Source organism: Takifugu rubripes, chromosome 11, assembly GCF_901000725.2.
Source record: "Takifugu rubripes chromosome 11, fTakRub1.2, whole genome shotgun sequence".
In the NCBI taxonomy this organism is placed as follows: domain Eukaryota; kingdom Metazoa; phylum Chordata; class Actinopteri; order Tetraodontiformes; family Tetraodontidae; genus Takifugu; species Takifugu rubripes.
The window spans coordinates 12,968,288-13,112,466 of record NC_042295.1 but is presented as its reverse complement, the minus strand read 5'-3'; the positions used below and the strand labels follow the sequence as shown (position 1 = coordinate 13,112,466).

Here is a 144,179-nt window from a genome sequence, read left to right as displayed (position 1 = left end):
TCCCCCGTGGACTCCTGACTCACCTACAGCACCGGGATGATCAGCCTTTGTGCTGCAGATGCCCCTGTATCAGCAATGTTCCACATGATTATTTCAGGAGGAGGCAGTGGCGGCGCTCCGAGGCTCACAGACGTGGACCTGAGAGGACGGAGCTGCTGCTGCTGCTGCTGCGAGTCAGAGGGGAAATTAAGAGATAATCAAAAGATGCTGACCCGCAGTGAAAGCGCCGCTGTAAAAACCAACACACACAACAGCACAAACGCTTCGTGGATTCTCTACAAGCTGCACCTGAAGTCTGTTAAGAATCAGAGCCCTTCCTGTGTGGTTTGAAAGCTGTGAGTGCTGCACATTACACACTTCAGCCTTTTAATCCCTCTGCCCTGTGGAGGCGAACAGGGACCTCTGTGGCTGCGCCGCGTCTCCTCGGCGACGCTGGACAACTATCACATGCTGTGTGAGGGCACCCTGAGCTGGATTAAAATGAAATAATCCACTTTGTGGCGAGGTGGGAATAACTGCAGAGCTGGCAGAGGCCAAGCAAATAAACAATACAGCCCTTTGATGGCAAATCAGAAGGTTCCCAGCAGCCTCTCTGAAAAATACTACAACTTTATGCTATGTTACATGGATGGAATAGATATTATCTACATAATTTTAAGATGCAAGCACACATTTAATCATTTGTGGTAGCAAAAGTGGGCTTTAAATGCAGTTTTGAGTGAAAAACACTCATTGGCTTTAAACTACTGCTCAAAGACCCAGTTTGTCTCCTCATTTGGGTGTCGCTGCATGTTAATTATTTCACATCTTCTCCCCCTAAATGCCAGAGAGGCAACGGTGATTTGATTTCAGGGCAATAGCTGTTGGAGATGACACCTTTCATCTCCGGTAATTATTCCCACCTAAGGGTTTGGTGAAGCGTGCTCCGGTGTGGCTTTGTGATCGGCCGCTGATAATGATGATAACACCAGGAGTCGAGGACGCCACGTTACACCATGACGACAGCCATTTGTTCCACAAACCCACATTGGAGAACAAATGAATCTGCGGTTACAGCTACAAACATAATACATGGGCACAAACATCATACATAAAGGTGAGATTGTCTCCCTGAATCAATGTGATCAGGCGTTAGCGGATCTGTCATCATGAACCGGGGCTGATTTACACTAAATGTTGTGGGGGGGGGATTGTTGGATTGTAAAGGGAATGGGCAGTTTTCCACTGGTGTAATAAAGTAAACTCCTGAGGTCGGCTAGTCTTAAATAAATAAATTTCCCCTGGGGTGGCCACACTTCAGGACTGCTGGGAATGGTTTACAGATGCCGGGGGAAGTTTGATTGGAGGTTCAGAGGCCGTGTGTGTGTGTGCCAGGTGGGGGGAGAGCTGAGAATGACCTCCTCTTTTGGTGCAATCATACACCAGTCGCCTCTATGCGGCAGGTCAGACTGTATTAAAGGAGGCTGCACGTGTGACAAGACAATCACTCTCTAAGTTTTGCCCACAGCCAGGAGAAGGATCCTCTCTAAATCCATCCAACGGGGACTAGAGATATACGACACATCCTTCCAACAGTCGCTGCCCTGCTCAGAACAGCAAGGCTGGCAGAGCACCTGAGGATTCTGAGGCACACAGAGGAATGTGAGGAGCTCGTGTGCAGCACAGCTCAATCACATTTACGAGACTGTGAAGCGTAGGTCTTAAATTCCGCCTTAATGCGGGTCTCATTCTTTTCCCATCCCACTGACAGTGCACGCACATGCTGATATTCAATCAGTGTTACTTCCCCGCTCATCTGACAGCTCCGTGCGGCTTCATGTGCTTGAGTAAGAGTCTCCCACTGTGCCACGAGAACTAGCTGACATTTCAGATTGCATTCTGGGTATCCTCGGTCAAAAGAGTCGCGAGAACTCACAGGCAGGCAGAAATAAACACTTCAAATTTAATCGCTTCCACACTTTGAATGAAAGAGTCTCTTCCATGATGATAGACGGGCATTAATTAATAAACAGATATACTAAAAAACACATCATCTCCAACTATAAGGCTTCATTAGTGGTAAAGGAGAAATAGAGAAATTCTTTCTCTTTCCTGGAAAGCGAGCGTGCACCCACCATCCCATTTCTCATCCGTTTTTTTAGTTTTCAGTTCTCATGCCAGGATGCACTTGAAAAAGCCTATCTGATCGTTGAGAGGAGCCATCTGCATGTTTCTAAAGTCCCCTATCGGAAAGTTAAATGAGCATATGAATATCCACAGGGATTGCTTACCTGGAGAGGAAGGAAAATGTGCTTTTTATGCTGGAGTAGACCTCGTTGCACTGCCACAAATCAGACTGGATAGCCTAAATCCAAACCTTCAACAAAGCATCATTTGGGTAGGTGGGATCAATCATTTGGAAAATAAAAGGTTCCCAGGGGTGATGTGTGCCATCTAATCGGCTGCAATATTGTATGGATTATAGATCAGCCAGTTCACTGGTTCATAATAGCTGTCCAATGACTCGGCATGGGTTGTCTAAAATACGGCTCGATTGGAGTTTTGCTTCTCCCGAATTCTCATTTTTACAGGCAGGCATGCATGCATAGCCAAAATAAAATGCCAATCAGTCGAACCTTGCCGCCATTATGTCACAATATATCTTGCTTCATTGCATTTGCGTCGGTGGAATATACGCGTGCTCTGCTGTCATTGCAGTTACCCAGAGTCACCATGGGATGGCGACAAAGGACGGAGCTTTCCAGGTCAGCCGCTGGGATTTATCCTGAGGTTCATGAAAGGACATAAATAAACCACAGTCTCAGCCATCCGCCTTTTTAAAGCCGTCATCATGGGAATCCCATGTAAGTCCATGTAAAATTCTTTTCTATTACATTAGTTTTTGCTACAAGGACAAGAGCACTGATACTGCTGGCTAGTTTAATGACGTTTGTGAAGATTTTCCAGTCCTGGCTGGTATCGTGTCCCTGCGGTTACTGTTGACATCTATGAATTTTGAGTGAAGGTCCAGAAAAGAAGCTCAGGGTCGTCAATTTCTGACAGTATCAGACAAAAGGTATCTTTTTTTTGTTCTTACTCCGGACTGAAATGACCACTTGGAAAACTGTCACATCTCGGTTTGATGAGACGAGCAGGTCGGCAGCTGCTCACACGAGATGACACACACGCCACATCATTCGGAGCCTGAAAAGGATACACACACACACACACACACACACACACACACACACACACACACACACACACACACACACACACGCACTAATGGAAATTTTGTTATTACCCACATGGCAAAGGGAGGGGAATTAAAAACCTTTGCCTGTTTTCTGTTGTTCAGATATTTCATTTACCGTACTATTTAAGCACGGACACTACAAACCAGTCAGGTGGCAATAGCTGGTGCTCCAAAGGTCCTTGATTGTTGTCACTGGTCTCCTTTGCATGTCTTTGTTTCTCTAATTGCAATGTCAAATAAGCAAAACGAGGCCAAACAGGTGCCACTGTGTGGTACAATCTATTGTCCGAAGCCTAGAATAATCGCTTGATTACCAAAAATTAAAGAAATGTAAACATTTCAGCCATGGATGTTTCTGACAGGCCTCCTAAGATCTGGTTGGTGCAACCACTTCTGGGTTCTTTTATAAGAAGTTGTTTTATAATTAGTCTTTTGAATGTTTTTTGCCAATAACTGAGTTCCGGGGTGGATCAAGGCCTTTCCTCCAAGTTTTATGATATTTCATGCTAATGTCTTCACTGTGAATGAATAATGAATGAATTAATTAGAATAAAAATAGAAATAATATGCAGTAATCATTTCCTGCAGTTACACGCAGGTTCAGACAGTCATCTTTCGAATGCTGGGCTGCACCTGTGGCGGAAAGTGAACTCATATCATTTTCATTCTTGATCTGCAGCCGAATTCACATCATAGTTCTGCCAGTCAGAGGCCTGTTTCAGTGTTCAGGGGATAAAAAAGCCAGGTGAAGAGAGAAGGAAGGTAGAATGTCTGGCAGACATGTCAGAAAGCAACGCTCCAAACCAGCGAAGCATCGGCTCACGATTTTATATGAGCAAATCCAGTTTCCATCAATTCTCAGCTTATCTGCTGCAGCTTACATGTCACCGATTTGAATTAGCTTCAGTGAAACACTGTTTTTGTCCTGAGGGGTAAATGTACCAGCAGATGGATTCTCTGGATGCTCTCAGAAGTAAAGGTCATGCTCATGTATAAGAAAACAAAAGAAATCTGAATTACTTGGCATTTCACGCATTCTTCCTGCTGCTTTCATTATATTCATAATGGAGGCGGAGGCTAAGATGAGTGTTTGGAGTGGGAAAGCAGCAAAATGTTTAAGACATTTCAATACATCATTGGTTCTTTATGGGCACTATAACTGTTGCAAAACTAATCAAATCTAAAAGTCGTCCATTCATTACTATTCCAAAAAGAAAGCATCCATATAGAGTGGCCCGTAGGTGGACAATTATCTCAGAAAATCATTGAGGTTTAACGTTGTTACTTTGGCCAGTAAGTGCTTCATTAATTTTGAAGCCAGGGAGCAGCGGCCGCTGGCAGCTTGGTTTGGGGCTGAACTAACATCCATTTGTCTGACATCTGACAGAGGAAAAACCCTGGAGGTCGTGGTTTTACCTTTAAATATGCCCGCCGACTGTTTCTGCTTAGTTTCTACCATGCACACACACATGCACACACACATGCACACACACACACACGCACACACAAACTTCACAAAGATTGGCTGAATCTGAGACGACCTGGCATCTGTCTCCTACTCGTGGTGGGTCTGTGTGAGCCATTTTGTTCATAGATGATCCCATCTCCATCACTCCTGAGTGGCAGTTTTCATCAGTGTGTATCTATAATCGTACATGACAAGTGCCAACACCCCAGAACTCATTTATTCTGCTCTTAACGCAGCTGGAATTTCTCCTCTGACGGTTAAACACTCAGCGGCACCGCCCTATCAGCATTAGAGAAGTGGCGTGAAGATGCTAAACGCGCTGTAGCAATTAGCTCATCTCAAAGGAAAATCTTAGAGCGGTACTTTTAATAAAGTATGTTTATAATCTAATGTTGTCAGGGGCTGTGAGGGGCTGGGGGGCAAACAGGTAAGACTGGGAATAAATGAATGTCACTTTAATAAATGTATCAGACTGTGAAATCAATTATAATTGATCCCTCATTTATGAAACTTGGCAGGGACATTTATTAAGCCTCTGAGAGTTTGGAGTTTGATTAAATGGGCCGAGCAGCCAGGTCTGCTTGTTGTCAAAACAGCACTTAGTTTTGCAGGGTGCTTTAATAGCGTGTCACACTAACATTTATTCGCTGGTTTTGTCTTGTCAGTCTGTCGACAGGTGTCGTCTCCATGCCAACACTGAGAAGCAATATTGGCATTTTTCATCATTACAGATGTGATCTTGCTGTGTTAACACGTTACTGCAGCTTATTACAATAAAATGTGCAACCTTCACACAGGTAACATCGCACATTCACTCTACAAATAACTAAAATATGACATCCCCCCCCCCCCCCCCCCCCCCCCCCCATTGTTTGGAGCTATTCTTTGGTTTAAATGTTATTTGACTTTTTTTTATCATGCCTGTGCGAATCAAATGAGTTTCGGCGGCTCAGCCAACGAAACTCAGTAAAAAACAACAAAACAAGGCGTCCTGGGAGACGCCAGTAATAGTTTATTATGTTAGAAGCATTAGTCACTTTACAGGATGCTGAACCCCGACTGTGTCCCCAGTGAACACGTATTTTCCTCAAACTAAAGCATCCCAGTTTAGATTAAAAGAAAAAAAACAATGAGCCTTTAACGGTGTTTGATTTGCATTCGTGCTGTAGATTCTCTCCTTCTCTCTCTCTCTCTCTCTCTCTCACACACACACACACACACACACACACACACACACACACACACACATTTGTATGTCTAGCACACCCTGACCACCGCATTTAAATTTCTCACCCTAACCTGAACCTGAGGGTACTAACCTTCAACCCCCAAACAGGCCTTTAACACACACACACACACACACACACACACACACACACACACACAATTCAATTTCAGTTCAATCAGATTCATTTTTAAAATACAAAGCTGTTTATGCTAGAAGCCAGTGATGGAACCTCGTATCAACATCCGCACACACACTATTCTGATGTCTAATTTAAATATGGAGCGCTGCCATGGAGCTAATTAAAGATTTCAATCTGGTTGGATGGGAACACAAATCAATAGTTCTCTTTACACACTTTAGTACAGTCATCATTTGAAAAGTTGTCGCGCACAAGTTGCTGCAACGAGGCCTGAAATGATGGCAACAGTTGAACGTGGAGGAGGAGAGCCTAAATAAATGAGAGAAAAGACTGAACGGGATGAACAGAGGGATCTTGGAAGAGCCTCCTGCTCCAGATGGTAAGAGCAGACAAACGCAGAGACCAGATCTGATGCGAACGTGGCTCGGGAACCAGGAGAGGTGGGATTTATTTCCACTCTTTCTCTCTAATCTCGGGCGAACAACATCTCCGTAATTAGGCAATCACTGTCTGTCTCGTGAAGAATGGCAGAAAAGCCGTGCAAAGGAAAGCGACGCATTCTAGTGGTGGTTTGTTTTGGGGGGGTTTTCTTCCCCCGACTGTTCTTCACTCGTCAAACGTTACATCTCTCCTTCTCATCGTCTTTCATTCCAGCACGAATTCTTGGTACGAATAAAAAAGATCCAACATTTCTATAATAACTCGTTCAGTTTCCTCTAAGGACGTCTGTGCTCAGCACACACACACACACACACACACACACACACACACACACACACACACACACACACACACACACACACACACACACACACACACACACGGATGTTTAGCCCTTAGACACTTGTGAGGGGTGATGTGTGGTAGTTGTGCCCTCCGTGTTGTCATCAACTCCTGCCCCGGCTGTGTGAGGCGGAATTTCATCTCCAAACCTTGGAAGTCTGTCACGTCAGCACTTGCCACCCAACACTTCCCGAGCAGAGTGGCCTCCCATTTGATTTCTGCCCTGCATTCCAAACCAAGGACGGCCTGAATTTGATCAGTGCAAACCAAGCACTTACCGCGCTGATCAGGATCGGGATAGAGTTGCAGCATCCGCACTTTTGGACTGCCGGAGGTAGAAACGGGGGAAAAAAATAGCAGTAACGGCAGGAGATGGCTCAATGTTTCTCTGCTAGATCTCAGCTTAGCTTTGTAAACAGAAGGTTACCTGATACGGATTTGCAGCGTCTGGAAGCTTGCAGATAAACAGTTTTAATCTCAATGGAGAACAAAAGCAGCAGTCTTTTTAAAACAATTATACATCACAGTTAAGAGCTTCTGGAGTGTGGAGTTGATTCTTGCTTTTAACCTATTTTTAATGACAACAGCAGCTTTTTTCTTCAGTGTTTGTGTTCATCCTGATCTCATTATGGAGTGCAGAGGGTTTCATCGGATTCGCAGCATCTGACACTGGAAGTCGGAGTTTTACCGGATCAAACAGATATTCCCTCACTCCCAGACAGCGCCTTTGGTATCCTTGCAGTCAATTTATATTTAGTCTCTAATGAGCAACTCTTTTATGCCTGATGGCGTTTCAGTTTTTGACGAGCCGAGAAGTTCCACGGCTCCGTACTTCAGTTAGATACTTCCTCATGATTGTAATTAATCTCTGGCAAAGCTAGGAACGGGAAAATACAAAATATTGACTGGAGTTCCCCTCCAGTGGCTGCAGAGACTTTAAGAAAGTTTTGAGATGACAACCCCGTGGTAAAAAATGATAATACTGGGATGGAATACAGATAAACACAGTAGCAGATCCAGGATGGATGGCTTTTATTTATTTTTTTTGAGTCCAAACTGTGGACGCAGGTGGTGGAAATGAAAAATAAACCCAAGTAAAACCATAGGCAGCCACAGAGCTAAACAAAAAGCCAAAAAAACCCAAACACTTTAATAACATCTATGCAGTGTAGATATTTTGGTTTTTTGGTGTATTGTATTTGGTGTCTTTGTCCAGTTTATGTGATCATGGTGGTAAATGTCCTCATTAGAGCTGTAAAAATATAGCAAAGAAAAACATTCAGGATTCCTATTTCCTCTGAGAAGCAAAGCTCCATTTTAGGTTATCCGGGACTCCACAACCAATCTCACCATGTTCCTGTTTGCCTCCTTGGACCTGCTCTCTGGCATGCACAGAAACACGCGGGACCAGACCAGTTTCACAGCTTCAAATCTTCCAGGAGAGCGGAGGAGTTTTTTACCGAAGAACCCATGACACCCGTGACGGTTTGAACATTGTTTTTCTTTTTCAACCTTGGAAGCAAAATCTTATTATTCAAACAGAGGCGAGAAGCCGCCTCGTGCCGCGGCGCAAACCAATAAAATCCTCTGAAGCAACACCAAAACAAAGGTTTGATTTAATCACTGGGTCTGTATGAGGCTCTTCACGGCACACTTACTAAATGTAGCATTTTATTAGGGCTCACATGTGACATTCTCATCTGTGGCTTCCAGCAGGGTTATATAACTCAAACATCCCTGCAGCCAGTGAGACAGAAAATGTCGTCCTCAGCTCACTGAGGCATGCCAGCCCCTGACAACCATTACCGTGGCCCTGCGCTTCCTCTACATTGTGGGCATGAATACATTTCAATGGCTCCCGCGTGCTCAATCTTTCATGACAGGGATGTGTGTGAATTCTTAAGATACCTAGACCTGCACTACCCGATGTGGAGCGACCGGTGGTATCTGGATGCTGGCAGATTATTACGGGTCTCACCGCGTTCCCTCATTCCGGGACGCTGATTTATCAGAACAGCCCGTCGTCGGGGAATACAAAGAGGAGCTACGCCTCAATTATAAACAGAGTCTGACAGGTTTCTATTCAAGTATGGCTATAACCCGCTGTGAGGCACAAAACAATAACAACACGGTGCAGGAGGCGTTGAAATACCGCTGGCTGCCACATGGGCGGTGCTAAAGCTGAAAAGGTGAGGAAGAGCGGAGGGTGATACAACCCATTAATAGGGGGTTCCTCTGATTAAAGCAGACTGGGCTTCAGTCACTGAGAGAACAGAGCAGCCTCTTTATCCATGTAGAAAAGAGTGAACACAAAAAAGAGAGAGGTTAATGTCAAGGAAAGGAGAGCTGTTTACACTCAAAGGGAAATTTTACACTTCAAAGCTTTGGCTGTCTGGGCTGTGACAGTGAAAGATAAAGGTTATTTAGAACACGTTTTTCTCCCTCTGCAGTCCTCCATCTAAGAAATCATTACTGCTGTAGCATCTCAGTCATATCTACCAAGGTATCTGCTTTTCAGAACGCTGACTGCAGCCTTTTTTTTTTTAAATGAGTTTGCAACTTTTAACACCGATGCGTCTTTATCAGGGGATGTTTACTTCCCCAGTGACCCCACACTTCCTGTTGGCCCTAAAGCGCTCAAGTGCGCATGACTGATCCTCTGTCTTTAGCTACAACCAGAATTATATTTCCTCTGCCTATTTAAGGGCCCAATGGAGACGAAGGGAAGTGTTTGAACAGACTCCCTGGGTGTCATCAGTTAATTGCCACAAAGACGCTTTTGCTTATCACATGCCACAGTCACCCTGATGAATCTTACTTTTACCTTTTTAAATATTTTTGAAGATTGTAATGCTTTGTGTGCTGAATCTACGGCGCCGCAAGCTGTTTCTGCACCTGTGTGATTTCTCCAAAAGACGCCGTTTCCCCTCTTTTGATGTTCTGTCGTCTTTCCATCAGAGCTCTTTTCAGATCACAGTTTCAGACATTTCCATGTGAGTTAATAAGATGAGAAGTGGTTGGAGGCATGCGGCATAAACATCCACTCTGCAAGATTAAAGCGGTGTTTGTGCAGCAAGAGTCTCATTTTCATTTCTTTTCTCAGTATTGTCAGCGGCCATTGTTAGGATTTTTGTTGGCACAGCGTGTTTGCATGTTAATTCTGTGACTGACTGATGAAAAAGTTCGAAAGAGTCAAAACTTAACCAGAACGTGGGACAGATTATAGAAAAAATGGTTATGTGTGATGTTCTGATTACGTCTTATAACAGAGTGGTTCAACAAATGATGGTTATTGTTCATGTTCAAGGTGCAAATCTATCGGGCCCCCCGCTTCCCTTATTAAATTGGTTCATTGTTACTAATTGAAAAGGCACTCAGCTTCTCCACAGGAACCTTTTAGGTTCAGACATTGTGGACCTTTTGTCACTCGTTATTTTCATTTCATATAGAAAATAGCACCAAACTTTTGCACCAAGAAAGGTTTCCCCTTCAGGAAAGTGTTTGTGAGGACAACCTGGCATGTCTTCGTCCAGCCTCCACCACCGTCATCAGTTGATGATCCTTCACAGCCAAACGGCCTCAGCAGCAGAGATGGAGAGGCGTCTCCTTGCACCTTCACCTGTGGATCCTCCATCACCAGTGACAGTGGCGGCGACGGCCAGATTGTGACGATTCATCAGGCTTTATGTTGTATTGACGACCGACCCCGGGTTGACGCAGCGGTTGTTGCTCCATTGACTGTTCCACTGCAGAAGCTTTCACTGGTGTTTAAGGAAATAAACACTTGATATTCTCCATCTGCCTGCAAAGTCTCATTCTTGTCAGGGTCTTCTGACCGATCACTGAGATTTAGAAATTCAGTCAACATCCCAGGCTGTCATGATTGGTGCACTTGGTGATTAAAACCCCCTCATAATGATAATATTTTCAAATTCCCATCACACTTCTTACTCTCTGAACGTCTCTGGATGTTTGATAAACATGCAGGGAGACTGACTAATGAGCACATTACACTGAATTTCCTGGATCTCATTTTTTATGTTACGCACCTTCGTCCTTGAGCAATATTGGTGGGAGGCAATAAAATACACAGGTAGAGCTGAGAGGAGAAGAAGAGAAATTGCCTCATGCTCACTGGTCCGCAGGCACAAACAGGGCCCAGCAGGCCAGTTCTGGACTCTATGTCTGTGGCAGATGTGACCTTTTAACCGCAGGGGGTCATTCATCTCCAATATACAGAGAATATGGCTAAAAATAACAGACTGCATGGATGAATATTGTGCAATTCAACGCTATACATGCTGGATCCCTGGAAGTCGCTTAGGCAAAATTATTGCCTAGCACTCCAATCACACAGCTCTTTGTTAGGAAATCAGTCAAAGTGAATGTGTGAGGCTCGGAGCGCAGAGGTGCCGAACAACAAAGGGTCTCAAACTCAGTAGAAAAGAGTTTGCGGATTTCAAGCTTTTCGGATGAGACCTGTTACTTTTTCAACTGTTTAACATGACAGAAGAAGAAGAAGACGCCCCTGGTTTACTTGTTTTCATCTTCTTACATCACACAAAAATGAACTTACCTGGGTGATTTACAAAAGAGCAAACTTACAGGAATAGAATCGGTCTGAAATGGGCGTTATCAACACTGCAGAACAGAGACCCAAAGTTCCACCGACTCTGGGTCGTCCTGTGGCTGCTGTAATTGGTGGAACACAATAAACATGCTGACATGCGGAGCAGTCAGTGCGCTCACACATCTGGCAATTATAAACCTGAGCTGAGAGCAGCTGCCCACACTTTGTAAGCCAGAGAGGGAGACAGAGGAGAAGACAGAACATACATGCAAGAATTCGGTTGTTGCTATTTAGCAAGTGTGAAAGAAAGAATTTCCAGAGAGGAGAAACACAGAACGGTGCCACAGTGCTGAATCCTTTTAATTGTCAGAAAATGGGAAGAATCTTCAAGAACAATTAGAGATGGCGTGAGAGCGTTAAACCTCTGTCTGTGTCCGGAATATAAGTAAAAAATAGAGTTTGTGCTGGAATCCAAATGGGTTGTCATTCCGCCACCAATGAGCCTCAGAATTAAAGACAATTAATATTAATGAATCGTTCAAAATAACTCAGAAGCAAATCTAGAGTGCAAAGAACTTTCAGCCGAGAAAGACGGTGCTTTGTGAGTTCTTTTTAGAGCCTTTTTAGATTTTTGTAATGTTTTGGCATCAGCATGAGGACCATCTCTTCTTTTATCAAACTTCAGGTGTGTCATTTTCAATGCTTTTCCCCTCAACCTGCCATTATTATCACTCAGATCTGTGGGGGGGCTACATTAATCCTGGGGTTCTTCAGGTCGTCCTTTTAATGGCGTCCATCCCACAGTAAGCTTCTCATTAACAGGCAGACAGAAAAAAGGCCACAGAACATAAATTACGTTTGTTGCCTTCATTCATTAATTAATCACCAATTTAAGACTTTGGATGACAGGAATGCATCCCGATTTCTTCTTCTCCTGTGAACTTTGTTGAAAGTTAACCAGGTTATTCACTAAACCAGTAACCAAAGAGCTGATCGTCCAGCACACACGTAGATCAAAACATGCAGTATGTATCCTTCATAAACCTTCTTATTTCAGCTTCTCTAGGTCATTGGAAACTTGGCATGAATACCTACCAAAGCACGGAGGGAAAAAGAATCCAACCCTGAAACTGAAATTCCACATATGTGAGTTGAGCAGATTAAACTGTGGCACCTCCTGCTCCAGTGTCCCAACCCAGTGATGTTGTGATGTTATTACGACTGAATAAAAGTAACTCTGTTATGCACAAATGTGGATAAAGAAATAAACCAAGATCTGAACCAACATATGCTGTTGTGTGGCATCCATAGGCACTTAAAAGGCACCGATGATTAAACATCTTTATGTATTCCAGCCACATGCTAACAAGACAATTACATTTTCTGTGCAAATGAAGTCACGTCTGATGCTGAGGTAGAGTATGGAGCAAAGACAGATCTGGCAGGCTCTCTTGTGGAGGTAAAAGGCCCAACGAGAACATAAATCACAGAGGTACAAAGGTAACTTAGCTGGCCAATAATTGCAAAGCTTTATCTGATCAGAGAGATGTAGAAAATATTTGGTTGGGCCCTATTAGGCCCTATACTATTAAATTTATCTTTCCTTTGAAGGGTGAAGGCAGAACCAGATTAGACCATCCTCTGATGAATACTGAGGAGATATCGAATCACAAGTACCACGTTACACAGAATTAAAAACATAGCAGGGCCCTTTGCAAAAGGGCGGCATTGTGGGCAGTGATGTGCACCCAGGTGGGACAAAATACAGCCAGATAGTAAATCATTGGCTGTAGCTGCGAGCATCGGTGGCAGTTATACCGTTGAGCCGGCGGAGCCCTGACGACGTGTTTAAAGTGATGAACAGTGGAACCCAAACACACAACATATCTGGGCAGGCACATCCTGTCTCCATTAGTATACAGCCTGGGTTTGCTTTGCTAGATAAAGCAGATTCATGTTCTCAGCCCAGGAGCAAAGCCTTCTGTTTCCATCACATCCCATGTTTCTGCTCCAGTGCTAAAGCTACCTGCGCCTTTCTGGATTTCCATCTTTTTTTCCTGTGGATTTCTGTGAAGAGATGTTGCTCTTCAGATGAGACACGTGGATGGAAATAATCTCTTTTTTTTGAGCGATGCTTGTACCAATGCATATTTAGGAATTGTACCAACTCATATTTAGGAGTAGCTTTCAGGATTCTCTTTTGTTAGATAAAAAACACTCAAAAAAGAAAAAAAACAGACTCATTCTGTCAGACCATCATCCACCCGGTGTCTCAGCATAAAAGCATCTTTGTTTATGCTTCTTAGCAATTATATTTCACTTTACCTCCCTGCACGTTTGAGATCTTGCTTTGGAATGGTGCCTGTTGTTTTTTTGTTTTTAACATTCCTGATCTCATAGAGAGGGGCATTTATATGAGATATACTGTACGTGCCTGTGTGCACATCTGGTTGTGCTCTGGGGGACTTTGCATGAAGAGCTCAGCCATTATGCGGTACAGCATGAACATACAACACACGTGGAGGATTTATTGATTTATGTGGTTCGGTTTTGAAAATTGTGACCATCCTCTTCTGGCTGTGTGATCAGTGTTAGCTGATACACGGGTCCCAGTCTAGTAAGAACTTACAGATTTAAAGACAATGCGGACAAATCGACACTTACAACTGCCCTTGAGCGTTGTTTTTCCACCTGATTTCTTTATTTAGTGTTTCATCACCAACTCTTTCTCTTCCTATTTACCTTCCCTTTTCCCTTTTTCACACCACTGTCGATGTGAAGTGGCTGCCTTTTTCCTGTAAATAGTTCCCCTCTCCCGGTGATGTTGCAGAAAAGTGTTGTGATGTGACAGTGTAAAGTCGCACAAAGAAAACTGGAGGCTATTTCAGGGAGGGAGAGAACAGACGATGGAGAGTGTGGGAAGCGTCTCTCCAGTGTTCTAATGACACAACTTCAGGCCAAAGATGACACACTCGTAAACGATTGCATGTTTAATGCGTTTGCATGTTTAACGCGGTCTCATTTGTAACACATTCGTGGGGTTGCTGGGGGCAGACTTGGCAGACAGGTGATTGTGGGTAAATGCTGGCTTTAGTGTTTTCAATGTGGCCCCAGCTCTTTTATATCAGCGACTGAGTGGTAAATAGAAGAAAATGACCACAGTGGTAAAGTGTCAAAAGTGATTGGAGCTGACGGGACCTGAGTGGGTCCCCTGTAGTAGTTAAAAAACAAAAAACAGCTTTTATTAAAGGATTTTGTGGTGAAACTGTGGCCTCACCAAGACTTACCACATTTATAATAATTATCATATTCATTATCAAATTACAGCAGCTCCCTGATGTTTTTGGACGTGTGTACTCTGTAATTTCATAGTTGGGCATAACAGAAGGCATGGGCACTTAAAGAAAGCTAATTATCCAAAATTGTTCACGTACAGCACGTTCATGTGCGTCTGCCCGTCTAAAAAGCCCATTTTGCAGAGCTTGTCCCAAAGGATTATCCACTACTGGAAAATAATTCACAAATATGTCAAATTCACAATGGCTGTGACAGACCAGAATTGGAAATGTTGTGGCCAGTTTCTAAAATCCCTCTCGCAAGAAGCCATTTTCCATCCTGCTGACAAAAGTCTTCTTAATTACTTTTTAAGGGTGTGAAGTATGGCTGTAATTACTGATGGACATGTAATACAACTCTCCTGTCACTGTGTAGACTCAAAGAGGACACCGTAATATAACTACATTGTCCTTTTTCCTATTTCTGATTTATTATATTCAGAATATTTAGAGGGATTAAATGTTTGCATGCAGCAATGTGAATTAATCCCATTTTCATACAATCTGATTCCAATAGTGAACATTCACCCATCTGGTGGAGGCTCTGCTTGCTTCTGTCTGGAGAGACAAACGAAGGTCATGCACAATCACAATTCCAGCCGTGCTTTATGGTGACACGCCATTTCATCTGCTGTGGAATCTCCCTGGGGGGGTGAAGGAGAGTGCTTGTTTGCGCGTTCCTCTAAGATATGTTGTTTTTGATTGATTCAAGTTTGGAAAACTGAGCATTCCCAAAGTTGATGGGCAGAGGTGTCGGCCCTCGGTAAGACAAATGTGGTTCTTTATTGTTGCGCGTGTAAAGGATGTATATTATCTCAGCACCCTGCAGTCTGTTCCCTTGGCAGCCTCATAAAACAACACCATCATCCCAGATCAGCATGTGCTACATGGGCAGATAAGAACACCTAAATTATACAACGGTCCCATAATCCAAGAAGCGGTGAATACATTTTCTCCAGCAGCTACATTAAATCAGCTCATCTTGACAAAAGAGTGGTTTGAACTCCTGCAGAAGTTCCTGCAGCCTGGAGCCTCATCTCACTTTTAAAACACGAGTCTTGTCCTCGGCGAGTCCTGACACTCTACAGCAAAAGCGCCAACTCCAATAATTCCTGGTATGTAGACGAGCAGGTATTTACTTTAAGATTCCATCTCAATTTTTTTAATCGTTGTATTTTTATGTGTATCCTGCTTTTTTTCCATTAAATGTTTGGCTTTACGGTTGGGCAGAACCTTGTTTTAATCACTTTTATGTCAATATGCTGTTCAAATATTCAGCACAGACATGGATTTGCATCAACCTCATTATTACCATCAAACATTTCCAATTAAATATGCATGAGCATCTCCTGTGTAGCTCTGCCACAGGTTACTCTGCGCCATCATGCCAAAGGTCCTGGTGGCCCATTAGAGAACAAAGGCAGAGCCTTCCTCACATCATTTTCAATTCCTGTCATTTTGGATATTTGAAGTTAGACTCTGCCTTCTGGTTGTTAATAGCCGCTCTCTAAAAAGTGTTCCTACCAACCTTTATGTTCTCTGGCTTCTCTCTTGTCTCATGCCGTTTTTCTCAAGGAGTTCTGAAACTCCGGTTGTTCAGGCATGGCTGTGCTCTGTATGGATAATTCTGCCTTTGTGCGCTCCTGCAGTGATGCTGATGCAGTCAGAACAGGCCCATCATTCTCCAAACATCACTGCTGAACCCATAATCACAGTAAAGAATGTCCTCTCTGCCGCAGCTCCCCACAGGGATCGTGTCCGGAAATGTTTCACACTGATCAGTCAATGCCTGGAAAACCCCCTCCAATAACTGATTCGGCTTCATTTCCCTCCACTCTAGTGGTTATTTGGATGGTTGGTCAATCTGGGGCCTGTCTGCTGTCTTTAAAAACCACATTATTAAGCTGCACCAGTGTTCGCTCTGATATTGAAGTAATTCCTCCGGACACAATTTCCCAAATGAGGAAGAGTTGATGATTGAAAGAATGGGAATTTAAAAAGTGAAAAGCTTTGAAGGTTTATGTGTGGCCTCCATTCACTGGGATTCAAAACAGCCTCCTGTGGAAGCACGGTGAAATGGCACAGGTAACCTCCGGGTTTGCTGTTTTTATTTTCATGGTTACGAGATGGTCACCCAGAACCTGGGCTGGATATCGTAACATAACGACATATTTTGGTCTTTGCATAAAAGACGTGAAGATCTTCAAATGCTCCTTTCATTTACATTTTCAGCGTCAACTTTCAACCAAACTATGTGGAACAGGTTTCATTACGCCTGGTTGTGCACCAAGATTTGCACTTCACAAGGTCTCACTGCCGACAGACCGCCGAGTGTTGATAACTGTCATCCTGAAGGTCAAGTCTTTCAATATCCCGCCGTAGGGAATTTCAGATAGTCCAGGTATGAAGCGATGGAGATAGAAAACGAAAAATGATTGAGTGGAATCTGGCATTTTCTGGATGGATGCACTTTGGCACCACGAGACTGATTGTGAGTGACTGTCTTTGACCAGCGTGTGTGCTGTCACACAGATCCAGAGGTGAGGCTAACGTTTGTGTTGTTATTACGTGGCTGTTATTCTCCAGCCGAACAAGTTACATCCAAACGATTATATCGGAGACGGGTAAATGCAGACGAGTCACAGCGGCGTTGACGTTTCAGAGCACGCAGCGTATTAGTTTGTGATTCATCTAGTTGTGTGGGCAACCTGGCCGGAGCCACTTATGTGATTTCCAGTCTCAGAGAAAAGGTTCTGTGGCACATATTGATTGATACATTTATGACAGCGGTAATGAAGCTGTTCAGACTGAACTGCTCCACGGAACCTTTTCTTGCTGTGTTTTAGTGGTCAAAGCACTCATGTCGACCTCTGTCCCACACCCAAAACCTCAACAATCAACATCATCGCCTCGACAACCCCGGCAGCTCCCGTGAGTCTGAACACAGAATAGAGTGAAACACCGCCGAAGCTCCAGCTGTCAGTCATCCTTCAGCCTTGTAAGGAGGGAAATCCGCATGACGGTTCCATGCCGTTTTGTCTGATCATGCTGTTTGGACAGTTTTTCTGGACGTGCTTGACGTAGTCATCTGTGCCTGTCTTGACATTTATGATGCAATCGTGCGTCCCCCCCCCCCCCCCCCCCCATGATTGTTGAAACTGACAGCATCATTACACCAAAATACTCACAGGCTTCCATGTTTCCGAAAAGGAAAAACAGAGTGATGATCTTCCGGTGCTTCTCTCGCTCTGGTGAAACAACATACGTGGAACTGTGTTCTGCTTGGAATGCACGTGCTGTTGCATGAAACAAAGGTTTTTGTGGAGCTGGGGGAATCAGTTAGGCTGCTTTTGTTCTCCCTGCAAAGCTTCTGTTGGCTTGACCTAAGTCAGGATGACACGTTCACCTCCTGTTCTCAGTACCTATTTCTGGATGACTCTAACTTACTCTGACATTGCTGGGGGCTGCACTTCCTCTGCATTACTCACAATACAAAATCTCACTAATGTATTTTGGCTGTTATTTAGCTCAGGCAAAAAAAAACCAAAAAACCAGGGTGGATGAAAGGAGATAAAATGTGTTTTGCACCATCCCATCTTAGCCGGTTCTGAATTTCTTAAAGCTCCAACAGAAAATAGGTTGGACGTGATTAATTTGTTCACAATCAGCACCAGTTGGGTTGAATTAAGTCCAATAAAGCTTACACTCTGAAAATCAGCTGTATATCTATTAATATTTAATATCCGGGGAGGAATAAAGCCCATCACAGAAGAATAAATGTTGTTACATATCGGTGCAAATGAGCAATAAAAACAGATGAGATTTCAGATTTAACCGGTAGCAGGAAAGCAGGGTGTGATAAAAACCCACTGAACCGAGCTGCGTTTACAATATTCACAATTTCTTTACACTCGTACATTTCAGCGCTCATTACGTCCAGATCTGTGTAACAGCTCCAAAACAACACTCTGGCCCTTAATTTGAAAAACGGCGTGTGGCATCCAGTCCCCGAGAGAGCTAATTCAGGAAGGAAGGAATATCTTTGACTGAATAATGCAGAAATACGATAACATGTCCGTACCGGGGGGAGGGGCTGTGCCACAAAAGAAAGGTCAGCAAAAAGGCACTCAGCTCGTTTTAATCAACCTTTCATCACCTCCCATTACCGCCTACGTTTTGATATCAGTCCATCAGGATAATCACCTGTGATTCCTAACGCTGTAAGCGGTTCGACTCTGTATCACGATCTGAATCGCAGAGCTTAGCACAAAGAGGTCTTTGAGAGGTCTGGTGGGGGGAGAGGGTCCTGAGGACAGAGCCTTTTTGATGAAATATGCAGGGAGATTAAAACCAAGCTTTCCCAGTTAAAAGGAAATGAAGAATGTTACAATTGTGCTTTTTGTCTTTATGGTGTGCTGTGGATTGGAGCAGATATTGTATCACCAAAGCTGCAACAGCATTAATTTTTAGGTTTTTCCAGAATTTCCAGAATACGCCACAAACTATTAATTAATCAACAGTCAAAACGCTGTCTGTACCTCTGTAAGGTCTCAAACTGGAACATGAGGCATGAATTCATGATATGAGAGTTGGAAATCTCACCGATTGCTGCAGAGTGGAAACAGAGGAATTAGTAGAAAACAGATTTGGTTAATGAATGACATTAAAAATGCTAATAACCTTTTTTCCCTGTGTTCATTGCAGAGCATTGCCGCATTTCTGAGTTCAGACCTGAAGCTACTGGCGAGATGCAGTCGGATCCTGTGCACAGCTGAGAGCTCTGTTCTATTTATAATGCACGCTGCACTCGCCTGTCCTCATGAATAAACCTTACTGGGATGAATGCTTCCCACTGGGGCTACAATATGGGAGGGAATGGAAGGGTAATGTCCGCACTTCCATCACACCGAGGAAGAATATATCAAAAGATGTCAGCTAGGAGGAAACCAATGCAGTATCAATCACAAGTACAGTAGATGCAGATGAGAAGTTACATGTTTCCGTGCTGTAATCCCGAGTTTGTCTTTTAACTATTTGCATTTGACATGAAGGGGTTGTTGATGCTGCAAAGAAGCTTATTATAATTTCATTTCAACCTGTGGTGCGCAGAAAAGATTGGAAACTTAACTGTCTGGTGCATTTTTGGCACTTGTAGCCTCTGCTTTACGCTCTCAAAAGGATGGAAACGTCATGTTTTTGACACGCAAACTCTAATATCTTAAATATCTCCCCCAGAACTGATGCAGCTTTAATATATTCTGTTTGTATCCAAAAGAAAAATCCTGTGTAACATAAACATGGCATCGAGTCCACGTTCAGCCTGGAGGATCACACATTCATGTAAATGTTTCACATTAATCATGATAATAATAATCAATATGAAGTAAAATGAATTTCATTTCCAGCTCCATTCACTAAATCTTTCATCTGCAGGCACATTCACTTCATCCTACTTACACATGCAGTTTTAATATCAGAGAGATTAACGCTGCACCTACAGTAATGAGCTGTGGCCGCTGGTCAGAACGTGCTAAACAGATTCTCACATTTGGAAACTGTTTTTCATGGTTTGGACTTCAAGTGTCCATTGAGCACAGACTTTGGTATTTAAAGCCATCCACATCATTGTGTCTTCTCCTTTCAACCCAGAGTGATCACAGCGTAAAAACACAAAATGAAAAGCATTTTCCTTCAATGAGCTGTTCATCGACCTCACATCTGCATTCAGGCTTAAACCCTCACACAAAGTCATCCAAAGACAGTGTCCCTCCATGTCTGTGCAGCTGAGCTCTTTCACATCAGATTTTCTTCCTATAGATCACCACAGTTTACCCTGGATTCCCATTTCCAATAAAGAGACCCACCAGATAGCCGAATATGCAAACAACTGTCTAGTTTTTCCAACCGAGTGCATTGATGTGACCCTAAAGTGATGCCAAAAGGGATTGACAACACGCTTCTGCAGGGTCTGCAGTTGTGGAATAAATCACCAAGATAAGCTCACCCTCCTGCTCTTGTGCTCCTGGACACTAATACATCTCCCGTACAGCTCACTGCCCCAGTGACTCCGTTCAGATGAGGCAAACAACAAGGTGCCTTCAGGGAAATGAATTGCATACATGCAATTTGCTAATACATGGTAGAGAGAGAGAGAGAGAGAGAGAGAGAACTCCTCATAAATGTCTGCAGGTAGGGGGACTGTAGATCTGACAGCGACTCATTTATTCCTCTGAAAGCGTGCACAACAACTTAAACCAATTGAGAGGTGCAGCAGCGAGAACAAAAGGAAAATGTCTGATGGTGGATCAACAGACAGCGTGAAATAAAAAGGTGGGTGAGACGCTGGGATGCAGGGGTTGAGTGACTGAGCGGTCATTGGCGAGGTGATGCACGCTGCGTTCTGTTTGCATGGTTCCCAGGAATGGCCTCAGCCGGGGAACGCACACGGAGCTCCGGCAGACACGTTTCTCCAGCAGCTGGCAGCTCATCCTGCGGCTGCATCACATCTTATTTCACGGGTAAAAAAAGGATCAGGAACACGTTGGAGACCACTCTCGTATTTAATCAACTTACGGCGGAACATGATTTGCCAACATGACATAATAAAATGTTTCATTTCAAGTGGTTGTTAAGTATTTATGCTTCAAATCACATGACCTCTCAAAATATCCCGGCCTTTTTCATATTTTATACCTCCTGCTTAATTTAAAGGAAAGAATTGGAGCATAAAATTACTTAGCTGTGATGTGTGTGTGTGTGTGTGTTGGGGGGTGGGGGGGGGGGGGGGCAGCGGACACTCACATGACATTAAGCTTCTCCTCACCCTGAACTGATGGCAACAAAAGAGATGTTTCCTTTATTGCAGCACGTAAAATGCTCATCTTGAATCTTTGAACTGCAGCTGCCTCCCCCCAGCAGATCCAGCAGTTCACTTTTGGATATTCTGCAGAGTTCGAGGCTGAAGGATTATATGCTGCATAATTACAATAACCTGATTAATTCAGATGTAATCTGCTGCCAGAAATAGAGAAGATCACACACGAGTGTTGGAATGCAAAATTCTTCATTTGAATCACTGCAAATGCAAAAATGGATATTTTAATTATGAAAACATCCGGCACGCAGAACCCCTCTGTGGTGAACTGTTCAGAGGCGTCAATCATGTCTGAAAGGAGGTTGACAGCCAGTCGGTGCGAAAAATCTGCCACAAATTAAATTATGTGGCCACTTTGACTGGTCGACACCCGTAGTTTGTTTTCATTTTAAAGGGGCTTCTGTGCTTGAAACCAGATTAGTCAGATTTGCCAGTAATTTTTAATTTGTATTAGCTTCCATAGCTTCCACACACCATGATACTCTACTCCCTCCCCCTCTCCGTGGTCACTGCAGTGTACCACAGAGGGTCACTCAGCACACAGCCGCTCGGGGAGTCGCTCAGGGATGTTGAGAGCCATTAGTCAAGGTAGTCCTGACATCAAAACATTGCTCCATTCACAAATAACAACACAATCACGGCAGATTAACACATTCATCATAAATGTTAGATTGAGCTACAAGTGACTGTTCAGCAGTGGCAACAGTTCATTTACAGGAGCATGAAAGGCTACAGACTTAAAACATGCGACACGGAAACAAGGGACCCAAGACAATAAATTAAGGATTGATTAAAACAAACCAGCCAGAAGAAAGGTTTAATATACACTGTAGCAAGACTGGGGGAAGGAGTTGGATAAGAGGAGTCATTTTTTAGCCTCCAGAGATTCTATAGTCCAATCACGCAGTCGCATAAAAGGGTGTAAAACATGCATGAGTAACTGTAGCATCATGACGAGCGTAGCTAAGCCAGGCTTGACATCTTATATAATGCTAATAGGGAATACAACGTTGGGATCTATCCAGGCTTTTGCTTTCCTATTCCAGCTCAGTTATTCCAACAAAGAACAGTCCATTTCACCTCCCCTGAAATGATGCCCACATCATAATTCTTTTAATCAGGAGAGGACTGACCCATGTCCCTCAGATGGATGTAAATGCACTGCCTTGTTAACACCAGATGCACTTAGAGCTTTGCTCACTCAGTCATTTCAAATGCAGGAAATTCATTACGTGCGCATCACTGATTTGAAGCCGCGTTCGAAAAACGTGTAGCCTGAAGTGTTGACAGTATTTAAGCAAAACAACTTACTCTTGCAGGTTAAAGAGTCCATATTATGTGAGCGTAAACAGGTTTGTCCAATAAACTGCGCATTGTCTCTGTTTATTCAGCTAAACAGTATTCGCATTCGTTTTTGAGAATAGGCAATAGCAAAACAATTGAACATGTTAGCGCGATAGCTGTTGGTCACTAACGGATCTCTGGGTTTGGTTCAGGTGTTTTGCAAAGTGTTGACAGTATTTAAGCAAAACAACTTACTCTTGCAGGTTAAAGTAAATGCAGACATGAGAATATTTGCAGTTTTCTTGGCTGATTTATTGTAACATAATTAGGCAATAAAAATGGAAACAAACATGCATTTGTTCTTTTCAAGCCATTTCTTCATTTTGCCAGTTTCCCAAACATGTCTGATCCTTCTTCTTTAAGCTCTGCAGCGGGTGCGGAGTGCACGCCGCACGCCAAATCCACGAAGTGTCAGGTTATTTGGTTGTAACGCATTCATTTTGAAGTCAAATGTGCCGGAGCCTCTGGCTGCACTTCTCAGCAGTCCTTGAATCTGAAATCAAAGTGACGTTTCGTTGATCTAGAATGCATTAATATCCTACAAGACCGAAAACATTTATTTGACAGATAATCTAAAACAAACGGCCTTGGATTGCTTCATGAAAAGTAATCACAAAGGGGACTTAATTGGTTGCTAGGCTCCCACATTTCTGAATCCCAATGTTTGCAACCGGGAACAGCCGTACCGGTAATTGAGGAATTAATATGTCTGGTTGGTGTTATGAGAGAGACTCTCTGTTGTCCTTTCAGTCCTATGTTGGTTGTAATTAGTGGTTTTTTAATCTTTGTTGAAATTACATGAATAAACCAGGTCTATGAAAGTCTATGAAGGACTGATTTGAGCCTTGTGGAAGCATTCAAACAACACAGTGTTTTGCTGTGTAACTGAAAAGTTTGAGTGCAAACACTTTACTTTTTGTGATAGGACAAAAAAGTGTAGACTTTAATGAGATGTGTGTGGCTGAGCTTCTTTCCAGGGAGATAAATCGTCTTCAGAAAGGAAAACATTTGAGGAAAAATGTGGAAATTGCAGTCGACTGGTGGTGATTACCCTAGTCCCAATCAATGTCAGCTGAAATTCTGTTTCACACACACACACACACACACACACACACACACACACACACACACACACACACACACACACACTAATCTTAACCATTCCAACTTCCTGACCCTGACTCTGACCCTAACCTAAACCCAACCCTAATGTCAACCTTCAAACCATATTTTACCCCTCAAATGGTGCTTTGAAGCTCTGAGGACCAGCCAAAATGTCCTCTCTTCCCAAAAATGTCCTCAGTTTGCTAGTAGAATATGGATTTTAGTCCTCAGTATGTAATGTGTACAAGAACACGCACGCACACATACAAATGTCTGACTTTGCGGGGACTTTCGAAGACATAATACATCATGATAATAGCATTATCCGGACTGTTTACTCTAACCCTAACATAAACCCAGTGGCACTAAGCCTTCATACTTGCTTAATACACCTCATAATTCCATTAATATGACACCGCGGCTCAAGAATCCATACAGAATCATACTTATACGTTCCAGCACCTTAATATAGGCTTGTCGAGCAACACTTCATTTCTATTGCATTTAAAATCAATGAGCTTGAATTCACAATTAAAAGTAGATCACCAATACAGTCAAGACTCAAAAAGAGGATTTAATGAGATTAGTCAGCAAAGTTCAAAAGAGTCCATATTATGTGAGTGTAAACAGGTTTGTCCAATAAACTGCGCATTGTCTCTGTTTATTCAGCTAAACAGTATTCGCATTTGTTTTTGAGAATAGGCAATAGCAAAACAATTGAACATGCGATAGCTGTTGGTCACTAACGGATCTCCGGGTTTGGTTCAGGTGTTTTGCAAAGTGTTGCCTTTCAGACTCTCAGGATTGCTTGTCCCATATCAGGCCACGTTCAGCAGAAGACCTTCGTGCTGCTCATGTTATAACAGATTCGAGAGCCGATTGGCTGTTGCAACTTTGCTTACAGCGCACAGGGGCATGCTCTGTTCAATAAGAAGGCCTCAGGCACATTTCAAAGCACCTGACAACACATGCTGGCTGAAATATGATTGGTTAGAAACTCCATGCAGCCACATCACTGGAAGCTGCGCAGCCATGTGAATGCAATATGACACAAAGGGAGCACAGTATGGAGGATCTGTTTATTTACATATATACAAATATGTTTATGCTTTAAGATACACTGTTTCTGGCCCTGACAGCACACCACTGCCTCAGCCCAAGCCTAACCTCCACTCAAAACCAGGCCTTGCACTTTGAATTTACGGGACCCAGAAAAATGGCCCCACTTTGCTAATAGAACGAGGATTTTGATACTGAATATGTGAGGACACACATGCACACACACAATTTATTTTGTCTTCTCTGTGAAATGCTCTGGTGCTGGCAACCACAGAGGGAGAGGACGGTCTCCAGGGAGTGTTTGCCACAGACCTGATTATGAACCATCTGTTCTATTAAGTGTCAGCTTTCTCAGAAATGACTGGAGTGGCTGCAAAGCTGAAGTACATTGATAAAGTCAGGAGGCAAATTGAAACGGCGGCCTCAAGGATTGGAAGAAACCTGAAATGTGCAAATGGACGCTTGAAAGTGAGGAAAACTAACAGAAGGATTTAGTAAATTTTAGACCAACTATGCATAATATCGATATCTTGCCTCCCAACAAATGATAAGAATAATGAGCTTTTCCTCTGATGGAGCCACAGAAATCCCTTCCTCTGTGTTACCGATGTAAGTCCCATTATCTGACCCGTTTCTTCAATTCAGCTCCACATAGTCTTTACTTACCGAGTGCATCGGGCTGATTAAAGAACTTTTCTGGGAGACTAAGCCCGTTTTATGCATCGGCCCCGCGTTATCGCACCACCAGCGCAGGCCCTCCGCTCTGGTGGCCGAACAGATAGTGAGGCCTGCACATCCCAAACCTGGTATTAGCACAGCCAAACAGGGTCCCCGATAGCTCCGGCTCCATCTTTTACCAAACAAAGCCATGCAGAAGGCACTCAGCAAATCTGCCATTCAGCGAAATGCAGCATGTTTATCAAGAGTCCTCTGATAATAAAGCGATTATAAATCATTGTCATTTATAAAATAAAATAAAAACATGTTTTGCCGCCTTTATCACTTCTATGTCACATAAATTTATTTATTTATTTGAGTGACATTATTGCTGGCATGTGCTTGATTTGAATTCATTTTTTTTAAAAGTACATGTATGGTTTCCCCCCATGTGTTCAACACATGCCAGGAATTTTACAGTTAGTTCTATAGAACTACCCGCGGAACACTAACGACTAGTTTCCTGCAGACACCACTGTAATTTCCTGATTATAATTAAAGCTCAGAAATGCCACATACGTTGGAACATTTTAACTTTCACCTGGTTCTCGCTTAATAGCGTCTGTTCTTCTGGCGACGGCGACGGCTGGTGTGGCGTTCAGACAATCAGCAGAGGTGTGTGGCAGCAGTGGGTCCAGTCAGACAGCTTCCGGCCCGACCTGAGGCACCAGTTAAATTGGACTCCGACCTTTTCTTTAAGTGAAGAGTGTTTTTTCCCTACTGACTCGGTGTATTGCGGAGCATTTCCTTTTATAACCAACCACTTGAGCTTTTCAAATATGTTTTTTTTCACATTTTTTTTAACAAAAGAAAGTCCCAGACAAGGTTGGAAATGTCACACAGGCGAGGTTTCAAATCCAGTGATTTGTGATTTTGCCACTTACATCACCGCGTTCTCACTCACACGAAGTTTGCTTCCTTAATTCAGTTTTCACAAATCCTCAGACTTTCACACTTTTTCACATGTCTGCGCTGAAATTAAACCATTGTCACTTTTATCCTGATAAATTACACAGACGCAGTGAAGGAACACTGCTGTTGGATTTTTAACTGGCCGTTCATTGCACTTTTTTTTTTAAACTTTGAAACATGCCATGACGTCTGGTACATTATTTAATCAATGTCAGCTGCAGTAGTCGGGGGTGTCTATTGATCACACAGTTTAGCCCCGACTAAAGTGCATCCTGTCCTACTTTACATCGTTTTCACACTCTCAGAGGCCTTGAAATGTTTAGTCGTCTCAAAACAGCCTGTTTGGCCTTGATGTTGTAAAGAGCACAGCAATCTCACCCTGCTAAACACACTTAAGCAGATCAATTGAGCCTTTAATATTTTATCTTCATAGAAGTCAAAGATGAGCTGTTCCATGAAGTTCACATGAGTAGACATGCACACCATGTATGTTTAGTCTCAGCACAAACCGGGAATGAAGATTAAATGCAAATGCTAAATTTACTGAGAACAACAGTTCTGGTTTATTGGAGTTGAATAAACCCAAGAAGACTGTTTGCTGAATGTATTTTTCCAGGATTCAGACCTCATGTCCCGAGGCGGCTTCTTCTCCTTCAGGGCATTAGCTGTGAACTCCTTCCTCTCGTTTTCTACCGTGCCTCAGCTACAAATATAAAAGCTCTCCCAGAGGTTCTCAGGTTAGTTGGTTTAGAAATCAAATAGCAGCCCAAGGACCCCCCACCCCCTCCCTAAAATCAGCAGTATTCTGAAGATCCCACCGATTGAGTGTGGCTTTCCATAGAAATCAGGTGAATAATCAAATGTTATTTAACTCATAATGAACAAATACAACTGTAGAATTGTCTTTATGACTTTAACAGGTAGAACTGGACATATTTTAGATGGTTTTCTATAAAAGCAAAGTGACGCATGACAGAATGACTTCTGATGTGTTTTGGAACTGGTCAAACAGCCCCCGTCATCACTAAATTAATCTTTTTTGACATATAAACAGGAGCTACTGGAAAAACCATGGCTCCTTTTGGCGGGCAGATCTCAGCAGCACTGAGGTCATCATCAGATTTTGGACTCCATCTGGAAGTTTTAAAGCTCCGGGTCACGTGGAAGGAAGAGCAGCCCTCACTTCTCTCTAGAAGATTAATGTCGTTCAACCATCTCCTGGTCCAGATTTAACCTTGAAGGCCCTCTCTGGAGAACAAGGGACCCGGGTGATGTTGTGAGTGTCTTTGGATAAAAACGCAGCTCTTTGACTGTTACAGATACCGGAGGGCGACACCCTTTCTTCTGTACAATGGCAGCGTTTGGTCGGGTCAGCAAAGCCCTTCTGAGAGAAATAGGATGAAATCCCTTTTACTGTCCCGACATCTTATCATCTTGCTACAAAATATGGCCAGCGTGGGAAAAGAAAGTAAGATTTTTCACAACAACTTTAGAATATTGGCTGCGCCTGGGAAGTGAAAGCTGATAACCTCCTGGTTTGCTTGGGGGGAATTATTCAAACTTATGCAGGCGTGCATGTATCAGAGAATTACAGCCAGTCTGGTAGACGGCTGAACTTACAAACAGCAACATGGCATCGCATTGAAAGGATCAGTCTTCCCCCCCTCAGATTGTGGGTGTGGATTTATTAATCTGCGGCTTCCCCCCCGTCAGACATGTTATACTCTTGCAGCATGCTTGATCTCTTTGAATCAGATTGTACCTTATCAGAGGAAACAGACCATGTAGAGTTATCGTGCGCTGCTGCGGCGGTTGAGCTCTTGATCCGCGTGTTGTTCGATTGGAACATTAACCATGTCATTATTGCCGAGACAGTCGCACCTCTGCCACTTCCAGGCAACACCCCAGTGTCAGGCTGTATTTTCCTTTGGTAGCATTGGAGTAATGTCACTCAAAGCTGAAACACTTTTAAAAAGAACAATTCACTCCTAACTACGTGTAGAATGGCGAATGGAGTTCTGCGCCCATCCATTAGCTGATAGGCCACTGGTCAGTCACTAACTCTCTTTATTTTATCTCTGCCGGCTTTTTAAAGCCTGGGACTGAAATTAAAGATTTCCAGATATAATCCCTTTCTTACTTCCGTGGGATCTCTTCTCTGCATCATGCTCAGCAGTCTAATTCTGCTGCGGAGTAATTGGCCCCATCTTCTTTTTTTACTGCTGTAAAATGCATTTTAATGTACTGTGTACGACCAGATGAAAACATACAATTACTTTTAGCAAAGTGCTGAACTCAACGTACCAGGGAAGGGACAAATGAGTTCTATTCTAAGCTATTATTGACAAGACACCATTGAACGGCATTACGCCGGCACATCCGACGATTGCATTTCTTCATTGAAGAGCTTCGTTAGTGAAGGACAGCTCATCCACTCATGCCTGCTGAAATATGATGAAAAGCTTCATATGAAATAGCAGAACTTTGGCAAAAGCTGTCACGTGGTGCCAGACATCCTAACGGTCTCGTAATGCTGTTGAGGTTCTTCAGAGGCGATTTGATCACATGAAGGACTCGGCATCTGTGAAACCTTCAGCAATGTTGTTGCTTCACCTTGTGGTTGTCCACAGACGCTTGTTTCTCTTTCACCTTGGTTTGGGTTTGCAGGTGGCTGAATTTAAATGTGCTCCCGTATTCAAGCGGGAGCATTGAGGACACAATGATGGACTGTCTTTATTTGCTGCCGCACCAGTTGGCTCCCGAGGAACGACGTCAATTATATTAGGTATTTTATCAGAATGGGACAGACGCTGTCACGTTCGCTGCAAATTTATGATGTGCATGTGTGAATCTGTGGCTGTGACTCCTCAAAAGCCGGTTCGGTTTAATCTCAGTTCAGCAGCTAATGGAGAGATATTCCTAAAAATGAAGATGATTTTAAGTAAATTGAATAAAGCGCGTAGCTTTGAAAGTTTAGCACACATGTTAGAAAAGGGTACAGAAAAGAAAGATTGTGGTTCACTGTTGCTCTGGATGCAATAAAAAGCTGCAACAGTGATATGGCAACCCCCATCTCTCACCACTACAAATCCAAACAGCATCCCATAATCACTAACACCATAATAAACATTAGCCAGCGCCCGGAGCAGGAAGGATGACCCAGAGGCCATAATCTCGACATAATAGTTCTTTCTTTAGCAGCGTATAGTGAGCTACCGCTACTCCCACTGGGTGCTAGCAGACAGGGGTCAGTTGTTTTGTATCGTGGTGTGTTTCACTGTAGCTTGTTGTTCCCTCCTTTACAAGGATGTGCTGTAAGAATCTGCTGTCCAGGATGTCACCTTCCGCCTGGAAAAGGAGATCCTGTTTTGCTTAAATACAGTTGTAATCAGCCTTAATGGGACTCAATGACTCTTCCGCGTCCAGAGACACACAGTCGTGACACTCACGTGCAGCACGTTGTCTCCCTTTGTCACGTAGCCGCGATATTTCAAGATTCTCACAAGGTTCTTGCTCATCGCCAACAATCTGAACTGTTTGTGATCCGCCATCACTTTCGTGATTTGCTTCCTTTCAAAGAGACGAAAAAGAACTACGTTGAGCCCGACTAAACTACATATGCTTTTTCTCCAGGGGTGTTCGGCAGACCAACACAGCACATTTAATGGATATTTTCTATCTGACAGTCATTTTAGAACAACAAACACGCACACACGCACACACGCAGACATTTCTTTCCTTCAGACAGCTGTAGAGGATGTTGCTGCACATTATTTTGATCCATTAGAGCTCCAATATTCATGAGAATAGATTTCACAGGGGGAGAGTTGTTGCGGCCAGAAGCAGGGCTTGTTTAATCTAAAATATTTAAATATTGAACCTCCATTGGATCATTTAGCGACAGAATATGCATGGAAGCATACGTTTACAATACAATATGGACCAATGGACCAGGTTTGCACACACACAGACACACACAACAGAGAGAACGGCTTTAGCTGACGGCAGAGAGACACTTCATTTTACAGTTTTTTCAGCTAAAGTGCTGCATGTAGACCCGAGTCAGGCGTCAAGTGCACATGTACATTCAATATACATTAATGTCGAGCGGCGATCACACGCGTCGTAAACCAGCTCATTAGCTTTCTCGTTGCCCCTCACTGTGGTGCGACCCAAAGGTGACAGCTGCGAACGCATGACGTGATTCGGCTGATGTTAGCGCTGATGCCCACATTGTATAGCAGGAAATGCTAACACAATACATAACAAGGTGATCTTTGCTGGGTTGCAAATATGATGTATAGTGACTACACAGTGGTGGTGGGATGACTCGGATGAAGAGTCCGATTGCCGGTGTTCGAAATGGTCAGTAATTTGTTCGCTGCAGCGTCATTTGGATCGGAGTTATCAGAAGTAGCAGAAGTGTTTGCTGCTCTCAGAGATTAAACGCTGCCTTCAGGTCAGAGTCCACTGGCTGTCCTAACGTTGTGTTTTGGAAGGCCGGTGTATGTTACAAGGCCGCCAATTTAAAACTGACAAGCTGTTATTTCTCGGAACAAGTACACGGTGCTGGAGCATGTTTCTTTAGGGTACAGTTTTCTCTATCACCTTTTTTTCCCCCCAAGCCAAACACTCAGGTCAGTCGTCTGCTTTCCTAAGAAACACATTCAATTTATGCCCAATGTAGATTTTAGGCTTCAGTCCATGATTTAATGCGGAGATTGTGATTCCATCAATGCTTTTTTAATAAAATTCTATATATTTGGCAGCTAAAACAGCCTTTATCTCATATATAAATCAACTACACAATAATAAATTGGGGACTAAGACAAACTGCTGTCACGTGACTGAACGATTCCATTTATTTTATACTATATATATAATAATAACGGAGATGGTCCATTTTCTCTTGAATTTCCAGGCCCATTTCAAGTGGACCTATTCTAAATCGCCACAAAAGCTTGACAATAGCGTTGAGCTCCAAGACAAAGAAGCACGTATCATTAGCCGGCCTGTAAAACAGTCAGACCTCACGTCTCCATGGAAGTTCAGCCAGCCAAACTGGGAGCGGCTCAGCTATTTCCTGTCACACTGGAGGTCGATGTGACTCGGGGCTAATTGATTGGGTGTCAGTTATCAGTTACCTTTGGAGAGGAATAGCTTAATTTCCATTAACCCAAGCTGGGGACGGTGACAACAAATATAAAAATCCTGCAATAAAACAAAGTGCTCAGTCACTGATACATATTCAATTTAGATCAACTTAGCTTGTTTTTTATGTGTTATGACAGAAAGGCATTATGTACACACACACACACACACACACACACACACACTGATTCGGTTCTGAAGATGATGCTCCTCTTCTGTAAAAACCGATTAGCTGTTGCAGTGTTGCACTTCTGCGGTTGTTCAGTAAAACACTGCAACAAAACCAGGGCAACACGCTGCGAGCTGTCATCTTTGGACTGTTTGGACAACCAGCAGAGGTGCTGTCCACAAGAGGGAAGTGTTCACACGTTCAGCCCGGTCACGGGTGCACATCTGGAGGAAAAAGCTCAACAAGGAGAAAGTCAGGAAGAAAGTTAAATGACCGGACAAACATTAAAAATGCACATTTGATTTGGCCTTTTTGTAATTTTCTGTGCCGTTCGGGCCCCCAACATTTGCCCAAACCGACAAAACGAATAAAGTTTTAAACACCAACAGATGTTTGCGTTACATTTCAGCACAGGCCCCGATACTTTTATTCCTCAGGAGAAACAACAAGCTGCTCAAATAATGTTCATTTCAGCCAAGATCCTTGCATTTGACCCACAATTGTGACTTCCTGGGGGGATTACCGCGCCGTTGTTCCACCGCTTTTTTCCAGGACATGCGTTTGCGTTGTGGAGGACAGTCTAAGCCCCGCCCCGCTCGACGTCACTCGATCCCGATCTCTCCCAAAGCCTCCGCGATATTAGTCACAAACACGGCGGTGGGCGATCAGCAGGACGCTGCTCGAAGCGGGATAAAACTACGGCGATTCCGCACCCCTAAGAGCCGTCAGCGGGGGCGCGTCCCTCCATTTTTGCAGTTGCAGCAACTTTACCTCCACCCTGGTCTGACCCCCCCCCCCCCCCCCTCCTCCTCCACCAGCTCTGACGAGGGAGGACCGGGAACCCGAACACAGACTGTGCAGCAGATTATCTGCTCGTGTCGCGGAGAGAAGGCGACGTTTCCCCGGAGGAACTGTCCAAGTGTTGGAAAGTTCCCGGCGCAGCATCGACCGAGGATCCGCCGCCCACTTCAGCGATCACGGGGGGAGACAGAGTCCTGCAGCCGCCGCGGTGGATGGAGCGACAAAGGCTGGATGGTTGAACAAGAAGAGCCGCGCAGATAAGAACTCCGCTCCGTTCTCCATTGAAACGCCACATCGTGGATCTCCCCGTGGGGACCCGGACAGGTTCTGCCTAGAACAAACTCTGGGAACGACGCGAATTTGGTGCTTTGCAGCGGTGAAGCCCCCCCCCCCCAGATCTCCAATTTTCCTAAAGTCTATAACTGGACTATCTGCTGCCTGAGTGGGATTTTCAGAAGTTACATGCTCGTTCTTTCCCGTCTCGATTGAGACCCATTTATCCCACTCTCAGGTTATCAGAGCAGATCCGGATAGTCGAGGAGCCATGGAGACGTGTGCGGGGATATGGATACTCCTGTTTGCGCTGCACATCCAAGGTAGGACGCACGAAATAAACACACAACTAAACAAATCCGCTTGATTTAATCAGCGTTTGCGTGCGCCGCACGGCACTTTTGCGGGAACACGCGTGTTTCATGCGTGCATGGGCGTGGATCGTCTCGTCGGTGTGTTTTGCCGCACATGATACAAAGTGAGACAACGTTCAAGGTGTTTTCAGTCTTTAACGCCGACCCGAACAGCTGCAGCAGAGTTCTGAGAGGGAAAAAAAATTCCCGAATTTACCCGAGCTGCAGGTAGATGGCGCTATAAGCGAACCGAGAGGCTGCCTCCAAGTTCCCCCATATCTCACGGGGATGGCAACTGGGGGCCACGGAGGGTTCCTGAATCCTAATTGAATCCCGCGGCCACATTTCCTCAGCCTGCTGTCCGTGCGTCGGACAGTGCACGGCACAACTTTACACAGGCCAGAATCCAGATGATTTTTATCAGGCCAGGGATTCAATGATGTCAGAGGAGTGACTCAGGATGGGCTGACATTTCTTTTTTGCTCCAGTTGTAGAAATTATACACACACACACACACACACACACACACAGAAAGGGAGAAAGAGATGAGGTGTTGGGGGAGTGCTCTGATAATTTGATGGACAATTTCACCATTGTTTCTTTCATCCACAATCCTCCTTCCTTTTACAACTTATTGGCACCTTTTCTTGGTTTTTATGAGCCCATTCACCATTGGTCTTTAAAAATAAACCCCATTTGCGGTTGGTGCCCATCGGCTGATGTTTGGATCATCGCTGATGTCATCCACATATTCCATCGTAGCTCGATGCGGTGTTTTGGTCCAAGTCTAATTAATCATGAAGGAAAAGCCTCTTTCCTGGTGAAATATTTAGGTGTGTTTCTGTCTGTTTTCTCTCACATCCCCTGAGCTTGAGAAAAAGCAGGACGCTGACCTCGTTCATCGCGAGGCGTCTTAGGGCATCACATGTTTGAGACCGATTGAACACTTTGATCAAAAGCCTTGTCTGATTTACATTGAGATGATCCCTTTGCTTGTGGAGAAGATCAGGATTAACTGGTTCCCTTGGGATTCACGGTGGAAATCTTTTGAAGCTGTTCAATCAAGGGAGTGGAAAATGTCTCAAAAATTGCACCTAAAGCGTCCTGGAAATGTCTCATTTGAGTAAAGCCCAATTAAATGTCACATGAATGCCCACCGCTCTGCCTTTAAAGCTTTATTAACCACAGCAACTGCGTCATGCACGCCTTTAGTCATCCTCAGATGGGGAAGGCCTTGCAAATGTTTCATTTCAGCTGTTGTTTGGACTCATGTCTTTTGAGATGCAAAAACAAGAATTTGGTCTTTCACCCCGAGGTCAAAGGTCACGGCCATAAACGCCCGCCGTCTTTGATGGCCCAATTGATATACGACACGTTCCAGACTTTTTCTTCATTATCCAGTGACACACAAGCTTGGGGCTGGCCCCAACAGACGCGGGCGGCAGTAACCCTGCTGCAGATCGCCTGCAGGGAAGCCATTTGTTCTTGTCCCCGTAATAACCGTTTGCATCAACGGTGCCAAATTCATAAACAGAATTTTTTAGATTTGCTGGCCAAATATGAAAAACAGCACATTTATACTAATGGATTGGTAAATAATAATGGCAGCTGTGTTCCTATTTTCTTATATTAGTGAGTGCTCCCTTCAGTGTTGCAGACTGACGGTTAATTGAGTGTAAATTGAGCTAACGAGCAGGTGGTTGTTTATGGCTTTGCTCCATCCTCCGGTCCCGCTGATGCGCAGACTCCTAGGTATCACCCTACACTGTGGGATAAGGAGATTTTCCAGCTCTAATTCCTCATCTTTGTTGGATTAAACATTTGGGAATTGAGCGCTAAATGGTGGGCAAGCATCAATTTCTAGTGTGCAATTATTCGGGAATGGAAAGAAATGTCTGGCTGCGGGATCATCTTTGAGGTAATTTGGCAGAAGAAGAGCTGAAGTCACCCTGCCGGTGGAGACCCCCACGTTCTCTCCTATAATCCGAAGCAGCTTTGGTGGCAGTTTTGTTATTCTGAGAGCTGCTGCCCTGCTTTTCATTTCGTTTGATTCTCCGTTCTTGTCCCAAGAATGACATTCCTGTCTAATTTTACAGATAACAGCACAATTTTCTTCAAGTTCATCGTGCCTCGTGGAGAGTCTTTTCATGTAGCGGTGCCACGATGGTCTGTCAGAATGATTCCACGTGCACGAATGGCACATTCTGCACTGATTGATTTATTGAACAGATGGGGTGTCTGAGGAGAGTTGCAGGATGGTCTTTTTAATAAGTGGCAAGTTTTTGATTTCGAGTACTGGAACAGGCAGGGGAATGTTGCTTCAGATGGTCCAGGGAACAGATTTCCCTTTGTCGCGTTGGGATTATTGTTTTCTTTGAAGATTGCTGTCAATTCATCGAGAGTCGCTGTTGCATAGCTTCAGATTGTCGGGATCCTGGTTCCTTCAGGGAGTCTCTCTTTGGTTCCTGCTGAGGTGATGGATGGTGGAGAGAGCAGAGGCAGTCCTGGGTGACTGGCTGTGGGGGAGCTGACAGGAGATTAAACTTTACTTTTGTTCGATGAACCAGTGGAGGCATCTGGAGTCTTCAACTTCATTGCTTTGAGCATTTGGCTCAGTTTTGGTCGTGCTGTCAGCTTTCAGCAAATCCTTGTGAAAACACAGAGGTGGAATGCCTGTTCTTGTCTGCGGTGATTGCGAAGAACTGTGGCCTTATGCTGCCGCAGGAGCCGCTTGTGCCTCTTTTTGAGAGCACATTTAGTTCCAAAAGCAAAAGTGAGCTCTTGGATTTCTCCTGCAGTTGTTGACGCCCATTTTCAACTGGAGAGGGTCCTAGTACAAAGGCTACCTATCACAGCACATATAAATAAAACATACCAAGAAGCATTGAACCTAAATAATAGAAAGGTTAGGATAAAATGGAGTAATGCACATGCTAGACTGCACAATTACTATTAAAGGCTGAAAGAAGGTTTAGTTGAACTCTGGGTCCACAGTTCATTGCCAGTACTGCTGAAACTGAAATAGCTATTTAACACACAAACATTCATTATAGAGCCATTTTTTATATCTTTTATGCTTCTGGTGGTTGGCTGGGTCTCTTCTGCACAACCTTGAACCTGAGAAAGGCTTTTGAGTGAATCATTCCATGTCGTTTTAGCTTCTACCTGTTGGGAATTATACATCTATACAGGTTTATTAATTTGATCATATAACTCCTCCACACATGTATGCTGTGGCTAAATGATGATCCTCCATCATCAACACATGACGTGGGACTCATATTGTAACTCCATACACTGACAGCCTGAGCTGCCGAGCCGCTCGCCTTTGTCTCTGGTCAGTGTTGTTAGTCTATTTTGGTAGTTCTCTCTTTTCATGGAGTCACCATGTCAGGACTGAGTGAGAAATGAGACCATGAAGATGTTTCAGGTTTAAAATCCTTGTTATTCTTCTATTGTTTTGATTACGGAATCGCAGACACAGTGAAGCGAGACAAAGGGAAATCGATAAAGGGATCAACTCTTGCCTGGAGCTTCTCTTATAGTTTGGTATTAATCTGTCAGGTCTGTTTGGTTCTATTCAGCCCATCCATGTCGAGAGATTGAATGGCTAATTCCTCTTCACGGGGAGGAGGCTGACTATCCCTACACTTGTTTGGAGCCGTAGTTGAACCCCAGTTCTCAGATATCCCTTTGGCATCGGTGAAAAAGGCTTATCGGGGTTGCTGAGATGATGTAAATCTATTCAGAAGGAAAGAAGGAAATATTCGGATTCGGACTCTTTTTCTTTCTGTGACACCATCTTCGCCTGCCGGCATCAATGGGAGTTGCTTTGCACCGGTTCTCCCACAGTGCTGATCTACCACCTTAAATAACTGTCTGGGTTTACAACTGGAGTATTTAGTGTTTGGCTGATCCGGGACTGGAAGAGTGGATAATTCCCAGCCTTCTTTCTAAGGCTGTATGTCTTTAAAGTAGATCTGATCTGCACGGCTCATTCGCTCCATCCTGTCATCGTCAGAGCCTCGCCGATGTGCAAAAGCTGAGCTGTTGTCCCTCCATTAAGAGTCCAAGATAATCAGCGCCTGAGCCGCTAACTAAGTCTGAGCCTGGAGAGGGAACCCGGTGTCGTATCACGGGATTGTAAACTGTGCAGCGGAGAAAGCATCACCAAAACACAAAAATGCAATAAAGCGCCGTCAGCTTGATTAGCTCAGGGCTTTTGTTGCTCTGGCGTGTGATTCTGGGTTCAATCCCTGCTCCAGTCGAACCAGCAACCAGAGATTCATCCAACAACTGGTGGACAAGTCGAGGCTGTTGTACAGACTTCTTGGCTGATTGGAGGCATTTTCTTATTTTGCAGCCAGGGAATTGGACACAGTATCCTACTGTTTTGTATTTGTGTTATTGTGGATTTATAGTTTAGAATTCATCTCTTGGGAGTCTTTCCTGTCCTACACGTTTTGCTATTCTGCTTGATTTGTATGGTGATCGTGTCACTTTACAAAAATGGCATATTTGAGTGATATCAGCTAGGTTGACGTCAAAATTCCCGATCTGTGAAGGCAGTTTCTGCTCTTCCTACCATAAATCCTCCCTTATGTGTGGCTGAACTGGGATATTAGTTTGTGTGTGTGTGTGAGGGGGGGGGGAATCTCTCAAATTGAACATAACTATCAGTCTTGTTCAGAGTAGAACTCGCAGGACCTTCTGCTGGAACATCACCTCCAAACGTGACCTCACTTGGCTGAAAATGTGTCATTAAATGCTGTGCTTGATAAGGATTAATAGTGCTTGTTTAATTTTCTATATGTTTCTACATCTATATCGACACCAGAGAATCAGCACAGTCCTGAACGGGGGTGGCTGAGAAATGGGGGGGGGGGGGCGTCTGTAGCAGCAGCGGTGTGGGGAGGGATGGAGGTGCGGAGGGGTGCTCAGAAAGCACAAACACATTTCTGTATTCTCTCTGATGTATAGCTCAGCTTCCAGCATGCTGCAGCTTTGGGCAAAGCTCCTTAGTGCCCCCGTCCTGTGCACACAGATGAGTGAAACCCGACCGATAGCAGGTTAGCTCTGTCCGTCTGTCTGTCGGTCGGAATTCTGTCAGCGTTGGAATCAGCCCATGTGTTGGAATTCAGAAGCAATCGATTAGCTATATTTCGACAGAGTGCGACAGGTTTTATGCCTTATTTCCTTTAATCTGGGCCTTTAATCTCACACTAGCACCCGCCATCAGATGGAGATTAATGTCACCGTATATGGACTCGTTTTTTATGTTACGGTGAAACAGAAGATAAACACTAAGTTGTCCTGCACTTTGGCATTGATCCTTCCATTTTGTTAGTGGAGTCCATGCCAGAACAGCTAATGTAGTCTGTTATCGATTCCTTGGTTTCAAGCCTGACTGAATTTCACTCCGGGGCTGCATTGTTTTCACAAAATCAGGTGCGCCAGATGGCCTCCACCGTCTTCTGGTATGCCCTCTCTTTATTTATGCCTTAACACCGGCAATAGCCGGAGGTGCTGAGTGTGACTTATTCCATAGCCATAGCATTCCAGTGAACCTGATATCTGGGGGACATCTTGATGGGAGAACTTCAGTTTTATACATTGGTCAAAAATCTGGGATGTAATCAGACTTGGCTGTAACATAGGACTCCAAACACTGTACATATATTGCCTGTGAACAGCCCAGGTTTCATGTTTTTAAAATAAAATAAAAAAAAACACCTCTCTGTATCCTTGGGTCTTTGAGTCGTGAGCTCGCTCTCAGTCTGGACAGATATGGAGATGAACGTCGGCCACGATGTGGTCATTTGTTTTCGCTAATACGCTGCAATAGCATCACTATTTAAACATGGGCAGTGGTTTATTTTAGGAATCTGAAAGTCACCCCCAGAAAACCTCTGTTCGTCTGTCTGTCCAGCATGAGTGAGCACTGCTATTAAATACAAAAGAAAATCTGTTGGACAGCTGGTTTGGTGGACTGTGGGTCACAACCAGACCACCGGAGCTTCCCGTTCAGCCTAATAACAGTACAGAAAATGACAGCTCATCCTGAGAGTCATTGTGAGACTCCAGAGGGAACGCCACCTCCAGCACATGAGCAGGGTGGCACAATGGAACTGAGTGTCTCTATAGAGCGTGCCTGTTGTACAGAAGAGGCCCCTCTTCGTTTGTTTTAGTTGGCTAACTTTTGAGCCGCAAAATATATTTTTGTTTGCTCTCTGAGATTTCAAGCGGCGGAATCCGTTGGGATGGGGCACACTTGACAACTGGAGCTGTTTGTTTTATATTGAGAGGTGGCCAGAATGATGGTCTGCATGTTTTTATGATGTGAAACCAGTAAAAAAAACAGTTTAACTGCTGAAGAGATTCTTGGACAAACATGGCTGTGCTGTGATCCTTCTGCCCTGAATACAGCACGAGTATAAATCATAAACAAGCAAAGCAAATAAAGAGAATATATATTCGGTGCATTTATAGGAGCAGTGGACTGGTTTATGAACGGTGCCCATAAATCCAGGATGTGCACACAGCCTCCACGGTTGTGTTCCCCTTCAGATATCTCACAGTGACGACTGCTGCAGCCGCCACAGTGAATTATGGGAAGTCACTCTTAAGTCTCCTTCATAAGGACTGAGTGTCCTCATTCTGGTGAGAACTGCGGGCACATTTATTACACTTTCAGGTTATTTGACTCTCGCATGCTTTTAAATGCAAAACGGCACAAACAGTTTGATGGAAAGACTTAGGCGCAGACGTTCCCTTTCTTACCATCACCGTGATTAGATGTTGACAGCTCAGAGGTCAAGGGTACAATGACCTCAGATCTGCTCTGGTACCTCCAGGGATACCATGTTTCTTTTGGTCAGATATGCGACGATTTTCTGGCCGTGTCAGATGGTCTCATGTGTTTCAGACCTACGATTGGACCATGATTAAAACAGGTTTCAGACTCGGAGCTACTGAACAATCTAGAACTAGCTGAGTGCCCTCAGACCACTTTCAACCGTGCTTTGTCTGCGTTACTTGTTATTACCCCTCAAGGTAATTTTAGCTAATGCGGAATATTTGCATATCAAACGTGGGCTCTACCCCTCACCCACTTCTCCCTCTCCTCCACGTGTCTCCGTGCTTCTTCCAGCTGAGTGCGTTTGCCAGGCATTTCCACATGGGAGCTTCCACTCTGGCAGTGCAGATTTTCCTTGGCTTCATATTTGGATGTAGAATTAACCACTCAGAAGTCTGGAATGGGCTTTGATGCCAGTAAAGGAATCACACAGGGCCATTTTGTACTTCACAGCAATTGTTAGCGGATGCCTCAAGATGCCTGATGCCACGTTAAACCAGAGAAATAGAAAATTTGGTGAGGGAGGTCAAGGTTGTCGCCCTCCCTCACCCATGTGCTGAATACACGAGTTGCATTGTAAGTTATGCAGAGATGAAGTGGCCCCATGAACGCCCACACATGACCCCACACCCACGTAGCTCCCAGACTCTCAGATGCATGAGCATCCACAGCTAATTTTACTGCCTTTGTTGTTGTTGTAGAAAAGTTCCTCTTTGAATTAAACCCTGTGTTTTGTTGACCTAGATCAAAAGGCCATCAATATTTATTTGATATTTGACATTAGTAGTTACTCCTCAGCCAGCATTTGGACCCAGGACTTGGAATCCAAAAAAACAGCACATGACTGAGAGTGAATCTGTGGTTAGCGGAGCAGCGCAGCTAAAATACCCCCGTTTTTACCGCCGGTTTTCTTGGCATCGTCCACCCCCAAGTTTCAAATTGTTCTGCAGATTGGGTTCACGGATTTTTACCTTCCTTCCGAACTTTACAAAAAAAGAGCAAGGGGAAATAACAGCATAAATTTGAAAAGAAAGACGGGACTTTTATGTGGAGCCTATGGGGAATGGCAGTTTGAAGAGGGTCATGCTGTTCCTGAATGAGCCTATTTTCCAAAGAAAGGTGATTATATTTGCCTTGATTTAATGTTCTTGGCTGAAATTCTCCCTGGGCACATTGGGGCTGTGAGCTGGAAGAGCAGGCTAGTGCAAATAAAAGTTGAGTTTTTTGTGGCAAAGGGGAAGCCAGAACCCCACGTAGAGATTCCAAAAGTGTATATGTAAGTTGCTATAATACTGGAATAGTAATATTAATATCAGCCTCTTTACTTCAATGAAAGGCTTAATTATCTAATGGTTATTCATTACTGTTTAACGCTAACTTTTATTAAGTTTCTTTAAGGGAAGATCAATTGGGAAAAGCTGAGCGATCATTGGATTTGCTCTTCTCTGCAGATTCCACTCCTGCTGTTTGTGAGTTTAGAAAAATGAATGTAGAGATGCTGAAAGTATTAGCGGCGCTCCGCTGGAAGAAATAGCACAGGAGTGATTCCGTACAGTGTTATTGAGGATTTAGAGGGGTAATCTGATTGATTGGGCCATAGGATTTGTCTGTCATTCTGGCAGCGGGTTCCCTAACGCGTTGGGGGCGAGATGGGGCGTTCAGGAGCAGTGTGGTTTGTTCCCTAACGCCACCTTTCATTCTCGCCCTGCTGGTGCGCAGTGAGTGGCGTGGAGTTTGTTTTTGCAGGGATGATGCACTGAAGTATGAATGTGCATCTGTGCGTGTGGATAAGTGTGTATGGTAATGTGCACCCTTGCTACAGAAGCATGTTCACGTTGCCGGTGCGACTCCCCCCTGATCCTGACCCACTTTCATTTCCCTGCTCGCCGCTTCCTCTTTAATTGCCACGCGGCGCACTGAGGCCATCTGCTCGACTGAGGCCTGTCGCCATGGAGATGTTGGGAGGCTTTTCGGATTTGCTGTGGAGTGACCAACAGGGAAATGGAGGTCAGATAATGGGGGTAGGGTGTTAGACAGTAGTAGGGGCACCAGGAATTTCATGGCTTACTCATCCGGGAAGAGCTCATCTGTATGGACCGAGAGATCAGCATATGCAGAGATGAGACTTTTTTTGTTTTTGCTAATATTCATATTATCTGAACACAGTGATGGAATGTTGTTGTTTGGAACTTTAAGTAACTTTGCCATTTCCAAATTCAACTTTTCAATCCAACACATGAATACATTCTTTTTTCCCTGCAGATTATAATGCGATGGAGTGATGATCATAAAAAAAGTTGATTGTTGCATTTAATATTGGACTGGTGCAGGGGAGGATTCAGGTCATGGGCATTAAATGCGTTAAAGATGAGGATATATTTTAAAAAAGCAACATTTCAACTGTATTTGCTCTTGTTCTGTCACCTGCATGGTTGTTTCATCTCAGGATCCACAGCTTCTCCTCCCTTAGGTCTTCACTAGGTGCAATTTACACATTCAAATGTTCTATTCCTGTTCCACTGCATCCTTTTCAAAGTAGGCGTTATCATTTTAAGTTGTTAATCTTCAGCGACGCTAATAAAGTAATGCTATTGACCTTTGTCCCAGTCCCTGTGTTGAGCTGTGGGAGGCACCCTTTATATTTACTCCTCATTTAAAAGTAAATTCTGGGATCTGCCATTTATGCCTTGTCATTTATAGGTCAATGCAACATTAGTAACCTTGTAGAGTAGAGTTTGGACCAAATATGGTGTCGCCCTTCCCACTGTCACCTGAGCTGCAGGCGTTTGAAGCAAAGCCACCGTTGCAATGATGCAGATGTGGATGTTTTATATTCTATACTTAAATTCAATAAAAAAAAAAACAGGAGTGGCTTAGGGGAAGATGGCAGCACAGAAGAAAATCCTGACAACTTGCAAACAAGTGGGCAAATGGTTAGCAGAGCTGCTGTGGGGCTAAATTAGCATATTCATAGATCCCTGGGACGAGGCAAAGGCGTGATGTCACATTGCAAGCAGCCTAAAACCATGGAGGGATTTTAAAATTAAAAATAAAGCCGGCGCATCATTTAAGAAACAGAAATGCTTAAAGGCAGCCTGAGCTGCACAAGATACGGTATGTGACATCATAGCGGTGCGACACCGTAGCATGCTAATAAAGACAGACGTGTTCCACGGGGTGCTGCAGGTTTTATCACAGCATTAAAGCAAAAAAAATTTCTACAAAATTTTTTCAAAATTTCTACAAAACAGGACGACAGTTCTGTGTATTCTTCAGGAAATAATACTCCACTTAAACTAATAGTTCATTTGTGAGGAAACCTCCGCATTGCCGCAGCACAGTGACATGTTTTAGTCCCCACATTGTGGCAGACATTGTGAGTCCTTCGTACATCTTTTCCTTTCAGCTGCAATGCTTAACAAGTCAGACCGCCCACGAAGGCTGTCAGAATCCACCAACTTTGATTTATCTGCATAGATGCCTCAGACAGCTTATTTTGCCCCTCCATCATCTGTCGGAGAGAAACTAACACGGGAAGCTGTGACAGCAGAGAAGGTAGCTCTGTCAATTTCAACGTTAGCAGGAGCTTGATCTCAGCGCTCCTCCAAATTTACAGTCGGAGCTGAAGTCACAAGACCGTGTCGCCCATATGGCTGTAATTGGACCGGCCGGTCTTCAGCAGTGTGAAAAGAGACAGAAAGACACTTTGGCAGCGGGCAGTGCAGCCAAGGTCGTGATGCCGGCCACATGATATGCTGTGTTTACCACCCTGCCCCCCCCCCCCCCCCCCCCCCCTCGTCCTATCACGGCGCACCCAGCTGCTGCTGTGCAGAGGTGGGGTGTGAGATGCTGCTCTGCTCTGGATTATGTGCTCCAAGAGATTAATCAAATCATATGATGTTATGCTGTCAAAGTTGAGTCTTGCCACATGTGCCCCAGAAGCTGTATTCTGCATGACTTTGTGCTGTTTTGCTGTCATCAAAGGAGCGTCGCAGCTCAGCCTCGTTTTGCTGTCGCTACAAACTCGGCGCGCACGGCGTGCTGTGTGATCAAGTGATCCAAAGTGATCCGTGTCGTCATTGTTTTGCTAAATTCCCCATTGCAGTTTGAAAGCAGGCCATAAAAAGGCATCGCTGTCATTAGCCCATATGCTGCCTGCGCGGTGCCTTTTTGACGTTGCCCGCCTCCCACCTCATGACTTAGAGGAGATTTATCACTAATTTTAGCATTATCCGTCATCAGACTCTCCTCCGCATCCCTGTCCACGGGTGCTGCTGCTGCCCACACATACTGTAAATAAGGAAGCGGCTGATAAATAATTAACTGGGCAGAATAGTTATTCATGGTCCCTCCTGATGAATTCCGGGAGAAGAGGGTGCCGAGAGCCGCTCGATAGATTTACTCATGCCGGCCGATGCTGATGCGAGGGAGCGCGCTTCATAATGGAGGATGAGAAATTGATCAGTGGTGAATGAGTGTCAGGAGAGCTTTCACAGCCACAGCTGCCTTTCACACCTTGAGCTCGCAGGATCCATCACGCGTCGGCTGCAGTGCACGCCGAGGCGCTGCAGCATCTCCGAGCACGCGTTGTTGAGCACAAGTGTCAATACGGGATAATTCGCGGTTCTTCTCTTCACCCTCTGGGCGATTATGCAAAAAGTTAGCACCAACCCCCCTCCCCCCCAAAGATGCTCTTGCTCGAAATCTTCACTCGTAATCATCACAGCATTAAAAAGCAAACATTCATGAGGGCGGGGGGAGTGTTCTTGTGATTATTAGCAGCTTTTCAGGCACAGTTATGCATTTCCATTCTGTCTGCATTTGATGGAGTAATGGAGGCCCATTGTGTTGAAGCTCTCTTTGAGTGGGGAATGACAGTCATGCATATTCAGTCTAATCCCCGGGGTAAAGGTCTGGTTTATTTAGCATTTGCACAAAGAGCGTCTCCAAAACTGAAAACATCTAACGGTCTATATTCTGCAAATATGCATCGGGTGATGAATAATATGCTTTTAAAATTTCCCATAAGATAAACAAGATCCATGAATGGGAGGCTTATCGCGCTTCCAGGTTTACCTTCCCACACACACTTCTTCTCTGAAGTTTTTCAAAGGCCATTTAAGAGCGGAAAGAATGGAAACTACAATTAAAGGATATTATATTGTGAATTAAAGATATTTCTCGGAGCCGTGTGTGCTGGATCTTTCAGGCATGAAAAGCTTCTTTGTGCTGCACACGTACTCCCTGAGATGTAGCCACTGTTGATATTCATACAGTGGATGAATGCGTGGACTTCCTGAATAAGTAGAAGATTACAGGAATTAGTGCATGGCGATAATGCAAGTTTGCTGGAATCCCCATAATCGTCAATTACGACTTCATCGGTGCAGGGGTCTAAACCTGCTCCCCCATGTTGCGTGACTCAATAATGCATCCTGCAGTCATGTCTTTGTAAAGCAGGTTTCCGTCCCACTGTATTTCCCCAGCCAAACACGCTTCCATGGAAAATGAAAAGCTTCATGCGGAATTAATGGACATATTGTGATGCGGCTATTTTCACGTTGTCGTTAGAGTTGGGAGGGTGGGGGGGGGGGTCCACTTGCTCGATCCGGCTCGATCGGCCTCGTGCTGCCGAGGGCGATCCAGACAACTTCCTCTCAGAGTTTATTCAGCAGATTAATTACACTGAGTCCATTAGTATTCTCCACTTGATCCCTAGATTCATGGTGGATATTTATCAGAGGGTATCGGGGGGCTGTTGGCGTAGCAACAACACTTCAGAGCTCAAACCTGAGCAGATAGGAGGGGGAAAAAATCTCCCACCAAGATGATTACAAAGGATCCACTTTCAAATGGCTAACCTCTCTGCGGGGATTTCTACTGTGATTTATTATTGCAAAGGCTTTTGCTCCGCCCCTTTCTAGTATGTGTTTTAAGTGTCGGAGGAAATGAATATGTCTGACAGACTGAATGAGCTCGGACAGCTTCGCCGCGGCTCATGCATCGCGATGAAGTGTGTTCAGGCTCGTGCGCAAATTCAACTCACACGCACAACACAAAGTGCTACATGCCATACGACTCAGCCCCCCGGTGCGTGCGTGCGTGTGAATATTTTTAGTAACGGGAGTGCACCCACAGTGGTCTGTGTTTCTAACGCGATGTGTCAGGGTGGCATCATGTTGAGGAGCCAGTCAGATGGTCCTTAGCGCTGTTTCGCCCAGAGCTCTGCAGACTGTGCCCAGCACCGCAGGGGGGTCACGTGCTGACCTCATTGTGTGCACGAGTAAGTGCTCTCTGCAGCATCTCTGTGCTGCTTCCCTCCACATAATTCGGAGCTGTAATGGCTAATAAATTGGTTTTCCTGGTACAAATATGCTAACCTCACTAAAGTCAGTGAGGCACGGAAGCATTTGAAGAATATAATGGCTCGCTTGTATGAAAAAACACATTGTGCAGTCACAAACAGTTACAACACCCTCACTTATGTGTAATTGGATGAAAGTACACACATACACAGGCAGGTTAATGTCCTATCTGCGTGCTTTAGCCGTCGTGACAAGTTGGCACACGTATTTTCCTGTTTTTTCTGAGACACTGTAGGCAAAAATACGCAGATCCATCTTGTCTTCCCCTTTCAAGACTTGTGAAATTCTCACGGACCCCCTCCTGGACCTTCAAAGCCTGCAGCTGTCCGCTTTCTTCACCGCTACATTAACTCCTGCAGCCTCTGCTGCTCCACTGAAGCAGATGCAGCCTGAAGAAAACAAAGCTGGGAGGCCGGGGGGGTTAATAACACTCATCTAGAGGTCTGTCGCTCTGTTGCCAGGTGTGACACACTCAAAACACACTTGGCTTCCGTGCGTTGATGCCCTCTGACCTCCGCCTTCCCACCAAGCACGCGGGGCTGAAAACATGTAGAGGAAAAATGTAAATCCCGGACCTGAAGGGTCGCGCTGCAGCCTCTTTGTCGAGCAGAGAGGACAGGAAGTGAGGGCACAAATATCCCAGCGGTGTTTAGTTCTTGTTTTTCAGACTGTTGTTCCGAGCAGGTGGACAGCAGCTGAACAGCGGTGTTGCCGAGCGGAACACCTCTCTCACAAACCTGGGTCATTGCTTGGTCGTTTCCTCTTTCTCTATTCAGATCATTTTCATTTTATCGCCATAACGTTATTATTTTGAGCCTCTTAACCAGGAACAATCCTTCTAGATGTAAGTTTACACATCCACGACCACAGTGGGACCTCTCCATTCCAGTCAGATCTTCTATTGTAAAGGTTTGTAGCACATTCAGGTCATATGACAACGGACCATCAAGGTCTTGGCCATGAGCACAAGAACAATAGAGAGATTTGTCTTTCACAGCTACGCGCTCATCCTTCCCTTCATTTTCTGTAGCAGAAATTGCCAAATGATGCTTTTCCGGTGGAACTCCTGCGACACAGCTGCCTGTTTGCGTCGCTCACCTCTGTGTTCTGCAGCAACGCCGGCCCCCAATGTCGTCACCGGTGGCCTTGACTCGCGTAGGAAGCCGCTGGTCGCAGGATCTCACAGGCCGGACACTGAAGCTCATCCCTAAAATTCATCAAGCGTCGACGCGGAGGCCTCGTTGAGTTTCCTGCGCGCCCACCTGCAGGCGAGACACTCGTACAGCTCTGTGACATCTGCTGGGCTGGATTTAGTCGCGGTTTTGTTGATCTGTTTCGGCACTGGCCTTTCATTTGCCTGCACAGTCACAGTGCTAATGCTAACCCCTTGGTTATTTTTCTGTTTCCACCCCCATTTTTACATGCTGCAGAATGTTCCCCCAGAAGTGATGTGACATTTAGAAAAGCAAGGCCTTCAGCTGAATTGCTTTTTTGGCTTCTGAACTATTGCTACTGAACAGCAGGGCCAAAATTTATACAAATGAAGCCACTGTATCCTCACAGTCGCTGCTGTTGGCTGTGTTTGCCTGGTTCTCTCTGCATCCCTTGATAGCTTCTTCTCAGGTAAACCGTGTGTATCACCAGATGTCAGGGACAGAGCTGTGGTCCTGACAAACAGTGGCCGTAGTAGAACAACATCGATCATCCTGAGGCCATTATGGGGCGTCCCACCTCATGCAGCCAGGCAGAGGGTGGCGTTCAGTTTGACGTGCCAGCGCAGATGCTAAATGACAGTGACACAAAGAGGGGACCCGCCACCAGGTCCTGACAGGGCACTTTTCTATAGAGGAGAGGCTTGACTTGACTTACAGGCCCAACCCCAGGCCTGATTACAGCACCTCTCCACACCTCTTTTAATGTTTGTATTTTCCTTGATGAGAAGCGTTTGTCCTTTTGAAGTGATGTGAAGGACGAATCTGATTAAAATTCAATTCCAGCCAGGAGGTTACTTTGCCTTTTGTTACTTGACATTTTATTAATTGGAGCTTTCTGTTGTGTGTTTAAATTGGAAAAGGTTTCTGTGAAGTGTCATTCTGGCTGCGTTTACAGGGATTTTAACCCTTAAACTGGGTTGCGTCATTGAAAAGTCTCATTCCAACTTCTTCCCTTTCTTGAAATAAGGAAGCCTCTTGAGAAAAAGCGGCAGAAACATTTGTGACATTCTGCTTCACCTTGGATCCATTTTCTCAGATTCCTCGGAGCAAAATGACAACTTGAGACTCTTTGTTAATGTGCAGAACATGAAACTTGCCATGTCTGCAGGCCAGCTGTCATTATGACATCGATACACACACTTTATTCAGATGACACAGCCCTGCCTTTCGCAGAGTTGCCTTACTTGCTCAGTAAGTAAGGCAACTCGATGCTGGTTTGGGATGTTTGTTCTCCAGTAATCTAACAGGCTTAGTTTCCTGTAAACCTCTCAGTTTCACTGGAGTTCTCATGTGTCACTGTAAAATGCTCTATATATATTCAAAAATGCACGATCCTGCACCGCCACACCTCCATCTCCATCACAACCGGGAACATTCCATTAATGGTGCCACCCACCTGTTCTTGGAACACCTCAAGAGGGACTTTTTGTTTTCAAGAGTGAAATTTTCCCCCTAAATAAATTCATTTCATTGAAACATAAAATCTTTGTTACCTCACACCAGACCGCCTGGGTGGGAATTGTGTCTTCGTTTTCTAATTCAATGACTTTACGGCTTTACTTTTTGTCCTGCTTTTCTCTTTGCCTTTAAACAGTGGTGCAGCGGTCCGTCCTCAGACCCTGTGCAGCCATTGTTGTGATGGGTGTAAAATAACAGTGTGACATGGCAAAAGGTCTTTGTTGATGTGAAATTGGGCAATTTCTTTCTGAAAAAAGGATTCAAAAAAAGAAAAACAACAACTACCAGGACAATTTAGAGGGGGTAAAGGTCATAGTTGAACACAACGGGCTATTTCAACTCTGCTGATTAAACTACCTGTTTCATTTTTTTTGAAACACTCATGTTGGTAGATCATTGCTCACATTAGCGTTTGCTCAGCAAATGATTCTGTCATTATTCAGTTACCTTCTTTGGCATTTGTTTAATTTTGCAGCCTACAGCTTTCCTCCCTCCAGCCTTTTCTACTACACAAAAAGGCATCATTTAAGGCATCAGAGTTACCAGAAAACCACTGTTTTTTTGTTTTTTTAAAAAAAAAATTAACCTCATTTCCTAACACTACGGTATTAGGAACAAGAATCTTTACATGAGGGGGCTTTAATGAGGGGGCAGGTGGGATGCGAGTAACAGGGCCACTCCCAAACGCACGCCGCGACAGCTTCATCTGTGAAACCATATTCTCCCAGGGCTCAACGCCTGCCTGAGGATCACTGAGACCGTTTAAGATTACATGTCTGCTGGCAAGGAGCAGCTCATAGGTGAAAATAATTGGCTTTGTCACCATCCGACCCTCCAATCCACCTCCTCCGCCCCCCTTCCTCACAGTGTTGACGACAAATGCAGTTACCCAGCGAGGGAGGGGAGGCCTCCAGCCCTCTTCCAGCCACCTGAGCCTCTCGGCGAGTTCGCACCGTCGCTGTTTCCTGCTCCCCTGGCTTATAATCAAGAGAAGGAACCCTTCTGCCCCCCCGCTGATTGGGTGTAAAAGAGGTTGTAGACCTAGTTTGGGGCAATTAGTGGAAGAATGCCAGACGGTAATGGAACACAGAAGTGTTGGCAAAGCATTATGATGAGATTATTGGGGCCACAGTAAGTTAAAAAAGAGGACATTTGCCTAGAGGAAGAGTAACTGTACATGCATGAAACAGTAAACTAGCAGATCCTTGGGAGGAGAAGGGCCGCGCACAGCAGGGGGCTTATTAAAGAGGAGCATTATGGGAACATGAGGCTGCTCAGCACAACAATCTAAATATTTTTGAAGTAACGCAGATGGCGAGGCACAAGGGAGCGCTCAGGAGAGGAAACAATGGTGAATGGGCATCGCTGTAGTAATTAAACTCTAATTTGTGTTGACGGCAGATACACCGCCGATTCTTCAGCGCGACTCTGCCAAACCTGATTGGTGACAGCAGAAAACCCTTTTGTGTTGACACAAAACAACTTGAGCAAAAAAGAAAAAAAAAACACCCAGGGAGAAGAGAACCATGGGAATTATTGGGGACGCTTTAAATGTCACAGTTTGAAAACATCAGACACGGAATGCTCCAGATACACGGCCTTTTCCTCTTGCCGCTCCTGCTTTGGGGGGGGTCTTAACAAGTAGGGGTAGATTTTCGGATGTAGTAAACCTCGTAAAGAAATTCTCACGTGTAAGTAATTTGGCTTGTTTATTTGCTGTAGCATTAACGAGACATCCCACTGAGGCTTTTGGGAAGTCAATTTGTTCTGTTTCATAGTTTATAGCGGCTACAAGGAAATAAATAAAAAAATACCTTTTTTTGGAACAGTCCATCAATTATTAAATTTAATTTAACAAACTAATCTCAATCCCAAATGTATTGCCTGTTTAAAGTAGCTGGATGCTGCAAAATAATATTCAGCGGATCCCGTAGGTGTATTGAATCTATTACAAATATGAACCGTACTCATCAGCAGCCATCATTTGGATTCGTTAAATTATGACATTTTTATTCTAGTTTGTGCAGAGTTATTGTTGGGAGTTCAACAGCAACCTCATGGCATTTTCCTTTTCCCCCTTCCTCCCTCATGAATGCTGGCGCTGCCAAAGTGTCACTAGAGCTTTTAAATAAATAATGACAGTATGCACTTATCTGTTGACAGCTCTGCACCCCCCCTCCCCCCTCCCCCTGTGGAAGTTCAGGTTCGAGCTGTGATGAGAAAGACAAGCCCCTGCCTGCAACTACGCCGCAGAATCAACCGTCTCTCAGCCGGAACAATTACTCATAATGCCAGGGGTTCAGCCCACTGAATCAGGCTCTTGTTCAGCCGCCGCGTGACCGTTCCCGACATGAATCATCCCTGATATTCCCGAACCTGTACAATTTACACAGGCCTCAACATTTGCTCGCCGGCACGTCGCAGAATTAGAGGGAGAACGGGAGGTCAAGCAAACGTGTCGCAAGGAGCCATTTGGTGGGAATAGAGAGACACAAACAGATGTGTTAGTGAGGATGACAATAATGCTCCCCCCCTCCCCCTACCATGGGTGTCGGCTTTCCTCCGGAGAAAACGTGTCCTTGGTGCAAATGTTGGAGAATTTGTGTGTTTTGGCTGCTTATATGACACACTGTTATTTATTGTTCGGTGCAGAAGACGGCCCGTAGAACCTTGAGAAATGATTTGCACACGGCGGGCCGATGGTGGCGTGTTTGCCTCGGAGCAGGGCTGCCTGGGGTTGCAACCATCTCATATTGGCCATGTCGTGGTCACGGCAACGTGTAGAAATTATATGTGACTCTGGCCAGAGAGTAAGCTGCGGTGGAGCTGGCCACACCCTAAGTCACCCACACGTCTGCACCAAACCAAAGAAAAGCAGTCTGTGTGACATCAGCTGTGGCCTGGGCCGTTGAACCGGTCTCTGTATGGGAGCCGTAATCTGGAAAAGCCGTTGAACTCCCCCTCAGGTGCTTTGTGCGTCTGTTTGCACAGTGTGTATCTCCATGCGGATATTGTGTTTGCGAGGAGCGTATTGAGTGTGTTATTTAGACAGTGCTAAGGCTAGGGATTAGCATGGTTCAGTTTGCGCGAGTGCTAAATAAGGTCACTATTTATTTGATCACGGAGGAGCAGCGATACGCGGCTGTCATGCGTGCAGGGCTGCTGCTCCTGATACCAGGTGGACCATGTTTCCCAGCGCTAACTGCTGCATCAGTGAACACGAGGACTTATTTCATTACAGTTGTAATCTGTCAGTAACACATTGTGCAGCGCTCCTCCTCTTGGCGCGCTCCGGTTCCCCCTGTAGAAATGATAGAAAACAATATATTTTGTACTTTCAAATCACAAAACACTCATCAGACCCTCCCCCTCCTCCTCAAAACCTCATTAAGGCACTTAAATGTGCTTTAGAATGAGGGTGAGACAATCAGAAATGAATTTGCTCAGTTTAGTGGGAACATTTGTAGTAGAGCCAAAGGCAACGGGAATGCAGTTAGTCCATTATCCCTAATATATAAAGGATAATTAGATATTTATATTAACTTCTAAATACTTAATTCCATCCGCACACAGTTTTGCAGGTTCTTGAGCTGTGAAAAAAGTGGGTGTTTTGGTTGCGGTTGAGCTTTGTTGGACTGAACAGGAAGCTCTCTGTGGACCGAGCTGCATCGTCTTCAGACCAAACCAAGCGTGTTCACACCTTTTATCGGGCACATGTAGCAGCCGGCCTCCAGTTTAACACACTGGTTTGACGGTGAGTATTTAAATCCCGAAGGTTCGTCTACTCGCGCTTTCATTCGCGCGGGGACGGTTTCTTCCGCTGCACATCTGCCGACTGTTTCCGACACTGTCGCCGGGCAGAACGCGGAGCTGCCTCTCATTCCCGAGGCTTCCCTCTCATCCCTTAAATCCCTTCTCTTCCCTGTGTGCGTTGAAACAGCGTTCCCATGAAGACTCCCCCGCTCACAGAAGATAGCCGCTGTCACTTTGATCTTCAGCCAGTTGGTTGGCGCCATTCATTATTCTAGAAAAGGAGTCATCAGCAGACTAAATTCTTCCTAACTTATTGAAGATTCTAGGTTCTTCAACGCTTGCCATGAGGACCGTCTCCTTTTTTTGGGTGCTGTGTCTCTAATTAATGTCTCGTGGTGCACCGTGTGATGTCGGACCTCTTGGTGCTCTCCTGTGGCTGTGATTCTGTCTCCAGAATGCCCTGAGCAGACCTGCACTAACCTGTATTTTGCTGTTTGGAGATGCAGCTTCACCAAACCGATTTGTCTTTTCCTCAGACCAGCTAAGGACCACACGTGTACTGTACACACAGGCTGTGTTTACAACCAACAGCACTCCCAGCCCAGAAGTGTGTGCATAAGAGAAATGATCTCGGTAGAGGTGGAGCCGCATTTACTCCGCAAACATGAGCCCAGAAAAGAAATAACAACGTTTAGACATTTTGTAGAACCTAAAATCCGCAGTTGTGCACTTATACAGTATTCACAATATTCATTTTTCAGCTTACTTGATGGACAATTCTTTTAATTAGCTTAATTAAATCGGTCTGCCGTGCTCTCCTCCCGCTCTATAAATATTCCGTACTTTTATTCAACGGTTCCTCAAGGATATTTTCTGCTGCTTTGGTTCGGTAATGTGCTCCTAAGCTGTGCACTGATGCTCGTATGAAAATTTGATGCACCCATCGCTGCTTCGCCCCCATCGCTGCGCAGGGGAAACACGAGCCTCTCCCCGTTGCCATCCCATTTGGTCTGGCACCACGGCTGCTTCCCTGCACTGTCCTCCACGTCTCACCTCCTGCTGCCTTTCTTTCTTGTCTCTCCTTTAATTTCCCCCATTTCCTCCTCTCTCTAAATGTGCCACAAAGGCCTACCGTCACTTTCAGATTCATAAAACACGGCCGGCGAGTCTCTCCTGCATCCTCTTCATGAAATATTCACCCTTGGTTGACCTTATAGGTGTTGCGATGCGTGGAACGCGGTTTGTGGTGCTTTTAAGGAACTACCTGGGGAAAGCTGCACTTAGTGTGCAGCTAGTTCACTCCAGAGCTATTTTCCCCCATCAGCCACTGGGGTTTGGCGTTGTATTAAGGCAGCAGGCAGTGGGTTGAACCTACAGGGAGTGTGATGGCTCCACTTTGTTCCCCCCGACAGTCACAACCCAGCCTGGTCTGTGGTGTCTTTCCACGATATTTGAACACATTGGAAATCATTACATGTGCGCGTTGAACCGTCATCAGTGTCTTTGTAACCACAGTAGTTAAGAAAAAAGAATGGTGAATAGTTCTAAAGCAGTGTGGATCCCTGCGTCAGGTATGTGTTTCTAGTGCTCGTTCACAGCAAAGATAAGCCGTACAAAGACATGAGCATTCATTTAAGATGCCAGTGCATCAACAGTTTTGCCGTCGGCCTATTTTTGTCTGCTTTTAAACTTCGCATCCTTGTCAGTGATAGTAGCAGATTCCTTTTACCCTCAGATATCAGAGAGCCATACTCTTCTCAGCCTCTCCCTGGACAGAAAAATAAATAAGTCGGAGGCTAATGGCCTCAGCAATGTCAGTCAAGGACAGTATTGTCTCAAGGAGAGGACACGCGTGCTCACACGGGCAGCGGTGCTCAACTTTGAGGTTTCATTCATCAGCAGGTCAAGCTCAGATGCTGAGCAGTGCACATAAAACAGAAACAAAGCTTATTTCCCCTCTTATGTCGGCGTGTGAGTGGATCTTAACGACTTGTGTACGACCAGAAATATTCACAATATCTACAAAACTGTTCTCCTCAATCTGGGTGAATGAGTGTTAGTTTAGCCGGCTGGTTCAAGGACGGCGCCGTTGGATCGTCAAAGGCAAACTGCAGTTTCCCAGGGAAGAATAGAAATGATAATCAGTTCCTCACATTCTTCTCTGATAAAGGAAAGAAACACGGGCAGAAGTCAAAGCCTGTGGGAGCAGGTTCGGCAGAAACTTGTCTTATTACTTTAACTGCCAGTGCGGTTGAACTAGAAATGCCAGCCTGGTCGGCTGTGTCTGTGTTAAACTCTTCCCAGAGATACAAGGTGACCAGCAAACACAAGAATCTTACGTAATTCATAAGTTTCAAAACTGTCACGCCCAGAGATACCCACTCAGCTAAGCTAAGCTATTTTTTTTATGATCAAATCTGTGCAGACATGCTTGTCTGGAGTCAGAATTTCTGTCTTTAGTGTGTCTCCAGTGGCCGTGATTGTTAGAATGCCATTGCAGGCTGCTGTGGCTGCACGAAGAAGCCAAGACATATTTATTTTGCTTCATTCAACGCATCTTCAATCAACTGTTTTTGTGGAAAATGATATTTTTGCTGATAACAAAACAGTTCAGGCAGTTATTTTACAACTTCACTATTATGAGGCTCTAGAGTTACCACACAAAGTCTCTCTCTTTCTTTGGTACATTGCAACCATCCCTCTCTTATCCAATCCAATTATGCTGCCATCCACCCTCAGGCTAATCAAACTTTTAATTCTCCCATGGAGCCTCATTTTATAATTGGTTTATGTAGTGAAACCAACAAACAGAGCTCATCTAGACTGGTAATCCCCCTGACAGCCACACATGCTGAGTCGGCTAAATTAGCTGCAAACAAAGTGAAAAAAAAAACAAAAAAAACCTTTGAAGAAGTCCGACCCTTGTTCAGCCGATGCCAGTAGAGACCTGTCAGGATGTTTGGGAAGCGTCACTGTGGGAGGAAGAATAATTATCCTTAAAATGAAATTGTGTTGCGATTATTATTTTACAATATTATTGTGTCACATTTTACATCAACTGTGTCCAGAAGGCAAATGTATGAGTCCGCCGTTTCCATGGAAACCTCCAACTTGCTCACAGGAAAATTTCCCTGTTGCAGCGTGGCCCGAACGGTCTGAACTTTTCAACATGTACAGCCTCACCTAGAATTATAATTCACTCATTTTTTTTTTTTTAATTCCGTAACGTGAGCTATGATTCATCGTCAGGGAGCTAATAGAGAACTGTTCTCTGCGTAATAAGCATGCAGAGGTTCATGCAGCTTTCTCCGTGTGACTTTTCAAGCCTCCTCTGAAATATTCAGTTGACTGCTGTTGGAGCAGCACCTCTTTGACCCCTGCTGTGTGAGCACTTCTGCGTCTGAAGAGTGCGACTCCTGCACACGCACGACACACAAAATATCAACCTTCCCAACACAGCCTTTGTTAGACGGCTCCGTTAGAAACCCACACTGAGCTGTGAGGTGCTTAAAGTCCGCTGGATCTTTGTAAACTTTGTTTGAATCGACTGGCTGTAAGATTTCTCCGCACACACACGGGCTCATAATAAATTGAGAAAGAGAAATCAGATTTCTTTTTGTACTGAAACGGAAGCAGCTGGGTGTGCAGGCTGAATCTTTTACCTGCTGACAGTGGAGATCCTTCAGGTGCCCGCCCGAGCGTGCACCAGGAGTGCAGCCGGGCCTGCTGATATGAAGGTTGAGAGCCATCATCCGAGTTCAACAATGTTTCACACTTTTTTTTTTTTTCCGCTTTGCACCGACTCGGCCTTGTAGGGGTGGAAGCGACACAAACAACCTTGGAGTTGTGTCCAGTCACAGTTCATCAGCCAAGCAAAGTCGCACAGGCTGAGTTTTGGGAAGGTGGAGCGTCAGGCCTGCTCACCCTGCTGGGCAGTGGCAGCACATTAACCAAACAAGCAGCAGCAGCAGCAGCAGCAGCAGCCGGGGCCTGTCCTTCACACACCTAATCAACCACAGAGCTGCGCACAATCCTGACCGCCCTGCATCCTGCTAACACTCTGTCAATAAGAACCCCCGTGCAAGACATCGCGCTCAATACGGCTGATTCTGCTTGGCTAGGCCCTCAGACAGAGGGCAGACGGGGCTTTCTTCAAGGTCACAGCCAGTTTGACTTTAGTGCAGCTCACCGTAGCTAAAATGGACACATAAACATGAATCTGTCCTGTTTTTTGTTTTTTTCATTTTAATATTTTCCACCCATGTAATAAGAAGATTAAAAATGGAGCCATACATTTGCATTTGTAAAGTAAATTGCATTTCAGAACTGTAGAGGAATTATGTTTAGCGTGATAATTGCTAAATAACTTACTGTTCTGGGAGTAGAAACACAATGCACCGTTAATTGCTACACACCAGCATTATTCCAGCTCTCAGGACACAAATGTGTTTGATCACTGCTGGAATAAAAGAAGCGTGCAGTTAATTCCAAATGCATTTCCTGTTAATGCTAGTTTGTTGCTTCATCCACTGTAATTAAAACCAGTGGGCTGATATAACTGTCAGCTGCTGATTTCTATCTATCCAGGATGTTATGTATGTGAAGCCTGATTAAAAAATCCAGATCCACCTTTAATGAAGAGTGTCGTAACTTAAACATTACCGGGATGAAGCTGCGCCACTGCAGCAGCTGCCGCTTATTTTAGGCCCGATGAAACGCTGGCAAAATGCACGTTATTGTGCGTGCCCTGCACCAAACCTTAGGCTAGTATCTGCAGCTCCACGGACACCAGCACATCTATTATGTATGAAAGGCCGGCTCTCCGCTGCTTGTGAACGCACATTTCAACCAAGCTGGAGCCGATAGAACGGCAGACGCTCAGCAATGCAAAGATAGATACCAAAAATATTAGTTTTTACATAATTATGGGCAGCTTGTTTCTTTACTTTTCATCCTTTATTCGCAATTAGCACGAGTGTGCCCGCAGATAATGTGATGAATGGGATTTTTTTGTCCTGTTTTCTTTACTTCAAACACATCCATCATTCTGGAATGATTACTAGCTGCAATTACTACACGGATATGCATGATGGGCTCATGCCTTGTGGAGTCCAGAGTTATAAATAACTTCTGCCAAGATTAAACACATTTTAACCTAAAGTAAATCACCTGTCACAACTCCCTGCTCTTTATTTCACCTTGAACCGCCTCAGACCACATGCTCTTTATTTTGGCATCCACCTCATGATCCACCCTGGTTTTGAACAAACAAATTGACTCTTATTGTTGGAGATACAATAGTTGAAATTAAATTGCAATTCATTTGGAATCCGGTTGAACCTGAAGGTGCTTAAAGTAGAGGAGCACCAACAGTCGTGTCGTTTGAGGACTCGCTGTGAGCGCATCTCTGCTAAAGGTGCTTGGTGGCCACGTTTATCAGTCGTGGTGTCGGCGTGCACTTACAAACAACTCGGAGTAGGTAGTAAATTTGGCGATGTGGCGGTCAATGGCGGTGGATGTGTCTGCATCCATTATCCAGGCAGCTATGCTTCTGTCTAACAGGTTTCACCTCTCACCCCGAAGGCTTCTTCAGATCTAGAAAACCGGGCCAGAGTTTAAAGCCTGAGGTTGGATTGTCCCTCTAAGTTAACCAGAGTCGTTAACCCCCGACAGGGTGATGATCTGATGCCCGGTCGGTTCAGACAGACCTCACACGTTCACCTTTTGTCTTCAGACCCAGTTTCACACTTAGTTAAAAGAAGTGTGAAAGTTGCTTCTTCTTCCCTTATATTTTAAGCAAACGTCTGCAGACTTGAGTGCAAAGACAATATCAGTGTAATAAAACTGCTGCATCTGTGTTTAGCCGTCATATCCACACGGAGCAGGCGGGTCACTCTGTGGGGGAGGGACCCGGAATCCTGGGAAAATGGAATCATCTTGAGTGGGATGCAGCTCAAAACATCATTTGGCGAGAGCCTCGCTCCCTTGATGGCCTTATCCTGTGGCTGAACGCGCCGCGTTAGGTTTCATTTTATAGATTCCTGCGAGATACAATATCAGAAGAAGAACGTTTACTGTGCTGTGAAGTTCTGGGAATAAAACCACCAGCTGGGATTAAATTGTTAAGTTATCCACAGTAACCTATATCTTGATTTACTATCATCCGGACTCCGGCTCAAGTAAATTGGAATGTCCAGTTCTGGATTAGGACGCTGGAGAGCATTGCCGCCTGGTGCTCTGTGTGATTCCTTGTTTTCCACTTGTTACAGAGGGAAAACATGGAGCCAAGATGCTATAAAATCTATAAAATGGATCACTTATTTGGAGAGGTTCTGGTCTTAGATCCCCTCTTCTTTTTAAACCAGGATGTAAACAAAATGAATTCCAGTAAAAGCTGGAAAAATGCATAGATTGCAGAAAACTTCCCTCTGCCAGAGAAATATGACTGTTACATAAAGAGAAGGAAGTGAAAACAGGAAGTGCCAGGTGAAGGGTTGTTTGCAAGCCAAAGCAGCACCGTCAGCTGGGGGAGGGGTGAGTCTGTGTTGGTTTCTTAATGGAGCCATTGATCCTGTGCCAATGGAGAGCGCACCCAGTGGGGGACTCCGACACAGCAAGAGGACAGGTGTTCGCTCGATATCTGTCCCACTTCTCTGACCTTAAAGCTTTTAATCAGCTCTGCAAGGGAGCTTGTCAATCCTGTCAAACAATGAGCAGCTCGCCCTATAGACACAGTAAGAGAGGGCAACGTGAGGGTAAGAGCTCCAAATAATACTCCGGCTGCCCTCAGGAAAGCGCTTGTACATGCACTATACAGTTATTTGGTCCGGGGTTCCCAGCGGACGGCCTTGTTGTCTGTGAGCCAGCAGTGGAAACCCTGTCAGCAGAAATCAGAGGCTGTTAATGTCAAGGTGGAGCTGTTTGTGTGACTTTTTTCAGTGTTGTTTGTAGCCGTAAAAAACCTTTGTTTGATTTTATTATCAACACTTACACATTTCTGATTTGACTCCCCCCAAAAAGTAGATTTAAACTGAAATGACCCCGGCTGACCTTTGACCTTGACCAAAACGCTGTGAATTCGGACTGTTTTACTTAGCGATCCCATTTTGTGGCTCCTGTTTGTTGCCAATTCTTCTTCCGTGTCGCCTTGAAGCCAGCAGACAGAGAGCGAGCGCTCAGAAAGGCGTGGCTGTGTGACACGTACAGCTCTGGAGCAGATAGAAGCACAGCCTCCTTCACTGTTCACCACCATCCTCGCTTTTAACAATATCAGCTCAAAACCGACCCTCCAAACGTTGGCCGGAGACCGTCTGACTGATTTCTGCTTGTTTCTTGCTCATTATGCTTTATTAGTGCAGTTTTTTGGTTTTAATGAACATGAAATAGCTAAAGCAGTCATGCTGCTAAAGGGGACAAAAGGAGCTATGGCACGCATAATGCATTCTTGTTATGTCGTGCAGTCAGAGCTCGAGTTCTTTTTTTTTTGACACCGGGGCCATTTATGCCTGCTAATGCCTATACTTTTCACATATTTTTCCAAACACAGGGTTTCTCCCATTATTGTCAACATCGGTGTTTTTCCACTCCTTTAATATATGAGTGTGTTGCGTCTCTCAGCTTTTGATCACCTGGTTAACTCCTGTATTTTCAATTTAAACAGTCATGCTGTGAGGTTTAACTAGGAGCTATCTTCTCACGCTTGGGGTAATTACGAGGTCGGTCTGGTCGCAGTCTACAGCCCCAGCTGTCAGTGGAGCCATCGCACAGCAGCCACCATTTGTCTCCTCTAAAAATTAATTGAACCCTCTTTTTTTTTCTCCTCTCACCATCTCTTCTGCCCTGCACATGCTCCATTTGACATGAACACATTGACACCAACATGCTGTTGTTGTTGTTAGTCCTCTGCAATCTGGATTCGCTTTTATTCAGCCCTCCACATGGATGGTTATTCCTCCTTGATTTACACCAGCAACAGTTGGGGGAGGACAGAAAGGTCTGAGTTCATTTCCTTGCTGCTTGTAGCCGCAGCCCACCCACTGCAATGTTTCCAGATGAAACTGTGACAAACCCAAAGCCATTTTGTGACTGTTTTCATTCCTGCAATTGATTCATGCTCATATTTTCCCATTTCCTGTAACATTCTTACAGTCCTCCTGGCCCTGTGTATCCACCTTCTTTGTCCCCCCCTATATGGTCTCCATATCGATATACATTTTCAGCCCCTAACAGCCAGCGGAGGCTGGGGTAACTCTTACCACCCAACTCATCTTTCAGGCCGTTCCTTTTGCCTTGCTGTGGCTTGGTGGTTCAGTTCTTATGTCTCCATGTCAGCTGTTTTTCTTTAAACAAAAAAAAAGGCCTGTTGCAAACAGTGGAGACATTTGGTTTTTTCATGCGTTCTTCCAAAACTCTCCGTCACAAAGGGTGTCCCAGCATTAAGATTGAAGGATGCTCCATAAAAATAACCATCCAGAGAATTGCTGCCTCTTACACTTTTATTTTCTAGCTTTTGCCAGTAAATATGAATGCACAATAAGATTAATGTGTGGGACGTCAGAATGATGTATAAGCAGAGATCCAAGATGTTTCTTAATATTCCTCAGCGTCAAGCTTTATGTGCTAAAAGTGGCCTTTTAGAAATATCCCGAGATGTTTGGCAGTATCATATTTAACAAAGCTACGCTGCGGATGGGAAAGATAGTTGATCACAGCTGGGAAACACATGCGGCAGAAAAAGAGTAGGGTCCTGAGATGTGGTGAACATTCCGAGGCTTATATGTATGTGGAGCCCTTCTCCCCTTGGAAAGACAGGCCGCGGTCGTGGTTTAGGAAATGTTTCTGTCCTGGGCTCGGAGTTCTGCCGAGAACCGCTGGATTTCTCAGAGGTTTCTGATCAAAACACACATGAAAAAGAATCATTTGGCAAAGGCCCGAATCCACAATTGCGTGCGTGTAGCATGTAGCGTTCACCACACGCAGAGCTCGGTTGTGTCTATATATCTAAAAGAATTCAGTTTGAAATTGACCAACGGCTCGTGGAGACCAGTGCATCTCCATACATTTGCAATGTAAAAATATTTAAATAATAAGATGAGATAACATATTCAAGGATGTGTGTGTAGCATATCTAATTTTATCAGCTTAGCGGCTGCGCATATCATTGCGGCAGTGGTGAAACAGGATAAGTAATCCGTGCCTAAACGTTGCCACTCCAGGCCAAAATTCCTAATCTTGTTTATGTGTACATAATTTCCTGTACACATATGCGGAGATGACTGGTTGGTTACAGTACCAGTTCAAGGTGACTGGCGACTTTCATCCCTTAGCGTTTAGCATCGGATGCTACAGCGTAATCGGCGAAACATTCAGCATTGTGACAACACATCTCTGGTAAATTCCCAGCATTTGTCACCATCCCGTGATCACCGTGACTCAGAGACGTACTAACTGTGCTTGTTAATTGATAGCCGAGCGGCCTTCAGCCCACTTTCCGCTCCAGCTGGAGTGTGAATTCCCGCTCCTATATGTTAAGGGAGCTGCTGCATAAACGGCCTCCATCAGCGGCGCCGGGGCCGAATGGCTCAACATGACATGCCGACACGGGGCGCTGCGTGAACATTGCCCCTGCTGTCCTGGTTGTATCGCCGCCACAATTACAGATGCACTTTGATGACAGCCGCTTCTATTTTTTTTTCTGCCGCACATCTTTAAAAATGTATGAAATCCACAATGTTAATTTATTTCGAGAAATCTTTAGGGGCCGTCCTCTTATACGCCAAGTGGAAATCTCTGAAATCAAAGTGACTCTAATCAAATATTGATTGCGCGCTCTCATTTCTTGTTTCTTTTAATAAGCCACCGGTCATGCAACAGTGCTTCTCGCTGATTAAACTATTTACTCTTGCACCCCCCGATCATCTTCTTCCCCATGCCTGATGTCAAAAAAAAGCAGAAAACACCTCCCAGCAAAGGGCAGCCTAGGTCAAATGTCAAAGATGCCATTACTGTTTCTAAATGTTGCCTATGTATAAATGTACGCCGCCAGCAGCTGATCATCTGCTCCTGCTTAAATAGCCGTTTTATTTTAAAAATCGGAATGTTTGATAATGGTTTAGCATATTTGGCAGTATCACATAGGAGGATTCCATGTTTGTTCTCCACGCAACACTTATCTTTACTTGTGGACAATGGAGCAGATGGTGTGAGAGAAGGATTTGTCATGCATGGCTGTCCAGCGCCAGACCCTTTCTCAGCACTTTTTGGCAGGAGTTTATATGTATTTCATGCTGCATTTGCTGAATGTTTAATAGAAGTGTAGGCTGCTGCTTTGGTCCCGGCTCAGGCTGAGTCCTTCTTAGATGACCTGCTCCAAAACCGACCGTAGAAAATAATCCATTGTGCTCAAATGTCCGCTGAATATTCATTGAGGATAATTATGGCTCGGTGTTGGAGGAACGCATCGTCGCCCCAAAAAGAAAGCACCAGCAGCGAATGACGCTGAACCAGTTCTTCTGCTTTTTTATTTCTAATTATTCTGTCCGCTGCTTTGCAGATGAGATTCCTGCCACGCTGGAGATTTTCCTGCATGGGGGCGTGTTTGCAGGCAGTGCGCCCGTCCAGCCAACCCGTTGTGAAAGGGATCACATCTCAAAAGTTCACCAGCTAATTATGAATACATTTACCCAACCTGTGCTGATTGTGTATCTTTTTTTCCTCGTGCTGCCGGCCGTTTCTTTGCGCAGCAGCAGCTCTTTGATCAGGCTGAGCTTCAGGTGATTGGTCACATGATCGGGCTTTTCTGTGAGGTAGTTCTGCTGATAAAGTGGATTTTTAGGAAGGAGTGTGGAGAGCAACAGTGTAAAGTGATGGTGTTTCCAAAAAGCAAATGGCTGAATCGTGCCAGGATTAGCCCAATTTCCTGGTCATCGTTCACCTGAAGCTGTTGTGATTTTGTACAGCGAGCAGCGGAAATATGGGCGTGGGCTCCGTTTCACCCTGCGCTGATACATTTGCACGGGAGCAGCGTTGGCTGCCGCTCACATCTCCACCGCTTTAATATCCTGAGTGCTGTAATCTGCTCACTGCGTCTGACCCGCTTCTTGTCACTCCCGCCGCCCGCCAATCCCCCTGTGCTAAATTAACAAAACCATCTAAAGCTTCCACTCTTTGAACTCTACCTGCAGCATGTCCGGGACCACCGTGTCTCACGCCGGAGTGCACCTTTGACCATTTAATCAGTTGTTCTGAATTTGAATCAGCTCTCTCCAATTAAGCCACGGGCTCTTTAGCATGAATAAAACAGCAGCCCGCATTTGAATGCAAAGGGAGGCCTTTGCATTATTGAAAAATAACCAGTAAACAAGGTTGTGTGCGCTGAGCTCCAGCATAAGATGAGACTGGTTCATGTAAGAACTCTCTGGTGTCCCAGCTTGATGTCTGACTGATAAAGCATATTAACTTGCTGTTTCTCCTGCTCCAGCATGCAGCAGCCTTTTTTCTCTGGTACCACCCGTCGACACTCTCGGCAGTACTCGAATCTGTTTGCTTCTCCTCATCAGTTTCAGTCAAACATGCACAATTGCAATCTTTACAGTTATTTATCAAACCCCCCCTCCCCACCCAGACCTTTCATTTACACGGCCCTTGCCTGGTATCAGGTATCAGTGGGTGATGTCACCTCATTATTTGTTCAGGTAACGTCTGCGTTGTTTATTTTGTGTTGTAGAACCGAAACTGCCGTGGCCTTGTTGAGTTAAGCTGTGGGGGGGTGGGGGGGGGGGGGAAGGGTCAGAGTGCTCCGTGAGGCTGTGTTTACACTGGTGCTCTCTCTCTCACTCTCACTCTCTCTCTCTCTCTCTCGCTCTCTCTCACTCTCTCTGGGGCAAAAGCCGTATTTAGGACGGCTGAGTTTGCCTTTGCCGCAGTCAAAGACAACTGAAATCCCAGATTACTTCCAGCATTTCATATTAAATCATCATAGTAATAAAAAAAAAAAAAAACTATCACCAGACACTTGCACTGTTACTCCCCCTACAGTTTTTACAATAAACGCTCCCATGTACTCCACTGGGTGATCTCTATTTTTTTTTAAAAACATGGCTCAAACATTATAGTTTTGAAAGGAGACGAGAGGGTTGATTTCAAATCCGAAATGCCCCCAAGCTGCACAAGGGAGCCTGTGTTTGTGTGTGTGTGCGTGCATGGTTGTGTAGGTCGCCCCAGAAACAATGTAATTGCAGCTGCATAAGGCTGTGTATGATCACCACCCACTACCCACCTAAAAGGTGACATTTTAAAGGCACAGCTGAAAGCACCAGACTGCTAAATAGTTGGATCATTACTTTTTTGTTTTCTGCCAACGAGCCATTGGGAGCAGTTCCAGCCAAATGTGCAGGACCACAAATGGAACAAAGAAATAATTACTAATAGTCGTTTACCTCTACAGGGCAGCAGATGTTGCACTGCCCTCGACATGTGGCGTACAATATATATGGATATACATTTATATATGCAAACCAGATAGTGGAAAATTAAGAGCAGGACCACTAACTATCTGTTCCAGCTCTGGATTTCCAGCAGCTGAATAATTACTCGTGGAAACGGGGAAGAGAGAGCCGATTTGGCAGGTATGCTGTTGTTTCCCCAAGAGACCCGCATATAAAACTGAGTTGGTGACCCTTAACATCTCATTTCAAAGCAAAATAACAATGGTTAACAATAAGTGACATTAAAGATAAACTAAGGCTGAGTGTGAGATGGAGGGCCCTTTTTCCAGCGGAGTAAAACCATCCATTTGACATTCTGAAAAGTGCTGTTACCTGTTGATAAAACAAGCCAAATGCCGCTGGTTAAGCTCCAAAAATACCAGCTGGCTAAAAACAATTGCAATGTTTCACCAGGCAAATAAACAGGCAGCTAATGCCTTGTTTGTATGTGAGTGTATGAAACAGAAAATTTGTACTCCCCCCTCAAAACACCCAATGTGTGGTCTTGAGGGGGAGCTGAAAGGCCTGTGGCAATGCTGTGGGAACTAGGACGACATTAAACAGTCATTATCTGTAAGTGTCTCAAGCCATGTTTTATCTGTCACCAGAGGCTCGAGTAACAGGAGCCGTCAGGAGAGCGCCGGGATGACGAGTCTTCATGGGGGGATCTTTTAAAAATGCAGTTTGCAATTAAACCAGGGCGGCATTATTTTCTATTTGGTCTACAAGCTTCTTGGGTCTAAATTTCCAACGTCGATGCCTCGCTGCCGTTTGGGTTGTTTTGGTGCAGCGAGGTGAATTATAATGAACTTTATTTGACCTGGGCATAAATTAACATCTAGATGGGCTGATACTACTTGCACTACATGATAAACTAAAATTGTTGCGGGGCTTATTGTGAATTAATTTGCCAGATAACGCTCAGGACAAGAAGCACTCTCCATTTTGGTGCTCTGCTTTTTCATTGATTTTTGGAATATTGTACAGAAGACAACAAATGATGTATGCAAACGGCAGAAACACGAGCTTCCTTCTTTATCTGCAGCAGAAACCAGGAACAAATATTAGCCAATCATTTTCACATTCAATTCCTATTTCCCCCAAAAGGGAACCGAGCTTGTCCTTCATATTTGTTTTCCCGCGATTAAATCTTTGTCACACCAAACCAGATTATGTTTCCTGGTTGACGTGCACCAGGAAAGCCATTTAAAGCACGGCCGGCGCCTTTTCCGAAACACCCCGTGCTCACAACACAAAGCTTTTTGCGATTATATGACTTTCACACAGCTCTCGTGAGCCTCCGCCGGTGCGGTCCGACACTGCGAGGCAGCCGTTTTAATGGCGCCCCTCACATCTCGTTTGATCCGCTCAAGCTCACCTAGAATACAGAAAAGCGCCCACCTTTTTGTATTCTGTCAGCTTGGGCACGCTCTCGTGCTTTGTTAGTCTCGTTGCTTTTTCCAGAATTCTGGGTGCTGGTTTTGCTGGCAGCTCGTGGAGCCAGCGTGAGGCCTCAGGTGTATCTGTTCCTCCACTTGTGCTTTTGTCAGTGCGAGAACAAAGCCGCAGCAGCACCAGTGACAGCAGCGGCCAGCTACAAAACCTGCAGCACACCAACACTTCAAATCTCTCCGAAGCTTCCCCCTTTCTTTTTGCCTTCCTTGCTGTAGTTCAGCTCTGGTACTTTGCCTCCTATCTTTCCCATTCTCCTTCTGTTTCTGCACCACTGGCTCCTCCAACCTCCATAAAATTCCACCTTCTCTGTGCCTCTTGCTCGTATGTGGTTGTGCTCCTCTATGGTTTTGCCTCGTACTCTGTAATTAAAGCTCCACTGTGTGCTCAGCCAAGGACTGCAGTCTTTTGAGTGAAAGGGGTCCCCGTGGGCGCCCCTGGTCCTTCGCAGAGGGGATTTGGGCTCTGTGGCTATGTAATTATGCGTATTTCTCTGGTTTCCATTTGCCTGTGCTGCTGTTTTTTGGTTTAATATGAGTCGGGTGCTTCAGACTCAAAGGCGAAGGAGCAGAGCAAGAGCTGGAGGGAGGGTTCTTTACACGCAGACCCTACCTGCCAGTGTTGCTTTAGCATAGCAATCGTTGAGGACTGACCTGGTACATATTTATGATTCCTTATAGCCATCCTCATATATGGTCTGGATTAGATTCTAACCGGTGTTGTCACACCGTAAATTGTGTTTGCTGCTTCAGAAAATATCATACTCCAGCTGCCACAACAGGTAATGTGCGCCACGATAAAATGAAGTTAAGCATCGGCCCGGGGTTCACAAGGACACAGGTGTTTCGCAAAGTACTCACGACAAGGTTGCCAGTCTTCCCAGTCCTCACTGTCAACATGTATTAGTAAATCAATCTGTCATTTCTAGTTAAGGTCTATACAGAAGTAGCGGTGCTGATGTGACCCAGAGGAAATGAAATGTGACGCGCACTCAGGAGTTGCAAAGGTTGCTGCGTTGTTTCAGGGTTTTTTATATAAAAGGCAGGAAGATCTTTACAGGGATTTACCCTGTAACCCTCTCAAACAGAGACTTTTGACTGTGTCGTTCTTCATGTTAATTTTAGTCTAATGGAAGTCAATTATGTCCTTTCCTCATGCTAAAGTTTTGCCTGAGTGCCCCTCGGTGCATCATCATTAAGAATAAGTAGCTCCTGATGCAACTTTGAGAGTCTGACAGACTGAACACGCTGTAATTATTCCCCTCTGTGTTCGATTCCTGCGCTGTTGGTCTCCTGAATCAAGCCTCATATCTGCGCGTGTTGGAAGGCAGTGATTAGTTTCACATTTCCCCATTTCACTTTTTCTCTGAACCTGTATGCACTCACAGTACCGGTACGTGTTTAAGCTGCCTGTGTCCACAACCCACCCCCTTTATTACATTCATGACTTGCTTTACTATGACTTTACGACTCAGGTGTGATTACCAGAGGGGCTCTGGCCTTTGTGACTCCTTAATTATGGCTTTGGGTGGTTGTAAATGCGAGCTCAGCTGAAGGGTTGTCCTAGCAGGAAATGAGGCCTTCACCTTGACAGGAACATCAATTAGCGACCGAGAAAGCAAAAATGTGTTGAAGTCTGTAATACACATCAGGTGTGAATAGAAAAATGATGTTCTGCACCTAAAACTGAGGCGCGAGAGAAGTAAAGACAAACCAAAAGCTATTTTTAGCGTGTTGTTTTCAAATTCGACTCCGCTCCCTTTTTATTTGGTGCGTACATGTATTGGAAATGGCTGTGTAGTGATGCCATTGCAGACACAAATTTGCTAATTGACCTTTTAGAACATATAAGGGGGGTCATCTTTGTTTTCACAGCATCTTGTTGCTTTTAATTGGAGCTCCAGGCCGTAATTGAAGTATTTGTGAGGGGAAAGTAGTTTGAATTACAATGGGCTTTGCAGCGTGCTGCTGGGGAGGTGGAGGGCAGAACAGCAGCAGATGAAGACTTGCCCACGTCTCCCTGCCCTTGTGCTCATTCATTAGTGATGCACTGCTTCTCACTTGATCCTCCCTCATCAGCAGCAGAACCCTGGTGGACAAAGACAAGGTTGCGTAGATGTCACCATTATGATAATTAACCTTCCTGGGTTCTCCACACAACCAGCCATTTTTGGAGTCTACAGTGGTCTTCTGGAAGCTGAGGGACCACCCACTCCATAGGTAGTGGGTGGACGTCTCTGTTGGGTTGCCTTATTGTGTATTATGTGTGTGGTTTGCAGCTTTGTTGTTCCAAAAAACTTACAACTTTTCTGTTGTGTGTTACAGGTGGTGATGGACAGATGGTCCAGATGGACTCCAGCAAGTCTGGATTTGTGGGTTCACAAGTGGAACTCCGCTGCATCTTCATCAACAGTAACCCACCAGTCAAGATCTCTCAAGTGACCTGGCAGAAGCTCCTCAACGGCACCAAACAGAATGTGGCCATTGCCAACCCGGCTCTTGGAGTGTCTGTCCTTCCGCCCTTCAAAGAGCGGGTCAGCTTCAAGCAGGCGGCCGTTCGCCACCGCACGCCTTCGCTGGAGGACACCACCATCGTGTTCTCCAGCCTGCAGCTGTCAGATGAAGCCGCTTATATCTGCGAATACACCACCTTTCCTGCAGGCAACCGGGAGAACATGGTCAACCTGACGGTGTTTGGTAAGTACTCAACTTAATATTCACCACGTAACAGAATCCACGGTTGTAATCTCCGTGTCCTCAGCTTTGGTAAAGTGACATTTGATCACCACCCAGATATGCTGCCTCTGTAAGGTCTACTACCTAAACGCTAATCGGCTGGTTCCTTGAAGAATCCATTTAGCACAGGTGATGAAAGGTTTGTGTGTTCAGACACACCTGACCTACAGTATCTGCACGGTTGCTTTGGTAATGACATAGGCGTTCCAGAGTGCATAATAAATGAGTCCTATCACAGGGTTTTCTAACCACATCAAACCGGTGAGCAGCGAAGATAAGCTGCCTTAATGGGCCGCGCTGTAGTTTCCTACAGCGGCTAGAGCACCTTATTTAAAGGGCTGAGTGGTGGGGGAAGACGTCTATGAGGGGAACATTTGCTGCCTGGATTTTTGGCCAGAACATGGCCTAAAAGCATATGTGGAATGTTTTGATGTGACATTTAACACCAGGCCCAGACTTAAGCTAATTGCCTTTATGAAAGGAAACTGCTGCAGAGTCAATAAAAATGGCAGGTGAGAGAGGAATCAATAAGTCCACTTCATTGTGTGTAATTTGGCTTCGATAATCTGATCTCAGTAGGGGAAAGTCGTGCCTGAGGTACACTCAATCTAGGGAAGAGGTTACTTGGGTAAATAAAGTGATGCAGGCACTATTTTAAAATCCAATTACAAATTAGGCATTTTATTTGCCGTTAACTCCCAGTAAAAGTAAAAGGCAATCGGCCTTCTCCATTTTGTGTCACTGAGTCTCCAGTAACTTTTTAGGCTGCTGCGGCTCAGCGGGTGCCTGGGCCACGTGCGCAGGTCAGCAGCCAGCAGCATTCTAAGAGGCTTCCACGCCTTCTTTCTCAGTTGTGCATCTCTTCAAGCCTCCCTGCTGATGGTCTGTGGCTAAATTGCTAAATGGCAGCTCACTAAGGGTTTAGGTTGAAGGACCAACAGAAAAGAGACTTTGACATTTCTGCTTTGACAGCTATTTGCCTTGAAGGAGGAAATGATCCAACCTTTGAACTTATTCAGTGATTTTGTTGAATATCCTTCAAAGCCAATTGTGGATAAAGATAAATTATCCTCAAAAAGGAGGCAGACATGATTTCTGTTTAATGAGCAGGAATGACTCAGTGGGAATTCCACTATCTTAATTGCTTCTTCCTCCTCTTCTGCAGCTCGGCCTATGACACGCATGACATTGACAACCCCCACCATCGTAGCAAGGGCCCAGAAGAGGAAGATGACCGTTGCCACCTGCGTGTCAGCCAACGGGAAGCCGCCCAGCGTCATCAGATGGGACACCAAGTTGAAGGGCGAGGCGACCTTCCAGGAGACTCGCAACCAGAACGGAACCGTGACCGTCCGGAGCAACTACGTGTTGATACCGAGCCGCGAGACCCACAAGCAGAAGCTGATGTGCATCGCGACCTACAGAAATGAAAGGATCACAGACAGCGTGGTGCTGAACGTGCAGTGTAAGAATCCCTGAGCGCCATCGTGATTATTCTTTCATTCAGCTCAGAATCCAGCAAGATGTCCATTTGATGTAAAACTGGACTTTCCCCTGTCCAAAAAATCCAAATGATGCATATTAAATGTAGACAATTGCATGATAAAGGCGAGGTGACATTAACTTGTTGAGGTTTAGGCATGTGTGAGACAGCTGACTTCAGCGCCGACTCCTTGCAGATGAACCTGACGTGAAGATCGAGGGCTTCGATGGCAACTGGTACCTGAACCGCCAGGATGTGCAGCTGACGTGCCGCGCCGACGCCAACCCGCCCGTCACCATCTACCAGTGGAAGCTGTGAGTGTCGCTGAAACCCAAAACAAAACGAGCCCCGAAGCCCAGACAGGACGTTCTTGTGTTGCTTCTGTCAAACTACATTAATTATGGGGAGAATGTTTTTCATGAAACATCAGAAAGAAATGTATTGACTGGCTCTGTTTGCTTTTGTCTTCTTTCTTTTTGGTTTTTGATGAATGTCTGCATTTTGTTGTTGGTAGCACATCGATAACGTTCTGATAAGACTGGAAGCCAAACGCAGAGGCTCCAAAACAACTGCGTGGGCCCGATGGTCAGATGCTCAGATATAAATACAAACAGGAGAGTGTTTTGATGTCGGGGAGCCAGCATGCAGGTAGAGGGGTAAGAATGCTCCGTTGTTAATGCTGACGTGTTCTCGGGAGGCATCAGAAGGCAGCGGCTTTGTGCCTGACAGAGCCGGAGAGGGCTGAAACTGAAAGAGTCGGAGATGTGAGTAGGCGGGCGTGCCCTCGGGCTGACATCAGTGTTTTTGCCTCGGAGACCGTCCTTACAAACGCATGAGAGCGCAGAGACAAAAACACGTCTCAGCGCCGTCGGGAATCGCTAAATATCCCCAGGTTTGATCCTCTTTGAGTGTGAAAATTGGTGGCGCAGAGATGATGTATCGCAAGTGTTCACGCAACGATGAGAGATAAGTGAGAAGAGTTATTTACTGAGCAAATCGGAGGCAGAAATGCGTAATTTGGTGTCGGCTGAGACATAAATGTAGCAATTTGTTTTCTAATTGCTTGTTGAAGGCAGGAATGACAAATATTTCAGTGAACTGATTGGATGTGGATTAACAGAGGCTGTCACTGTATCTCCTCAACAGGCCAGCATTGGGTGGTAATGAGGCGGTTATTTTTCCCACCCTTATTTCTGTCCTTCAACTCGTCTCTCAACACAAAAAGGCTGCGAAAATCCCGAAAAACTGTGAGATTTTTTTTTACTGTTATATATATTTTTTTCTTCTATAAAAGGATGGAGGCAAAGGTAGATTTAGAGTGATAGGCGAGGACAGGAGTGGAGGAGGAGGCGGAGACGTGATCCAGGCGGACGAGGGCACCGCGTTGACAGATCGGAGGGGACGGCCATTGCGGCAGAGAAAGCGAGACGCCAAATCTGTTGTGATGGTTCCCGAGGGCTCGGCTGTGGAGGTCAGCACAAGGCTGTGACAGAAAGAACCAGGACAGGCCAACGGGATTACATCACAGTGGCACACAAACACACCCACGCAGACAAAAAGTGTCGTCCGATCCCAAAAAAATGATAACATATTAGTTATTTCACTTCAACGAGCTCATTTTTTTCCAATTTTTGTAATTAGTTTAGGTCTTTACGGTAGCCGAGAGGACCATTTCAATCCAGCTGCAGTTGTGTCATCTGGATTCACTCTAGTTTATTCGGGGTCTGAGCATCGCGCGGCTGCAAGCATTAGCATCTAATGTAATCTTCAAAGAACTCCCACGAGTGTCTTTTTTGTATTTATTTTTCTTCCAGCACAACCGCAGTTTTGCTTTATTTCTTTCTCTCCTCACGGGTAAAGGGGGAGACTCGGAGAAGAAGAAACACGCAAGTTTGGGCGGAATTACCCTATTTGTTTCTCTAATGTTTGTTTGTAGGGCATCCCCAGGTCTGCCCTGTTTTAATTTCATAATGTAATTTTCCGGGCGAAATGAGGGAGGGCGGCGGCATTGTTTGATACCCTGAATAATATCATGCAAATTATATTTTAAAATATATTAATTTCTGTATCATCTGTAAATATGAGCAGTTTACATTTAACTGTATTTACCAAACCCCTGCTCTTATTAGCCATTTTAATGAATGGTTATCTAAATTACCCTGCATAATTCTGTAGCTGTGGATGAATCACACTAATGAAAAAAATGTTACTTTAAATTATTTTTAATCAGGTTTGTTATAGTGCATCATTAATGCTGACTCCTCAGGGGCTCATGTCCCTTCATTTGCTAAAACACTCTCCATTGCTCATTATGCTCGTGTTTATTAGAGGGAATTATGAAGACAAACCAGTGGATGTATCTTTATCTCTCTTCTCTGTTTAGGTTTAGAGTGGTCTCCTCAAGCTTTCCTCTCCTGCTGAGCCGTCCACACACCCACATCTGTACACACACCGCACGCTCTCCATGCTTGCGCGCACACGAACAGCCGAGACAGTCGCCAAAAATTTGCATCACTCTCAGGCTGTTGTTGCCTTTCATTCTACTGCCCCTCGGGCCCCGAGTGCAGGCACACACTCGGATGCACAGGCTGTGGTGAATCGCAGTTTGCCAGCCTTTCATTCCTGTAGCAAATCAATTGGACTCTGCAGAACTCAGCATTTGATAGAGGCTCACAAGGTAACTGATTATTGAATCGGTGCGTACTGTATCGAGCTTGTTTGCATCTCCGTTGCAAATGGGCCACTGCCTTAGAGCCCACAAGTCCAACATGCCTCTTACTTCTCCTTTGCTACTTTTTTGCTGCTTTTCATTGCGTTTTTCCTGGAAAATGTCTCGGAAAAGCACCTATCAATACATAAACTACACACTTGCGACTGACGCTTCATTAACAGATGCCTCAGTCTTCCAGTTTAGCACTGAAGGGCCTTTTTAATTGCTTGTTTACTTCCTCTCAAGTTGTGAACGTGCAGCCATTTTTATCACATGCCGCAATATGACACATATCCACGGTGCCTTTGCATGATTCCACTCCCACATAATAAAATAATGTAGCAGCATAAGACCACATTATCACACTGCTGCCACAGGAATATGCGTCATCCATAATAATTGTAACCTAAAGAGAAGCTGAAGCATCTTAACCAGGTGCCCGCTAATGTCTGGAAGAGAAATTAACACACACAGGCCAGGCGTTGCCATAAATCTGTTGACTGTAGCCTCGGGTCTTTGTCGATGGTGCTGTACGCATCACTGTTGGCGAGCTCAGCACAGGAAAATCAATACAAGCAGCAACATTTACAAACTCCTGTGTGCTGCAAAACACGGAGATTGATACCATCGTATGAGCTTGATCAGCGCTACGTGGGCCTGTTTGGGAAGTCTTTGACTTGATCTGACATCCCCCATTTCCTTATTTGAGCTCGATCGGCTCAAAAGAGCCGCTGAAGCTGATCGAGAGGAGGGGCGGCGGCGGGGACGGCGGGCAAGCTGTCATGAAATGTGACACCTTTTCAGCCTCGGGGCTCCATTAAAAGGGTTCCTAATAGAATGGAGGGTTCCTGCACACATCATCCATGACCTGAAAGTGTGCTGACCTGTTCAAAGGACACGAGTGTATCAGCGCCACGTACACAGGGCGAACCGTGAAGACAAACACCTCAGGCTCCAGCTCTCATTGACAGCTCGGCAGATTCTGCCTTGATCGTTTGATCAGCTGCCTCTCCTGACAGCTCCCGTGCGTTTTGACTTTAGCCATGTGTGCTGCGCCAGAGCAGAGCTCCCGCCAGCCATCCTCTTCCCTCACGTACTGTCGTACTGTCTGTTCTCTTTTTTTCGCGCCAAAAAAAGCCCGTGTCCCGAGGCAGCAGCTACATCTTACCTGTGTGGACCTGTTGGGATTCCACCTCTGTGGGATTTTGTTTAGACTTGATGGATGGTGGCTGAAATATACTGCCGTCAAACATTTGTGCTATTTATCTCGCCTTGACATGGATCCAGCTCTGTATGGCGCTGGAGACGGTGTTTTTGTGGGCTCTGCTACCGCTGGCAGAGCAGTTCTTTCTTTTTTTCCTGGCGCTGCCCTGGTGTAATTTACCCATTTTTATTTCTCTGTTTTCGCAGCTTGAACGGCTCTCTCCCCACTAATGTGGAAATCAAGAACAACACCTTGTTCTTCAAGGGCCCGGTGACCTACGACCTGGCCGGGACGTACGTCTGTGACGCCACCAACAGCATCGGGACCCGCACCGGTATCGTGGACGTGAACATCACAGGTAGGGTCACCGCTGCTGCCGCTCCTTTGCTCTCGTTTGCCAACGCAGGCATGGCTCTTTTCAATGCAGTACCCTGCTAAACCCGTTGCCCCGGCACTCTTGGAGCCCCATCTGTGCCGGTAAACACAAACATTCATGCACATGCACATACAGACTGATTGTCGCAGATTGCCCGCGTGCCCTCCATGCTGTTCCATGGCCACGCAGCTCCCTGCACCAGTCTGGAGCTGGTTATTTGAGGCTGCAGAACAACACACACACACACACACACACACTGAAACACCCACAGCAGCATACCCCCACACTCCCCCAACTGGCACTGTTATGACTCCAGCGTGCGGGAGTTAAAGAGAGAGAGAAAAAAAGAAAGAAATCCCGCCCATTATCAGCACTTAAAATAACATCAAGCAAAATGGGGCTATGAGGTGAGGGTACTGTATTGATCATAGTTTGCTCGCATCGCACTCGCATTTCTCCAAACAGCGTGTTCTACTTTTGTAGTGGCGCTCCGCTTTCATTTCTTCATCTCTTCTGTCTTCTGGGAAAGAAAAACAACAACGAAAAAAACCAAATGCTGGAACAAAACTGATTCAGTTCCCTTCCACTTAATTGTTGGCACACAGGCTCCACAGTCCCTGTGGGTTCTTATCCACGAGAGCCACCGCTACAATTGCTACCAGCTTTGACTGCGCTGCACACGCTGCAAGTGTGCACAACTTGGATTGCCAGCAGCTGTGTGTGTGTGTGTGTGTGTGTGTGTCTACGGGGGGGGGGGCAAAGGGAGACTGCCACAGTTTTGCTCTGGCTGGAAAGACTCCCCCCCCCTTTACTCTTTGTTTCTCTGCTTGGTCTCTGGGAAGCAGGGGGCTGTTCTAACTTGCATCGCTTTGCATGTTGACTCATGTTGCGTCTCTGGGAACGCCGCGCTTGGTGTGAAGCCAACAGCTGTGCCTCACAGTATCATCGCATACCTTTGTTTTGAGTTTTTCCCTCTCCATCTGCGTTGCTTTCGATCTCTTTTTCCGCCTGGTGAGGACAAAGACGCTTTGTAGGGAGGAGATGGAGGTGATGTCATTGCCTGCAGATTTGTGCATCCCAAAAGAACGATAATCTCGGTACGCAAACAGGAGAGTGAGGACATAAGCTGCTGTCAGGAAACCCGTCCTGCACCAGCCAGTATCCAGTAATTATGCCCCACATCGTTGAAATTGTACCGCGGTCTCGTTCTTTGTCGTTCATTCCTTAAATTAACACAGCACTTTGTCGTGATCCCTGAAGGCATTCTGCTTGTTCTCCTCATTTGTCTGTGCAATTTTAAAGTGAGGCAAACAAACAAATGTTTGCCTGCTCGCAAAAGTGAGATTGCTGCCTCTTTTTATATTGTTCAGTCGCAGCGAGCACCTTGTTTTATAGGGTTATAAAGCGCTTGTCTCCTGTCACTCTAATTATTTACAATAATTGCTTCACTTAATTGCATGTGTATTTAGTTGCCGATATACGTGAGGTCTTTGTTTACTGGTAATGTTGTTAATGTTGCAGCTTCCTGATGTAGGACAGCGCACAGCAGACGTGTCCTTGTCTTCTGTGCTTTTGAAGTCTGCAGTCTAGTAACATACTATACTCCCATTACAGTGACATTCCTGAAGACAGTTGATCAAAAGTCAGAGATTGAACATCCGTGTTTTGTTGCCGAGGCAACAGAGGGCGGGGTTTTAAGGCGGTTCATCTCGTTTTGCTGGCAGCTGGACTGTCGGTCTTCATTTACTTGATTGCGCCTTTAGATTTGAAGTTATTGGGAGAGCAGTGGTGCTGACACACATGCAGAATATCAAACGTCCCCACACACGCCATCGTGTGTTTGCATCCTCTACCGTAATTAGCTGGATGGTAGCTGCGAGCATTGTTCTGAGCCGTTAGATGGCAAACATCCTCAACGTCCCCGGAGTCCCAGACAGGCTCTTCAAAGCGCTTTGCTGGTGTGAAGAGTAACGTTTACAAGCTTTAGGAAAAGAGGGCCTGGTTTCCTCACAGAGCTTACGAGCGGTCCAATTGCGAGACATTAGCGTCGGTGGCCCTGAGCGGCAATCATATTGGTTATGGCGACATGGTTAACTTGATGTTTGGTGATTTTCTGAGGCTTGACATCTGCACAGTGACGCAGAGGTTGAGGTAAAGAAGTTTTCTGAAGCTTCATTAACCTCAAATTGTAACTTAGAGCCTCCCAACAGCCTCAGAAAAGGCCCATAGGTGAGGTCAGAGCCCACTGCTGGCTGCTTTTCAAGGCTGCAGCATTGTGTAGCCCAGTAATGCTAGCAAGGGAAAAGACGACCTGCAGCACCTCACAGAGTCGCTCCTCGCGTTTGCACTGCAGAAGCCGTCTCCTTTTGCTTCATCAAGGCTCCAGAGTTTTGTTTTTTTGTTTTTCGAGGGCTTTTTTTTGGAGTGCTGCTGTAACAACCTTGCCTCCGGAGTCAAGAAGATAAACTGTCTGTTTGTATCACATTATCCCACACAAGCAAAGATGGTTCACATTTTAATCAGCTCCTCAGTTTTCATGGTTGGATTATGAGACGTGAGTAACTGTCACCTCAGCAGATATCCGAGCCACAGAGCACCTTGTTTCAATTAGTTTAGGGATGGCGTTTTCCGTGGCGATGGCATCGACTCCGGTAAGTTGCGTGAACTAAGATGGCTTTCTCCAAGGACGTGTTCTGCAGATATGGTGTCGCTTGTCAGCATCTAATGAACCGCCCTCCTGTTTTAATCAATCCTTGGACCGACTGAAGGGAGGTGAAAGAGGATGCCGGAGGAAAAGGAAATAAGGGAGGGAGGGAGGCGGTGGCCTGGAGGATGCAGTGATGCAGCAGGCTTCTATTTAGAACGTACCTCCATCTTTGACATTCACTTCTCTAATCCCCCCAGGGAAAGATGACAAGTCGTCAGATCTGCTTAATCTGCTAATTACTAATGGGCATCTGAGGCTGTGTTCAAAAATAGACAATCAAACCTTCAAACAATGAATGCCAGTCAGGCTCTGCCCTGTAAAATATGGGAGCAGCCAAAACCACAGGAAGAATGACTGAATAATGTGGTTAAACCTCAACGATCTCCCCCAGCACAAGAGAGCGAAATCATCCTTTCATTAGGATAATCAGCTTTTCCACCATCACACTCAGGTTTTGTGCTCGAAACAAATCGATGCTGCCATCTTGCATTTCTTCCCAGCACATAATAAGACATGATGAATGGTTGTTTTGTCAGGATGGCCTTACAATTATGTCATTATCAACCCTGAGAGGGGATGTGTGCTTTTTACTTAGCAGATATGTGATGTGTGTGAAAATGCGCCGCAATGAAACGGCACTTTCTATTCACATGCACGTTTGTTTACTTGGTTGAATAATCAAAGGGACCTGATTAGATATTTTTTAACCTTGACTCTCCTGCGCGGCAGCGCTAATCTTTGCGAGATGGGGCCGGACTGATTCAAAGCCAATGCATAATTCCTGCCACATTAGCAGCATCAGCTGTGAAGGATAATATCAGCTGGTCTCAGGGTCAACCAGTTTGTGACCCTTCGACGAATTGGCTCACATCTCAGCAGGGCAAACTTTGAACGCCTCTTTCCTACACCACTCGTGTTAACTGGGCGCAGCGAGCGCGTTCTCTTTCAGTTACGGAGAAAGTCTGCGGACGGGTCCTCCTCCCAGCACGGGCAACCATTGCTGACATCTGTTCACGCTCGCCTGAGCAGGAATATTCGTCTCTCCTGTGAGCAAATGTCGTTAGAGAGAAGGGAACCTCAGCCGCATGCTGAAAATGAGATGAATAAAACAATCCAGTCCAGTAGAAATCAAAATAATAAGAGCAACGGTGTGACTCAGATGCACGCTTCAGTGATTCTCACTTTCCGCCGTTAGTCCAGGAGGCAGGTCGGGTTCCAGAAATGGCTTCTCGAGTGAACAGAAACTGGGAAGCAGAGGTGGAGAAGAGGGCAGGACGCTGTTTAGCGACTATATAACAGCCTGCATCAGCTTTAGCTCTCCGCGGTGGTTCCTTTCTCCATCCTCAGTCAGAAACCACTGAAAAACATGAGTGAAGACGATGAGTCACAGTGAGAGTAAAAAGGCCCCGAGACAACCGAGGAGGACATTTTATTGTCTCTCTCTCTTTCTTTTGGATCCACGTACCTCCTCAGAGTGTACCTGCCTGTTAGCAAGAGTTTGCATGCGCTCGTTAGGATCAAAATCTTCATCTTCAAAAGGCAGCCGTGGTTTGAACTGAAATGCTAAACAAACTGTTTATTTTGAATGCTTATTTTAATGCATTCCACTGGCAGTGATTGGCTAATGTGAACAGCAGTAGAGACAAAATTAATGAGAAAAAGTAAGTAACTCTTTTTTTTTAGTCTCTAAATGTCCCTGGCCACATTTGTATTGGTGTCGACAGTGCTCAGCAGCAGGGAGCTGTAAATATAAGTGTTGATCCTGACTCTTTTTTATCTGCTGGGAAACAGACGGGCCGCTCTGCCCGCGCAGGCAAGGTCTGGCGGTTCTGTCAGCACGATAGCTCCTCTGTGTGTTAAAACTTGCAAGTCCGCGGCAAGAAAATCCTTGAGTAAAACACACATCACGACATATATTACTGACACAGGACAGCAGAGCTGCTCCGTGCTGCTGCCATTTGTCTCCTTCTCTTCTTTGACAGAAACAAGGGACATTATGATGTCAGCCTTGCGGAGGCTTCCCCTAGCAACGTGAAATTTGTTTGTCTTCACCTGTCATGGATGAGTCTGTCTCCATCTGCGCTATACCACATTACACCCTTGCTTCTTAAACATCCGCCTGCATTATTCATAGACCCAAAGGCCACATGTGTATATCTTGTGTATTATTATGCTCCTAACTCAAGCCTGCGCCGGCTGTCAGGCAGATGGAGGAGCAGATTCAGTGTCATGGGCCCTCGCTTCGAGCTTCTCGTCACCTTTAGACTTCAGCATTTCCTGACCCCGAAGGATCTGGATGGGCAGACTTTTTATCCCCTCAGTTCTCGCTACATGCTATGATTGTCACTCAGATCCTGCCAAGAGTACACCTCATTATCCAAACGAGACATTAGCCCGAGACGCTTCCTCGCTCGCACACCACAGGCCGCCCATAAAGTCTCTGCCGTGTTGTTCTATGCCAGGGAAAACACGGAGGGGGGACTGCGGCTCATTTTGAATAAAATGGAGGTGGGAGGAGTCCAGTGTGCAAGGAGGTTTTCTTTATTTTTGAAACAAAAAAAATAAAGGACGGCCCTGCAGTGGGAGCCAGAGTGTGCGGAGCAGCTGGGATCGTCGTTATTTATCTTAACATTTGCTTCTGCCTGGCTTGCTGTTTGAGCTCTCTGGAGGATGTGTAGAGGACAGCCATGTGGGGGACAGGCGGAGCCACCGATTGGCTGCGGCCCTTCAGCCCCGGCTCTGCTGCTCCATCCAACGCCTCCTCCTCACCATCCACCCATATGGGGTTGGATCTGTCATTCCTCCATGAGAGCCTGATGAAGTAGGTCAGCCATTGTCCTGAGGTCTGTCCACCGGCCCCAGATCTGCTGCTGCAGCAGCTGATGAGCATGACAACGTCCCGGTGACGAGGACGATTCACTCGTTACATGCAGTTGCAAAACAAGACGTAATAAATCAAGAGCTGAAGTAGCACCATAAACAAGGATATTTATGGTTTTTGAAGTAAACATCAATTGAAGCAAAAACGCCATCGTAGAGGTACAGTTGGTCATTTGCTGATTGTCTCAAGGACGTAAGGACGAGTCTTCTGGCAAAAGGATTCATAACAGTGACACCTGAGCAAACATGTTAGCATCTGTAGCTGCCATTAAAGGAATGTTAACACCAGTCGTAGGGAAATGCAGCAGTAAATTCAGTGAACATGAGACTACAATGACCCAAAATCTTTCTGTGTTTTCGGCGTTTTTGTCTTGAGTACCACGGGACGTGGCAGACAGTGTTTGTGTATCATCTATGACAGAAGTTCATATGAAAATAGGCGGACCATCTTGCAGGCTGCTGCACGTTCACAACCTGACACACATTTTGAAGCCAATGTTTCAAAGCAGTATCTCCGCCGGCGCGTCCTGGGCTTTTTATCCGCGTGTACGCGGGGCTGAAACGGATTTTCTCGTCTGGAGCTCTTCAATGCCTCAGAGTGTCATTTACCTACATATGAAGGGAGCTTCTGCTGTGGTAAAACTGGTGATAGCAGACTAAAACAGAAGCGAGAGAATTTTTTTTTTTTTAGAAGGAAACGTGTGATGCAGTGAAAAAGAGCGTCGGCTCAGCCGCAGCTCCCCGAGCAGCATGCTAAATTCCTGTCAGGGATGAGCTTTTATTCATCATGGCACCATTACATTTCCATGACTTCACAACCACTGGCAAATTCAGACAGGAGGAGTAATGAGGATGGTTGGAATCACTGAATTAATGCCTCTTCCCCGATTGTCCTCATTCCCCTTCGCTTGTTATGCCATTCTTTATTTGCGGCTGTCACCGGACAATCACTCCCTTCTCTCCCTCCCCCCTCAGAGTTGCTCTCTATTTGCTTTTCGCCGGTGTTTTTTGCTACTTGTCCCTCATTTACTCACATTAGTGAGCCACTCCTTGCGCAGTAAGCCTTCCTTAGCATTCCTGTCCTCCATCAGTGTGGTTGCGCTCTGAATCGGGAGTGTTTGGTGCCGCTCCCTGCTTCATGTGCAGACATGACTGCAGCACACCCAGAAACGGTATCAGCAGGGCCGTGTTGCGATACAGTTTGTCTCACTTGAAAGGATCTTCTGCTACCGACACTCCTCCTCTTCAGTATCTCTGCACATTCGTCACTGTGGCTCGGGCTGAAACACACAACGCCACCCTGAATGTATGTTCTTTTCACAAATGAAATCAGGCGCAGTGAATGTTTCATTTGTACAAGAGGAGAAAAACACATTTTCCGTGCCGTTGCCGCTCAGTGTTTCAGGCTTTTTCCTATAGATTGACTGTTACTGCTGTGAATGTAACTAAAATGGCAGGAACAGAGTCAGAGGCAGTGAATAATACTTTCAATCAAGTGTTCGCAACTTGAAAATGCTTTTCAATGCAGCACAGTAACAGCATTTAAATGGCTGCAACACCTGGATATTATTCTTCACCTGAAAATTAAATCCATCATTCCTCAGAATTGAATTATAGCCTTTCACGGCTAATCCTGGTGCCTATTAATCTCAATAGCGGCGTTTAGTCATCGCAACTCAAGGCTGTATTCACCGTCTTCATGTTTCCTGTCCTTTTGTTGCCTGGAAGAGTATCAGGAACCCTCTTGTGCTGCCATTGTGTTGCAGGCAGATACCGACACATCAAAGGTTCCAACATATGCCAACCATTTTTAAATGTGCGTAATCACCGGTGTTTGTGTGATGGGGTCGGTTCCAGCCATTATACTTTAGCGCGCACACCGTGGGAGAGGAGGCAGGTTGCCACCTTGTCTTCCTGAGGTGTGACCTTGTGGACAAAGCAGACTGATAACACCATTAAGATGAGCTCTGAGCTCTGCTGGGGACCCTCCCATACCCGAGTTAGAGGATAACAGGAAAATGTTGTGCAGAGTATGGAGATGATGTGCCTCTTTGTTGTTTCTCTTTTGCTTCCCACTTTTAGACTACCCCATCACGTAGTTACAGCCATTTGAACACTTCAATACCCCTCACTTCCACTCCCTCCCTGGCGAGGCGTCATAATAAATCCTTTAGAAATTCTGTTATGGTGCGCAACACACAGTAAAGCTGAGCAAAACAGCCACAAAAATACCTGGATCCTTAACGACTGCTTTCATCGTGACGGTTCGCACGGGCGAAAAACACGCTTCAGTGTTGGTATCTTCAAAGTACCGGTGTTAAAAAGGTGCTGTCACTCGATCCTTTATAGAAACGGAGGTGACAAAAATCAGCTTTGAAGGCTCGCTGCCGCACCTTTTTGTCATTACTGAATTTAGCGAGTCCTCTCAATCCTCAAATAAAGGCAGCGGTCTGCCTGATTATGGGAGCGGAGTTCCGAACTGATGGGAGCAAAGGCAGATTGTAGACGGGAGAGTTAGAGGAGGATTACAGGACAATGTTTTCATCTTCTCTCTTGACTCCCTCCGTCCTGCGGATTCCAGCCCGTCTTTGGAGGATGTATTCTCAAACAGAGGTGACCTGGCTCTGCTCTCATTCATGTGTGTAATGAAGGCCTGTGTCTGAATAATCCCATTAGGTGGTCAGATTAAAACCTGAGCTGATATTTGAGACTGTGCCCGGCGCCGCTTCTGGAAATTGGAGCGCTTTTGCCGTCTGCCCTGGGAGAAAGGCTGCAGCGGAGGAGCGTCTGACGACAGCGGCTGTGTTTGGGAGGTCTCCCATTTTTACCGATAAAGCGCCGTAATTAAAGGAGATAGGGAAGCTGCAGCAGCTTCTTTTACCATTTTCCACTACGGATAGATTCATGGTTTCCAACCAAAAGCAGGTCTAATTGAATGTAATGGTTCGGAATCGGCCATTTAGAGTCATCATTTGAAAATCATTCTCGGCTTCTGCGTGAAATTTGGACTTTTTATTCGGCGATCTGGGGCCTCTGGAGATGTAAAGATTAGCTTGTTTCCAGAGATTCTCAACAAGGTGACGGGAGGACTTTGAAAGTTACCCAGTCTTTAAATGCCTGCATGTATAATGGATGGATAGAAGCCGTAAATTTGTTCTGTTTCGGCCGCCCACCAATCTCTGTCGCTGCGTTATTACATTGATACCCGGACGATAACACTGTGTCCTGGCCGCAGAGTCGCTCTGACTGCATCTGCTCCACGGATCCACGGATTTTTACACCCCTCCCACTGACTGCATTAATTAAAAATAATGGGCATGTACGTCAAACCTAAGCATCATTTATTTTTCGCTTAAATCAATGTGCTTCCTCGGTTTATGTGGCAACAACTTTCCCATTATGAGTCATCTTATCATCTGTGAACATCAGTTCCTGCAGTGTCGTAATGGGCTGGTGATCAATCAGTCCGACGGGTCCGGTCTTGCCTGATTGTGCAGGTCTGGTTTGTTTCGTGGATGGTGCAACTCTCACACGTCTGTGGAGGATTGAAGACTGCTCTTAAATGGGCCTCTGCTCTGCAGGATCAGACATGCGCCCCAAGTCTTTGATGATTACTGAAGATAAAGGCTTCTTCTTCTTCTCCTGTGCTGCTCAAAGGAGCTTCACACAGCCTCCTGCTTCTGGGAAGGAGGGCTTTAGAGCCCAGATGTTGGTCCTGCTCTTAGTTCTGCTGTAGAGGACAGCTGTCTAAGGCCCGTGCGTTGTTTTTCTTCCTGTGGGATGGCACGTATGAGGCTCCGAGATGAATGGAAGGGCACATGTTAGCCCCAGATTTGTCCCCGGCAGCTTGGAAACATAAAATCTCCCTTTTGTTGTATTTGTGAGGCAGAATCAGGTATTTTAGCAGCTGTTTGTGCCCAGCACGCCATTAGTCGTTGTGACTTTGCCCTACATTCAAACACATCTTTGACAGATGGTCAATTTCATATTTTTCTCTGCCGTGTTTACTCAGTGCTGTCTTTTTTTATTTTATTTTCAAGCATCTCTTAGCTTTCTGCTGTGCTGCCTGAACTCTAAACTGTCATATTTATGAGCTCTCTGGATGCATTTTAACTGCATATGCTTAGCTGCTAATAATCATCTCTGCCAGCGCCCGTTCGTTTCGCCAGTGCTGCAATGATGATGAAGTGCTTTTATGTCAGACTCTCATATCCTAAACTGGGCTGTGCCGCAGCATCATAACCGTCCCATGAGATGTTAATGAAACCTGTAAACGCCGACTGTTTCCACTGAAATCCATATGAATTCATGCTCCCGTCCGATGATGCTTCCACCTAACGGGGGTGTGATGGGGTTGGATGCATGCTGACGACGCCTCACTTTAATCTCACCACTCGTTTCACTCCTGAATGGTTTCTGCTCCACAGGCTGTGGTTTCATATCTGCATGCGAATGTCATTGGAGTCATGTCACTGTCCGTCAGGGCTCCGTTGGGTTTGGGGCGCCGGTGGGGAGGGGGGTCCTGTCCTTTTCCCTTTGCTTTTCCGTCCTTGTCTCCCTTCATCTTTCCTAAACTCAAAAAAGATTCTGCACCTGCACAAACGCACCTCCTCCCACCAGAGCACTGACACACTCCCTTCCATCTGTCTTTTCCTACCCAGAATTCCCTAACAACCCAACCGAGGAACCCGACACCCGGCAGGAGCCGCACAGTAATGAGGCTGCCATCGGGGGCGCTGTTGGGGGGGTGGCCTTTCTGATCTTGGCGGCCATCCTGCTCTTCATATTCCTGCGCCGCCGCCAGCACACCTTCAAAGGTGACTACAGCACCAAGAAGCACGTTTTCGGAAACGGCTACAGCAAAGCCGGCGGGCTGCCCGCTCATCCCCCCATCCCCAAGTACCCGGACGACTCGGACGATGAGAAGAAACCGGCACAGATCGGCAGACCTGGCGGGTTCGAGGCAGGCGAGCGTGACTTCGACGGCGAGCAAGAGGACTTGAAGAGGCCCTATTTCACAGTGGATGAAGGAGAGAGCCGAGATTACGACGAGCGGACTCTGGCCTTCCAGTACGACCCGGAACCCGAGATAGCCGATGACATGATCTCTCAAACCGACGGTTCTGTCATTTCTAAGAAAGAGTGGTACGTGTAGTGGCATGCGACGACCAAACCACCCCCCCCCACCCCCCCACAACTGCATTCCACTGCACCCTTCACCTCCATCACAATCCCACCCATCCCAATCCCTCTCCTGGTCGGCTCGGAAAGCCTTCCCCTTGGTATCTCCCCATCAGACCCCATCCAACTAATCTCATGTAGAGAAACGAGTGTCTATTCAAGTGCTAGTAAACAAAAACATTGGTATCTGTTCCATCCAGACAAACGGGCGACTGACACAAACCAAGGTATGTAAGTGGCCTCTGTGGTCGTGGCTTGATTAGTACTGGTGTAATATTCATTTTTTGTGTATTTTTCCATGTTCTAAATGTATTAAATGTAAAAAAAAGAGAGTGCAGGTTAAGGTTTTGCTGAGCACATTTGTGAAAGTCTTACACTGGATGTGCAATTAAGTTTTGGGTCTTTTTTTCCTCCATTACCGTTTTGTTAGTTTTGTAATGTCCTTTTGTATGATTTATAAGTGACCAGAGAGTTCAGATGTATTCCTTAATCGGTGGGATTTTCAATGTTAATGTATTTTTGTGGTCAAATGTTCTAGAGGAAGTGGAAAGAACCCGTATCCTGCTTCTCACCGGGGTCAGCGCTAATGAAATTTATCCATTTTTCTATATATATAATACAGCATTTAATGCAGGTTTGCCGATTTTGTTTATTTTATTTTTTCCAAAAGTGTTCAGTGACCCCCTTCAATAATGAATCCTCACATCAGTGCATGATAACAGCAGGGGTGAGGAGGGCTGCAGTGGTGCGGCAGGATCACATCCGCGTCCATAAACCTTCAATAATGCTCCAAAAACCTCAGCCTGATACACAAGCTAACGTAGAAACAGAGTGTCTGAGTTTTATCTTGATGCCTTGTGATTATGTTTTGATGTAACTCTGCTTTTATCAAATGGATGTCAGAGAAAAGACTCTGTGTCTCCTCTTCTCTCTATCATGTGCTTAAAAAAGAAAAACAAAACCAACAGCTTTTACTGCGAGCGAGCGCTCACTCTATGGACACATACACACAGAGGAGGAGACTCTTTTATTTTCCGTTCTGAGGATAGACCGCTTTAATATGTAAAGGGAATGATGATGGTGGCCGTGTTGGAGTTTAAAGTCACTTGCTGCTTTCCTGCGGTTGTTTTTGTTGGTTTTTCTTTTCTACCTGTTGTTTTCTGTCTAACACGGATTTCTGCTGCTTTTGTGTTGGAGATTAGAAGAAGTGATGGTTTTTCCTGTCCCCAGATGTTCCCAACATGCTAATTAAATATGTATGACCTTTTTTAAATCGCTTTTATCACGTCGTACTGGAAGCTTCTGCCGCAGAACTAATGGATTAGTAGCACTGAGGTGCATTTCGCAATCAGGAAATGAGTTTTCACCCCAAAACTGAAGCTCTATCATGAAATATCAGGAGCACATTAAACAACAACTAACCGGCTCTGATGAATATAAATACTATGTTATTGCTTATTTTATGCATGTTTGTGTGGTGTGTGTGTGTGTGTGTGTGTGTGTGAGTGGGTGGTTTGGAGTGTGTGTTGCTGCTGTCTCAATTCCTGTGCATTTGCTCTCCACGACAGCTCACCTTAGTATTTCTAACGGTACGACTTTAGCGGCAGAGCCAGCAACAATCCCGCAGTTATCACACACAGAAAGTATACAAATATATATATATATACTGTATCAAAAAAAAGTGGGGTAAAAAAACAAGAGTGCAAAGAAGAAAGACACTTTTTTGCTTGCAAATCTGTCTGCCGGCTGGAGATGCTTGTCTGCTGTGTGTTTCTCGATCAGCATGTGCATCACGAGCCTCAGTTTGTATTAACAAAACCGAGTTTTCTGCGTTCAAAATGCAGAATGAACAATTTCCGAACGTCTTCATTTAACATGAAACACACATTTTCTTCAGTGCCTATAAAGATGCTATTAAAATGAGTAGTATTGAAGTGAAATTTAATCTTCAAAACGTTTTTAGCTCCAAATGAGACTGAGCGTGATACTTATACTGCTCTCTAAATTGAACGATTTTTTCTTAAAATGGACTCATTATTATGGTCAAACTATTCAGTCCTAATGAAAGTGAATCTTTTCGCAGATTACTGAGTTTTTAAAGCACAAACCCAAATCCAGCTAAAGGAGAAATTGGCAACCTGTATTCGGGAATAATAATTGAACTCTGGCCCAAAGATGATTCTTTTAAAGCACAAAGTGTCAGCTTCATTTTGTCGTTATTTGCATCTGTATTATGAAAAAAAAAAAGTGCCACACCTGCATCACACATGATGGAGAGCGGGGAAAAAACATTTCCATCAGTCGGTGTACGCGTTGTCTTCACGTCGTTCCGCGTTTCTATTTTGTAATACTGACTGTAACTTCATTCCATCCTAATATGCTGTTTTTGTATCCGGTATGTCCGACATTCTGCTGTAAATACTGTACATAAGGTTGAGATTAGAGTTGGAATCTATTTAGGGACAAACATGTAGGGACTGTTCATGTAAAATATTCTTATTTTGACTGCAAAAATAGGTCCAGTTGTGGATAGATGAAGCTGTTGGATGCATTAGTCCCACCTAAAAATGTTCTTCTCTTTCTTTTTTGATATGCCACTAGCAGCTTCACTGTCGTTCAGAGGGGTGACGCATACAGTCTGTGGAGTTTGTGTTATTCAGATAAAAACAAAAGAGAGAACCTGTCTGTATGCAGCCATGTGAATGTATATTTCTGAGGGTGTTACAAATAGAAAAAACAACAAAAAAACAATCCTTGTTCAATTGTGATGACCCAGTGAAGTAACTTGTACATGTTTTAAACATTAAATGAGTCCAAAACTCTGCCGTCCCAGCTGGTTATTTTGATTACTGCAGCTTTATCGTCTCCGTTCTGTGACACTGCCTCTGCGCGTGAACCTTTAATTCCCTTTTAACAATCGTCCCTCATTAGTTACATTTTTCAATTTAAAGCAAAGCGAGTCCAGCATCCAGCCGTTATATTCAGCAGCTCTTTTGCAGAGAAGCATTAAATATTCAGCGTGTTGTTGCCGCTGCCGCCGTTTGTCCGAATTAAAAGGAGGAGCTGGCTGAATCTGCGGATGTGGCTGTTGCTCGCCGTTATCTTCATGCTTAAGCAAGAATTATGAGAGCAACTGAAGCAACCTGATGGTAGCATAAGGGTTTAAGGCTTTACAATACTGTGCATCAGTAACAGTTTAAGGTTGGATGCATTAAAGTGAGAGCACCAGAGCTGCGAAACAAAGGCCGCAGACCTCTCGCTGTAACTACGGAGCAGCTTTTAATATGGAGCTCAGAGTTAAATGAAGCTGCAGAGATGTGAGAGCAGCTCAGTGTGGGATCGCTCTCAGGCTGCGGGACTCAAGTGCAGACATCTGCACCGCGAACATTAGGAACAACCCCGAGTTTGCAGCTGTTGCCATCCATTTGCTCAAAGGGCTCTTTGTAGCCTCGGGGAGTTTGATGGCTCATGGGCCTTTAACATGCACAGGCATTTTATTTATTTATTTATTTTTCCTCTATCACGGGATGCTTGGGAGGAATTCACAATTTCAAATGCCATTTTGTTGCTGTGAATTTCATGTGGGGTCTCTGCGCCGTGGCTGACTGTGGCGCTCTTGAATGCTGGGAAAAAGCTTCGCAGCGCACTCATCACAGGCTAATTCATGCTATCAGCCCGGGTTAATTAACAGCACAAAACCACTTGAAAGGCTTTTTATTAGAGCTTCACAAACCATAACAGAAGTGAATCTGCTGTAGGTGTGTGAGGGGATGACCCGTCTATGAACATCCGCTCTCACATTCAGCCCTGGACGACCCTGTAAGGGATACTCTGCCTGATTAAAGAGGACCAAGAAAGGAGCTTTTGTGTGTGTGTCTGCGTGCGTGTGTTTCATCACACACTGATCCCACAACTGCTCACCTCTGCTTGATGGGATGAAGGACATGTTACTGCGGCCAGAACGAGCTGGGGGGCGCGTGGAAGGCACCAAGACGCAGATCATCTGCAGCTGCAAATACACAAGCCTGCGCGGTCCACATCGTTGTCACCCATTAGAAAACGGAGCCCCGATCACCAACCAATCAGCCGTAGGACCAGCAGGACTGAATGAGTTTAGCCAGTAAAGTGCCCCGAAAGCAGGAGCAACCGTTTATTTTGTGTCTGAGGCAATTAGGGTTTAAATAAAACAGTGTTCTCATTGCACTCGCTACCTTCCCTCTTCACAAGCCTTTCCCTCGCTTGAATGAGTGACAACACCTCACCTTTGAGTTGATTAAAGCAGTTCTGTTCAGCCTTGTCACTGTGAGCGCCAACATGTTGATTTCAAAACTTTCAAGGACTCTGACACGACGTCCCCTGATTATTGCCGGCATCTGTTGACACAAAACCAGCAGTTTTCTGCATGAAATATATGCACAGCCACCAGGCCGGGGGATTATTTGGACTGTGAGAGCTTCAAATCTCTCCTGTAATAAGTGCTCTTTTAGATTTGAATGCCTGTGATTTTGTGCAGCTCTGTTTCATCCTGTGCTTATAAAAACAACAGGAGCTGCATGCGACTCTCTAAATGTTCCCCTTCGTTCATAATATTCCAAATGTTTAGATCCAACGTGCTATTAAAATTCCTTCCGCTGCTTTTATCTGCATTCTGGCTGGAGTTGCAGTACCTCCATGTTTTGCATAAGCAGAGCGCCGCTACGGTTGACAGTGTCACGTGGACACTTTCGTTTGCTTTTGTTTTTACGGGCTCTCCGGCCTGCAGCTGAATGAGTGTGTACTGTAAAAACGCTAATGAATAGATTAGTACTGCTGCCTCTGAAACACCGACACCTGGCTGTGTGTTTTCCTTCATTTGAAACAGATTTGTCATCCATCTGCTCTATTCCAGAGCCTGCCTCCACATAAAAAACTGTTTGTAAATACAGCTGTGTTCCTCTGACGGACTGTGACTGCTCTTTGTTTGGCCTTTTCCCCTCCTTCTTTTTCAACATGGAGATTAAGTTGCGTAAATCCCACACGGGACGTTTATGGTCGGCAAGAAAACGCGACTTGTTTTAAAAATCCTGCAGCCTCAGCTGACTGCTAACCCAACAGCACAGATTCAGATAAGGCTTTAATGCCGTATTGACACATCCCTGACACTGATAATTGTTCCATTTGAATCTGTCAAGTCCCTGTTGGGGGTGAATCCTCCTTCCAGGGTTGCTGACGTGAACAGAAGACATCTAAACGCCAGATTCTGGGTAATAGATATTGTTTACAGTCTGATTTGCTGAACCATGCAACACTTCATTTCTATTTGAAAGGTGACACATTTGGAGGCTGAATATAATAAGTGAGGTGTGACTTCCCTTCAGTCGGTGTTAATGTGAGCCTTCTACGTGCGCCCGTTGTTTCGATCTGCAAACATTCCCAAAGTCCACAGTTTATATGCAGATACCAGATTACTGAAGGGCTGACACCTTTTCCTATTTGTTCTCCATTGTGCCGAATATGTGTCCGACATTGTCTGCTCACTTCGCCTTTGTTTAGAAAAACACGATTCGCATATAACCTGATCGATTAGGCATGCAGTTTACACGCCACCAACACACAGAACAAGTCAATTCTATTTCCAGAAAATGTGGAATTCTAATGAATTGGCAATTATTTGGATTAACCCAGGATCAATCTGCTGGAATTATTATTGCCTATTATTTTGTAAATGAGACTGCTCATAAACAAACTGCACAGATCCAATGAATAAATTTACTGGAATCATGAGGGAGGTCTGCAGTATCTGCTGTAGACACACACCCACACACACACACGCACACACCAGCTCTGCTTTCACGCCCTCCCAATTTCAGAGGCAGCCGTGGTAGGAACGGCGGCGCTATCCAGCTGCGCATTAGCGTTCTCCAATTAAACTCAGCCGTCCCGGAGCAGAACGAAAGGCCTAAACCCTCTGGTGAGAAAATGCTGACAACCCTCCTCTACAAAGTCCTGCTGGGAATGTGACGTCCCCACAACCGTTTACCCCGAGTCAAAGCAGTGTGTTCGTGCACGCACGCGCGCGTGCGCTTCGTCGACTGATGCTTTTGCTGAGCCTCTGGGCGCGCGTCCCCACAGTAACTTTTGACCTCAACATCTCAATTTCAAGTGTAAATGCATGAATAAATTCTGCTATTTGCACATCTGAAACACACTTGTTGACATTTCCTTTGATTTAGTGCATCATGTGCATCCAATTCTACCCTGATCTAAAATGAAGATCCCTTTGACTGTTATTCCCTGAAGTAGCAGAATACCAAAAGATCCATTATTGTTATTAACACTATGGGACTGGTAATATTAAGGAACAATATATCAAAATGTTTTGGGGTTTTTTATCACCAGAACTGCCAGCGCTCTGTTTTTAATTTTAGGGATTTCATTAATGGCTTTTCCCCTCATGATACGTTTAGTGCTCACTTCTCTGGTAAGGTGATTAGATGAGATCCAGGAGGAAGCTGGCAGATAACCGTCGACACCTGGTGAGCGAAACACCGAGCTGACAAATGAAAAACACCGATCATTTTCATTCTGCTGTGACTTTAGTGTGCAGCATCCGTGTGGATGTGTCTTCAACTCAGTCTTACGAGGCCCTGGTAGGACGGAAAACGTGGCTGAGGCGATGACCGCTGCAATAGAGGCATTAGCTCTGGACTGTAATCAGGAGGTTCAGCAGGGGATCAGGACGTGATGGTTGAAGTCCACACAAACATTTACTGTGCTTCCCTTCGGGGAGCTTCAGATCAACCCAATAACGAGTGAGTGCTCCTCCCTTTCAGCTCAAGCTCCTCTGGGAGTAGTCCAGTAAAGGATGTGTTAGCAGTATCCAGTGGTGGAAGTCGACTGTTGTGGCCTCATCAGTACATCAATAATGTGGCTAATTTGGGCTGCGGAGGTACTGGGATTCTGCAGCATCTGCAGTCTGCATCTGATAACATCACACTCTTGGGATGCTGACATCTCACATTGCAGCAACAAGCAACATTTAAAGATACATTTCATTCTGTAAGAAACTCAGAATAAAGAAATGTATGGAAAGCAGCAATCTAAGTTGTAATTTGTTCCCAGCGGGATTGCAAGTGCAACAACAGAGCAGAGGAAGCAGGGAAAGGCTGCAGCTAAAGAGGATGGAATTTAAAGGTGGTTATATTTATACCTCTGCTACCAGGAAATTACGTGAGGTGAGAGGAGGAGTGAGCCATCTTAGGATGGTGGCTGAGGATCTTCAAATACTCAGCAGGTAGAGCCTCCCACCAACCCGGTCTAAAACAGGAGCACCACAATGGTCTGAGGCTTTGTTGACTCACATCTACTCTCATAAATACCTCCCTCAGGCTCGACCCCGAGTCTCAGCTACTGTCCTCACCGATCAACATATAGAAATGTGTGGTGGGATGAAGAAAGATCCCTTAAGGCCGAGCAGAAATAAGCCTCACCTGGTAACAATCGGCCCTCTGATCCCTCCCTCGGAACGCTCCCATCCACTCGCACAATGATTCATCAAGCTCCTGTTACAATCCTCTGACAAATGGGCTAAATGAGGAAGCCAGCCTGTCCCACCCCCACGCTCACTTCCCTGACTATTGGCTCTCACAGCTTTATCAGTGTACATTAATGTCAGTGCCAGTCTGCATTTGGACCAACAGAGGAGGCAGCCCGTCAGCACGTACGGGCACGCCTGTCGTCCTGCGCCGGCGAGAAGCCGTTGTCAGAAACAATCCTCGTCAAGGACGAGGCCGTGCTGACTGGCCGCTACTACGGCATCACTGTCCTCCCCTCAAAACACATTACATTATATACGTTTACGTCTCAATAGTAGCGGGCCTGTCCCTGCCGTGTTCCCGTGTTGGACTCTGACCAGAATCGTTATTAAATTTGACAAATAGTTGCTGTTTGGATCTAAAAAAAAGGTGGGGGGTGGATGAATTGAGTGACTAATGACACAGGTCACCGTGAGCCTTAGCTGCTTTACGCTCTTCATATCTTCAGACACAGCAGGGAGAGTTGGAAATAAGTCAGGCGTTGAGGAAAATGAAGCACTGCTATCTAATTATATGCCAGGAGGAACACACACAGGTAGCCGCGCCAGTGGCTGACTTAACTACTCAATTATCTTTGGGCAGCAGAGGTCACTGGAGAATATTTAATTGAGTTCAAAGTTCCACATCTTACACTGCTTCTTGTCTCGGGAAATCTGTAGCTGCGGACTTTGGCCCTGTGCTCTTTTAAAGGTTCCATCCTGCTGCTGTGAGGAATAAAGCTCCTAATCACTGGGAGACGCAGCCGCGGGTGGACGCAGCGTTGTAATCCTCCAGCACCGTGTACGTGCATCTCCGCCTGTGGAACACGACAAACAAACCAAAGGATCCTGATAACGCGGCCTAGTTGGGAATCACCTCCCTGAAGTCTCATGGTTGGTTGCCATGACGAGTCACAACCAATTAGTTCCCTCGGGGGGAGCCGGCTTCCTGGAGGAGTCAGCATCGCTGAGGTCAGACCTGAGGTCAGCGAGCGAGCTCACAGCACCGTCTTGGACGGTTCACGTGTTGGCGAAACGTGTTGGGAAACCTTTGGGCGTCCAGGTTGAACGTTCTGTCATTCCACTGATGTTCAGAGGCGATCGTGTTTGATTATTGGATGGCGTTCTGCTGCCTGCCTTTCAAAGCAGACAAAACTTCAGGTGCCGACAAAAGAACTTCCTGCCACAAAGCGTCAGGTCAAAGGGAAACGCGATACGTGCTGTTGCTTTAGCATTTCCCTGCTTCTAATGAACGGCTTCGCAGGGTGAGGAGAATACAAAAGGCCATCCTACTTGAAAAGAAGGTGTTCGGCAACTGCAAATTGATGCTTCATGGGTAACTTGGCAGAATGACAAGAATAAAACAAAGCTCCACTTAAACCAGCCAAACAAAAGCCTCGAGCTTAACACATCCACAGGATCCTTTTACCACCGCAGACGGTTCGATTTATATGTACTAACGGTATTCCTGAGAAGACTCAGATGAATTCTGCTCATATATGATTCATCTCCATAAACAGGCACGCTTGTCGGTGTGTGTGTGTGTGTGTGTGTGTGTGTGTGTGTGTGTGTGTGTGTGTGTGTGTGTGTGTGTGTGTGTGTGTGTTTTTGCAGGCTCGAGTGATTCGCAAAGCTGTTTGCGTATGCATGTGTGCTATTTCTTCCATTTCACTGATGGAGCTGAAGAATATTTTCTTGTGCGTGACCCCTGAGGGTCCGCAGCTCTACACGTGCACATGACAGAGAGACAGAGAGAGAGAGAGAGAGAGAGAGAGCACCTGATGCAGCAACTAAAGACATCCATCTGCTCCCTGCAGCGTGTAAAATATATGTTGATTCACGAGGCGTTGACGGAATTAAAGATGAATTTAAAAAAACAAAAACATTTGCACGTAAACACAGAATTGTATTTTCCCTCATGTGGTTCCAAGTAAATCTGAGTTAACTCCACTCTCGTTCACCGTGAACACTGCAATTTACAACAAATCCCCTCCTGGAAATCAGATCCCACCTGTTTACCAGACGGGGGAGGGAAGTTCCAGGATCCCGTCCCGGCAGCGCTGTGGCGAGGGCCACGCCAGCTTGTGTGTTGAAAAAAGAAAACGTTGAGTTTAATAAACAGCGCTACAGCTGAAGGCGATGGAGTGACAAATGCTTTGTCTTGGTTAAACCCTTCAATCAGGCTCATTCCAGCTGATTTGGGGCTGAGGCACAAACGGGCTCGGATGATGTTTTTTCGTGCAGATTTTAGTGCTCGTTCCCGCGCACCGTTAGCATTATCCACTATCAGCGTGATTGACAGGAAGCTAAATCCTGATACCTGTGCACCTAATCTTGTTTTCCACATACTTACCAGGCTTTTTACTGGTTCAGAGGTCAAACATCTCAACCAGGTAACTCCACTTCAGAGCATTTCACCCCTGAGCGACGGAAAAGTCAATTAACAAGCCAGAGGAAGCGCTGACGTGAGGCTGTTTCTGTGTCTTTATATTCAAGGACCTTTAATGTTTGAGAAATAATCAATGAAGAGCAGTCTGAGCTGCCTATGACAGACTGGTACATATACAGAACCTCACCTTTGGGTCATCAATTTTCCATTCATTTCCATGTGATATAAGTAAAGTCTTTTTTAACAGGAACATTTTCTTATTTAAACCCTTTCATAATCAGTTCATGTAATTATCGTCATTGATCTCAAGGCGGTCGATTTCTGTCCGGCTAAGACCAGTTTGGTTTTCCCTGCATCATTCTGAATCTCAGCGTATTCAAAGTCAGATCAGAAACTGCAAATCAATCACACCTGGAACATTTGCCGCTGACCCAGATGGGCCCGACGCAGCAGAACGTCTCGAACAACATGAGATTTGGGGTCAAAGTTGATGAAAACATAAACATTCGAAAGCCATTAGGTGTGCAGCTTTGTATTTCAACACAAAGATGTCTCTTATTAGCTACTTTGCGTGATCATTCCACGTTCCACGGTAATGAATTCAGTTCTTTGGCATCGTCTGAAGAGAATTGTAGGTTCAGCAGTGGCTCGTTGATCTGATCATGTGAACAGATCAGGCGGGGACACTTAGTTTAGTGCTCTAGCACGTCAACAAGTGCAGCTGTTGTCATGGCAGAGGAGCCTGGAGGTGTGTGTGTCTGCCGAGGTCAAAGAGCTGAGGTAAAGCCTGTAGGACACATGTAATCCAGATATATTGAAACCTGTGAGCAGATTTATACATCCCAGTTCTTAGATAAGCTCAACATGGGTTAATGGCTGTGGTTTTACAACCAGAACATATATTTCAAACATGGACGAGAAGCGTTTAAGTTCATGAGATCTGTCAGAACAATGTCAGAACTGAACGGGATCGGCTTCCTGTCGTCTCCACGCTCTAGTAGTCGATTATATCTTTTCAGACGTTACAGTTTCCAGCCTGTGTAATCAGGAGCCGTGGATCTGCATGAGAAAGACTTTCTCTGGGACGGAGGTGCTCATTTAATGACGGCGGCTCTCTGGACGTCTTTGAAGAGCTTCAGCCATCAAAAACCTGACGCGATTTCATGCGCCTCATAATTAAAGCCTGCTCATCCATCAGGTGTCGCTTTTGTTTTATTTATTTATTTATCTGTTTTCTTTTATTATTTTCACCTCCTCATGTTGTAGCAGTTGTCTCTGCTCATCTATTTTGGGGTCAGGTTGAATCAGTTCTCCTTTCTTTCTTATTTCTTCTTTTTTTTCCCTTTTTTGTTCATTTTGACACACGACAAAACTCATTGCCTCGGAGGGAATTGGAGTGGAGGGTCCTGTTTTGTTCTGGCAGTTCTTTCAGGAGCGGCCATCAATCAGGTGATCTATTGTGTTAGAGAGGGACCTTTCTCTATTGAATTCATGACTTGCTGCAAGAAGCAGATGCTGCAAAGGTATTAAGAGTTTGCCGGGTACATTATAACAGCGCGAAAGAGTCCCGGTCAAAGACGACGGGTCCGTGCTTCACAATTATTTCACCCTAATGTCCAGACGAGGTGGTCCAAATGTTACCTCCTCTCTGACAAATCAAACATGGTACCGACTTTCTTTCTGCTTGTTCCCCACAGATGCATGGATTACCGCAAACCCCGAGGAGCCATTTGAGTATTTGGGACTTTTTGAAATTGGAAATGCAGGATGATTTCGTAACAATCTGTTTCTAATCGGGTTTTGCGGATTCATCGGACACACAATCGTTGTTTTGATTGTGGTGTTTTCAAGACAAACAACTGTACTCGATGTTGCTAAACTGTGGCAGAAAACGGGAGGCTGGAGTTGGTTTAGACTTGTGGGTTCCCCCCGATGCCCCGACTGATCGATGAGAGGCTCTGTGGTCAGCTATCGTGCACACATTTACTCTTGTTTCACTCAGTAGTTTGTAGGTCTTCATTTGCCGGCATTGTCAGTCAGTGTCTGGAGCTGCCACGGCAGAGGATAAACAGAGCTCTGGTTTTGTTTAGAGGACCATGGACGGAGAGAAGCCAGATAGAAAGCGAGTATTTGGGGTTGGAGAATCGGGCGTGTTTGTTTCTCATAAAGAAAAAATATTATTCTGAGAGGACTGTAGCTCAGGGATTCCACAAACAGTTTTTCCAAACTGCACATTAATGTCAAAGCTGGTTTCTCAGTGTTTTGCCCAACAATTGTCCATTATTCGAAACAGCTATCAGCAATGCAGAAATAACAGCTCCAGAATGTACCACTGGCCACTGACAATGGATGCTGTTTTCCTCCGATTGCAATCATGTGTTTGAGAGCACTTTATTTTAATCTGTGCCGAATTGATAAAGAGTATTCACGCTGTGCATCCTGTTTTTCACTGGTGATAATTGTAATGTGAAAAATAATGGAGAAAAAAAATCAATTTCTGAATAAATCAAACATTTATTTCTCATGATACTGTCACCTCTTTTGAAGACAGGTTCATAATGGGACAGTGGAACATTCAAATGTCAGCTCATTTCACCAGAGGAGTCCTGGTCTTTGCAGTCCTACCTCAGGTAATGTGGTGATTAGGCTTCTTGAAAATACTACAGAGGAGCCCCTGCAACAGCCCGACAAGCCAAGTCAAGCAAACCATCATGATTTCTGTTGTGCTCGTGCACAGAATTAGAATGATTAAACCAATTAATGTCCTGAATGCAATTAGTCCTCCATTTTCCAATGGATGACTCTGACCATATCGGTTTTCTATATATTCTATGCACACTTTGTTGCTCCCTGGATGGATGGATGGATGGATGGATGGATGGATGGATGGATGGATGGATGGATGGATGGATGGATGGATGGATGGATGGATGGATGGATGGATGGATGGATGGATGGATGGATGGATGGATGGATGGATGAATGGATGGATGGATGGATGGATGGATGGATGGATCCTCTGACCTATGACTGTGTCTACATCTATTCGTGCTAATGTTACGCCACTAAAATAAAACTTGTATGGTTTTCTTCAGTGCTTTAACGTATATTTTGATATTCTTACAGCACCCCATCAACCAATGCTCCCCACATGCAATGAATCCACATAAGTATCCACGTTAAGCTCTTAGAGGATGCAGCTAATTAGCCGATCTTTATATTCAAGAGCAAAGCCAATTTACCACCCATATTAAATCGTACCGCACGTGTTTCATGACCATTTGAGAGGCAGAGAGCAAAATTTTATAGCTGTGAAAGTATTGAGGTTACTGCACATGTGCACAATCACAGCAGCATTTTTTAGTAGGCAACAGAAATTGATGGAACAACAAATGCAGGCAACTGAAGCGCAACATGTTTAAGTAAATAAAAGTACGTTTATTACAAAAACACAAAGCAGCTGCAAGGGCAGGTAACCGCTCTCTCAAGGAGGCACTGAGAAACAAAAATGTCGGAGGTGAGTTCTATGATCGCAACAGGGAAAAAACCACGACAGCATGAGGGGATGCTCTGGTGCTGGCACAGCCACAACACACGGAATTAACAGGAAGGAAGCTACAGCCTTTTGCTCTCGTCCAGTTTCCTGCCCAGGTGAGCCTGACAGGCTTGACAGAAGGACAGAACCAAAACCACAGAAATCCACGGAAAACCCAGGATCAAAACAGAACACTTTCTTATGAAATGTCAAATGGTCAGATTCTCCTCTGGGACTTATTAAGGTGGACCTCATTGCTGAATTATGGACATGAATGGTTGTTTGTGTGTGTGTGCGCGTGTGTGCATGTGAGTGATCGACAGGTGTAACAGCCAGTTGCAGCCTGTCTGATTCAACGCACATCCTCTCGTTCCAAAAACATTTCTGCCGCAGTGATAAGGAATGAAAATTGACCCTTTTTAAAGATTTCTATCAGCACTTGACATCAGAGACATGACTAAAACGTGGAGAGGGGACCAGTAGCCACCTTTCTAATGGCCTTTTTTTTGAGATTATGGGAAAGGTTCTCCTTTGAGTCCAGAGAGATAAAGAGTTGTGCACTCCTGGCGCCCTTTAAGAGACTCAGTAGAAATGACTCGGTTCATGTGCCACTCCATTATCGGCTCCCTCAAAGCGTTCTCTTTGAGGATGCAATTAGAATGGATGTGAATGAGCGTGCCATGGTTTGCGCCGATGGGGGGCTGGCCGATAGGGGAGCTTTAAAGTTGATTCTTTTAATAAATCACACATGTTTTGGCAATGTTTGCTTTTTTATTCTCTGGGGAAAAACTAAATGAAGGGGCATCATACAGTGTTTCTGACATGTGTCGTTTCCATCTGTTCACTTAAATCTGCCGTGAAAGGTGCTGCTGATGATTCGGGGAACTTTCTTTTTTTTTTTTCTACATTTGTGCCATAGCTTCCTCGTGGGATGCCGCTTGAAGAACAATAAGAGCCTGTTGTGTTTCTGCAGCAACTCTAGTGCTGTTCTGGCCCCTTCTTTATGGGGAGATTTAACTGTACGCTGCACGGCTCAGCCGATCAGGTTTCCACTGTTCCCCCACTGGATCTCCCCCAGGCCCAGCTGCCTGGCAAAACATTCACCATTAAATGTGAGACACGACTTCTTCTGCCAAGAGAAAGCTGGAGGAGGGGCTGCTGGCTTAGGACGACCACAGTTTGGAATTTCTTTGCTGTTTGTCATACACGCAGAAAAATGAAAGCAGATGTAGGAACGGGGGGGGAGCGAGGAGAGGAAGAGAGGGAAGGAGGGAGAAAACAATCAGCAAACGCAGCTCGCTCAGACAAGAAATGCCGTAGAAATGAATCCATGGCACTATCTGAAGGGGAAAATATGGTAGAAAAACTCGCCATGTGGGCTTTTGAAGACGCCAACACCTCACGTGACATAAACATACTAATTGGCTGATCGGAACCATGGTGGGAGGACCCAATGTTCTCAGCTGGCTCGCCTCTTATGTTGTGTTATAGCACTAATGTCATAATTATATGGGAAGGACAGAAAACCATATGTTTTACTGTGAATAAAAATGACCAATCAGAAAAGCACTGTGATCCCAAAGAGAAGCTGTGTTCTCTTTCATTTTCTGCTCTCTTCCAGCTCATTGTTTTTGAAATAAGGCCTTCAGAGTTATTGTCAGTCGCTTCGCGGCGGCTCGTTTTATCCTCTGCTGGAAAATGTCAGACATTTAGATGAAACAGTAGCAGATATGCGCTTACGCAAAGGTGCTGGTTCTCTATAGAGGCGGGGAAACCGTTGAAATCAGCGTAATTTAAGGTTTAAAAGACATGAAATTAGTGATGAGAATCTTATTCTGTTACAATCAACCAGTTACTCATAAGGTGAGTCACTATAATTGTCTCAGACATGAGTAATAGTATGATTATATCAGCGAGTCTTCCAAACAAGTCAAGAAAGAAATATGTTTCACTGCGGTGGCCTGACCAAATATCAATTCATGGTCGTGACTGGGGAAAAGATGTGCCCATCAAATTTTCCATACAAGCCAGATGGGACACGGAGTGGAGACTCGAATTCTCCAACAATTCCTCTGATCCGTCAGACGCATCTAAAAATATGTGTTTTTGAAGCCAAAGCTCTTCTCTGGAGAGTCCACTCTGTTCTGTCGAGTTTATAAAAGCTGCTTTTAGTTTTGGTTCCTAAGTGCCCCATGAAGAAATCAAAAGACTGAAGATGATATAGCAAAAATAAGTAAAACCGCAGATTCTTGGTTTATTTCTAGTATTTGGCCATGACGTAAGGGTGACCCAGTCAAGTTATGATTCATGGAGGTGATAGGTCACATTCCAGTTCTTTGCTGTCAAAGAGAAAGAACATAAGGATGCTACGGACAAAGGTATTTTTATTTTTTTAAGTTAAAAACAGAAGCTGTCTCGGACGTGCGTAATTTATCATTTTGTTGACAAATATAAAAGCTCTCCCAAGGCTGCTCGCTTATTTCCAGCTACTTCTTTACTTCAGCTCTCATGTCCGAGTCTCGCTGCACTGAGACGTGTCTCAAACGTCTTTGGGAGGAACAACAGCTGTGATTAAAATTTATGACTGGATGGTGAAAGAAATTAACTACAGACCTCATTAGGCTTTTTTCTATTATCCACTTTTCTTTCTTTTCTTTTTTTTTTGGTGACTGGGAAAACATCCTGGGTGGGTCGCCTGTCCACAACAAGTCACACACACCACTCATTCACACACTCACACCAAGTCCCATATCAGATAATGTGCATGGTTTTGTTCCGTTGGCAGAAACCGACCATGAATTCTCCAAGAAAAGCCAGACTAGAACCCAAATGGTGACCACTGCGGCTCCGGTTTTTCTGAATATGTGAAGCAGGGAAATATGGTTTGATGTATTCATTTTTATGAAAAGCTCACGTCTGCGGTCCTTTTTCTTCTTGCTTTGCTGCCAATCACGTGGATCTTTCTTTGTGTTTCTTGAAAACACATTCAAAAGAAAGAGGTTGTCTAAATGCTACAATTTCATAGAAAACACTAATTAAAATTCTGGTTGGGCAAAAATAATGTCTCATCACTTTAATGTAGGTGTTTGTTTGCTTGAGAGAAGAGAGGCAATGGTTAGTCAGACAAAGAAAGGAAAAGAGGACACACACCGGTGTGTGTGTGTGTGTGTGTGTGTGTGTGTGTGTGTGTGTGTGTGTGTGTGTGTGTGTGTGTGTGTGTGTGTGTGTTTGTGTCTGGGGATTTTGATGCAGGCCCTTCTGTGTAATCAGCGTAGTTGTGCTCGGCCACAGCTGCTGGGATGTTTTCTAAAGGGGATGGTCCCGTGGACCCTTTCCCTCGGACCTAATTCAATTGAAGAATAAATGAGTTCTGTTGGTAATTTGGAGATAACCTGCGCTGTGGCCGAGCTTAAAGGGAGATAAGGAACCATGCAGAAATGAAGAGACAAGAAAGCCAGGACTATTTTTCACCATGCCTTTGCTAAATTAAACTTCTCCAAGTCCCCCCCTCCTCCCCAAAACTTTAATTAAAACACACTTGCATGCGCATCGTGCACACAGGTGGAGCGCACGCGTTCACACACCCTTCAGATAAATCCAGAAAGAGCAATCGGGCTGTTTGAAAGAGATCAGTAGGCAGCGAGCGGTGAGCCTAACTGGAACACACTGTTGCTTCTTTATCTGCCCTGATGTTGTTAAGATTAATCACGGAGCTTCCCTCTGGAAGTCAATAGTTCTTTGCACAGAGGTTTAGTGCAGGGTTTCCAACAGCTCAGTGCACTAGAAGCAGGCAAACATTTGTTGTTTGGGTGTATGCTTGTGTGTGTCTTCTTTGTTGCTAACTGGATGAGCAGAAGATGTGTTTCTATTGCAACAGCAGAAGTTTCTTCATGTTAGAATAAGTGATTGATGTGATAAATGAGGAGGTGATTGCACATTTCAGAGAGATAATGATACAAATTGACCCAAAGTTAAGGGTAACCCAAGAAAGAAGCGCTGGTTTTATTTAGTTTTGAAGAAACTGAGACCAGAGTAGGCTGTTTATTATGCAAGCTAACTGCTGCTTTGACACTATTCTGTATCTTTGGGATGAAGATTGGGACATAGTTTCAATGTAAGACATCATTTGTCAAAAGTCTTGCTACACATCACCATGAGGCAACAGTTTCCTGCGGTGGAAGTTCATGTTTTAATAGGAGCCAGAGCTCAGCGGGCAGGGCCTCCTCCGCTGTCTGTGCCCCACAACATCATTTTATTTTCAAATAGTATGTGATTAGTGGGATATTCTGAGGGCCATCAGAAGCTTTCCTCATCGCATTTACATCGCTGAAACTTGGCAAAATTGACAGAAAACCATCTCAAATTGTGAAACACTGAGTTCTTTGTGTCCCAGGGTTATGGCAATATTCAAGAACAATTCCAGAACCCCAACTTCCCCCAAACCAAACACTGATTCTGATTGGCTCGTGTGGTGAAGCTGGCTGCCCACCGGGTCCTTGCAACCCCGCATGAAATTATAGAGCTATTCCGCCGGAGGAGGAGAAAGATTCTGAAAAGTTCCACGTGCTAGGGCTTTGTAGATGGGATCAAGTACTTTCCCAGTCGAACTTCCGAGTCATGTTTATCTTCTACTGCCAGTGCGTTGATACTTGTTGGCACCGCTCTGATCTGTTATTAATGAATGCAGCACAGTGCATTATGAGACATGTAGGGGCAGAACGGAGCCCAGCATCTTCACTGCACAGCAGCTTTGAATTGAGTAATTGTCCTCAGTCTCCAAAGGCTCCTTTAAATGTATTTCAAACTAAGATAGTCACGTTTAAGGCCGGGTCACACTTTAGATTTACAAATCAACCTTGAATCCTCTCTGGATCAGAGCTGCAGCGAGGCATCAAGGATTCAGAGGGTGCACATGCAGAGGGAAGTCGTTTTTTATGAACTCCACTAAACATTCAAGAGTTTAAGAGTGTGTATGTGTGCGTTTCCTTGACTCCTGAAGAATAACAAAGATTGTTTTGACAGTGTCGTATGGACATTTTCTTTTATATCAACCCCCCCCCCCCCACCTTTGCTTTCTAAATCTGTTGTCCAAAAGTAACAAAATGAGTCCAGAGAGGGTTATTTTAATTTCTCCCCGTACTCTTTCCCCTCGCTGATTTCCCACCACAGATCCTTTTTTTGGTGACCGCTGCACAATCTTGAGATTCCCTGGCAGTATTTAGTAGAAGGGGTGGGGGCTCAGCGCAGCTCCACCAAATGCCTTTGAAACTCCGCCGTCTGTTAAAGCAATGTATGCTTAGACCTTTGGTTGGGCTGAGGGGCCAAGGGGCCGAGAGGGGTGATGGCATGCGTGCAGAATCACAGTAGTCGCCCAGCTAATGCGGTCTGAAGCAGACCTGCGCTCAGAGGGCTCGAGCTGAGGGAGGAGAGACGTTGTTGAAGATGGTCTTCCCCTTAACCGTCTTGCCTCTATCAGACTTCCGAGACCTTCTCAGATCTATATCAGCCCCTCCTCCTCAAACGTAGTAAGCCAACGGTATACAAATGCTTTTTAGCACGGCCCCGTGCAGCTCAGAGAGACTTTGGTTCTCTGCTGAAATGGCTGCGTTTTTTTTGGCCGGTCGTCTTGGCTCGCTTCTCACTCAGCTCTATTTAACTGCCTGTAATGACAATAAATTACAGTTTGTGGTGATGGGTCGTATGTATCTCAGCGGCCATTCTGTTGCCGTGTCAGCACATGTTTTAAATAAATGGCTGTAATTAACGTGTGTTAGCTGTCAAAAACACATCTGATCTCGTACATTACATTTTCTCTGCAGCGGGGCTGAAGACCGCTGACATCCATGGGGTGTCCTGGGTGGATCCTGAGGGTTTTATTTCCACTTGATAATTCTGTTAGGCTCTTCATATTCTCTTTAGGGTCTTTCATAGCGGAAGCAAGGAATCCAGCACCCATCGATTTCTCCCTGCTCTGAGTGCCGCACCATGTTTTGATGGAAGCATTTACCCGATGCGCCCAACCGCGTGAGTCCCTGAAGCAGCCACGTTTTTCCTGAACCACAGTGAACATCAGTGTCAGCCTGTGGAATCTGCATTCCACTCAGCAGCAGGGAGGCTGCACAGTAGAGTACAATCCTTCTGGCTCACTTCCAGCCATTACATCCACTGCAAACTCCGTGTGGGCGTGCAGGTCTCCATGAATATGGATGGAAGGTTTCAAGCTTCAGTTGTCTCTAAAAATCCGCAACAACTCCAATGTCCCCAGAAAGCTTTCACACATGCAGTCCTGAGTATTTGATATTGTTTTGGTAAAAAACGAAAGAACTGAATTTCTGTTTTTGAGTGCATCGGGTTTTCTGAACCAGACTGCTGTGTGTCTGTCTCAGCACTGATTTAACATTTCTCTCTTTGTTTAGTGAAAGAATCTGGTTGTTTTAGCTCAGATTGTATCTATAAAACTCCAGGAAGGAGTCAAATTGATCTTGCCTTCTTGAGGATATTTGGTGTGCATGTTTACGTCTCTGTTTTCAAGTGAGAAAGAGAGACAAGATGGTTATCAGCAGGGTCTTATCCCTTTTCTTTGTCAGTGAGCTTTGTGTGCTTTGTTTTAGTTTGCTAAGGAGCACACACAGGTCAGAGCCTCGGGACAGGTCACAAGTTCACGTTTGGTCACTTAGATTGCTTTCACTTGGGAGATATTGGCAGATGCCAGATCCGGCTAGTTGATACTTTGCCACTTTGCCACTTTAATGCTTTTCTTTTGCTTTTGAACATCTGGAATAGAATTCAGACATTCCAGAAACATGGAACGGTGGCAAACATTTTGCAGTTTGCATGTCCTCCAGGTACCTGTCCAGGGTGGTTTCCACCGCCTCTGTTGGGGATTCCAATGGTTCCAATGCTCCTGTGTCCACCATTAAAATCTAGCACCATTACAGAAAGTTCTAGGATGGATCCACGTCCATGTAGATGAGTTTACCCTCCACAGCACCTCTGCTATCTACCATGTTATGGTGTCCAATACCCTGGCACTTTATAGCATTGGTCAATCCGAGACGAGCATATCGGTGGAAAAAGCAGCTAATGATACATTTGAGCTTCAGTGAAGCTGGAGATTTAGAAAAGAAAAAAAAAATAGAAAGACCATTCAATTCCTGTAGTTTGGAGGCTGCCAGTGGGCGGACGGCAATCAATTGCCATTTTCAAAAGAAACCATAAAAGCGAGTCTAGGAATACAAATAAAGCATATTTCAGATGCACCACTCAACCCCACAGGGGTTATCCGTATACGTTTGAGGACGTGCACACCAACCAATGACACAGATACTTAGCAGCAGCAGAGGCAACACAAGTGGTTGGCCTCCGGGACGGGAGCTGCAGACTCACCAGCCTGAGTGTTGCTAAATTGAAAAGCTGCTCTCCGACGCATCCGGACTGACTGGGTTTATTACTCTTTCAGCTTTTAACCAGCCAAAGGAAATTACATCGGTGACCTCGCGGCGCTCACCGCATAGAGACAGTGCAAGGTAATTTTGCTTACGTGCTGAAGGTGGAAGAAGGTTTTGGAGAGTGCGGTTCTGTGCCCCCTCGCTTGCTCCTTTTTAAAATGGTGGAGCCATTAAATTAACATTCAGCACATAGAGGGGTGGAGATGGGGCACGGAAAGGCTTAAGAGCAGGAGACGGAGAGCCCAATCAGCAGCACGCAGTGTGAGCAGCACCTTTAATAACACCAGTGTGGCTTTCTGAATTAATCATAATGCACAGTGGATGGAACGTTGTGTATTTCCATTTTTAAAAATGAATGCTTTTCATTCCACATAGCTGCATGTCTGTATCTGCTCATGGGGAGGGAAGCGGCGATCTGACGGGATGCATTCTCTCACCTCCCGCCATCACTTCCAGACAGCACTTTGCAGCCGAGACGTAATAAATGAGAGCGTTTCACTTCCTGGAGCGATGTTGTGGTACGTTCACCACAAGGAGGCCATGCTCTGCCCATTCCACTCAGCCTTTAATGAGAACTGTTGTTACATGCTGTCACAGGGGCTAACGCCTCGTGACAGCACAGGCGTCAGCTTGGCAGACTGCAATCTCATATTTATCGATGGGGGCTTTGGCGCGGATCATCTGCCCCCACGGACTCGGCATCACCCAGCACCCAGTGAGCGAGCTTGGATTGAGATCTTCAGTTATTCTTCTTATTGAATCGCGATTAATGAGAGAAGCAGAATTAAAGAACTTTTTTTCAATAAATAAAGTTGACAACATTTAATAGAAAGATACCCTGTTACACTCTTTGTTGAGGTGTTATTATAGCAGCTCAGTAGGTTCGAGGCAGTTAACTCCATAATGAGCTTGGTTTCATCCTAATAAACATAACATGTGGTAACCATTTGTGCCTAATGAAGTGCTGCCCTCTGTGGACTGATGCAGTACAGCAAACACGGACCATCGCGGCCCCCGCCGCACCTCCCTCCGCCCGTCAGTGCTGACAAATCAAACCGGGTCCCAGTCAGTCGAGGTAAAATAGGATGTAGACGTTTCCAAGTAGCAACCTACTACGGAAAACTACTGTGGAGGATGACATCAAGAACCACAGCTCCCAGAGGAGACAGCTCTGGAAACATTGAAGTTTAACAAGATTACAGACGCGGGGAGGGGCGGGGGACGGAGCATGTGCTGCTCGGACTTGGCAGCATGGAAAAGCAGATTTATGAACTCCATTAAACCACATTTCTTTTTCTTTATTAGGGCCTGCAGCAATTGCCCACTGTGGAAAAGAGATGGGGGGGGGGACCCACCAGTTCAAGTACTAATACCAGCCTGGGCATTTACTTTAACATAAGGCGGCTGCATGACTCAGGAGTGGAAGATAAAGCTAGGCACCTTGACGATATCAGCTCTGCTGGTTGACTGTGAGCCAGTGCAGAAAACCAGTTACTCTGGTATTTGGAACAGGTGGCCGTATCAAACTGGTGTGGAGCTGGCATGGCTTTGTAGCCAGACTCTCAATCTGTCCACTTGAAAACTCCCCAGAATTGCTGGAAAGTATTACGGCCCCTGTGGAGGAGAGAGCAATTACAAATTCTAATGGGAGAGAAGGAGCCACATCTATTCTTGGAAGACGATCAGACTTATGACTAGAACATTTTTACCAAAGCACATTAGCACAAATCTCAGTACCGCGGGTGCCATTTCTAATAGTTTCGGGCTTTCTGCTCCTATTTTGGGAAGGATGTCGGTGGTCACCATGCATTTAAAACAACCATTAGAATCTAAATTGCGCTCCCTGTGCCAGTGTTTAATGGAGCACACCCGGCATCAGCAGGTACGTGCCAGCACTCTGCTGAGAAAAAACCTGCTTCTGTTTAAATGGCACATTTGTGCATTCTGTGTCAGATTGCATTTAGAGTGGGCACAGCCTGCTCCAGCTGGAGGCTGCTCAGCCTTTGGCCTCTTCACCTGAACTCTTCCTGCTCTGGTATGTGTGACTAACATGTTCTATGGGACGCTGGTAACACTAGCGCCCACATGGTTTGGCCATTGAGCACAGCTGGCTTGTTAGACTCCTCTGTTCCTCTCTTTAATAATTTCTTTCTCCTGAATTGATCTTTTATTCCACACCAGAGTGGCTCAGAAGCTGGTGCCATATTTTCTTCTCTGGAAGCACCCCTGCTGGGTGAATGCATATGAATCTGACGGCTGCCTGAGGAATGAATAAATGATAATTGTGTGCAAAGTGCTTAATGACTCTGTCCCTCCAATCCCAGGACACCTCCATTTGACTGCAAATCTGAACCTCATGGCAAACAAAAGAACCTGCTGTGCAGTCGCCTGTGTGACGGAACATCAGGGAAATCTGATTCTCTGTGGGCCACCAATCAACATAAAAGTAATGCCACGAATGCTGTCGCAGGTGATGAGGCATTCCGTGCATTCCTGCACACTGAAGCAGAGGAAAAACAGCAGCTCGTACATCTGCTGCAGCCCATCGGGAGAAGATGTGACAGGAATAAGGATTACTGCCACCTCGGAGTGAGATGCACCCACACAAAGCCAAGGTCAAGCCTGTCAGCGAAAATGTGCCACCGCGGTCGGCTGACGGCGAGGAGCATGCTGGCGCGCAAGCGGGTGTTTTACACTGATTGCGAATCAATAGCAATCGTTCAATGACAGCTACAAGACGTATTTGAAGAACAGAAAACAATCTGCGCTCAGTAGAGTCGAGTCAGGCTGTGACAGCAAAGTGAAAAGTCTCAGGAGGTCTAAAGGGGTTTTTCGATTTGGGCTATGGAAGCGTAAACATCAAAACTCCTTTTCTTTGGATTTTGATGGTGACCTTTTCCTGTTTATCCCAACACACTTTTATTTAAAATCCACAACTTGAAATAGGTCCCTCTCCAACATGTATCATATCCAACATTGTGGGGATTGAGGATTTCTTGCGTAAAAGGCGTCAGTATTAAAATGATCTGTAACAATTCTCTATTACAATCGTGGCTCACACCCTGCTTTGTTCATCTCATCCTAAAAAAAGAAGACAAAACTGTTTCCATTTTGTTTTTCCTGCTCGGATTTTGTGCAGAAATCTGCCTCGTGCATTGTCCATGGGCTCTAGCAGTTTAATTGATTATCTGGATAATCCTGAATTTGTGCCATCATGCTAGCTTAATCTGTTGGAGATTCATACGCGTGACGGTTTTGTAGAAACAAGCTTTCCATCTGATATTCCAGCTATTTACCAGTTAATTAATGCAGTACTGGACAGCTACTGTTTTCAGCTTTTATCACTTTGGCCCGAGCAGCACATTAAATGACCGGCTGAGTGTATTATCCAAATTACAAGATGTGCTCGTGGTCTGAAATGATGCACGCTTCAGGTCCTTAAAGTCTCCTCTTTGCTGAAATGCTTCGCTGTGCATGGAACAAACAGTTACAAATAAAACTTCTATGCTGAGCATAATGTATGAATGATCAGTGCCTGTGAGTGGGTGTGTGTGTGTGTAAATAGTTCATTGATGACTTAGAGCACAGCACTTTTATTGCACTGCATCCACTGTAAATAGAAAAGGCAGAATGAAAAGTCTTCCCTCCCTCGTGTTGCCATGACAGTGTCACGAATCACTTTAGATTAACTGCTGGCAGACAACTTCTGCTCATATCATCAGCAATGCAAACTGTTTAGTAGAACTACATCGACTAAAGCGCACATATTTTGTGTAATGCACATTTATGATGCTTTTATAACGAATAGCAATTCCTTTTTGTGATAAATATGTTGCACCAGGACCCATTTTATGATGTGACGGTCAAGGGGCTCAGACTGGCCAGCAGGTGGCTCCTCACACTTTTGTGTGGGTTGAAGCTCCACGGAATTGCCCTCTGATCCAGTCCAGCCCTCTGTGGTAGTGTCACACTACTCACTATGCTGTCTGCCATTTGCATCAGAACGGTGGAAACCAGCTCCTCTGCTTTGGCTGTGCAGCACAATGAGACGCCAGCCGAGGCGCCGCCGCATCTGTTGCCGTGCTACAGCGCGATGACATTTGCTCCCTGCCTTCAAAGCTACTCCACTGGCTTTTTTTTATTTTTTATTGAAGAATGCATCACAAGCTTGCGGTCACAAGAAAACCAATTTACTGCATGTTCACTGTGAGTTTGACAAGTCATGAGAGACGACTTCTAAGTAGCAGAAAAATGTATATCTTTGCAGAGGGCACAAACTGATTATTCTTTTTCTTCAACCTTCCCCCCTCCCTGCACCAGTGTCTCATCGGAATTCAAGTGAGGTGGCATCCTTCTCCCCCCCTTTTTTTTTACTGCTGCATTGATGTTCCTCCCTCTTTTTATTCCCTGCAACTCCTACATTTGGACGGCGAAGCCAAGAGGCCACAAGCAGCCCGTGGCACAAATAAATCTGCTCCTGGAAAAGAATCGCATTTCTAAGGCCACTGCTACTAGGAGTCCATAATGTACTGCAGGAGCTGCTCTGATAATGGCGCCTTTCACAAGAACTTGAAAAAACTGTTGAACAAATGATGTTTTAATTAAAGAATCAAGGTTTTATTTGCTCAGCCAAGCCTCCATATAAGTGATGGGATCCCCAGGTAGTTACCCTCCCAGGGGGGCTTTTAACCTTGGAGAAGGTATTGACCCACTCTGTCATCAGTTGGTCTTGGGGGTCACAAGGGTCAGGGTGAGACTGAGGGTTAAACTGCCGGGGGAGGAATCCCAGTAGTGCAGTTTGGGATGCTGCCTCAGTTGCCCGACGTCTGTACCTTTATTCTACCCTCAGTAGATCTTCGGTAAATGCGTCCGTTTAACCTTCCAATCAGACCGAGTTCCTGGCGTCTCTTCCGCCAAAACATATAACCTTCATGCTCCGTTCCAAATGCGCCCTGTGTCCCTCTTCATCTTGGAGCTTCACATTGTGTGTCATGAGGCAATTAGCAGCAGCGAGGCACGAGCTCCAACGTAAAGGCAGCGTGTGCTGGGCCATTGTGAAGCCTTTATGTGATGCAGTCCTCTGTGTATCCATCATAATGGGCACTGAATCAAGAAAGAAAGGTTGGGCTTTTCAGAAGGGCTCCCCTGGGAGCGAGCCCTTGTCCTGTCACTGCCGGGAGGGATGACTGGATAATAATGGGGACATCATGAGGGCAGGTAGATAGGCTTTCCTTTTCAAAGGGGAAGTTGGTGAGAATTTGCAGTATCCCATCACAACCACCTGAAAAAGGACAGGTTGAGCTGCTCTTGTGAAAGAGAACAGATGTCCACGCTGTTTGCTTTCAGAAATAAAGGTTCTATTGTGTGAGATGACTGTCCTATTTCAGTAGAACCTGGTGTCAGGTGTTATCTGGTGGGAGGTTCACATGACATCTGCAGCGCTTTCTCTTTCTTTGATGAAAACAACATTGTGATGTGTTCTGATTTTAATGTTTCACTGATGTATGATTTTATGGGTATTTGGGATTTTCTTTTTTTTGTGGTCATTTTCTCAAACTCAAGGATCTGTATTTTTAAAAGATGCTTGACAGCAGAAAACTCAGGCGGAAACCTTTACGGTTCCACTCAGCACAGTCTTGAAATTAAAATAAAACCAATAAAGGAGACCTCCTGCACCAGAGATGGGACTGTAGTGGTGTTGTTTTGAGTCCATTCCAGCAGCATCAATTCCCCCTGGCAGCATCTGATGCCTATTTCTCCACTTGTCTGCAGAGAAACCACTCCCACAGGGTCCCCCTGGCGGTGTTATTGGAGTCCTCGGAGGTGTCGTTGCCATCGGCCTCATCGCCGGCGTGGCCGTCACCGTTTTCATGGTCCATCGGCGGCAGCAGAAGACACGCACTGAGACCGATAATGACCTGTGAGTACCAAGTCTGCTAGGATGTACTGCAAAGGGCTGGACAGGTACTGGGGTGGAGGGGGTTAGGAAGGGGGGAGGAATGAGTCAGTATGTTCAGATGCAGGGATCTTATTATTGCTCATTCTGGGTGCTGATAAGCTGCCTTTCTAAAAGTTACTTTATGTGGAATTAACAAATTGCACCTTCAAACAGTGAGCATGTGACTGTGCACTCTAACCGATAACTGTTATTTAGTGGCAGCTAGGTGGTTGCATGATTGTAATGTCGGCTCTACTGAAGCATTTCTCATTCAAGGACTTTCTAAAAAAAAAAAAAATAAAGAGTCCAGGAACAAGTGCTGCTGTCTTCTTTTGGCAAAGCCTCACTTTTCAAACATTTGGAATTTTGATATTTAAGCTCAAAATCCCTGATTCAATCGATTTGTCCAGATGTGTCGCTGTTAAAGAAATAAGTGCTTCTTACATTAGTGAGTCCTGTCTCCTTGGAGCCACCACGATCATTCTTTCCTGCCTTCTAACTGAGGGCCATAAGCAATTGGAATATTTCCAGCTGAGTAGGAACTGGAAGTTGCATAGATGCAGCTGGGGGAGCTACAATTAACAAAGCCTTGATGGCACAAAAAGCACTGAATTTTACTGTTGCCAATTGATTCTTGTGATAAATAATACATATTTTGAACAACAAAACAATGAAGCCAGCATTCAAGTTCAGTGCAGCTAATTGCCTTCATCTAAACCACCCGCATGCACCCCCGACAGGTTTCCACTATGCTGTTGGCTACAATGGCTCAAACTCCATGTTTCAAGCAGGAATTGTGTCCCCATGAGAATGATACTGCTGAGTGCAGGGGTTGGCTGGTTTCCTCCCTGGAACCTCAAGAAACCACCAAGTTGGGGGTGTGCACGGTCTGAGCCTGAGAGCCAGAGCCTTTAATTAACCCACATGATGAGATTGCAATGCTTATTTTTGAGCCTTTAGAATGGCTTAATTGATTGGGTATTGAAGCAGTGATGCTAAAACCGAGCACTGACAGAATGCTGGGCCACGTTTTTGGCCTCTGGCTCTTCAGGCGCCGAGTGATTCAAACCCTGGAGCCAGTGAGACCCCCCCAGAACCACAAATCTGTTTTCATTTTCAAAATAAATCAAGCACACCAACTCTTAGCTCCCTCCCACTGCTCTCTGCCTCGTTCCTCTTGCCTGCTCATCTATCTTTCTCTCTTACTCACGTTCTGATGCTAAAGTATAACTGCTCTCTGTCTCCCACTCCCTCCCCTCAGCATTGCTGTTGCTGCTGTTGCTGATAGTTGTGTGACACAGGCTCCAGAGAAGCCAGAGCCCCCCACAAGGAAAGTAGAGGCTACTGACCCCAGTCTTTCCCCCACTGACCCCTGTCCTCCTGGATCCTCTATTCTGTTACCTGCATGCAACGGTGGCCTGCAAGTCACATACCTAAGCACGCCGTTGTGAGCGCAGAGAACTTACGCTCACTCAAATTAACATCAGAGAGAACCGGAAAAAAAAAAAGATTCTTTTGGAAAGACCCACAAGGCAAATCTTAACATCTGATTTTAAAGGATGGCAAAACGAATCCAGCTCCTTCAAATAATGTAGCGTGATAAAGAAATGCGAATTAGGCTTGCTGGAAAACAGCGGCGAGATAAATCAAAGTTCATTAAAATTCCTTTGATAACGTATCCGGCTGAAGCGCTGATCAGATGTGGAGCGCCTGAACGCATCAGACCACCTGTTGATGTGACTGACTGCGCGCATCAAATTGCAAACGGGAGGCAAATCTATCATCCCCCACGGAAGCTGCTAAAACACACCGCTAACGACTTTGTCAAACAACCCCTGTGCAGCCGCCCTGCTCCAACTCCGCCCCCCCCCCCCCCCTTCCCCCCCACCCGCCGACCCGACCACCCTCCGCTGTTGATGTGCATGAGTTTCGTCCAAAGTGCATGATGAGAGTTCGCTGTGCTGGTGCTGTGCAACCGTGGTCATTGTCTCCTCAGCATGTGTTGCTTAATGTAGTGAAATGTGATTCCGAGCTGTAAAGTCTTCAGATGAATATGTGTAATCGTTCTCCCGCGGCTCCCTTCGTCATCGAGTGTGTTCGGAATAACTGTCTAATCATGTGAATGCAGAAGAACAAGAATGTGTGAACGTGCGAGGGTCTCATGTCAGCGCTGACAAGCACTCATAGTTGTATATGAGTGTGATATCAGGGCAAAAGGGAAACATTTAGCCCGACTGTTTATTTCTGCATGTTGATGAGCTGCTAATCTAGGCCGGGCATTTGATAACACGCCCGGCTGCACCGCCAGTTACGCCTGTGTTTGCCCCCACGCAGCAGCACATGATGTGACTCAAAATTGGTCAATTCTAATAAATCACTGGCCCTTTGGAGGCTGCACTGGCACAACAGTCAACTGGTTATCAAAATAGATGGGCATTGTCAAAAGGGATATTGGGGGGATAATATGTTCATCTCCGCCTCTGCTGCCACGACGCGCGGCCTCCAAAACGCTGGCATTGGGGAGAATGACCCAGCGGCTGACACCCACGGATTGGACGCCAACTTTGGGCCCATATTAATCACATGCAGAACAGATTCATAAGTTGGATGTAACTTCCTTTTTTTTTTTTTTTTTTTAAAAGCCATCAAGTATCGAGATTAATTAACCTGGCTGGAAGTTAATAAAACTGGGGCTGGACTTGTCAAGAAGAGGAAGAAATGATTGATTTCTTGCCACCCTGAATCCAGTCACAAGTCCCTTTAAAGTGTTGTTGTATGGAGATATTCATCCCGCGACCGATGGACATTCACTGTCAAACACCAAGTTACGTTAAGCTGTCACCAAAGTGGGACTGTCTTTCATTTCTGAGTCATTTCACACAGACTGTATCCGAATCCTCCGTGGTTGATGTTAATGAGCAAACAGGCGCTTGGTTTCTCTGTCTGGAATGTTCTACATGCAGTATAACTGTACTACAGTGCAAATATCAGCTCTTGTCAGGCTCTCCTTGTGTATACGGTGACCATCCATCTTGATGCTTGGAACGTGTGTCCAGTCTGTAAACCCGTGAACTGTAGGAGAAGCTGAAAGCTTTCTTCGCCAGCCCAGGTTTTGCCAAAATTGTGAGACAACAAAGAGAAAGATTGCACTCTCTTGTACTTGTGTTTTGTTCTTTTTTTATCTTGTGCAAGAAAAGAAAGTAAAAAAAAGGAAACAAAAGAAAAGTTAAGCTGCGCAGAGTAATTGTTGTCCATCCTCGGCAGAGATCGGAGTGAGACAAAGCATGAAAGTAATTGCCTCCTAAAGATCGGATCGCATTTATCCTGTCTTGTAATTAAAAGTATCATTAGCATTTAAATTGCCAAATGAGATTGTGATCAACACAAATCGATGGGAACACCAGGGAGCAGCTCAAACACTTCACGTTGTTGCCGCGCTGGCAGGGACGCACTCGTGTGGTGGCCTTCTCATCCGCGAGCTCGCGGGGACGCTTTGCTTTACACGTCTGACGCAAACAGGCTGCCGCCATATTCGTCTTATCTACGATTATCTGCAGCTCAAATAAATTGCACCGACGTTACATGTACATTTTATTTTTTATTTATTTCTTTTTTTATGGAAAAGTCATTTTGGCTGCTGTAAATCTCCTCTCACAGATTACTCTTCTCACTTCAAGGATTAGTTATGTTTTCTCCTCACTATCCTCCTTAAATCTCCCCTTAAGCTGCCCTGAGCTTTCTGTAGCCAGCAGAGCGGGAAGGAACGAGGTCTTCAAGGTGGATGTCTGAGGCAGAAACCGTGCAAACGCGGATGTAGCTCATGGTTCCCTGCCCAGCGCCTCCTTCTCCCCACAGGCTTGTGGTGCTTGTCAGCTTCCATTAGTGTCAAATAGTCTCACAAAGCCAACGCCCACACGCCCGCATTGCTCTCCGCTCTGAAGAAGTCGGTGTGTAATCACACAGCTGAGATACACACGGGTTGTTCGAGCACTTCATCATCAGCATCATCATCGCCGTGCTGCATCTGACGGTGACGGGCAAAGCAAACACCACTGTCAGAGGATGATGGAAAAGGCTAAATATTTGATAATCCACGTGAGGCGAGAGCAAATATTCACCTTTTAATGTCACACCCGGGCGTGAGAAATGCTAAACCTGCGCAACTGTCACTCATCAACAGAGGACTAATCAGAAGACAGTTTTTTTCCCCCCAACAAAAGCTCCGTTTTTAAATTGCCAACAGTTTAAATCAAAGGGAGCATGGTTAAAATCCAGAACAGAATAATACAAACAGAGCTAAATTTAATGGAGCAACTGAGGCACGATGGGGTTAAGGTGTTTAAAGAGTAAAATGAACTGATATCATTAGATTTGGAGCTTTTTATACTCGGCAGAAAACACAATCATCTCACATCTTATAGGTGACAACTAAGCTAACAAAAGGTGAACGTACCGTCAGAACTTTATTAGAATGAAGACATTAATCAAAACAGTCACCACACTTCAGACTTCGAGATTTTCTTTCAGCAAACGCCACAATTTGGCATCTCGCAGGGAAGACAGAAGCTGAAAATGACATTTTTCATATGCATGTCGTACAATAAAATGATCTTGTTAGCTGCCAGGGTTTTTATTTAAAGTTCTCTTGCTGTATCAGAAGTGAGTGGGTTTACAATAGTTTATAATGAGCATCTTGCTGTACCTGAGGAAAATGTTCATAATTACATAGCAGAGGGGAGAGGGGGGAAAAACGTGATAGAAGAGGTTATTGTTGATGAGAGGGTGCTACGTGCCACCTTTTATGCTAGATGTCTGCACCGCGGTGCTGCAAGTAGGCTGACGAAGGTGGCGCACGAAGGTGGCGCACGAAGGTGGCGGTGGCACGGCAACCCTGTCTGGAGACAAGGTGATACGGGCTGGAAATAATGAGCGTGAAAGAGAGTTAAGAGGTGCACTCATGCACAAATTTTCCACGCATTAAGACGCCAGCCTGGCCTTGCAGAAAGGTCATGTTATTCAATAAGGGTGTGAACCACTGCAAATGGGAGGCAGGAAGAGCGGGGAATAATGCGTGTAGGTACACAGCTCCGTGTCTGCGCTCGCGTTCATTATCTTTGATCACCTCAGAGATCATGTCATCATACAGCAGATGACATCTGACTGCGAGCTCGTCTCAGGGAAGCGTTTTCTCCCGAGCGCTTTGGTAGCACCAACCCTTCCTCGTCTGAAATAATTATCTGGATGAACATCACCCAGTCTAATATTTAAGTAGGCTATTGCCGCCATCTTTCCTGCTCACGATCCACTTCTTCGTTTGATGATCCTGTAAACACCAGCCTGTCTCACCAGTCCTGCCATCACCGCCGAATTGAAGGGAGTGGCTCTCTGCTGTTCTGTTAATTGCAGCTTAGAGAAGAGTTCAGGAATGGGTGTCAGGACTTTGTTCTTTCCCAGGTGTGTCAGCCGAGGGTGGAATAATGGGATGTTAATATAAGGGACAACAGAGCTCATTGAGTCAGAGCTGACATGTAAAACAGTCATTGCACAGTCAACGCCGCGTCTGTCCTTGTGGAACTGTGGATGAGGCGACATCCACCCAAGGACCTGACTCATACATGCCCTTGTCCCTGCCCCCCTATACTCCCCCCATCTCCATCTCCTCACCTCAGTGTCCAATTACAGCCCAGTCTCATTAGCACAGTGTCTCTCCAGCGAGAGCCTCTGAAAAGGCAGGGGGGAAAGGCTGCCGCCGCTACAATGCCCCCGACGGCAGATCTATCAAATTCCAAGGAAAGAGTGAAAAAAAAGGCAAGTGCAGGCAGGACTTCTCATAATAGAGTGGTGTAGAAGGTGAGGGAGCTAACGAATGGCCGACCCTTACCGTGCTGAGTGTCATGTTATCTTTTCACTGTCTTAACAGGACCGACCTCCCACCTGCTCACAAGCCCGCCCCTCCCCCGCCCAAAAAGAAGAACAGCGACATGAAGGGACACTTGACATCCGACGACATTCAGGTACAAAGTTCACTGCCCGGCGCACTCAGAACCAGCGCGCGGCTCAGAGTTTATCCGTAATGCGGCTCTAAATCAACACTTCAGCGTTCCATTTTCCTGACGACAAAGTCGACCTCCGCTATCATGTCGCCACCGTTGGGGTGACTCATGCTCGACTCATGCTCTTCCATACGCGCTCATTAAAGGTGCACAAATGTGATCCTCTTCCCTTTCACTCTATTTCCCCATGAAAAACATTTCAGACCGTCATGTTTATCATATTTGTAAATGTCAGATGTGCTGACTGTCAAGCGACACGCGATAATATGCTGTTTTAGTAAACATAAACGCGGTAAAGTATGACATTAAGCTGATAAAAAGCTGCTGGCGCTCGCTGCGCGAGGCCACACATCATCCACCTACAGCTGATCCAATAAAAAAGGTCCTTTTTCTGTGTTCTGCAAGGCATCATGGGTACTAAGAATATGGGCAAGGACTCAGTCTGAGGGAAGATCGATCGGACATCTGAGCAAAACTCGTAGCAAAAATATGGAAAAGACGAGACGCGCGAGGAGTTAATGTTTAATGGGGGCAAGTAAAGTTGAAACCTTTCAGCGTGGCGTGTGGTATTAAAGGGTGGCCGTCAGATCCATAAGCTCTGAATGGAACAGAGGCGAAAATCACAGTCGGTTACGAACCGAATGTTCAGACACCTGCAAACATATAGATCGGTGTAGATCTGATGTAAAAACTGTCACACACCAGGTGGTGAAAAGAAGCAGGCGACATTGCAGTGAAGTAGAGCACAAGCAAAGGTTAAACCATTTCAGCTTAGTGGGCCGACAGCGACAAAAACAACCATTTTCGGGATCCAAAGCTCAGTTCAAGAGGTATTGTTATGTTACACTGATCCTCTTTACGCTGTTAATATAATTATGCCGATAATAAGAGAGGATTTTGATGATTGAGAGATAACTGAGAGGCTCCAGTGAGGACAAAATCAGACACAAATGAAACTAGCGTAATGTTTTTCTTGTGTTTGCGTCCTTTTATTGAATTTCTTGCCACTTACAGTGTTGAGCTGTTGAACTGCAGCATCTGGCTGTTATAGTATAAGCCCAAGAAACATGTTCTCCTTTGATTTACTCTTAAGGGTTTTTGGACGGACCTGGCCGCATTTTCCTTAAAGATGTTTCTCAAATGTGCCCATTTTTCGCGGGCACATGTGGGACTGCCATGTGGGATTGTTTATTTCCTTGTAAACAGTCAACTCATGGCTTCATTCCTGACGTGAATGGAAATCTTAGCCGTCTGTTTTCACTTAAATTGAATGAAAGTTAAAAAAAAAAAAAGCATAAAGCAGCCCCCCTCCATTACAAATAAAAATAAAAGGAGCGGAAGCTACGACACACTGCGCTCATCGCCAAGAAAACTGTCACCTTTTTAATGTGGGATTTTTCACACTGCTTTAAAAAAGGCTCTTAAATGCAAGCTGGCATCTGGAAAAGATAAAAGCAGGAAATAGACGCAGATTGGTGATATGATGGGGAAAGTATGCCTGAGCAAACAATAATTTCTGAGGCATAAACAACAACCAGAATTCCAGTGTATTAAATGTAGACAAGCCAGTGGAGGAGCTCTGCCTGCATGTGTGGCTGGAATTTGTTCAAAGATCGATTCTCTGACAACACGCGAGTTCAGCAGGTCCACCTTCACACCCGCAGCAGCTTCCTGAGCGTCACCTTTAAAATGGATCTCCACCCCCACAGATATTCAGATATTCAGATGTGATTGCACGTCGCCACACTGGCCGTGCAGTCAGACCCACGGAGCAACTGTGAGGTTCTGGTGCCGCCGGAGAACGTCTGTATTATTACTGCCTTACACACAGCTGTGCTTCATTTTTCGGAGCAGTTGGAAGTAAAATCAATCATATTCGCCCCCCCCCCCCCCACACACACACACACACACACACACACACTTCTCTCACGCCTCCTAAAGATCCGTTTATTCAGCATGTTCTCTCCCGGGTTCTCAGAGACCGTCGTTCAGTCCCGCCTCTCTGTGTCATATCCCGATTCCTAAATTCTGAGCAGCGATTATGTTATTTATTAAATTTACGAGTCTAATGCTCTGACTAACCCTTTGCTCCCAGTATCTAGTGGAACCTCCTGGTTGACGGGAATGACAAAAATATCCAGAAAACCTTCTAATGTAGTCAGAGAGGAGCTATCACACAAATTCTTCATTCATTACTATTTGAGCCAGAAGTGTGTTTCTTGTTTCCCATAATGCATTGTGGCTCTTACCTGACTCAGCAACACAAAAGCCCATTTACATGTCTGAGATATTACACACATATTTGTGTGTGTGTGTTTTAAACTAAAAAGTCTGCATTTTTTTTTATACACAAACTTAAATGAAATAATTCCTTTGACCGTCCACAGGCTGAATGTTATTTCCTCTTCTTACTGCTGTTGCCTTCACTCTGAACATCAATGAAAATCCAATTTATAGCAGAAACCTGGATTACAGCCTGACAGGTAATCCAGTAGATTTTATTATTGGAGCTGGGCTGGAAACAATCCCATATCCCAGTTTGATTTCGCCGAGTTCTGTTGGCACCAGCGTGGATTTATCACGGGCCAGTACGCAGAGTGGAGCTGACAGTGGAGCCACAGCATCAACATCTGCGCCCGCCGCGTCCCAAACACTCGCTGTGTGATCCCCCACCCAGCCTCCACCACCCACCCAGATCCACAGGGGCCGAGAGTTAAGTCATTAGTTTTGAAGGTTTTAAATGTGGGTGGGAACACAAGGATCATTTATTTTTTAATGTCTCACAGACAAATCATGTCCGTGTCAATGCTTCCTAGACCTGAACAATGTCCCTTCTACATGTCCCTTTTATTCCTTGTGTTACTTTTGTGTGTCTAGATAAACGGCCCTAGAGCCTACAGTGAATCAGAAAAAGTCCATTGGCAACATCGAGCTTTGATGATGGAGGGAGATTCTTTGAGGAGCTGAACGGCGTTTATCAAAGGTTTTCTTGCCTTCTATAGGGAGAGGAACTGAAGGGTGATGACTTCGCTTCCAACTAGTCTGCTGAACACTGCAAAATAATAATGCAGCGACAGTTGCCATGACGTTCTCATCTATTATTTTTCAAAAACTGAACCCTGGCCTGGAAAAAAAAAAGTGTTTGTGCAGAAAAGCTCCTCTCTCAGCTGAATAAACAAGAAGATAAATGAATAACCTCTGCATTATTAAATCCAGATTTCTGCAATTGTGTTTACAGGCAGAGTAAAAATATTTAATAGTTTGACAGTGGGAGGGGGGGCTGGGGAAAGTTCAGACCTTCTTTTGTGTTAAAAATGTAACAGACAGCTCAATCAATGCAGAGATTTCTTAAAAAGAAAGTGCAATTGTAGAAAACATCCATTTCAGAGGTGTTTGACTTCTAATTTACCCTCTTGTGATGTCGTTAACACCATTCATGTTGCATACAACATCATGAACATTCCAGGGTGGCTTCGCCACCCTCTGATTCCACAACTTCATGTCTCCTCTTCTCATCACTAGTGACAAACTCGCTCGCTTCATGTCCTACAGCTGAAGTGTTGAAACTCTGAAAAGTGCAGTAAACAGATGGTCAGCCTGGGTCGCCCTTGGTGACCAGTTAGGAGCAGCTTTTGTTGGAGCTCTGGAGCTCATTAAGAGTGTTGCTGAGCTCTCGGTGTCTCCTGTAGGTGGTTCATCTCGACAAGGACGAGGAGATGCAGAAGCTTCCTCTCCAGCCTCCTTATTACGACATGGCCCCCTCCGAGTCGACCCCCTTCACCGATAAGCCGGTGAGTAGTGACGCCCTGAGTGGCTCCAGAGGAGCTGCACCGTGAAGGGGTCGTCAGCAGCCTTTGGCAGGTTGTAATTGGCGGTGGAAGGCTGAACTCTTTCTGTCGTTGGACTGGGAGGTTTTTGGGAATTGATTTCCTGATGAACTGCAGTGCCGGGATGTTTCCTGGGTCTCTGTCAGCAGAGCTGCTTCTGCTTCTGCTTTCTTTAAACGCAGGCTGCACCCTTTCTAACAAGCCGACCGGTAAATCCACCGCAGTAACCTCCTTATCTCATCATTTACATCAGCACCACTCACCTCAAAGCTAGACTGGCTCCTGCCCCCCTCTCTGTCTCTCACTGCGTTTGTGTAATATCTCATGTTCTGACTGCAGTCTTCCTGCCCTCAGCTTTACGTTCTCACCGCTTCATCCATTCCACCGACTGTTTTACGGTACGTCAGGACCCCGAGTGGTGCCCAGGTTTTGCCTCTTTACTGTCCCAGATGTCGTTGCTGCTCGTACCTGTGGAGGTTTCATTTGCTTTGGCCTTTTTTTAAAATCAGTTTTATATTCTGCTGTGGACTGTTGGCGTGTGTTTGCGTTGGACTCTTCGACACGCTTTAACAGTGTTGTGTGTCCGTTCTGTTACTGGTGGAATACAAACAATGCTGCTCTGAAAAATGGAAAAATACACGTGAAATGGCCAAAAATGAATATATCGAGTCATCCTCGTCAGCATGGAAAATATATTTTAGCATGAGAACATTGATATTGAGTGTCCGACTAATAAAAGTAATAGTGAACCAGTTGGTTTCTGATGTCCTCCAGGTGCTTCTCGACCAGCTTTCTGGTCACCTTTCCAAGACCTTGAATAGAAGTTTGAGTTACAAACACGACTGATTTTTTATTTTTTTTTGCAAACATGCACGTTTTTCTGTTATTCACTGTCACGTTTCCCCTGAGCGAGTTCCTTTAGGTTTTCTGTGTACAGATTCTGGTCTCTTAAATCCATCTTAAATCTTTCTCCCTTCTGTGCAGGAAGGAACTGCGTGTCGGACGGATTTCTCCAAGATTCATGTCTTATCTCCGATAAGGCTGATGTTTAGTGCTGCTCTTAAGCTGAATATGGTGTCTGTGAAGCATTCATTATTTGGGAAAGACATATATTGAGCGCCGCGCGCTGAGTGTTACTAATGATGATTCTCTCAGGGCAAAACACTGTCTGCCAATTTAGGATGCTGTGTGTCTCTAATTTTCCAACTGATTGCACTGCGGTCATGACAAATATTCCAGTGCAGCGCGGAAGTGGAGGGGAAGTACGTGACGGTGGAGAGATCAGAACTATTAATGTGGAACCTTTGAAAAAGTCTCGGCCACTCCTCTATAATGCTGTTCTCAGGTGGATGTAAAGCAGACTGATGAGAAGGTATTCAGCAGCTTTCCTTTACTCTGCTGGTCATGGTCCTGTATTCATCTGGAGCTATTGAATTCAGTGAGACTCCTCAGTTGGGAACTCCTTTTCATTCAAATTTCATTTCTGCAAGTGTGTTAATTCATGTTACGCAGAGCAGAGGGCAAAAATCCGAGAGGACTTTTCTTTGAAGGTGCTGATTACATCGTTTAAGTCTTTCAAGCAGTCGATAATGCAGTCAGTCACTGGACTTTTACTGGAGCAAAGTGGATACATGTTTCTTTAGATGAAAACCTTTGCTGACGTGCGTCTTTCAGCTTAGGGAGTCGAGTTTTTAAGGGTTAAATTTGGAAAAAAAGAAAAGTGTTCTTCTTTGATTTCAGTCTAAAACATACACAGACTGCAAAATAACCCTAAATAAATCTGAGATGTACAACGACAGCACTATTTTCTCTGTCATCATAACCAAAATAAGACAGGTGTGAACAAATCCACCGAGAAAACCAGGTCCTTCTGCACCTCTGACCTTTCATTTCTGTTCCCGTGTTTTCTCTCTGACCATTATTTTCTCTGTGACGTCTCCATGTTTGTCACATTTGCCAAAAACCCTTACCGTGCCGCCCCCTCATGTCACCGCGCTCTCTAACACCCGCTGCAGGCTCAGTCACACCCTCCACGTGACCACCTGATGCCCTTATTTTGTTTTGCTTTCTTCCCATCCGTCTCTGCCGCTCTCACTCACCGTGTCAATCTGTCTCTCACTCTCTCATGAATATATTTTTTTCTTTTTTGGGCTGCCTCACTCCTCACACGCATTTCGCCTCTCTTGTCTCCAGAACTCAGGCCACAAGGACTGTGATGTCCAGTATGCGGAGCTGGATACTGCAGCTTTGGCCTCCTCTCCCAGCCCACGAAGCTCCGCTCACACTGGCCCGGGGGATCTTGTCGAGTATGCAACCATCCAGCCTAGCTCACACTAGCGCATGCCATTATAGGCCTTTCCCCTCAGACTTTGGCCTCAAGGTACATAGACCGATGAACTCCTTTCCCAGGCTGACTCCTCCTCCCCTTTTATGCCCCACGTGGTTTCCTTGTGTGTCTTCCTCTTCAGCCATTTTGTTTCCTCCCCTCCCCCTGCTCTGTTCACTACAGTTAATATGTAGTTAGAGCCTAGCTGCCAGTCTACAGGGGTCACATGACCACCTCAAAAAGCTGCACCCGCTCAAATGAAAGTTCATTTTTGTTTCATTTCTCACTCCTAATGTGTGGATTCAGGGGCGGGGGGCATAAACTAGACTCAGGGACTGCAGAAATATGATAGTTGAGTCCATCTTTACGTTGGGTGCGTTCAGAACCTTCCCATCCAGGTTACGGCACGCCAGAGAAGCTGATTGTTGGCTACAACTTGTATATGCTGGAAACAATCACAAACAAAGCGTGTGTCACACCTGATTACGCCTCCGTTGACAACCCTGAATCAGCCGAGGCCCCTGCAGGACGGAGGAAGTCTTTATGGCACTTGAATTCATCAGTACACGCAAACGGCCAAATCAGACGTGCGGAGGCCCGGTTGTGCCTGTTACTACACCGAAGAAGCTGATTTCTATGATAATTCCAGAGATGGGTAATTCTCCAGGCAATTCAGGAGGCTTTCTCCAGGCAATTGTACTGACAAGATGAGGTGAGCGTGCGATATTGGAAGAATGCTGCAGCAATCTTCTTTTGATTTAGATCACATTAGTTTTCAGGAAAGAAAAAGGCGTAGAAGTAGAATACATCACCGAATACAAACCTTTCAAATCAACAGTGCTGACTTTATTTTTTATTATTTTCAATATTGATCAATGCAGCCAGTCGGAAACCAGAGAGACGGCTTGTCCTGCTCTCAACAAAAACACAGGTACCAATCATCCTGTGGCGTTCATGCGGATTTAACTTGCAGAGCAGCAGCTGCCCGTAGACATTCCTGCAAATATCGGGAAACTGTGGGAGGATTCCGTTCAGCATTAATATTTATCTCTTTTTAATGAAATGAGAGTTAAAGTGAGCATTACAAAGCCCAACGCTGAATATGGGATGTGACAGCGTGTTCAGACGATGAGCTGAATACGGACTCAGTTCCTGCGTCAGCCTTTTCAGTCAGTGAACCTGTAATTGGGATACAGCAGCCACGGACGAGATTCCGAGTGAAAGTCCTTCTGGGAATTGCCTGTTGACATTGTCTGTTTGTAATTGGGTATTAAGCCTCATCTTGACTGGCTCCAGTTGTGAGGTTACGCCATTCAATAAAATCTCTGTTTGCTGAGCCGCAGATTGAACCTCTGTCTGCTAACCACCCCCGCAAAAGCCCACTGTACTCTCAGAGAGGAAAGAAGTTCACCTCTCGGCTGATGACCTCCAAATAATCCCTGAACTGAAGCGGCTTGTTAGCTGCGGCCCGATTGTAGCCTGCTAGCGTCCATTTGGCAGTTATCAGAAAAGGCTCATTTGGGTGCGGATTAGCGGGCCGGCGGCGGCCCTGAATTTATCTGGATCGTTAGCTGAGCTCGCCATGTCAGTCCAACACTTAAGGTTTTGTTTAGTTTAGAGACTTGTTGTTTTGGCGGAGCTGCAGGTCAGAGACTGCCAGCGCTCTCACTTTCCCCGAGTGTTTTCAGGTGTCTTATTATCCCTTCTCACATCGCGAGGTCGGTGCGAGAAGAGTCCAACTGATGTCTAAGAGAGAGCCTCATGTGAAAATGCTGCCTGACAGTTGGACCAGCCTTCACCCAGTTTTGCTGTATCAGTCATAACCGCACCCAAACCAGCACAAACCAGAACGAGGACAACTACTTCAAACTGTATTTAATATATTTTGAACTTGCCTGGCTTTTTAGAGTTTTAGATGAGTCCTGCTCCTTGTTTGACCCCTCTTGTCTTCTCCATTTACACGCTTTTGTCTCAATTATGCCATATATCTAATTTCAAATCAGCATTTCTGTGAGATGTAACCCTTGTTGAGAGCGACTCAAGTCTCTTTGGTTTTGTTGCCCTCCTAAAACACTTTCAGAGTTGGGATCATCGCTGTCATAGATGTAGAGATGCTTGAGGAATATTCGTAAGTCTCATTTTGTCTCATCCACTTTTCTTCATTTATTCTTTGCCTGTCATCTTGCCTGTTATACTTGTGAACATCATGTCCTCCAAACAAGAGCAGATATATAACATATAGAATAGAATTCTAATAATAAGGAATATGTTATGTACATTTTATATGGACAATCTGAATGTGATGAACAGCAAACTACGGAGTCAAACACTATTTTTCTGAGTCCAGTTGCGGCCCAAACATCAAATAAACATTGCCAGTGATCGTCCCCAGACTGATTACATTTCACCTCAGAAACGCTGCAGCCGTCACAAATATGGCCAAACACAAAAGAAACAGAAGCATCTCAAGGTGATGAAGAGCTGAAACTGTAGGCGGTGAATCTGCCTCTGTGCCTCAGTTTGGGTTTAGAGCACAGATGGAGAAACCCAGTCCTCGAGGGCCGCGTTCCAGACGGGTTTTCTGTCCTCTCAGGTAGAAAACAGCTTTCACCGAGGCAGATAGTTTTCTGACTGGTTGGTCGGTAACCATGGATATCAAACAACTGGTTTAGAGAACGGGTCGGTGCTGTTCGGGGGTCTCATTCATGTAATGCAACCGAAGGTGCTCCAATTGGCCAGTAAAGCCTTTGGACCGTTTAGTTTATGATGCTCAAACACAAGTATGCGTATATTTAAATATGAGGTTGGGTGTGTCATGATATTCTTGAGGGCTCTCAGAGCATCATTGGGAGCATCCCTAGCGCTCCCAATGATGCTCTGAGAGCCCATAAACGCATCCACGGCAACAACAATGACCCACTTTGTTCCCCGATGACTCTTTTATATGCGCGTTTAATAACATTTCAAAGATGATTCTCTGGTGTGCAGCACTTTTAATCACACGTAATCCTCCAGAAGCTCTGTAAGGTGCATCCCTCCTGGCTGGAGCGCCAGTCTTCACAGCAAACAGCACTCAGACCGCTGTCACGTGTGCTTGCTTCCTGCAGGACTCTGGAAGGCGTCCGGAGGAGCTGAATCCGGCTGAAATCATGTGCTACCCACGCGTCTGTAACACGGAACCCTTCCCCGAGCCTCAGCCCGCTCCAGCCTACCCTCCCGTCACCTTCCTGCCTCAGAACCCCTATCAGCAGCATCCAACCAACGAGCCCACCTACTCCAACACAGGCTTCCCTGCCCCCGGCCCACGCGCACCATTCTCGTTCCCCAAGGAGCAGTCGGTGTAAGACGCCCCTTAACTTTTAGCGAACGGCGCCATGATCGCTTCATGGAAAACAAAAGCCCTGCTAAAGGATTGCTGTTGATTCTGTCTGTTTTTTAAGCTTCAAACATCATCTCATGTGAACTTGCCCCCCCCCCCCCCCACCCTCTCCTCTCCCCATGTATTGTGGTCTGCTTGCTTCACTCTGTAGATGCATTTTCACCAAGCAGAGCAGTTCAGTCCAGTACGCAATTCGTTTTTACGAGTCACATGACATCAAAGCAGTTACATCATCAAGTGCTGCTTAATTGGGGAAAAAAGAGCCCATCAGAAATTGCGGGTCTCATCATGGTAGCTTTGACTTTAGACGGCAGAAATGTAAATAATTGGGCAGCGTACAGAGCTGAACTGTGTGGAGATGCAGTGTATACGACCCAGCACAGTGTGTGATGTTAGCGTACCCTCCTCCAACACACTTTCACCCCCTCACACACCCACTCCATGTCTGAGTGCATCCTCACCTTTATATTCTATTTTTTATTTGAAACCCTGTACAGATTTGTCACTCATGAGCTCGTTTCTTATTTTTTTCCTTATTTCACCCCACAGTGTTAGTGACCTTTTAAAGAAACGTGCTTCTTTTCATTTGGTTTGTTTGTCTGTCATTCTTATGCTTGCCTCTTTGAAATTAATATTCTATACTGTATGTGTGACTGGTGTGTAGTGGTGGGAAAAAAAGAGAAAACTTTTTGATTTCTGAAACTAATTATAATAAAATAATGACATGGACCACCCCTTTAATGACAGTTAATGACAGGGTTGTTATGTGCAGATTTGAATTGGCAGTCTCTCATCTGAATCCTTCATTAATTTTTCATTATGGCTTTGCTATTATGGCGATTGACTGGATATTTCAGACTATTTAAAAGCGAATGTTCCTCATTAGCTACAACAAAAAACAAAGGGCTTGAAATTTGACAGTAACTATTTCTTCTGTGTCTCCAATTATTATTATTATTATTATTATTATTATTATTATTATTGGTCCATATACTCTCATGCTGGTATTTGTTTAATCTACCTTGTCTGTTGGGAATTAGAAGCGTAGTTTGGGGATGTGCTAATTATTCCCAGTTTACATTATCATTTCCCATATGCTGTATTTTCCATATCCGTATGCAAACACTGGGGTTCGTTTAGGCTAACTGTTGCAGAGTTAGGAAGCAGCAGGAGCTGCTGTTTATGCAGATGCACCAGGTGAAGACAATCATGCATTGGGTTGTCCTAGAAAAAGATTGGGAACAAATATTGTTTCTTGTTTTTTGGGTTGCCCAATCAGAAAGGGAACTACTTGTTCAAGGGAAGTTCACATATTTAACATATTTAAAGAGTTTGGTTCATCATGACTGGTAGTAATATATTGTCGGATACACTGAGGAGAAATGCCTGCTGCTGTATTTTTTTAGGAAATGCTCAGTTATATTTGATAGCACTTGATTTATGTGCAGACTACAGTTTACACTCCGTCCTTTTCAGACCATACATAAGCTAACGTGCTTTACGAGCCAATCTGAGCGTTCTGCCTCTGACACGCCAGCCCTGTCGAGACAGAACAGTCCATTCAGCTATGCTAAAGTTCACTCTTTTTTTTGCCATGTCAGATGTTGTTTTGTTTTTTTTTAAAAAGAGAGATGAAGCAAATTTTTGTGTTTGTGCTAAATGTTAAAATAAGATGTTGAAGGTAATTTAGTGTTTAAATCTTAATGGTGGTTAATGGAATCGAGTAAAACTTGTGAGACTTTCTCCCGTGCTCACCTTGTTGTCTTGCGATGGCTATATGCGATATGTGTGCTAGCATTTAGTTTAAGCAGTGATGTCTGGTCACTGAAGGAGTTTGAGCCTTTTACTGTACCTGCTGTGTGGAAAAAACACTTAAAACACCGAGTCTACATGTGACACTTTGACTATTCAGAAAAACCCTCCAGTTAATATTATTATTATTATCATCATTATTATTTTTTAATATTATTAATATTGGTTTCAATGTATGCTTAACTGCATTGCATGTATGTTTTACATAGTTTTTCAGTCACATTTAATTATTTCAAATGTCCTGAAGATAACTGCCATGTCTGTTTTCACCCATGACCTTGTTTTATTTTGTGTTTTGTACATTATAGGTTATTAACATTAGAGTTTTTGTTTTTTGTTTTTTTGGGGTTTTTTGGGTAATATGCTGTGAACGTTTAGGCCTGAAGCATATTTGGTCTGACACTACTTGTACAACTGTTAAAGGGTAATATCTGATTAAATCTTACAGATTTCAGCTCTTTTTTTAAAATAATGGCATGATGTGAAATGATTCATCCTGTTTTGTTTTATTCCGTGTAAATATTAACAGTGTATCTGATGTGTGAAAAAAGGAAATGCAGTCTAACATTAAACATTCACACACTACCCTGAACATTGATTCTCTTGTCACTTCTTTTACTTTGAAGCTCTAATTTGTAACGATGAAAAACTCTTGACATTCACCAGAATACAGAAAAAACAAAAGATATCTGTTTGCTATGGTAAACTGAAAAAGACTGAAATAATGTTTTCATTAAAATGATATCCAACCTATTTATTCAAACATCTCATGGAAGGAAAAATCCCAATCTTGGATGCATTTGTGCCGTTTCTATTTGAATTGGTGATAATTCAATATTTCTGGTTCCTCTTGGAGAAGTGAGCTGACAGTCAGCGAGTTGCTCCGGGGTCTCAGGGCAGCTTGTTCAGGGTTTTCTCCAGAAAAAAGGTTGAATAAAAGAATTGGCTGCTAAAGCGCAGCTCTTCATCACTGCCCTCATTTTATTTTGAAATGCTAGAGAGGGCCCAAAGGACTTCCTTCCTACATGCGTCATCCTTTTGGCTTAAATGCATAAATAAAAACCTGACAATCACGTTCAAAAATATCTTTGATAAAGGAAACTGTGCCTGCAGTGTTGGATAAGCCTCATATACGGCCCACAAATGTTCCAGTCATTAGGTTCTGATGCTTCCTGAGGTGTCTCCTCCGTCAGTTTTTGCTCCTTTCATCAGTGCCGTTGCTGCCGGTCGGCAATGTTGGCGTGGCGGCTGGATTTTTTTAAATTTGTTTTGGTCCTCAAACGTCAGAGTTTCCGTCTGAGAACGTGTTTCACAGCTCCGTCTTCACTCTTTGTTGGTTTCGTGTCAGCAGCTTTTGTCAAATCCTCAAAATAGTTTCTTTGTGTCGCTTCAACTGACCAAAGTGTTTGAGTGTTTCCATGTTTCATTGTCTGTGTTTAGGAGCCGGAAATGTCAAACACAAATCAAAGAACTGGGAAAACTTATAAAAACCTGTGGGGAGTCAAATTAAACCCGCCAAAACATTTGGCGTCCTCCTCGGAAAAGACCGCGTTCCTTGAAGTCGCATTTCAAAAGCGGATCCACGGCAACACGGAGCAGACGAGAGACGGAACCACCTCAAAGATGAGGCGCTGCGGTCCTCAGAGTCGTCCTCTCACCACGCTCTCACACAACCGGCGGCAACACCCCCCACCGCCACCCTTCTTATCATCACCACCGGCGACTGTGGCCCAAACTCATCAGCAGAACAAGAGCAGCAAAGGTTCACGTCATATATCCAAAATTAAGGTCTCAGATGGTCCGACGCCGCTGGAGGAAAAGAGATGTGGTGGCGAAAGCGGAGCGACCTGTGATTCCATCTGAGGACCACACTGAAGGAGCCGGGAACATCCTGTCCACGTCGCTGCGGTCCTCCCACAGAGGACACTTCTTGATCCCCCACACGTTTGGATGTCCATTACAAACCAGTATTCCTGCAAGAAGGAATCATTTCTGGATCACAGGTTGAGATTTATTAGTCAGGAAGGTTCCTCCTCAGCATTTCTATTTATTACTGAAGAAACTGTAAAATGAATACTGTTCCTGCTGATATAGAATTTCATAAAGAAGACAGACAGAAGCAACGCCGACCTTGTTTTCAGAGATGTGTCTTCTCTCCTGAAAGATGGAAAAATGCAGCTTTTATTCACTCCCCTCCCCCAGGGTGAAGGTGAAAAAAGATTGTGTTTCATAAACTTTGGCTTTTTGAAGATGCTGGAAAAGCTTTTTGTCCTTTCAGGGATTTATTACAAAGGAAAAAATACATCCCCACATGTTGTTTTTTTTATTTTTTCCTGAGCTCGTATTCCTGCCTGAGTTCTGTTTTTGTGGAAACACACTCAGTGTTTGCTGTCTAATTGTGCTGCTTCTCAAACCACTGACGATGTGGAACATGAAGAAAAGTTGTTCCAATGAAGAAGCTACACCAGCCTAAACATGTGGAGGTCCGAGAAATACCAGTAAAGAGAGCTTCAACCAGAGAAAGTGACTATAATTCATTCATATAAACTGCGTTTGTGTGTTTGTGTGGGTGTGTGAGCATTGTGATGGTGAGGATAATGAGCTGGCTAACGTATTATGTCTTAGAAGTCCTCAAAGACAAGTACAATTTCATGAGTGCTTTAATACACGTGTCTGCTTAGAATAATTATAATAATCAAAATAGTCATCATCGGCTTGAAATATTCATAGATTTGACTGATGAACTCAAAAGAAAAAAGACAGCAGCAACAGTCCTGGCAGAAGCTGGAGCATGAGAAGCCATGGCAACAATACAATAACAGCAACAGCCAGCAACAGCAGCAGCAACAATAGCAACAGCAGCAGCAGCTACAATAGCAGCTACAGCAACAGCAGCAGCAGCAACAATAGCAGCAGCAGCAGCAACAGGAGCAGCAACAATAGTAGCAAGAGCAGCTACAATAGCAGCAACAGAAGCAGCAGCAACAGGAGCATCAACAATAGCAGCACCAGCAACAGGAGCAGCTACAATAGCAGCTACAGCAACAGCAGCAGCAGCAACAATAGCAGCAGCAACAGCAACAGGAGCAGCAACAATAGCAGCACCAGCAACAGGAGCAGCTACAATAGCAGCTACAGCAACAGCAGCAGCAGCAACAATAGCAGCAGGAGCAGCTACAATAGCAGCTACAGCAACAATAGCAGCTACAGGAGCAGCTACAATAGCAGCTACAATCGCAGCAACAATAGCAACAACAGCAACAATAGCAGCACCAGCTACAATAGCAGCAACAGAAGCAGCAGTAACAATAGCAGCTGCAGCGACAGGAGCAGCTACAGCAACAGGACCAGGGACAATAGCAGCAACAGCAGCAACAGAAGCTTCAACCAGCAGCAGCAGCAACAATAGCAGCTACAGCAACAGCAGCAGCAGTAACAATAGCAGCAGCAGCTACAGGAGCAGCTACAGGAGCAGCTACAGCAACAGGACCAGGGACAATAGCAGCAGCAGCAGCAGCAGCAGCAGCAACAGAAGCTTCAACCAGCAGCAGCAGCAACAATAGCAGCTACAGCAACAGCAGCAGCAGTAACAATAGCAGCAGCAGCTACAGGAGCAGCTACAGGAGCAGCTACAGCAACAGGACCAGGGACAATAGCAGCAGCAGCAGCAGCAGCAGCAGCAGCAACAGAAGCTTCAACCAGCAGCAGCAGCAGCAGCAGCAACTCATCTGGCCTTTACCTTTAATTACTTCTCTGCCATATTTTAATATTATGCTGAGTTCTTGGGCAGCAGATGGATGAAACTGACTCCTCCAACACAAAGTGGCTGCGACACGTTCTCAGCAGAGGGAGTCAAACGCTGCTGCCACACCCAAACACACCAGTCTGATCGTACATGCGACACCTGTCAGGCTGTCTCTCTAATAACAGCTCATCTCCAGAGCTGAGCCGGCTGAACCGACTGATGCCGCAGCTCGGTTTGAAGCTCTCGGTGTTTGGAAGCTTTCCTTTGTCTGGTCGCGAATAATTCATATGATGTGACAAGCCCAACGATAAATAAAAGATCAGATCTTTGGCCAGAGGGAAGAACCGCTACAGTTCTGTATCAAAGTTTCACAAGAGTACAGAGAGTTAATCAAGGAAGGACTCGATTTATTTCTCATGATCACACCAAATGCCGTCTGTAAAAATTGCAATGTCACAAAGCATCAACCTCAAACCTCATTATAAACACCTCTTTTAAAGGTTATTATGTGTCTCTGAATGAGCAGAGGATAAAGCAGTCTGGTCCACAGACCTACAAGGTTTTGCCTGAATTATTACATTTATTACATTTTAGGGCCTTTTCTATCCCTGACCCGAACTGTCGTCAAGAGGAGCGCCCCGTTTTTAGAATTAACCGATAAAAATCTATAATTTGGGCATAAAAAGGGGCGTGTGAGACATGAAATAAGCAGCCATTTTTTAATAAATGTCGTTAGATTAGAACAGAAACGGCCTCAGGAGGTCTTTTTAAAAAATGATGTTTGATTCTATAATGTGAAATGGGTGAGATATGCTGGGAACAGCTTCTGGCTCTGCAGATAAGATGCTACCTTCAAACAGGCTGTCTAATACGTGCGCGCCCTCTCACCCGTGCGGAGCTCTGCACCGGAACGGCGTCGGAATATTACAGGACGGGGCGTGAAGGTCACGTGAGCCCATGATTCACATCCCCGAAAACAAACCTTTGTGTGTTTGTGGTTGAACGGCTTCCATCTTTTTGCTGCACGTCCGTCCGTCATGAGGTTTTATTTAATAACTGAGACAGAAATGTGGATCAGTGAGGATGCTAATGCTAAATCCATTGTATTTCCCTCACGTCTGTTTTCAGTCTGCTCGTCTTCTTAAGGGCGTCGTTTAAGGAGGTAGTTGCAGACTTCAGAGCGGTAGAAATGACACCCCCAGAAGTCCTGATCGCACCCTTCACCGCCGTGATTTTCAGTGACAGGGAGAGGAGGAGAGGGAAAATTGCTTCAATAGAAGAGCCAGAAATGGAATTATAGCAGTTCAAAAGCATGAAAGCGCACTTCTGTGGGAGGATGATAAGCCCTCACGCCCGCTGTCACGGCCCCGGGACGGAGCTCCGGCTTCAGCCTTGTGGCCACGTTCTCCAGCCGCCTCAGAGCATCTTCAGCGGAGAGTGATGTCACTGTTGAGGGTGTGAGTTGGACCCAAAGTTTGGACAAGTATGCAACGTGTGTGTGTGTGTGTGGGGAGGGGGGGGGGGGATCTGTTCTTGAACATCTCAGCTGTACACCAGATGACAGTAACGTCTTTCTATCCTGTCCGACATCTTTAGTGACACTTTTACCGCCAGATGTTTGAGCGATTCATGACTCAGACGTCCTGAAGATCTGCACTGAGGGGCAGAACGATTGATGGGGCAGGAATCCACGGGGCACTATTGTTTTTTTCTGTCTCCTTCATGTGATTATGCTGTGGTAATTAGCTGCGAGGGGAGGAAAGATTCATTTTATAAAAGAAAAAAGTTTAAAAGCCGGCCTTAGCTCAGCAGGATCTCTGGCTCCTGCTGACTTCCAGCCAACTTTAATACTAATGAGTCTTTTTCTAGAACAGGACTAATTGAAATATAAAAACGACAGCTGAGACACTCACAAAGCAGCGCAATGCTCTTCAGATTTTGCCATTTAAGCGATCTCTGGAGAACAGATAAGGCCTAAATAAGCTATATGGCAGAGAAAGTGATGAGACCAGATTTCAAATTTGACAGAGCGAGTTTCGTCCTTGTTAATCTGTGTAGAACAACAGACGCCATTAGTGTCGCCACCATCTCCAATACATCTGAGGGCTGCGATAACTCGCCACACTCTTTCAACCTTTGATTCATTTTAATTACACAGCCTTTGCTTTTATTCATACCTCTTTCTGCGGATCAGATGAAGTAATTGAATCACCGAGCTGCACTGATGGAAGCGCTCAGAATAAAGTTCTATTTCTGTCAGCTTCACAACCAGATTATGTTAAAGGTGACAAACTGCCAAAAAAGGAGAGCGGTTATAATTAAAGGTCTTCCTTTGCAGCTCCGTATTTCAATTAACATATAATCCATGGGAGACAGGCCAATGAAAACAAGCACTTTTATTAAAACTCGCGATGTCATTCCATCAAACTTAATGTTATATAACTCTTTTCTGAGGAGGTTAAATGAGCTAAACCAGAACAAAATAAGTAGACGCCCGCATGCAAAGACCTCCACAAACGTCAACTGAAAGCAACCGAAAAATAACTCTATAAAAATCCATTTTTTTGATGAGTAGAGAGACCCCAAAGACCCAGCAGCTGCTGCGCCTGGACTCTTCTCAACATGCCCGTCACGTACGCGTGTACAGACACTTGTGGAACTAACACATTTAGGAGAAATTGGATTATAGGAGGAACTGCAATGCTTTGGCACCGTGTTCTGGCCACTAACAACACTCCCTCTAGTTTTTGAAAACATATACAAAATGGTAGAAATTATTCCTATTTAAGTAAGAGTCTCTCAAATCAGAGGGCTAATGATTCTTTGATTGTTTACAAACTATTTGGACTGTGAAACTACTAAAATCACGCATCTCTCTTGACCCATAATTATTGTTGTTGACATTTTTCACTTATTATACAGACTTTCTTATTTTCCCCATCGCAGCGTTGGACTCAAACTAAATATTAGTAAGTAAAATATTCTCATGACGTCAGCATATTGGGATCTATGCAGAGGATGTGCGCCCCCTACTGGCGCCTAAAAATTCATTAGCAGTTCGGTGAGGATTTGTTTTGTTCCTCTCTTCTATTTAAAGTCTTTTAGTTAAACGGAAATGTTGTCCAATATTGACTTTGACATGATTGAAAGAGTTTTTGTGAGTTGCTGACAATCGTAGCGTTAACTTTTAATTTATCAATTGAGGGCCCTCTCCAGATCAGGAGGGGGAAATGATCCCTTCTTAAACGTTCAATGTGTCCAGTTGAATCTGGCCATAATCATTTAGCTCGCTGAATTCTGTTGAGTTGCAACTAAATTCTAGTCATTTATTTCACATTTACAAAACGGACAGATGGGGCGTTAAAATCGGGCCTCTGGCTACATAACAGTTCAAAAATGCCTCGTTCTAGGAGAACAGTCTCACGTCTCGTCTTCTGAAGGCACCGATATTTTATTGATAGACCAGAAGGTGTTGGTTGTCACAGACAGCCGCTGCTGCACCGCAGCTGTTGATCAACTCTGCCAGGAAACGGAAATGCCTCTTTGTCATCATCATTTCATTACATCTTTCACACGTGTTTTCCTTTCTATTCCTCTGGTTCGCTCACACACAAAGAAGAAGAAGAAAAAAATCTTTCATCATTGGCATTCTGGGAGAAGACACAGCGCTGTTTGGTAAATGTATGGGTGTACGGGCCATTGCACAGTCTTCTCCTCGGGAACACCCCCCTCAGCCTCCTCCTGGTTCCCTTTTGTTCCTCTGAAGGCTCATAAACAAACCAAACAGCGATGAGAATGGATGCCCTGTGCTCCAGGTTAATGCACTTCATTAAAGTTTCAGCTTTGCATCTCTGCATTAATTTAACAGGCTGCAACGCCTCGGGATGAATCGGGTGACATTTCCAGAATGCCAACAGAGGCTGGGGTTTACGTGGACAGGGAACGGGAGGAAAACCTCCCGGTGAGCGGCGTGGGAAGGTGTCGGGGCGGCCATGTTGCCGCGAACCTTGTCAGGTCCGTTGCCACAGCTCAGCTCTGCTGGTGTCGCCACATTTCTGGGTTGCAGCAGGTTCGGCTGCACCGAAACGACGCTGAGCACCAGACGGGAGAAGCTGCACTTAACTCAAAAGCTTATTTCCCTTTTCTGTCTTCCCCGAACACAATCGCTGCCCTTCCTGCTGCCGTCTGTCCGTGTCGAGATCTGCATCTCCGTTTCAACATTCTCCTCCTGGCTCCCCCAATCCTGCTGCAGATTAAACTGATTCCCGTCCCTCGTCTGCAGGAGGATCCACAACTTCGTCTCGTCCTATGAATCTTTAAACCGCCTGTTTTTAGGAGCGGTTCCAGCAGAAAACAGACGAGTCCTTTTTAATTCATGACGGATTTTTAAATCATTGTAAAGTCATGCAAGGACACCTGTGATGGCTTTGGCGTTGAGTTCTAAATATTGTAACTGAGGAACTGGATAAGGTTACTTTTATATGCTGCAGAACTAGATCTCACCTTCGGTATTCAACTAAGTTCTCATCAACTCTTTCCTTGAAACTGAAGGGTAAAGTTCTCTTTCTTTCTTCCTTCAACACAGCATCTATTCAACAACTAGGTCCAATCATTTTGCTCCTATTTCTAATTTATTGTTTAATATCAAATTGTTGATCAGCCATTTGCTGCCACATCTACAATATTGGACATTTATCCACCGGTTAAACCCTCGAATATCATGTTAACGAGCCTAAAATGGGGACACGGGACATTTTTATGCAGTCAAACATGCAATTTTATTCAATGTTATTCCTGAACAATGGGGGTACAGACATATTCCAAATAAATTTTTTACACACATAAATAATTCTGCTTGTTTCTCTGTTACTGTATCTCCACAGGTCCCCATCACAGACTCTGAATAGGCTGTTTATTTGCCGCCTCTCATTGGATCGTCAGTTCAGAGTGCAGAGTCAACAACAAGCAGACAGATGGCTTTTTCTGCTGTAAAATTATGGAATATATATTACCCCAAGGGTGCTCCGCATTATTATTTTGCATCCATAATGTGGCCATTATAATCGTTCATCATTTAGTAACTTAAATGGCAAGAAAGTCACCTCCATAATGCAACAGAAACAAGAAAACTATATACCCTGAGTCACTTCCATGTTAATTAGGAAAACTATTTGCATTATTTAGTAATGCAGAACAAGGGTACAGTGAGGATATTTTATTCAGCGTAGACTTTTGTCGAGCGCTTGTGCTGCACCTCATCATCCATGTGGTTCTTCTTCTGTGGTTAATTATGACAACATGGCCGCCGGTGTAGAGCAGGGCTAAGCTGGGTCTCTGACCCGAGACAGGCCAGAAGTTGTACCCGGAAGTCTTGTATCTTCTCCACCATTTCCCATGCAGCCATCCTTAACTGGATCAGAGAAATGACCAGTGAGGGCTCGTTGCCGCAGCGATGCTGACACAGCTGCCTTGGAGGATAAAAACACGTCAGCCTTCACAAACCTGCGACGCAAGGGAGCACGACGGCCCGGCCTCCACGCAGCCGGACAGACGTGTATTATGTCCGAAATAACATTTTTATATCAGCAGATGTCTGTTTACAGGCAGAATAGATCCATCTTTTAAATGTGGAGGCATTTTTTGCAGCCGCAGCAAATGCTTTCAGGCACAGATGCCACGGCAACGAGGTCACAAAAGTAGGTGTGGAATCTCACTCAGCCCACTGCACGTCCCTCTAAATGGATGTCAGAAAAATAGAATAACATTTTTTAAAAATCATGATTAATGGACCAAAAGGGGAAAAAAGCTCAATCAAACCTGAAGATCTGCCAAATATTCCAGCGAGACCTGGTGAAGGCTTTTAAAGTTTTGACTGCAAACTTCATCAGGGACGTCCGCTTTAATTATAAATCTCACATCTCACTCCTACACTGAAGTTATTCAAAAATAGGTCATATTCCAGTTGTTTTTTCGCTTTCATTAAGACGCGGTTTCAATAACTTCTGTTAGGAATAGATCATCAGTCATATTTCTGACCTGAATTATTAACAGTACAATATCAGTCTTGTACAGTCCTCTAATCTATCGACTGACTGCGGCACCTTTGAGCCCTGAGAAACTGTTCTGTGAGACAGAAGAGACAAGGCGCCATTGTTGCTGTTCTCTCCTCTGAGATGAGCAGTGAGGAAACACAACAGCGAACTCTTATTTTCCTCTTTGATTTGACTCAAGGTTCTTCGTGTGCAGAGTCTACGGGTCGATCTGCTGTAAAACACAGGCGTTCTTTACCCTACTTTTTATCTTTGCTTTCCTCTGCGGTGATCCGAATGCTGATGGAAATCAAAGACAGAGCATGAGAGCGGCAGGAGTGCAAGAAAGCAGGACTTGTCGCCTCTGCTAGCAGCTAGTTATGTTAGCATTGTAGCCATTGTTAGTGTAAGTGGAGTAACAGGTGTTCCAGTTCCTGTTCTCCGCCAGACGTTCAAGGCAATCAGCTGACCAATTTTTCTGCTTCACATCTTTTTCTGCTTCACATATTTTTTAAATATATAGGCATTTAAAAAGTATCTATAAACAAGAACGATCCCTCAAGAGAAGCACAAGAGGAAATTCTCCATAAACCTTTCACTGGGGGGAAACCAAGCACGTCCTGGGAATCAGCCTGTAAAGTCAGACTTTATGGAAGGCACAAAATAAAACCAAGCAGAAAAACCAAATTAAAGCAGAGGGAAAATTGGCGTCCTTGTCATAATGGATGTTACAGCATGATTCAGACCTGCCAACACTGAAAAGGCCTGCACTCTTCTTTGCTCCCCTCGGATCATTTGCCACCTCCTCAAACCTCCTACACGCTGTTTTACAGGAACAAAATCCAATTTCTGGTGGCGAATCAGCATTATTTATTTATTTTTTTCCAAACAAGCTCGTCCTGTTGAGTGCCCAATGTTTGTTGGTCAGAGATAGGGGGGTGGGGGGCAGCTGCAACAGCGTGATGATGAATTATCATGATTTATCTCTTATTTCATATAGTTTAGGATACATATTAAAAAAATCTGTGCTGTACAATAAATACTTCTAGTACCATGGCAACAAATAAACAGTCCAAAAAAAAGAAAAAGAAATCCAATTGTTCTGGATCATGTCAGCCGTGTTGGAGTTTTTGCCCATGATTTATTACTAAAGTGCTGCCACGATTGCCAAAAGGAAAACACTTTTGGGAGAGTCATGGGAGGAGAGAGTGATGGATGAGAATAAAAATGGAATCATATCTCTTCTGCATTTATTTGCCAGCATCTGCTCATCTGCGCCTGGAAAGAAAAACTAAAAAAGAGCAAATTGTAACGCCTCGGCCAATGGGAGTGCTGTTGCTAGGTGGGTGAGCCGCTCAAGAGTCACACATTCTTATTTACGCGCAATAAATCAAAACTTAAAAGCACTTGGGTGTTATCAGGAATCCCGAAGTGTGCAGATGTCAACATCTGCCTGGTTTCACATCTATGGTGAAAACATGAACATATTTTACGCCCCTCCCCCCCTTATGTTAAATAAATCATCATGTTAATACCAGGAATAGAAATGGAAAAACTATCATTTCAATCAGTGTGAGGTGATGCAATCATATATAATCATACAGGAGATCTCACTCCCTATAAAAACGCTGATAAGTCAAAGCTGGGAATGCTTTAATAAGGCAAAGGGCTGTGTTCCGGCACAGGACGGATCATTTATCTCCGCTGCAGCCGCTTTAATTGTGTTTTTGTTAGATGCATTTTTAAACAGGAGTTTTTAAATTGTTTGCGTTATCAGCTTCGACGTGGGCCTGCTGACTCCTCACTATGCAAAGCTGCTGCTGTGCTCCTATGGAAATGTGACATTTGCTTTGTTTCCCATCATCTAATGAGCCAGTTAACATTCAGTTGTTCACCCTAATTGGCTCTTACGCTAACCGGATGGACTCGAAATAATGACTCTCTTTATGTGCCGATGTGTAATGAATTTAAGTGGCGGATTTACCAGGAGGGCGACTACAATATGCCTGCTTTTTAGCGTGACGTGCACAAGGTTACAGTGCATATCAGAACTTTCTGACAGTCTGCTTATTTTAGCGCCAGCAGGATTGATTCACATCAACCAGACTCAAACATCCCTGAAAACAAATCAAGACGCACGGCTGGAGTCGCGGCTTTGTGTCACAAATGTTTTCAGAGCCGAGTCTGTCAACCAGAAATTGCTCGGCTCCGAACTCAAACCAATAAAACTCACTTTTCTGTCTGCCAAGATTGAAGAGTTCTAATTATCCCCCAAACAAATGAGACTTTAAAAACCTCTGCAGTCCTCGATTCTTGTGAGGAATAAAAGATTTGATAATGATATCTTTTTGATACAGGAAGCTAAAAGGCCTGCTTTTGAATGGTTTAGACTGAGAAATTCAGTCTAAACGTTCCCCTGTCATCAGCGCTCTACAGGTGAAACACTTATTGTGTCAATCTGTACAAAGAGAAGAAAAGGCTGCAATCAACAACTGGAGGACAAAGGAGAGAATAAAAAGAAATGATTGAAATTGAAGGAGAACAGTCAAACACTGGTTCCATTAACAGCAGCGCCACAGCACGTGTGTGTGTGTGTGTGTGTGTGGGGGGGGTCACCTGTTAATATTGACATTAATGGTCAGACAATCAGAAGTTTGTCCAGTGGGACGTAACCACCAAAGAACGGACATGGTGGGTGGATGAGGATGCACTGACTCCTCATTTTATGAAAGACTTAAGGTGCTTTTTCAGTGGATTTGATGACTGTAATGATACAGAGCCTTATCATAAACAGTCATTTCCAGTGAAATGTTCAGCCCAGCCAGACGACAGGCGGCGGGCTATTATCAGCTGTGAGGTCTTTCGGCACTAATGGTCCTGTCAGGGCGACTTCTTCCTCTGCGTTGCATCATTTAAAGGTCAATGCTCAGTTTAGTTCACATGCTAAACAAACAAAGGTCCCGCGGTGGAAATGAGGAAGTGGAAAAAGCCGATGACTCAGCGCACCTGCTGCCGAGATCACGCGCCGACATCACGCAATCGCTAATCCATCGTCGGCTCACGTCGGCTGCATTGAAATTGTGATTTTTACCTGGATTTATCAGCGAGGGCCTCAGCTGCCTCGGTGCCGTGAGGTGAAAGTCGGGAAAGGAGGCAGGAACTTCCTCCCTTTCCTAATTACTCAGAGGACCCGTCGGAGCGCTACGTGTCAGCGCTGACCTCACATTCATCCAGTTTGACCCCTGGTCTGCGGCAGGCGGTCTCCACTGTCGCTGCCAGTCAGGAGAAGGGCAATGAGTCCCACCTTAATGGTGGTGGGCTCAGAGTGTCTCTGAGGGCCCGTGAATAATCCCCATCATTTATCTTACAGACAGGTTACTCCGCAGCTGAGCTTCTTCCACCCCAAAGTTCTGTGGGGAGCATTTCAGAGTGAAAATGGATCGAGAATTCTTCATATTTACGCCGCAGTATATGTGTTTTTGAGCTGATCCGGCACTTTTAACCTCTGGTTTCTCGAGAATTATTTGTTTTTCCAAGCTAAGCACTGTGGCACTGTGGGCCGAGTTCTCCAGTTCTGAGCCCAAAGCCGTCCCTGGTTGTACAACGTCTCACACATCTGTTCTCAGATCAGCACTAAGCCCATGTATCAGCCATAGGTGACTTCAGCAGCACGACCCCTGCCAGGTTGATGAAGACAGTTTGGAATGTTCTCCGGTTATCACTGGTGCCCCCAGGAGCCACACCAACATCTGTCTCTGGACAGCTACACCAG

The 144,179-nt window shown here is 45.0% G+C and overlaps 1 protein-coding gene across 10 annotated transcripts; it reads left to right on the top strand.

The window, feature by feature from the left end:
• The first annotated feature begins 32,752 nt into the window (after positions 1–32,752).
• nectin1b (nectin cell adhesion molecule 1b) lies at positions 32,753–131,217 on the top strand. Of its 10 annotated transcripts, none has more exons than XM_029843341.1 (11): positions 32,753–33,485; positions 69,423–69,794; positions 70,999–71,298; positions 71,513–71,630; positions 75,437–75,588; positions 113,071–113,218; positions 114,498–114,566; positions 119,157–119,250; positions 122,979–123,080; positions 125,310–125,422; positions 128,550–128,707. In XM_029843341.1, exons 1-11 carry the CDS (start codon positions 33,434–33,436, stop codon positions 128,575–128,577), a joined length of 1,548 nt encoding a protein of 515 aa, XP_029699201.1. In that variant the 5' UTR covers positions 32,753–33,433; the 3' UTR covers positions 128,578–128,707. The 10 variants fall into 10 exon arrangements, with proteins under 10 accessions (XP_029699201.1, XP_029699200.1, XP_029699198.1 ...); XM_029843340.1 differs by having other exon boundaries at positions 125,310–125,496; positions 128,550–128,682; XM_029843338.1 differs by lacking the exon at positions 125,310–125,422 and having other exon boundaries at positions 128,550–131,217.
• Positions 131,218–144,179: the final 12,962 nt, after the last annotated feature.

Bases quoted from the DNA above. Each gene is read 5' to 3' on its own strand.
- nectin1b (XM_029843338.1), top strand. From the start codon at position 33,434: ATGGAGACGTGTGCGGGGATATGGATACTCCTGTTTGCGCTGCACATC. The intron at 69,795-70,998 runs GTAAGTACTCAA...CCTCTTCTGCAG, and splicing joins GGTCAACCTGACGGTGTTTG to CTCGGCCTATGACACGCATG. The intron at 75,589-113,070 runs GTAGGGTCACCG...ACTTGTCTGCAG, and splicing joins CGTGGACGTGAACATCACAG to AGAAACCACTCCCACAGGGT.